This window comes from Adiantum capillus-veneris, chromosome 4 (assembly GCF_014529385.1).
Source record: "Adiantum capillus-veneris isolate H3 chromosome 4, ASM1452938v2, whole genome shotgun sequence".
Classification (NCBI taxonomy): domain Eukaryota; kingdom Viridiplantae; phylum Streptophyta; class Polypodiopsida; order Polypodiales; family Pteridaceae; genus Adiantum; species Adiantum capillus-veneris.
The window spans coordinates 113,124,279-113,268,457 of NC_140934.1; the positions used below are offsets into that span (position 1 = coordinate 113,124,279).

The 144,179-nt window shown below is 45.1% G+C and overlaps 1 protein-coding gene and 1 pseudogene across 2 annotated transcripts; one reads left to right on the forward strand and one right to left on the reverse strand.

Moving 5' to 3' along the window:
* Positions 1-1,403: 1,403 nt before the first annotated feature.
* On the reverse strand, positions 1,404-110,283 carry LOC147459822 (tRNA (guanine(26)-N(2))-dimethyltransferase 1-like). 2 transcript variants are annotated; one of them, XR_015187913.1, is made up of 13 exons: positions 110,002-110,283; positions 77,892-78,107; positions 77,652-77,739; positions 77,428-77,549; positions 77,209-77,348; positions 77,042-77,114; positions 7,227-7,315; positions 7,044-7,149; positions 6,688-6,900; positions 3,634-3,828; positions 3,458-3,535; positions 2,136-2,976; positions 1,404-2,008 (listed from the first exon to the last, which is right to left on the reverse strand). XR_015187913.1 is itself a non-coding variant. In XM_086511027.1 (12 exons), the coding sequence occupies exons 1-12, from the start codon at positions 110,266-110,268 to the stop codon at positions 2,803-2,805; spliced, it is 1,761 nt and encodes a 586-aa protein (XP_086367153.1). In that variant the 5' UTR covers positions 110,269-110,283; the 3' UTR covers positions 1,404-2,802. The 2 variants fall into 2 exon arrangements, 1 of the variants encoding a protein (XP_086367153.1); XM_086511027.1 differs by having other exon boundaries at positions 1,404-2,976.
* LOC147459823 (uncharacterized) lies at positions 35,180-39,015 on the forward strand (annotated as a pseudogene).
* Positions 110,284-144,179: the final 33,896 nt, after the last annotated feature.

A 144,179-nucleotide genomic window follows, 5' to 3' on the forward strand; every position in this document is an offset into this window, starting at 1 on the left:
TTCCAGTGAAAAATATCATATTAGCCATGACTCAGTGAGAAACATTCCTTGTCCCTTGAAATCAGACATATTTAATCATTCCTTGTCCCTTGAAATCATAGAGCATGATATACACTACTAACCAATCTAAAGCTATCCAATTCTAGTCACCAAACACTTTTAGGGTTTCTAAACATCGATATGCGTGTCAAAAATAGCGACTGGCGATGATGCAAAAAACACGGTGTAAGGTCAAATAATGAGTGATTTTTCTTAGATGTGATCCATTCCAGAGTCCAAAGTTTTACGAATGGCACTTTTTTGATACTTTTGTTACCTACCAAGATAATATGTGCTGCGAGGACAAGGGTTTGGGCAAGGCATGGCAAGGGGCTACGAGACTAGTGGCGTGGAGAATGATAAAGCAACTCAGCTCGTATCCTCGAGCCATGCCTTGCCCGGATCCATGTCCTACATGTGAATTTGAAGGATTTACCGCTAAGGCTTACTTTAATTCTAGCTAAGGCTTACCGCTTGCTCGGACCCTTCTCCTCACATGTGAATTTGAAGGATCTCTAGCTAAGGCTTACTTCAATTATAGCTAAAAAACCATTGGTCCTAGGCTAGTGAATGAGAGAGATGTTTTATTGTAGATAATACTTCATCCAAGATATCTTGGGTGGAATAAAACATGCTATCACAATAAATGAAAAACTTTCTAATGTACTAGTATAATCTAGATGAAGATGATTTAGTGTTTGTGGTGAATGTAGCATCACATCTTCTTGGGAAGCTTACCATGAGGAAAAACTAAAGTCAAGTTCAATCTCCTATACCATGTTATTTTTGAACCTTAAGCTCAAATAAAGTGACATTGTATTTGCTTAAACAACCTCGTCTTTGCTTATTTTGTTTAGACTGTCAATGTTAAATGGCTACACTAAGGTAGGCAAAGGTTGAATATCAAAACAATTAAAATTGACTGCAACATGAAGAACTCTAATCCAAGATGGCTTCATCACTTCTTGCTTTTAACTTTAACATGTGCAACCCCCCTAATCCTAGCATCAAATTTTGATATGACTAAGTTTATACTTTGCCTACTAGCGTGTAATCTTTCGGTATGTGCCAATGCAATGATTTTTTTCATGTCTTTACATTATGCTTTCAAGGATTAAAACTTACTGAGAAAACAATATTAGCCAATCCATATCAATGTGAACATTAAGGGCTGCAAATATAACAAATTGCAACCCCTTGCTTATGCAAATTAAACTTGCATCTAGCTAAAGGCATATATGCATAAGATTCAATTATGTGCACACATGCACTTGCTTGCCAACACGTGGTGTTTTGACACAAACTGTTTGGTATTTTACTCACAAACAGTTACATGGCATACATGTATGCAACATGCAACAATCAAGATCAAAGAATTTCAATGTTGGAACACACAGAATCTACAAATAAAAAAGAGGGCCTTGGCAATACATGGGGTCACTCAAAATTATCTCCAATCCAAAACATAATGGTGGTGGCTATGATAGGCAATAAGAAGCCACCCTAGGATTGCACTGATTTATTGGTTGGTCTCATGATGGGTGAATTTACCTTGCACCTTTAGAGCAATGAAACAATAACAATATCATGTGGGTGGTGAGAACATTTAAGCACTACTAGTTATACACCCAAAGCTCCTTCACAAGTCACTTGGGCAACCTTTGAATCTTTGGTACAATATCCATTATTGTCGAAGAAACTGATGAAGACACAAGTATCGAACTTGGTGGAACCCTAAGAAGAACAAGTAACAGAAGAAGTCCTACCAACTTATGGGGACCCCGTCCGATGGGTCCCCAAGTGACATAAAGGATTAAAATAAAGCAGGACCCACACGCGCACAGAGAAAGAATTGCGTAGCAGCTGATGACGTGGTAGTTGTACGGAAAATTTGGAAATTGCGTTGACATGATGATGTGGCAGACAATGATGGTGCCCAATAGTGGGTGTAGAATCCATATTGTCATAGCTGCAAAATAAACCTCTAAATCAATACTCTTCTCCAAACCGTCCTCACAGAATTTCTTTTGTTGCCAGCAAGTTAGTATAAAAAAAGCATTTCGTGTCACATGTAGATGGAAAGGTAAAAAATGTACCAGCAATTGCTTGAGTAGTGGATGCATACAATTTTGGGCATCTCAAATAGATCCCCATACTCTCATGTTGCTTTGTCTAACACAGAACAAATGAAGACCAATGACATTAATGAGGATGCTGTAGCCTTCCGTAAATTCTGTGCATGATGATGCTGATGTTGCTTTGTTTCTAAAGTTAACAACTTGCACTGTCTCTCGCAAATAAATCGGGCTTTCAAAATCCTCAAGGTCTATATATAGTACATACTGAAGTGGATTGATTGTTTGCACAGATCGCAAGCGCGTGCACCCCAAATTTTTACTGCATTTATGCTTAATTATTTGTGAACTTGCTGGAGCGCATGATTAATTTGCCATGTATACAAAATTGGGGTATGCATTGAGTGATTAGTGCATGTGCGCTGAAATTACTCATTATACTCTCTAATTGCAGTAAATTTGGACATATTTGGGCCGATGTGGACATGAATTTTGCTAGTTTTGAGCTAACACCACGAATTTGTCCACGGCCCAAGCAATATAGAAAGCGTTTTTCTCAAGGGCTTGTCATTGAATGAAACCTAGGAAACCCTGAGGATAGAGACCCTAGATTATGCCTCAATGTGTAGTAAACACATCAATGACAAATTGTGACCAAGGATGCTAAATGGGGAAACTTTCTGTAAGACTAGCCTTCAGAAATCTCATCATCTGCATTGTGCGTCTCTCTTGCTGATGATGTTCTCGGCTTCCTGACTTTCCGACCTGCACGTGACTTTGGCCCCCAGTTTTCCTCTGGGTTTGGCATGAACCTCCTTTTTCGTGGTTCACCTCTAGCTTTTTTCACCCTGCTGAAATCTGCCTGCAAGTCCAGAACTTGGGTTAATTTCCAATCCTAGTCCTTCATAGCAACTCATGCATCCGTGCGTGTACACACACACACACCCCAATTTGTAACCTCCCTACTTATAATTGAAAACAGATGCTTAGTTTTCTTAGACCCATTTATTAAATCAATGCTGAATCATCGCTTACTGTTACTGAGAGGAAGCTATTGCATTACTATTTTGCAACACATCCTCAGTAATGACGTGTGTATTAAGGGGTTTATATCAATGGCAAAACAATTTCAATTATGTGCAAGAATTATACATTGTAATAATTACAATTATAACAAGAAAAAAATTATTCAATATTAACAAGAACATAACAATTAAAATTGTTATAGTTTCAATCGTTAATTTCAATTGTTAATTTTAATTATTATACATGATATGTACAAGACTTATATTCAATTATGTATGCCTCAATTATATCGATTTCAATTCTGTACAACAAGGCACCTGTAATGTAGGTTCTTTGCACAAGATGATACTTCCAGTGGTTGAGTCTGGCTGCTTTTTGATGGGGTGCAGTTTTACCTGTAATTTCTCAGCAGCACTCATCACAAATGATTATACACCCCAAGCTTTTTTAAACGAACATAGCTGAGCAGAGATAATGGGAAAAACAGCCTTACCCAACACCGCAGGATATCCCAGATAACATGCATTGGAGCATCGGTCTTCAAAGCCAAGGGAGTCACATGAGAACCTGATGATCGATAGCCAGCATTCCCAAGAGCAGAGAAAACCATAATGTTGGATGGAGCGATACACTTCAAAGTAGCACTTAATGCATGGAGATTGACAAAAAGAGGCACATCAGGTAGTTCCTGCATAGATACGTTAACAAAGCAAAGGTTCACGTTGGCATTCTAAAAGAGTAAAATGGAAGGAAAGTCAAGTCATCTAAGGCTGTGAAATGAAAAAACCCATCATCTGACACATTAAACAAAAGAAGCTTTCGACTATTCATCTTAAAAGGTAGGTTCAATCGGCAATCAAATTAATAAAATTTCAAATGTCCACCTACAGACACTTGTGCACTGAGGAGCCAGGGCGACCTTTGGAGGAGCTTACTACTATACTGACACAGACATTGCATGATGTAGCAGCAGAGGCATACCCACACACCCAGTCTCAGCAGAGACGACGTTCTGGGAGCATGCCCCAGAACAGCTGGTATGATGAGGAGTGCTGTGAGACAAGTCCAGACTTCAAAGGGAGGTGCTTTTGGGGGACATCACTCACAGACAGTCACAAATTGCCTTTCGATGCCTAATGCGGCGGAAGAAGAGGGCATTTTTGGCTCGACTAGAGCAGGATCTATACCAGCTATTCTTGAGTCAGGACTCAGGTGAGGCATGGCGACTCTTCCATGAGCCCCCCCCCCCCCCCCCCCCCCCCCCCCCCCTTGCCATTACCTCTACAGAGGCCTAGGGCCAGTATGCATCATCTTTGTACCCAGTTCCTGGACAGCCGCCTCTTCCCAACCCGCCCGAACCATGCCCATACACATGTGCTTTTTTCACGGCTGAGATGGTGAAGAAGGCCATTGATAGGATGAGGACTGGGAGAGCATATGATCATGATGGCTTAGTGGCTGAGCATTTTATACATGCCAGGGATCTGCTCGCAGAGCTCCTAGCAGTGATGTTCAATCCTGCCATGTGTGAGGGCCTGCCTGATACTTGGAACTTATCTACTATTGTACCTACCCACAAAGCTGATTTGGGGGATCATGGCATTATACACGTCAGTAGTAGGGCATGTACGCACTTTAGAGGGGCTATCTACAGTAGTTCACTCCACTATTGGGATGAAGTAGGGCTGCCCGCTCTCTCCTACTCTATTTGGTATGTATGTGGATGAGGTTTCTGACTATATTGAGAGATGGCCATAGAGGTGAACAGCTTGCAGGGACATGGATTCCACTATTGTTATATGCTGATGATATTGTGTTGATCTCCAACTCTCCGGAGGGGATGCAACGTCACTTGGATGCGCTGCATAGGTTTGCCCACGACAATGGTTTGTCTGTCAACCTTGGTAAAACCAAGGTTATGGTGTTTTAACACCACCCCACAGTGGATCACGAGATCAGCACCCGCATTCACATACGGCCATGAGACGGTGGAATATACAGATGCTTACACCTACCTTGGGCTGGTCTTTAGTTGGCCAACTTTTTCATTGAGGAGAGCAGTAGAGACTAGACTGACCCAAGCCTATGCAGCATTGGGTGGATTGGAGAGGATGTGCTCACAGATTTCGTTTTAGGAACCTCAGAGGAAGCTCTGGCTCTTTGACACTCTGGTGGCTTCTGCATTGCTCTATGGAGCTCAGATATGGGAGCCTTCCTTGGACCATCATGGGAGGTCGGGTCGCACTGATGGATGGGGGACATGGAGAAACCTATGGTATCTAAGATCTCGCGGCTTATTAGAGCCAAGGCTTCAATACCACATGACATTATTCGAGCAGAGCTAGCTGCCCCCCCACTAGTGGTTGAGGCGCTCACCAGATCAATCTCCTTCATACACCGATTATGGGACCTTCCCAGAGACAGATATACCCGCTAGCACTTGAGTCCTCTCGACAGTTAGCTATGCGGGGAGATACATCATGCTGGTATGGGGAGATGGCATCGCGGTTTCAGGTACATGGGTTCAGCATGGATAGATTGCCCACTTCCAATACTTATTGGATGCACCCTCTCTGACTCTTAACACAATCCGAGATCACCCGGCTTATCCGCCAGGACCTGACTCAGCTAGACACCAGGAGGACTTGGATACAGCCGGCGCAGGAGCTAGGCACGAAGATGGATTTCTATAGAGAGCATCTTCTCCAGCTTACGGAGGACGGCTTTGTGACGAGACCCAGATACATGGACACCCACTAACCTCATGGGATACGATGTGCTATTGGCCAGATACGCACATCTTCATACTAGCTTCAGATCAAGACTGGCAGATATAGCGGAGTACCAGCAAAGGCCAGGACATGTCCCCTATGTCACATGGAGCCTGAGATAGAGTTGCACTACACATGCCACTGCCCAATCTACTATGAGATACGAGGCCGCTTTCACTGCCTATTCAAAGAGGGCTTTGGACCACTCTCTAGAGTCATGGGGTATGAGGACCAGAGATGCCTGGGATTTTTTTTTGCTCGAGTTGCGTAGACACAGAGAAAGCCTGATGAGAGGAGGAGCTAGCCAGTCTCAAAGACTTCTTTAGAGCAGACACTAGACAGCCAAAGCAACTACTACCACAACAGAGCCCACACTCTCCTCACACGAGAGAGACATTGCACGACGCCCGGTCAGACTACTGACCATGGAGGAGATTGATAAGATCCGCCAGCGACCGATGATGGATCTGCTGTGATTTAGCTCTTTTTTGAGGATACACCCACATTGTGTTGTATTAGCCCCCATTCATTCACTACTTTGATACCCCTTTTATTCAACACCTTTTTATTTATTTTTGGTACTCAAGACTTCGTATTAGATCCACCACATTGTAACTTTTTGGTTTCATAGGTCATTTTGGCCTTTTAAAGATGTTAATATAACATTTCATTTCATTTTCTCCTCCTCTAAGGCTTCTTTTAGAAAGCCAAAAATGGCATAATTGTACAATGCATATAATATATGCATTTTACCCATTAAAAGGAAAACTAAATACCTCTGATACTGCTGTTAGAAGACAATGCATTTTGTCAAATGCTGGATAATGCCTTTTTGATTGTGTCAAATCCTGAAGAATTGAGGAGACCCACTCTGAATCATGCAATGGATTTGACCATAAAGGACCCCCCATTCTCCAGTGTTTTCTGCATTCCTTGCACTCCAGTGAAACCGTAGGACCCACTCCCGCATTGTAGGAAACACCATTGCCCTATATACACGCACACGTGCACGCACGCGCGCACACACACACACACACACACACGCACATTATATATATATATATACAAGTGATACAACAAAAGACAAGACAATGATGAAGACTTTGTGAAAGAACAAGATATGAAAAATTACCTTTCTGTAGGCTTGCCCGACAGGCTGTAAATAAAATGAACGACACCCAGCACATTGATAAATGTAGGATAATTTGCTCGGACTGTCCTTGACAGACTTGGGAGATCTAGAGTAAGACAAAGGACTCAATGAGGTCTAATAAGGAAAGAAAGCATCTTCACAGTATAATCTCAAAAGACTTACATGTAAATGCGTACGAAGACACGCACGTAGAAGTCAATCCAGACAGAGAGTACTGGAACGATAATTCGCTTATACCTATTTGCATGACTCTGCATCAGGTGGTAAAACACAGTTTTTAACGAATGGAAAGAACAGAACAAATACTGCTACATTTAACGCAGGTAGATCAGTATAAAAAGAAACCTTTGTTCAAAAAAAACTAGAATTGTCTATTCATGAGTCAGCAATGGTAATTTCAGCACTTAGACAATATAAGTGGGTTCTTTCATGATCAAACACACCAAAGAATGGCTTTGAGCGTATCTTACTTACTGCCCACACTACATAGGCTTCTTTTCTCTCACAAAAGGACAACTTTGATAGGATTCGCATGAAGGCTGCGGCAGAGTTGAGCTGTCGTCACGCAGCTTTGTTCTGTAACAAAAACGAGGCTCAAGTAGTCCCAATTCTGCCAATTTTGGTGAAGTTGCGCTAGCTCTGCCACTCTCTCCTCCATTTTGCCTTCTCTCTCTTGCTTCGCTCGCAGCTTTCACAGCATTCATCATCAGCAGCCAAAATGGCTTTCGTACTCACAATGCTGCTACATTAGCGTGCAAAAGCTCTTCTAACACCTGGCTTCCAAACTCAAGCTGTAATCACCACTTTGAATACCCACAATTGCCTCAGCTTCCAGCCACCTTAACACCTGGCTTCCACAGTCAAGCTGTAATGACCACAAATTTCCTCATCTCTACGCCCCTTATTACAAGTCTTGAAGAATGCACATTCAGAGCAAAAACAGAAGCTCATTTACATATTTTTCTTTGCCCCTGATCTTTCCTACACTCGCTACTTTTCTTTTTTTCTTTGTAGAAACCATTATTAGAGGATGTGCAGAAGGGGAGCTAGATGTCCCGTGCGTATGGGAATATTAAATAGGAGCAATAGGTGGGGAGCACTTACTCCCATCTCAGCTAAACATTTACTCATGTCAACGTGACACGCTCTGTCTCAGCTCTCACACAATATTACAAGATTGCCCCGCTGTCACACAGTATCAGTAATCTCAATTTTTGCAACAAGTGCTAATAACTGCGAGGCTCCTGTCTAAAAACTGGGGCTGCAGTCCCTAGAGACTAAGCCCCAAGAGTGCAGAGGCATATTGATTGTAACATCATGAGGCACTAAATCTGTCTGCACCCTCTAAGATAGCTGCTCCAACCAACTGCTCTACTATTAGACTTCGGATACATCAGGAACCTCATCTAAAGGTTGATCAGGTGGCTGAGTACACTATGCAGGTCTCTTTTCTACCATGAGCCTCTGTGGAACTTGATGTCTCTGTCTTCTGAGTCTATCTTTGCATCTCCCAAGACACTGCTAAACTGTTGATCCTCACTACCCCTTTGCTGCCGTCATCTTTGCTGCTACAAACTCTGACCACTCTGACCCTGACCCTGCTGCCTCTGGTTTGCTGACTGTCAGGCAGCCGTGGAGCGGGCCATTGAGCACCACAATGTGTCACCAATATTGATGGGGCTGTGCAGTGATGACATTGCGACCTTCTGATGCTTGGCTGCTTTGGTTTGTCCATCAGTTTCAAAGATGATATGCTGAAGAGAAATCCAATCTCGTACCGTTATTTTTTAAGAGTGCGCGAAAAACTCATGCCATTCAGCTTTAATTGTCTTGCGTACTGGAATGAAATGTTCTTATTTGCTGAATCTATCTATGATAGTCCAAATAGCATCATTTCCATTCAGAGTCTGAGGGAGATCCATTATAAAATCCCTGGCTATGCTTTTCCAAGGTTCTCTCGGCACGGGTAGTGGCTGAAGTAGGCTTGAGCCTTGGGTTATTATGACAATCATATTTAACTTTTGGCCAGTCATACACACTCTTTGTGAACATTGCGAGGTAGGGATGAGAGGAGGTGGTAAGGGCGAGGGGTTGATTAGAGGGTGGTTAGGGGTGAGAGGGGGAGGGAGGTGTAGAGAGGGGCGAGGGGGTGGGTAGGGACTAGGGGGTAGAGAGGGTCTAGGGGGCGGGTAGGGACGAGGGGTGGGTAGGGGCGAGGGAGGGTAGGTAGGGGCGAGGGGCTAGAGAGGGAGAGGAGGTGGGTAGAGTGTAGAGAGGGTAGGTAGGGACGAGGGGTAGAGAGGGTAGGGGCGAGGGAGGGTAGGTAGGGGCGAGGGGCTAGAGAGGGAGAGGAGGTGGGTAGAGTGTAGAGAGGGTAGGTAGGGACGAGGGGTAGAGAGGGTCGAGGGGGTGGGCAGGGTCTAGGGGGTGGGTAGGGTAGGTAGGGACGAGGGGTAGAGAGGGGCAAGGGGCTAGACAGGGACGACGGTTATAGGTGAGGGGTGGAGAGGGGGGTAGGTAGAGGTGAGAGCATGCCCTGATGACCACCAAGAAAGAAGAAAAAGCCACAGTTAGCCAGCCTCTTCGCTAAACTTGTATAGATTTGTTGTGAAGCACATCATTTCCATAGTGTCAAAGACAACAAAGAAAGTCTGGCTAACATCCTTTGGATATTTTAGAAGATGAGCCCCTTGGCCAATAAATGTTGCTAACAAAGAGGGATAAACAAGGGTGTTGAAAGCTATCTGAACAAAGGAAACCGTGAAGTGTCCCAAATCAACAAACATTGCTTCGGTGCCTGTGATAGCAAGAACAATGCCACCTAATGAGATCCATCTGTGCTTCCCATTTCTTTGACTACCGTGAATGCTCGAAAGATGCCCACATCATGCTTGAAGATGGTGAAGATGCCAATGCCGCCAATAAAGAAAAACCAAACAAGGACACAAGGGAAAAAGAAGAACGCCACCTTCTCAGTTCCAAAGCACTGTAGGCTGAAGAGGATTACTAGAATAGAGATAAGGACAATATATTCTTTTTGTAACCATCCTTTTGGAAGCTCGATGGAGGGAAGTTCATTATATACAGAGGAGAGCTTTGGCTTGGTGGGAGAGTCAAACTCAGAGGAGGCTGAGGTGAAGTTTGCAGTGTTGGTGAACTCTTGTAAAAGAGATTTCTTTCCTCTCCAACGATCCTTGATAGGCTCGCCAAGTCCAAAGGTTTCCACAGCCTCTATGACCTCCACATTGGCTGTGGATCAGGTGGCACATTTGCTGCTGGCTCAGGTGGCTTACTGGGTTCAATTACAGTAGAAACGATGGAGGAGAATACATCCTCAAGCAGAGATTGAATAGAGACCCCATAATAAGGCATAGAACTTGGTAGCTTCCAACCACTCCAACAGATCTTCGTCCGACCCGTCAGGTGGAGTGGGCTGCTTCAATTCAAGGTTGGACTCCATTGACAAGGAGCTATGTTGCACCACTGGATCTATGCCTCCGTCAAGTCGAATGGGTTTCATTGGGGAGCCAAGAGTGTGTATCCACATTGCGTCATTTTCCCAATCATGCAATGCTTTAGTGTGCCGTAGCCATGGTCTACCGATGAGCAAGGGAAATCCTCCCTCAACCTGCGAAAGACGAACAACAACAAGGTGGAGTCTTGTACCTGCAGAGGCACCTTGTCCACTATGCCCAATGGGTAGATTGTCCTCTGGTCAGCTAATGTAACACTGTGAAGGGAGCAGGTCGAGTAGGCTGTAGACCTAAAGCCAACATAGTCAGCGTAACCGCGAAACGTTTCACCCCGAAACGTTTCACCTTAGGCTAAGGCTTCAGTGAAACGTTTGACCGAAACGCCAATTTTGTGTATATATAGAGTTATGTATCGGCAAAATAGGTGGTCACAGTGCAGTGAGTAGAGACACATGCTATGTTAACCTTAAAATAGCATTCATAATAAACAAATAACTATTTAATGGCTAAATTCTCTAAAAAGGCAATTTTTCATTTCAGGCGTTTCACCTTGCAGGTGAAACATTTCGGCCGTTTCACCCGTTTCGCGTTTCAGGCCTGCTGAAACGCGTTTCGCGGTTACGGTGAACATAGTGAACTCGGGCATCAGGTTGATACTAGGTCCACCATCCACTATCACTCTTGAGAATTGCCGCCCCAAGACGGACACGGTGAGACGAGGGCTTCTATAATCAATGAGGGGAGCAGTGGGATGGGATATCATATAGGACTCTAATGGTTGCACTGAGAGGTGCCCGCCAATAGGACTTGCTCCAGGGTAAAGCGACTGAATAATTGCAAGGGTGTCACTTCGAAAAGTTGCAACCGCAACATGTCATAGAGCAACACTTGTTGGAAGGTGTTCTTCAAGATTGACTCTGCTGTAAGCTTTTCTTTTTCTACCAGTGGCTTCTCTGGAACCTTGATCTGCTATAAGTCGGCTACTGCCTCCAAGAAAGCTTCATCAATATCAGAGAGCATAGATGAGGATCCTTGATCAGCACTAGGGTATGTCTTATCGACAATTGGAAGTGGGGTATCCATTGGCGGGATAGTGAGGGGAAGAGTGGAACTTGTTGGAAGACTAAGACCCAAGGAAGCTCTCTGGGCCCAAGTGAGGACACCAGTGGGCTCCTAGACCTGCTTGAACTTGTCCTAAGGGGCCACCACATGTAAGGTGTAGCGGAAGTGAATGTTGATATTGCTCAAGATGAGTGCTCCGAATTGTGCTCAAGGGTTCCTTCTAGTTACAGCAGGGAGAGCCTTCCGTTCCTTTAAAGAGAGAGTGCAGTGATCACAAACAAAGTGAATGCTTTTGTGAGTGAAAGTGCTAAGACTGAGAGAAGGAGAGAAAAGAAGAATATGACACCAGACAATTCTCAAACCCTCCTCCAAGGGCCCCCCTCTCTATGGCGAGAGGTCTAGGCTATAGATTGCACAAATCTGGTACAATGGTCTAGATGCAATGGACTTGCCGACAATGTTGACGAGAATGATGACGACAACGAGGACGGTTGAAAACTGAAAACGCTAGAACTGAAATGCTGAAATCTGGAAAACCCTGACTTTTTGCTGAATACTGGCACTATGTCGGCGAGGATGGCGATGACGACGATGCGCTAAGAACGCAGATGCTGAAATCTGAAAACAGCGGGCTGAAACTGTAAACACTGGATGACTCGACGGTAGGGCGAGGATCTGCTGCGGGTAGGTGATATCTGCGAAGCTAGGGGATGAATCTGCAATGGCTAAGGGCTGAAAACTGAAAACGCTAACTGACTTGGCTGATCTGGCGCCGGGAAACTGCAAAACACTAGGCCTGATCTGCAACTGAAAACGCCATGAAACGTTGGGGCTGATCTGCTACTGAAAACGCCAGGCTGATCTTGTTGGCTGAAAACGCTATGGTTCTCTGCCGGTCTTGCTGAGAAGGTGCACTGCAAGTTGCTGGAACTTCTTCTGCTGCCTCTTCTGTTGGAAGTGGGCCTCCCCTCTCTGCTTATATACCTGCTACAAGCTGGGTCAAGTAGTCACTCCTACAATCCACGACCCTGGAAATTGGTGCAATTAAATAATAAAATGCCAAACTTCCTGTAAAATGTTATGTCCCAAAACTGGCCGGAATCTGGACTTTCTGCTTGGACAATGCATATGCTGGTGGTACTAGGTGTGCAATCAGAGGATATGCAACTACTCTAAGTACATGGACATGCACGGCCTGCGCACAGGCTCACAAAGGTGCCAGCACACTTCCTAGGCTAACCTGAACCCTAGATCTGAGATAGCTTGTCCACATGCACATAGGGTTAGATGTGCACGTGACATCCCTTCCTTTTTAAAGTGAGGTACTGATACCGAGCTGCATGGCTTCCTTGTAGTCTCCCAACAACTGTGGATAATCTCTAAAAAATTCTTTATCGATCCACACTGCCTCGTGGGTTCCTCGATCCTTGAACTTCAAAAAGTATTGTCGCACTTGCTTCTTTGAGCCATGGCAAAACCGATGCAACAACATTTGCTCCCGCTCCATGACTTCAGCTTCATCGATAATCTCTTGTTCTTTGTTTCGGAAATGTCCTGTGGACGTGTACCTTGAAACAATTTCAACCAAGAAACATGGAAAACGTTGTGCATTGACCATTAGTTAGGCAATTGTAATTTCATAGAAACCTCATTGATCTTTTTAATGACAGAAAATGGACCATACATTCCGAAAGACAACTTAGAACACTTCTTTCCGACTTGCTTAAGACGTTGCTTCATGATTCTCAAATAGACCCAATCCCCTTCCTTGATAGTAACATCCTGACGATGATGCGCATGTAGCGAGTAAGATTCCTGAGCCTTGCTTAGCCGAAGCTTAACACTCTCAAAAATCTCATCCGACATTTGACTAACCGAGCGAGTCAAAAGTGACTGGAACGGACGGCCAAAAGCTGCCTCATACGGAGTTCTACCAATGGCAGAGGAATAGAAGTCATTCAAAATTGCTTGTACCAATGCTTAATGAACAACCGTGCTACATCTTGTGCAGTGACTGTGGCCTTACAAGGCCTCAACATGCAAAATTTGTTAAAAAGGTCAACAATTGTCAAACATTGAGTGTTCCTTGAATGCAAACTAGGTGGAAGATTAGTCACAAAATATATAGAAATGCAACGTAGCAAGAGGCCTCGCTGCTTACCCGGAGGAGCTTTTACCTTTTGACAAATGGTGCACTGTGTGACATAACGAAACACATCTTTTTGTATTTTAGGCCAATAAAAGAATCTTTCTATTTTTTCCAAAGTGGTGTTCATTTCCCTGTGCCCACCTGTGAGAGAGTCATGTGCATCATGCAATATGGATGTCCTGAGAGAGGGCAACATACATAGACTGTGACGAAAATACAACAAACCTTCACGAATGAGATAGTTGTTGGGCCCTTGGGAAGCAAGAGCCTGCAACCATTGCTTATCAAACTCGGAATCTGCATACTAGTTCTTCATGCTGTCGAAAGAAACACCCTGAATAGAAACCGTGGATCTTGACTCAAGAGCCAGGATCTGTCCTTTGCGACTTAACGCATCTGCAACATGGTTAGCTTTAGCAAGCACATATTTAATCAAACCATCAAATTGCTCAAAAAATTGTGACCACCGTGCTTGGCGATCACTCCAATGTGCACTAAGCATAGACTGGAGCCACTTGAGGACCTGATGATCTGTGCGAACTGTGAACTCCCTACCATACAAAAAGTGTTTCCAATGCTTGAGAGAGTGAATGACAGACATAAGTTCTTTGTCACAAACTAGATAATTCTTTTCGGCAGTATTTAACTTCTGACTGAGAAAAGCAATGGGATGGCCATGCTGCTGAAGCACAAGACCTATCGCAACATTGCTTGCATCCGTCCATACCTCAAAGGGGTCATCCCAAGAGGCAAGGATGAGACACGGCTCTTCTGTCACTGCAACCTCGAGAGCTGCGAAAGCCTCAACGTCTACCTTGAGACAAACCACGCACTATCGTCAAGTTTTCACCCTTTCAAAACATCTATCATAGGTGCGACTGTCACAAAACGGGCACCACGTGCCAATAGAAAAGAACAGACTAAACAGACTTTTAGCACTTCAATAACAACTGAACTGAGAGAGAGAGAGACGACACGGGACACGGAGTGGCGAAATTCCACCCCAAAGAGTATTGGCCACAAACCTTGGCGTCCCAGAGAATGAGCCCTTAGCACATATTGAAAGGCAATTACGAACCTGTTCTACCTTCGTGGGATCGAGCTTGACACCTTCTGCAGAAATGATATAATCCAGAAAAGTAACTTCAGAGAGAAAAAACTCAGATCTCTTAGCTGCAATGTACAGTTGACACTCATCCAAACGGGATAAAACCCTTTCTACATCCTTTTCATGTTGTCCACGATGCCGAGAAAATGAGAATATCATCAAGAAAGATAAACACACACACGCCAATCATATCGCCAAAATGGCCTACCATGAGACGGTTGAATGTACCTACGGCATAACCATATACTCCCATTGCCCTTGCTCTGTGCGAAATACGGTCTTGTAGATATCGCCTTTGAATACCCTTACCTGATGGTATCCACTTTTGAAATCGACCTTACTGAAAACCTTCGCCCCATTGAGCCTTCGAGGATATACTCAATGAGAGGCTTCGGAAACTTGTTCTTGACGGTCATCTTGTTCGAAGCCCTGTAATCAACACACAAACGAGACGAACCATCCTTCTTGCGGACAAATAAGATAGGAGCAACAAAAGAACTTACACTAGGGCGTATCAATCCTCTAGTCACCAACTCCGTGAGTTGCCGCTCTAATTCTTCTTCTTGAGTCTTGTTCAAATGGTAAGAAGCCTTACTCACTGGTTGTGCCCCCTCCGTGAGTTCGATGCGATTGTCCTCCGGCCGCTCGGGAGGGAGACACGGTGGAAGATCATCCTCCAAGAAGAGGTGCTCATACTTGGTAAACAAAGTTGAATACCTGTCTGGAGCCTCAATGCTCTGAGTAACTGGAGAGGCATAGATGAATGCCGCTTGTGCTCCTCATCGTAATTCACGCGTCGCCTGCACATGAGAAATGAGAGGTAAAGAATGAAGACCCTCCTCACCACGAATGATCATGAGAGAGTCACTTTTGGCATTTAGAGTGAGCGTATTGTCTGCCCAATCAATGAGATGGTTATGCTCATGAAACCATCTAATGCCCAAAATCATATCACATCCTGAGAGAGGAGACACGACAAATTTTCTACGGAAGGAAGCTTGCTGAACAGTGAAGAACACATCAAGGCACTCTTGCCTAATGAGAGAGTCCATACCGGGAGCGAAGCCCGACACCTTGAGAGTTGTCTGGCTAACCTCCAAGCGGGCTCTCTCTATAAGAGAGTCACCAATCACATCATGCATACTGCCTGAATCAAACGATATGACAAAACGCTGACCCTTCACATGACCATAACATTTAAAGAGAGGCTCATCGATGTGTGTCAGAAACATGTGGAGAATCAGATTGGTTCACTAAAGTGCTTGTGGTAGTTGTTGGTGCTTTGGGTTCTTTAGGTGGTGATGTCTTAGGACATGCCTTCTTTATACGACCCTTGACGTGACATTGATAACATCGACCTTCCTTAGCATAAATGATTTGTTCCTCTCGCGTTACGTATCCTCCTATAATTCCTTGTGTAGCTTTTTCATCTGGGGTGAGCTTAGGTTTAGCAGCTATTCTTAGAATCATTTTCAGAGTTCTTTTCCGAAGGATTAGAGGAAGATGGGTTAGAAGATTTACCATTCTTACCGTTCTTACCGTTATGTGGGTTCTGAGGAGTTCGAGAGGTACTGTGAGAAGACTTGTTCTCCTTAGGCTTTCCTTTGTTGTGCTTCATCTCCTGTGTGAGAGCAATCGCTACCGCCTTGTTGAGATCCACGGGGTCGAGTTCTTCGACATCAAACTTGATATACTCGTCCAATCCGAAAAGAAATGCCTCTTTGCGCTCATCATCCGATTTGCGTAATTGGGTGCCGAGCTGCAAAACACCGTTAGAGAAAGACATAACTGGCATACCATTTTGCTTGAGACTGCGTCAATCTTCCTTCAATCGCGCTAGGTATTGAGGTGGCATAAACCGCGCCTTAAGCTTGTCTTGGAAGTCGGCCCAATTGAAAGAAAGGGGCACGCCTTCTTCAGCTTCCTCTAGGTGCACGGCCAACTGTGCCTCTTACCACGCTTGATACCAATTAATGGCATCACCAGCAAGATACGTGGCTGCCGTCAAAACCTTGCTATTCCCTGTTTTCTTAGTTGTTGCAAGGTAAGCATTGAATTGATGCAACCAAGAATGAATAACATTAGCATCCATCTTATCGTCATACTTACTAAACGTGAACTTCTCAGTGACTCGATTGTTGGAGTCCGCATCTCTACTTGTGCTACCTGATGAACTGTCCACATCCTTGACTGGCTCGGATTTCGAGGTGAGTACTTGTAGGACCAACTCTTGCATGCATTGATCTCTTTGCGCCTCACGCTCTAACTCCATAGCCACTCGCCTTTCTTCGGCCGCTATGCATTGAGCTTCGCGGGCTTGCTCCATGGTGGAGCGTTGCACTACTTGTTGTAGCATCATGTCCATCATCGACTTGACCAAAGCCTCCATAGGATTTGGTGCAATCCGTGGCGTAGATGGGGGTGGGGGAAGATCGGGAAACAATCCTCTTGGTGTAGAAACTTCTTCTTCACCAACTCCACTCTCATCACCTTCACGCAAAGTATCCATTCCGCTTCGGGTGATGACCATACACTGAGATTTTGGGTACTTAAGTTCTTGAGGAACTTGGGTTCTTGAGGTTCTTGGGTTCTTGAGGTTCTTGAGTTCTTCAGCTTGCAATCGGTGTTTGAGAAGGCTTTTCTCTTACCCGTGCTCGACTCTTCTCTATGAGCGCACCCCTTGGCCGACGCACCCCAAAGTTGCTTTTTTCCACCTCACGTTGATTGGCCGGCTGCTAAGTGCACAATCCGCTCTCAATGAGTGAAAAGAGGAACAAGGGGAGACTGGACAAGCCCTTCTTTCTTGGGTTACCTGTCACTCTTCAAAAACACGATTAGGAATCGACATACCCAAGTGGACTTGGGTTACGTAAAACCGCAACAAGCAAAAAATTTCTTATGGTACTTTCCTTGAGTGATATAGAACACTTCCAAAAAGCTCTAATACCAATAAAGGGTGCAACAGAAGTGAATGTTGATGTTGATATTGCTCAGGATGAGTGATCCGAACTGTGCTCAAGGGTTCTTTTTACTTACAGAAGGGAGAGCCTTACGTTCCTTTAGAGAGAGAGTGCAATGATCACAAACAAAGTGAATGCTACTGTAAGTGAAAGTGCTGAGCCAGAGAAAGAGAGAAAAGAAGAATATGACACCAGACGGTTCTCAAACCCTCCTCCAATGGCCCCCCTCTCTATGGCGAGAGGTCTAGGCTATAGATTGCACAAATCTGGTACAATGGTCTAGATGCAATGGACTTGCCGACGATGTTGACGACAATGATGACGACGACGAGGATGGCTGACACTGTGTCGGCGAGGATGGCGATGACGACGATGCGCTAAGAACGCAGATGCTGAAATCTGAAAACAACGGGCTGAAACTGTAAACATTGGTTGACTCGATGGTAGGGCGAGGATCTGCTGCGGGTAGGTGATATCTGCCAAGCTAGGGGATGAATTTACAATGGCTAAGGGCTGAAAACTGAAAACGCTAACCGACTTGGCTGATATGGCGCCGGGAAACTGCAAAACGCTAGGCCTGATCTGCATCTGAAAACGCCATGAAACGCTCGGGCTGATCTGCTACTGAAACGCTAGGCTGATCTTGTTGGCTGAAAACGCTAGGGTTCTCTGCCGGTCTTGCTGAGAAGGTGCACTGCAAGTTGCTGGAACTTCTACTGCCTCTTCTGCTGGAAATGGGCGCCCCCCTCTCTGCTTATATACCTGCTACAAGCTGGGGTCGAGCAATCACTCCTACAGCCCACGACCCTCGAAATTGGTGCAATTAAACAATAAAATGCCAAATTTCGTGTAAAATGTTCTGTCCCAAAACTGGCCGGAATTTGGACCTTTGCCTTGGACAATGCATATCTGGGTGGTACTGGATGTGCAATCAGAGGATATGCAACTACTCTGCTTATATACCTGCTACAAGCTGGGTCGAGCAATCACTCCTACAGCCTACGACCCTCGAAATTGGTGCAATTAAATAATAAAATGCCAAATTTCTTGTAAAATGTTATGTCCCAAAACTGGCTGAAATTTGGAGAACATAAGGGCTTTTAGGGCTCAAGGAGGAGGAAGATCGGAGAGCTCGGAGAGAGAAGGTTGAAGAGAAGCTCTCTCCGGCTCTCGCGTTGAAGGGAAAAAAGGAACTCTCTCTCTCTCTCTCTCTCTCTCTCCCCCCCTAGGAGATAAAACAGGAAAACCCTCTTTCTCTCTCTTGAACTGGGAAAGAGGAAGCACCAAGGACATATAAAGCACGATTGCAACTAAAGCAAAACAATCAAATAAGAGGGTTGAAGATTATTTTGGTAATTAAGGCAGTGCAAAGCGCACAACGCAGGCAAAGTGAGTCAAAAGTTTCCATCACCGTCATCAGTCTGAAAATTAATTAATCATTTAATTAAGCCCGGTGTCGTTAATGGCCCGGTTAATCTGTAAAGGGAGCTTAAACTCCTATTTACCAATTAATCCAAGTGTTGGTGTTGCTAACAGCCCGCCTTGGCTACCGATTATATTGTACTCTGAGCTTGAATTGATTAATTGAAGACTACGGTGATTGCCAAAGCCACACGCATCTGTTTTTCTTGTTCTCTCTCAAACCTCGCACAGCCAGAGGCCCGACGCCTGCCCAGCTCATGTTTCGAACACATATACCCCGACATCTTTGGTGAACCCGACGTGAAACGAGCCGGGGTGGGAGGTAAAGATGGAGAATTTAGAGCACATGATGAAGATGATTGCAGAGTTAACTGCAAACAGTTTTGATGATAAGTCAACAATTCCAGATTTCTCGAAGATGCTTCAATTGGTTCAAGGATCTCTGCTTGAAATAGAGACCGTAAAGAAGAAAAATCAAATGGATGAAGCTTTAGATGCGGTATACGACGAGAGGCGAGTCTTCGATGGATATGATCCAGAAGGCTATCTAGAGTGTTATGAGTCGAAAACCAAGTTAAGAGGGATACCAAAAGAGTTGATTATCTGATCCTTTGAGCAGATAGTGAGTTCAGATTTGAAGGAGCAGATTCAAGAGGTTACAAAAACCTGCAACGATGACTAGTAATACTTCAAAAAAGCTATTTTACAAGTAAGTTATGAGCATTATGCAAGCTATCAAGAACAGAGTCCAAGTCTACCAAACTACGCAGATATTCAAGGACAAGTATGATCAAAATTAGAAGCTGTGATTGATGAGCGCTTAGTGTATTGTACAAGATGCTACGTTCTTACAGGCTAATGATGAAGATATAGTTGAATTTGTGTATGCAAAGTTGGGTTTTGCAGATGGTGTGCATGAATTAGAAGTCTTTGAGGGTGAGGCTCTACAGCCTCAAGACACACAGGATGAATTTTGTAAAGAACTTATATGCAGTACAGGAGGAAAAGAAATCAGGGGATCAAAACAACGAATTGTCAAAGCTGAAGAAGAAATTGTGAAGGTGAATGAGTGCAACCATATTCAAGTAGACATGCAGGAAGATTCGGTGTCAACTAATACTTTCGCTACTAACTCAGAATTAGAGCAAAAAATTTTGGGTACAGATTCTACCATAGAGTTGATTGAAGATACTGGTACAAATTTTGCCATAGAGTTGATTAATGATACAGATGTTATAGGTCAAAGCAAGGCTGCTGTTGAGAGCAACATGGCCATGGATTTGGGTATACCAGATTTACCGAATTTGGATGTACCAGATTTTGAGGACTTGGTTAAGAAAGAGTATGTGCTTGAAGATCCGCAAAATGTTGATTCAGAGGGGGTATAGACTTCTTCATTGAAAAGTTGTTGTGACGCACAGCTACCAAAGTGGAAAACTGATCTTGAATGTGATGATGATGATTCAGAGGGGGTGCAAACTTCTTCTTTGACAAAGTGCTCCTGAATTTGCTGATGATTTAGAGGGGGAACAAACTTCTTCTTTATATAGATTTTGTGACATAGGGCTCACACTATGGCAGAATGATCATGATCTTGATGATGCTCGTTCAGAGGGGGTGCATAGTGAACTACAATTTCTTGATGTTGAATATGATTGGTTTCATTGTGCAGATGATACAGACAGGGCAGTAGACAAAATTTTCAATGTGCATGCTGAACTTTGTGCTACAGAAGTGCAAAGATATCTGGATGAGGGTGAAAGACTTGAAGAGCAGTTTACAGCAGATGTGTTTAGTATGCATGTCATATGTGGAAATCATAGTTTACAGCAGCCTGAGAAGTGCTAGATGGAGGAACCTACTGAAGCGGTGGACCTAGACCTTATGTGCTTATTGGACAAAGCTTTGGAAGGATTCTCAAATACAGATGCTAAGGATACCAATCAATCTAGATTCATGCATGAGCAGGTTTGTTCAGATGCAGTTGATGATGACCTTATGCAGTTGTTGGATGATACTCTACACGATTTTGAGCCTCTACAGGATAGAGAATGTTTTTCAGATGCATCTTGCGAGCCTAATGAAGAGAGTTTTGCCAGAGACTTGATGTATTCAGATATGCATGATTGGGATTCCAATACTAGAGAGAGTGAAGGTGCACTGCCAATGCTTTTACCTATGATTTATGATCGACAATTGGATGAGCTAGTTGCACAGGGGATATGGCAGTATCTAGTGCTACCTGATGCTATATGGGATCTGATGTTACCCTATGATGTAGGGGATTTTGAGCTAGCTTTTGACCCAGGAGGTGACAGATATATGCATGGTCCTAGGCAATTGACTTATATGTCATATGATCTAGGCGATTTTCATGAAGAATTGTGGGTTAATTTATGTTTATGCTCTACTGATTGAAAATTCTTGTATTTTCCCTAAGATCCTGGAGGATGGTGCAATTTTTTTAAAGGAATGCTCACAGTCGGGCAAATGATCGGTTTCCCGTTTGATCCTGGGGGGCTATTGAAGTGCAAGTTGCAAATTGAAGAGTACCAGTTATCTGTGGTAGCAAGTTTCATGGTACAAGGTTTTGTTTCCTAGATCTATGCTAAGTCAGAAGAGTTTTGGTTATGCGTTCAATAAGATTACATGGCTGGTTTCCAGTTGACTTCTTTGGACAATTGATGAAGTAACTTCACATCTTTTGAGTTGGTTTTGATACCAGAACTTGAAGTAAAGGACTTGACGGCCATTCCGTGTGCAGAAAGAGTAAGGCATACTTGAGCTTGACAGGGTTCCTAAAGCGAGCTTAATGGTCAAGCCGTGTGCATCATTAACTAGGGCACTTGAGACTCGCGAGGTTCACTAAAAAGGTTTTCCATAATTGAATGCTTTGGAGATACGGCAGATACGGTTCAAAGATTTTTTGATGGGGAGCTACCTAATGATTAAGCTAGAACATTGACGATAGGGTGTAAGCCTTACTTTATTTTTCATATCTTTACTAGTTACGTGAGCCTGATGATGGCAAAGAGCTTAAGGTACCTATAGCAGATGCAGATTGAAGTGCAGTTGGCAAAGACCGAAGGCTGTGCAGGTTCAGAGGGGGTGGATGTCGTGCAGCTCCGCTTCCATGATGGGAAAAAGAGCAGAGAAATGCAAGTTAAGCTTCTTTTGGAGCCTACACATTTATTGAGCACTGATCAGAGCTTGTTAACAAGCCAAGTTTAATGGTTAATGTATACTAGATGCAGCTTTAGAGGGCCAACAGATGCCTTAATGATGTTAAAAATGAGCAAGGTGGTACCAAACGTACTGTACGTGGCGTATATGTATGTACTGTACGTTGTTCCATACAAGAAAATTTTTTACGTACGTAAAAATACGTACTCTTGTAAAAAAACCGCAAAGTACTAAATTTTCTAGGACATTTCCAATAAAAAACAAGAGAGAAGCCAACAACTTATAGAGACATTCAAAGACACGTTTTACAAGACAACCATATACTGTGTAACTATTGCAAGAGATTTGGATTTTTATTTAAAATCAGCATTGTACAGGCTTCCCACACCCAAAAAAAAAAAAAAAAAGGCGTACGGATCGTTCCGTACGGTACTGATCCGTACATAACGTCTGTACGGTACGGAACGGATCAATACGTACGTTTTGATCCAACCTTGAAAATGAGTATGCTTGAAGTGAGCATAGATGGGAGATTATGATCTAGAACTGTAGTGCTTGAAGTGCTCTACCGGCCTCTCTTTACGGCTCGTCGATTGGAGCTACGATGCAAAAGTTATGGCAGTTTTAAGTTTTGAGTCAATTGCCGATCCGTACCGGATTGGGCAACTGCACAGCTGAAGGATCAGAGATGAAGTGGAATCATGGGCCTGAAGTGCTCACTTTGTGGAGGCGTCGGTCTTTTCAAATCGTCAATTGGAGCTCTGGTTGTCGAGATATTAGCAGATTAGGTTTCACCGGGGGCCAATTCCGTATCGGTTTGGTTGCCTCAGTCAATGTGTCATTTGAGAATTTCTAGGCTTCAACCACGTTCTGGGATATCGTGCAGTTAGTAGAGCAGTAAGTACTTGATGAGATGTCAGCTAAAAGGGTTCCTGTCGTGCTTGGTAGTATCTTAGCCGATATGAATGCCAAACGTGTTGTGACATGCAATGCTTTGGTTGATATGTTGTGCTTGACAAAAATCTCATTTATTGAAGATCGTTGATAGCAGGACATGCCCAATACGACTATGGCTTAAGCAGTTGCGAAGTCGAGGGTCTCTCTCAAAATGCAATCACCTATATGAGCATCTTGAAGCATGTGGCATTATACGAGATGCTGATATGGGCAGTTAAAATCATGATGATATTGTTAGTAGAGAGCAAATGAAAACTTGGCGAAGCTTTTATCACCGGAATGTATACTTAATATGGTGCCATTGAATCTAGTTGGCTGGAATGTATACCAAATGTTGCTTTGCCCGAAGAGTATGCCCAAGGTGATGCCCTTTGAGGGCCACCCGCCCAAGGGCCCAATAGTAATGGTCGCCAGGGATAGAATCAATGGCCACCCATGGGATGCCACCCGAGGGCTTAAGGTTAATTGAGTGTGAAGAGGGACATAAAAAGAAGGAGATGGCGGGCAGGGGCTGCGAACAGAGATTGCGCAGGGGAAGATGATGTCGCACCGGCCTGTACGAGCGACGGATGAGGGCGCTGCAGCGACGAAAAATCATCAGCTTGCCATGGCGCTCAATTTCGGTCCAGCTCCCGCCACATTTGGTGCTACTGCAAGCTCCGACTTGTAATGTCATTACCTTGATTCTCGCACCACGTCAGTCATGGCGCTGTGACTGTTGGGCAAGGCAAAAATAAGGTCATAAAAGAAAGAGAACAGGAGCGTGAAGGGTTACGAAGGAAAGCAAGCAACGGGTAGCTCTCTCTGTCGTCCTCAGCTAGCAAAGCAAAGGGAGGGCTCTCTCCCGCTCCCTCTCGCTCTCGTGTTGGAGAAGCAAAGCGAGGGCTCTCTCCCACTCTCTTTCTCTCGTGCCAAGAACCAGGGCAAACCAAAGGGACGGGTCTCTCTCGCTCTCCTGCTGGAGAAGCAAAGCAAGGCAAGGAGGTAACGAAGCAAGGGCAAAATGATAACGGGAGGAGAGTGGAGAACATAAGGGTTTTTAGGGCTCGAGGAGGAGGAAGATCGGAGAGCTTGGACGGAGAAGGTTGAAGAGAAGCTCTCTCCCGCTCTCTCTCGCTCTCGTGTTGAAGGGGAAAAAGGAACTCTCTCTCTCTCTCTCTCTCTCTCTCTCTCTCTCTCTCTCTCTCTCTCTCTCTCTCTCTCTCTCTCTACCTAGGAGATAAAGCACGGAAACCCTCTTTCTCTCTCTTGAACTGGGAGAGAGGAAGCACCAAGGACATAAAGCACGACTACAATCAAAGCAAAACAATCAGATAAGAGGGTTGAAGATTATTTTGGCAATTAAGGCAATGCGAAGCGCACAAAGCAGGTAAAGTGACAGTCAAAAGTTTCCATCATCGTCATCAGTCTGAAGATTAATTAATCGTTTAATTAAGCCTAGTGTCATTAATGGCCCGGTTAATCTGTAAAGGGAGCTTAAACTCCTATTTACCAATTAATCCAAGTGTTGGTGCTGCTAATAGCCCACCTTAGCTACCGATTACATTGTACTCAAAGCTTAATTGATTAATTGAAGACTACGGTGATTGTCAAAGCCATATGCATCTGTTTTTTCTTGTTCTCTCTCACACCTCTCACAGCCAGAGGCCTGACGCTTGCCCGGCTCATGTTTCGAACACATATACCCCGACAACATGTGTGCGCACATTACCTTTCAAGAAAGTGGCAGCTTTCCTGACCTTGGAGGCTTTTGTAAAATTTCCCCCTACATACACACTATCAAAATGTTGGAGGAAAGTGAGAGCCTTCGTCTTATCCTCAAATCCGCTGAAAGTATCAAACTTCACAAGCTGCACCACCTTCTTTGTATGGTTTTGTCTTTTCACAAACTGCTGAAGTGTCAAGTCAGTGAAGCGTAGAGCCAACCTTCACATTACTGCCGAGGGGCCCAACCCCTAGAAGAAGCAGAAGCAACAGAAGCAGCAGCAGATTTCCGCAATTCATGTTGGCCTGCTGACGTGGCACATTGTACGGATTTCCTGATTTTGCGTTGACATGATGACGTGGCAGACTGTACGGATTTTCGTGTTTTGCGCTGACTGCTGACGTGGCAATTGTACGGACTTCCGTGATTTACACTGGCAGCTTTTGGGCATCGCTTTTAGACCAGATGCTTTTGAGTTTGAAGGCTTTTCATGTAAACCACTTTTGGGCCTAGGGCCTTCAAATATGAGGCCATGAGCTCATTCTCTGGCATGCTTCCTGGAGAAGGTGCGGAGTCTAGAGTACCAGCTTGTACCGTTTTGATGCAATATAAAGAAATACTGAAAGGGGCCAAGGTTTGGGGCCAATATTCCCTGGGGTGGAATTCCGCCACTCTGTGTCGCGTGTCGTCTCTCTCTCTTTCAACCACTTCTAAGCGGTTGCTCTACCTTTGCGGACCTATTATCCAAGACAGACCCCTCCCCTACAACTCATACTTGAGCATACTTGAGCATCAAAAGACACTCATAGGAACACAAAAAGAGAATAACACACACCACACCATACACCCCCGTGAGGGGAGACTATGTATCACTTTGAGGTCCCATGGGTCATTTCTGGCCCCCCGCGGACGTTAATACCAAATCAAATCAAATCTCTCTCTATCTATCTATCTACCAAACGACGCAAGATAATGGAGATGCACCAAACATAGGTCTCATTACTTTGCTACTCCTCATTTATGCTGATGATGTGGTTCTTTTAGCGCATAGCATGTCTCTCTTGCAAAAACTTTTGGATGCGATACATACTTTCTGCGAAGCCACAGGACTCTTAGTGAATGTCACAAAAACAAAATATATGGCGATTTGTGCACACAAATCAAGGATCAGCCCGCCCTTATGTATGATGGGCAAGAGATTCAAGCAGTGGACAGCTTTAAATACTTGGGCATCATTATACCCTCGAATCATAGATGGGGGCAATGTGCAAAAACAAGAATTGAAGCAAGACAAGCAAGGTATTACGAGTTTGAAAACATGTGCAAACAAAGCGTCACTAGAAGGTGGGAAATAAAGTCCATGGCTTTCAATGCGTGTGTGGTCCAAACGCTATTGTATGGGGACCAAGTATTCCGGCCAGCACATGGGATGACATTGAGAAAATTCAAAAAAAGTTCTTATGTAGACATATGGGGATAAAAACCACAACACCATACTCCGTGATGCTATTGGAGACTAGACAAAGACCATTGGAAATGCTTGCCTTGCAAAGAATGCATAGATATCTCTTGAAGGTGAAGTTGATGCCTAATAACCGTTTGCCTCGCATAGCATGGGAGGTAGGATGTAAGCCGCAAAAGAACCAGAAAAGCAAGTTTCTCACCTCTAGCCTTGTTGAGGACATCAGGAAATGGTTCTCTAAATGGAATGTGGGAGCACATGTGGACATGCATGTAGAGGCAGGTACCGAGCATGAGCACGAGCTGAATTTTGAATTACAATTACTTGAGGCTCTCCACAGCAAATGGAAGAATGCAATGCACAGGTCCAAGTTTGAATACTATTGCAAGCACATAAACACGAGATACTAGGAAGAGTACAAAACCGGGGAAACCCAAATACATATCAGGACACCCATGTCCTACCGTGCGAGACGGGCCATCACCTTGATGCAGACAAGATCACACATGCTCAAAAGTGAAACGGGAGGATGGCTGAATATTGATGCCAACATGAGGAGATGCACTCAATACAACTTGAACTCATTGGAAAATGAGGCACATGTAACCCTTGAATGTCCAGCATATGCACACATTCGGGTGACTTTCCCCAACTTATTCAAGGATGTACTACATTTGAGGAGCTTCTCTCAAGAACACATCCCTCTCCAGTAGCACTAGGCATCTATCTTGCCAAAGTGCTAGAACATCACACCACACTCACAAACAAAATCACCACAGAATCATGACACGTCCCCTCCTTCACATGGGAAGGGGGGAGTCTCATATATGAGATTTTGGGTCCCATGGGTCATTTTGGCCCCCCGAGGACGTAAATACATCATCATCATCATCATCTCTCTCTCTCTCTCTCTCTCTCTCTCTCTCTCTCTCTCTCTCTCTCTCTCTCTCTCTCTCTCTCTCTCTCTCTCTCTCTCTCTCTCTCTCAATTCAATTGTTATTGAAGTGCTAAAAGTCTGTTCAGTCTGTTCTTTTCTATTGGCACATGGTGCCCGTCTTGTGACACCCAAATTATCATAGCGAAGTGTCTGCAACATGGGCACTACAATAGGGATCATTAGTGCCCCTTGGCGATTGACATTTTGAGTCACTGGTGCCATATTTGCATGCTGGTCCGAAAAACCAGCCATGCCAAAATTGTGAGAGTGCGCATGTGCGGAAGCGTGAGAGAGGGGGGGGGGGGGGGGGGGGGGGGGTGGGGGGGGGGGGGGGGGGGGGGGGGGGGGGGGGGGGGGGGGGGGGGGGGGGGGGGGGGGGGGGGGGGGGGGGGGGGGGGGGGGGGGGGGGGGGGGGGGGGGGGGGGGTGGGGGGGGGGGGGGGGGGGGGGGGGGGGGGGGGTGGGGGGGGGTGGGGGGGGGGGGGGGGGGGGGGGGCGGGGGGGGGGGGGGGGGGGGGGGGGGGGGGGGGGGGTGGGGGGGGGGGGGGGGGGGGGGGGGGGGGGGGGGGGGGGGGGGGGGGGGGGGGGGGGTGGGGGGGGGGGGGGGGGGGGGGGGGGGGGGGGGGGGGGGGGGGGGGGGGGGGGGGGGGGGGGGGGGGGGAGGGGTGGGGGGGGGGGGGGGGGGGGGGGGGGGGGGGGGGGGGTGGGGGGGGGGGGGGGGGGGGGGGGGGGGAGAGTGGGGGGGGGGGGGGAGAGAGAGAGAGAGAGATTAGACGAGAGGAGAGAGAACACAACGCTATGTGTAGGAAAGGGGCGATCAACCCCCTACTGACTACCAGAGCAAGAGACCCAATACAATCAGATGTCTGATCTCTGCGAGATGTGGAAGTGGGTACCCTCCTGGCCCTATAAATAGGTGCCCAAGGGGAGGTAGGGCAAGACTTGATAAAAATCTCCACAACCCAACAGAAAAATGATATATGGAAGTATATGTGGGCGCCCGGACAAAAATGGGCGGCCGGCCCCAAACTCGGGCGGCCAGACCAAGAGCAACCTAGGCTATGGGTGGCCAGCTGGAGACGTACTAGCCGTACATGTATGCCCTAGACCTATGAAGCAGCAGAGTGGTATAAGTCTAACACCCCCTCTCAGACCGGATGCTGAACAAACTGCATGAAGCCGAAGATGTGAGGCAAATGATGAAGATGTCTGCTGCGATGTCCATTGAAGGACAATACTCCGGGAAACTCCGCGAGTGTAGCAGAAGTCTAGGGTGTCCCGACCGCCAAGAAATCTCCATGTAAAGTGCCATCACGAGCAGTGTAGCAAATTGCTGTACTCCGCCGAGATACTACGTACAAGTCCCGAACTCTGTGTGAAAACAACTCCTTGTCATGAAAGAAGTGCCAATAGACGTGCAAGTGTCCTGCCCAATAGGATCTTTAGTGTCTATAGTCAAACCGTCTAGAGAAAATGGAGAAGCCCAACAACCGTCATGAGAATAACCGGAAGCCTGTCAATGCATGAACCTATAACCTAGTGTGGCCAAGTGGCTAAGTTGTGCAAAACTCCAAGTAGGCCATATGTAATAATCTGCACCGTAAACTCCTCCGAATCAAGGAAGCCAGACTAAACAGTCTGCATTGTAGAAGCTACCGTAAGCTGCAGCAGTCACCGAGAGACCACACAAACCACCACCGGATGGTGTCCAATCAATCGGTAGGGTAATCCAAGATGAGGGGAAAGCCAGACTCAATAGTCTACGCTGTGAAGGGCCTCTGAGAAGAGGTGTGGTCAGACCAAGCTGTCTGCACTATAATCATCCTGTAGAAGTAGGGAAGCCAGACTGAGAAGTCTGTGCTGTGAAGATCCTCTCAGAAGAGGAAAGGCCAGACCAATCTATCTGTACCGTCTTGCCTATATCTCCTGCCTCCAATCCTCCGGTGTCAACCAAAACAGAATCCGCGCCAACGACATCACCAAACTGCAACTCGGTGTGGCTCTCAATGTGAATGAACTGGGGGTGGCCTACTGCCCAGGTCGGGGGATAAGTATGCTGCAAGGTTATCGAGGGTGAGTGTAAGCAACTCTGAAGGTCGCAATCCAAATGATCAGGAGTGTAGAAGAGCAACTGCACTACCATCCAAACCAAGCTCCGGGTGACTCAGAATGTAGTTGCGGGATGCCTGATCTCTCGCATCTCAGGGGTAAACTCTCCAAGAGAGTGTAAAGAATTAAAGTCCCACTCCAGTCTGTAGATCCAAGCAATGAACATGTCCAAGAAGAGATCCCAGATACTCTCCCTAAGTCCATGTAGATGCTATGGTGTAAGCAAGTGATATGACCTGTCGAGGTCAAGTGGTAAGTGTATATCCATCCAAGATGGTGGTGTCCTCTCTGGGAATGTCGGAATCCCATATGCCATGAGCATGGCCATATCTCGTGTGAACTCCTCTGCTGGGTGCATAGGTGTGTCCATAGCAAACCACAAGTCACCACCCCCTCTGGAGTGTGCAACTGCCGAATGATGGTTGAAATGAATGGATCTCCCAAGGATCGTACGCCCATAGATGATCCAGCCGATGTCGAAGATATCGTGTACTGTAGCAGTCAATGAGAGACCGCACGGACCACCATCGGATGATGTCCTGGCAGGAGGTAACTTCCTCTGTGAAAAACAGAAACCATGTGGCTGCTGTCCACCCAAAAACGCAACTGCGAGGTGATGAAAACGCTGCTGTCCAGCGATTTTCAGCATGCTCGTACGCTCCCGGCATGGTCCGGAGCGGTGCATAGGAGTATGGGAAGGGTGGTGAACCACCGGCACTGCCCCAGATTGGCTGAAAACAGAGAAAACCGCAAGGGGTAATGGCTGAAATCTGATGAAGACGGAGAGGATACTCGCCGGCAATGCACCAGATGCAAAGCTGGGTAGGTGGTGGCGAGATCCGGGGTTTTAGAAGCTGAGCGCTGCCCTCCTGCTACAAAATCGCAAGTCAATTTGCAGTCCACTTTTGCTGCACTTGTTGGCACCAAAAACCTTGTGTTTCCTAAAAAACAAAGGCTTGATGGGTACCCTAGGTGCCCAGCAACTTGTGTAGGTGTCAACGACACAAAGTGACCAATAAAACCGCTGAAAATGGGCTGAAAAACCCAAAACGCAGATGGAGCAGAGGAGGTTTCCAGCGATGAAATGATCCCAAAAGTGAAGCGCTAGCAGCCTGATGCAAAGACGCTGACCTAATCTGCAAAAACGCAGGTGGAGGGGGATCCTCCGCGACGAAAAACGCAAATCTCATCATGCGCCTGGTTGTTTGCAAAACACTGGTTATGCTGATCTTGGGAGGAGAACCTGATGCGCTGTCCCACACCATGGAAAGCCTAAGCTGCTAATACCATGCCTGGGCTCTGATACCATGTGGGAGTGCGTGTGTGCAGAAGCGTGAGAGAGAGAGAGAGAGAGAGAGAGAGAGAGAGAGAGAGAGACCACAAATGCTATGTGTAGGAAAGGGGGCGATCAGCCCCCCACTGACTACCAGAGCAAGAGACCCAATACAATCAGATGTGTGATCTCTGTGAGACGTGAAAGTGGGTACTCCCCTAGCCCTATAAATAGGTGCCCAAGGGAAGGTAGGGCAAGGCCTGATAAATATTAAAAATCCCCACGACCCAACATAAAAATGATATATGGAAATATATGTGGACGCGCGGACAAAAGTGGGCGGCCGTCCCCAAATTCGAACGGCCGGACCAGGAGCACCTAGGCTATGGGTGGCCAGCCCAGAGACATACTAGCCGTACATGTATGCCCTAGACCTGTGAAGCAGCAAAGTGGTGTAAGTCTAACAAAAATTGTCCTGTGGCACCCCAAACTGACCTTGATTGCACTGAAACCCTTGTTGCATGCCAATATTACCATACATGGGGTTTGGCATCATGCCTTGCATACCCCAAAGATTGTTCCTAGCATATATTGCTAGTTTCCAAGCGCATAACCTATCACGTGTGCACTTCACGTGCACTACGTGGAAATGTTTCTGCTACAATCTAGCATGAGTCATTAGCTTAGGACTGAACTTGGCACTCTGTGAGCCTCTAGCAGGACGTGCATGCTGAGGCCGGTCATAGTTGCATACCCTCTCTTGCACAGTACAATCATTTCAGCATACAGGTAATTTGCCGTGTGTGAACCACCTCTTATCAAGTTATTTATAAAAAAGTCATCAGCCTATTTTTTTGCATGATTGTGAGGTCTCATTTGTCCCTGCTTGACCCAGCTTAAGTCACCTATAAAGGGCAGCCTTGGGCGCTTAGAGAAGGCAGAAGACCCAAGGAATTGGCAGAGCACCAGGCAATGCCGCAGGACCAGCAGTTTCCAAACGTTTTCTCCAGCATGATGACCAGCGTTTTCAGCCCAAGACAGCCGGCGTTTCTAGCATTTGATCGCCAGCAGATCTTAGCCTAGCCTTGTCGTGGTTGCAGACCCCTTACCATCAACACCGCTAGCAGATTTCGGCATTCAGCCTTAGCGTTATCGTTGTCAACGATACAATACCCCAGAGCACCTAGTACCTCAACACCTAGTACCCCTTGTGCCTGGGCTCCACATAAGGATCCACAAAACCCATCAATAACCTCGTCATCGACATAGACCCATCAGTACCTCGTCACCGACATCATGGTCGTCGACATAGAACCTCTCAGCACCCTTCAATACCTCAGTAGTACCCAGCATCAATAGGATCGGTATCCATTAGCATCAGCATCTCAGCCTTTAGCAGCACTGTATCAACATTGTGCAAGAATAAAGAAAGTACTTGCTCCGGCAACACAGCAAGGGGGCCCTTGAGGGTTTGGGACCCGACATTCGATGTTGTCTCTTCTCTCTCTCTCTCTCTCTCTCTCTCTCTCTCTCTCTCTCTCTCTCAGGTCTGTCGTGCAGGTCTGCCCCCTGTCATGCCACGCGCAGGTCTCCTCAGGTCGCGCAGGTCTGCCCCTGTCAGGCCAGGTCGCCCTGCGCGCGCAGCCTTTGCTACGCGCCTGAGCTACTGCTTGGGTTTTTTTCGCGCAACTGCTTAGTCTTGCTTCGCGCGACTAAACCTGTTCCCACTACTGCCCGTAAGGCCCTGCCCATCAACAGTACGGCGCCCAGACTGTCTGCCCAACTAAACCCGTCAGCAGTCATTTACCAGAAACCTTGTTTTACCCGTCAGCAGTCAACAGATACCCAGCATATCGCCTGTTCCCACTGTCGCTGCTCGTCATTTATACCAATGGGCCTCACCCTTTGAGCCACTCCCCTTGAACCGTCCTGAATCCGACCCGGCTATGGCAAAAGGGGCCACAAAGGACGACATGGCCAAGATGGAGGACAAGCTACACGCCACGATTAAAGAAAACAAGAAATTGACCGACTCCGCCATCACCAATATCATCAACCACCTCTCCAAACTTGAGAAGGAAGTAGAAGTCTTGAACAAAGAGAAAGAAGAATGGGCAAGGGAGAAGGAAGCTAAAGAAGAGGAATGGAAGAAAGCCCAAGAGGGATGGAAGAAGGAGAAGGAAGAGATGCATGAGCAAATGGCCATCCTCAAGGCCTCAATCGCATCCCTTACCCCCGAGGAAGGGGAAATCAACAATGACACAAAGGAGGCCATCAAAGAAGAACCACTAAAGCCCTTACCGAGAGCTTGGAAGACAAGCTCAATGCCACGAAGGAGGGATGGGTAGAAGTGGTCAAAAAGAACCTCAAGAAAGAAGCGAAAGAGGACGCCCACAAGGAAGAAGCTTTCCTTGTACACACCACTCTTGAAGAGGAGAAGATGCGGAATGCCCGTCGCCTCAATATACGAGTCACCGGCATTGAAGAAGGGAAGGAATCCACCCCCGAGAAAGATGGTACCCTTATGCAACACACTTGGCTACAAAATAGAAGACCCAACCCCCTTCACCAAAGCTTGGCGAGCCGGCAAAGACCTCACCAAGAAGAGGCCTCTTATACTCCAATTCCCATCGGAAGAGGCACGCACCCTTTTCATCCGAAAGAGGGTAATCCTACGAGGTCTCACAGGCCCCCCTATCTACTTAGATGACGACCTCACAAAAATGCAAGTGGAGCATAGAAGAGCATTGCATGCCTCGGATCCAACAAGCGCGCAATGAAGGAAAACGAGCCTCCTATCGTGACGGCCGGGTCATCATCGATGGCAAGGCCGTAGCATAGGAACTCGCGGCCTATGGGACACTATATGAGGAGATACACATAGCAGTTTGGAACTGCAATGGCTCTTTGTGGACACACCCAGGGAGATTGGAGGAGGTGATGCATAGCAGAGACATCATTCTACTCACAGAGACACATGAGAGCTCAGAGAGAGGTCTACCTCGAGTACAGGACTATCAGTGGGAGTCTACACACAGGAAGTGCACACGGCACAACACCACTAGAGGACTGGCGGAGTAGCAGTCCTCTACCGCCGCTTACTCCATAGCAGGATACGGATAGTAGCTCGTGACCCAGGAGCACGCTACATGTGGGTGCGGATTGAGCTCTCTGAGGAACACATTCTCTACATTGCCATTTGCTACTTTGCACCCAGTGGTTCTAGATTCGCACAGACAGGAAGAGGAGAGACAGATGAGGCTCATACATAGGGCGGGGAGGAGGAGGATGATACACTTTCACCATATGCATGTCTCAGGGAGGAGATCATGGAATACTCCAAGCTAGGAGAAGTTTTCCTCACGGGAGACTTCAACGCCAGGACACAGAGTAGACAGTGTGACATATACGACTTTGACGACCCAGAGCTACTCTCCACCATGGAGAACACAGAGGCAGAGAGGACTTCCAGAGACACCACCACACCGACACCATACGGGCGACATCTACTTCGTTTGGGATCACAGCACCGTCTCGTTATTTACAACGGGATGGCGCAATGGCCATCATCTAGAGGCCTGACTTGCATACCACCATCACTACCCAGCGGCGGCAGTACAGTGGACTACATCATCGGCTTCAGAGAGGCAGCTCACCTCCTCACATCCTTCACCATCCCCCCATTACCTATTGGGGCTGACCATGCATATCTTGCTCTCTCTTTCACTCGCTCACCCATCTCACACACACCACCTACACTCACACCACACACCACCATACATTTCACACATGAGCTAGCCAGAGTTTACTCATCACATGTCTACGAGGGGATCTACACTCTCGACCCAGATACACCACTCTCTACACTCACTAGCCAGCTTTCCACAGTTCTACACACCTCGGCCCTCAGTTGCTTTCCACATACTACCCACACTGGTAGACTTCCACCCTCTGGGACAATGCCCCAGAACCGGTGGTACGATGAGGAGTGTAGGGATCTATACAGGTAGCTAAAGGCTCGACGAGCCTTGGAGGAGATCACTGAGAGCGAGGTCAGGCGACAGATGAAGGCCATCACACGCCGTAAACGGCGGGCCTTCGAAGAGGCGCAGGAGCTTAAGCTATACCATATTCTCATGAGTACTGACTGCGCCACCGCATGGAGGATTCTCAGAGAGCCACGCCCCACCACCCCCTTGGAGGATCCTTAGATTTGGCATGACTATGCCGAGCGCCTATACCAGATACCTAGGCAACCACTGATCCCGGAGCCATCCGATCCCCGACCTACCACCTCGACTTTCTTCACATCTAGTATGGTGAAGAGGGCTATTCGACGCCTCCAGCATGGCCGCTCAGCCGACCACACTAGACTACAGAGTGAGCACCTCATCTATGCAGCAGACACCCTCTCCCCCTTGATAGCACGTCTCTTCAACCGCGCTTTGGTTGAGGGACTATCAGAGGAGTGGACCATGCACACCATCGTGCCCATCCACAAATCTGGTGACACCTTGGACCCAGGGAACTACAAGACTATCATGATTGGCCACACATTGGCCAAACTATATGGATCAGTTCTTGAGGCAACAGAGCTCAACACATACGCAAAGGCATCAGGGCTACACGCACCAGGACAGGCAGGGTTTCGACGCACTTTCTCGACCATCGACCACATCTTCGTGCTTCGCTACCTGATCGACGGAGCGAAAGCACGGAAGAGACGACTCTACTGCTGCTTTGTGGATTTCCGCAAGGCTTTTGACACTATCCCTAGAGAGAGACTCTTTCAGCGTCTCCAGGAGCTACAGATACCATCTGAGATGATATGGGCCATTCATTCTTTGTATGCACAGGTCATAGGCAGAGTGCGGTGCCCAGGTGGAGTATCGGACCCCATTGCTAGCACCATTGGTGTGAAGCAAGGATGCCCCCTCTCCCCGACCCTATTTGGCTTCTACATCGACGAGATAGCAGACTACATCCTACGAGCAGGCAGGGCGGGCTCCGACTTGGCAGGTACACCAGTCCATATTATGCTCTATGCAGATGATATTATTCTAGTTTCTGAGACACAGGAGGGACTACAGAGCCACCTACGCGCCTTGGATGATTTCTGCACACATAGAGGGCTCACAGTGAACCTTGGCAAGACCAAGGTCATGATTTTCCACACCTCCAGGACAGTCCGAAGTAGAGCAGTGCTCATTGTAGCAGGTGGACAGGTTGAGGTAGTTGATTCATATGTATACTTGGGGGTGACTTTCACTGGCACCACTGGCAGATTTTCCATGACCCAGGCAGCCAGAGACCGGCTTACACGAGGATATGCAGCACTGGCCACCTTAGAGCACAGATGCCACCAGGCCCACTTCCAGGAGCCCCGTACCAAGGGGTGTCTTTTTGACACTCTAGTTACACCTGCCATGATGTACACTGCCGCAGTATGGGCACCAGGGCTACCAGCATCTCTCTAGACACAGATAGAGCGCCCACAGATCATTATGATTTCTCGTTTGCTCCATAGCAAACCATCAGTACCACACGACATCATCAAAGCAGAGCTAGCGGCACCCCCGATGCTAGTAGAAGCCCTCTTCCAGACAGACAGTTTGCTTCATCCAGCGCATGCGAGAGCTTCCACCAGACAGACTCACCCGCAGAGCTTTCGAGGCATTGATATAGCTACACCAGGAGGGGGACACCAGAGCATGGTACTCACAGGTCACAGAGTGGTTCACATCACATGGCCTAGACATCACAGACTTGCCTCCTTTTCAGTATGATCCCGACTCCCCACACATACGAGTCTCACACCATGAGAGGAATAGAGTTCTCAGACAGGATCTCTGGCAGCTATACATCAGAGAGACATGGATCACACCCAGAGAGCCTCTTCCTACGAAGAGACAGTACTACAGAGACCACTTCCTGACCATCCTAGCAGATGGGTTCATCCAGAGACCGAGGTACATGGATGTCTACATGCCGCACAGAGCACGGGTCGCCATTGGACAGCTCAGAGTATCATCACACCAGCTAGAGATTGAGGCAAGGAGTGTAACCGGCCTGTTCAATCCAAAAAGGGCGGTAGACTTTACTTCAAACCTTGATTTAGCTTTCACCCATTATTAGTCGTCTATTATACCTGTGCTATAGTGACACAAGAGAGGGGAATGGGATACAGATGCTAGAATGCACCTGTATGGGAAGACCGACACCAGATTGGCCCCTAACTTAGGCGCCCCTTTCGGTATTTCTTTATTGTTCAAAAGAGGGAATAAACGTTGTGGTTCCCTACAAGCTGCCCCGCACAAACTCGGCTGAATTTCCACTGTTCCGACCTGATTTCGGCAACATAACTGTACTAGAACCCTTCACAGTCAGTATTCCCACGCATTGGCCGACTTTCCCGACGCATACGGGCACTTTGCAAAACCTGGCGAGAATCTGCAGCACGCTGAATTCTCTGTTTTCAGCCCCGAAAATGCGCCAGATCACCTGTACAGCGGTCCCCTTGCATCCCCGAACCTCCTGGGGGTATTAGGGTCCGTTTAGGGCCAAAACCCTAAACCTGCAAAAATACACAGCAGGCTGTAATTCACTGTTTCGGGCTCCGTTTCGCGTGCCGGTCGCATCCGTAGCAAGTCCTCGAGCTCCCGCACCTGTAGGGCTACTTGCCCTTTGACTCGGACAAGATTTCTGGCGTGAAACCTCTCCGAATTCACCTGTACCTGCGGGGGGATTAGCCGCTAGCTAATCCAGTACCTGTGCAAGAGGCTCTTGCCTCGGCAATCGCGCATGAACCCACACAACTGTACATTGGTCAAATGAAGAGCCCACTAGAGGGGCATAACATACTGCCAAAGGGGAGAGAGAGGGCAGTGCGTAGCGTGCAGGGCATCACTCCTGGCACCGCACTGTGCATAAGAGGGAAAGCAAGCACTCCATAGCTCTTAACCTGTGACAAATCTGAAAATGAGGCTCTCCCCCTCCTAAATTCAGCGCCACTTCTTGATGCATGAGGCAAGTGCACCAGAAGGTGCCACTTGGCACATTTATAAGCATTTTCCCGTTTCGGGGTTGCCGTCTAAAAATCTCCCAACCGGCTGCCCAGTTGACTTCACGGCAGAGTAAGAAAATGTTCCCCTTGTCATTCCGGAGGTAATGACGTCAACACATTTTCAGGTCCCAAAATAGCAGTTCCCTAAATTTTAGGAGATGCTGCCATTGTATCTTTCTAGGTCATCCGACCCTCTTTGTACACTGTGGCCACATCCAGAACTGAAATGTAGCCTCTGTAGCAAAGGATTCCACTTTGGCTAGTCAATGACCCCACTTGGCTAACCATAGTCCTTGTCCAACCTTAGTGCTCTCTTGCCCTCAGGCCTGGACTCCCTCTGGACAGTTCCACACTAGCTATGCAATGCAGGGCAGTTAGATTTCCCGAGGGGTGTTTCCAAAAAGTGAAAGTAAATAGATAATAAGAAAGAAATCAACAAAAAGGATAGATAGTAGTCACACGCTGGTGACAGAGAGAGCTGCACATGTCCCCAGAGCAGAGAGGATATGCAGACTTTGCACAACAGACATTGAGATTGAGGAGCATTTTGTATGCAGATGCAGAGCATATGAGGAGATCAGAGGCAGATACCCGACCTTGTTTGCAGATCAGCCCACCTTACATCAGATTCTTGAGTCCAGAGACCAGCGACAGTTCGGCCGCTTCCTCATAGAGGCACAACAGCACAGGGACTCTCTCCTTCAGACATCATCAGTCGTGAGAGACAAGCGCCAGACACAGCTCACAGACTTGTTCCAGAGGGACATAGTAGTACCACCATCCTAGACTACTCAGAGAGGAGTGACTCTACAGCAGGCTGAGGAGGTCCGAGCTCGCAGGCGTCCACGTCCCCACGGACGTAGGGCACCCCGACTTCACCACAGAGAGATCCAGGAGATTCAGGAGCGCTACTACAGATCTCTAGAGAAGAGACGCATCCGGGCTTTTGTAGACCCAGCTACCATCCTACGGGGATTGTTCACACCTCACCCACCCATGCATCATGTCTTACACCCTGATTACGGGACTGGATGGAGCCAAAGATATGATAGCACTTTCTCTCATGATTGTATATACCCCAGCATATAGGATTGCATTTTTTCCATGGTTTAGAGCTCCACCCCCCCCCTACCCCTGTACCACCTCCCTTCTCTCCCAGTCATTACACAGGGTAGCTATTTTTTGCTTTGTACCTTTTATCCTTCACAGGATATCCAGAGGACACTTACCCCCATGTACTTTGATTTGTCTCATAGGCCGATTTCGGCCTCTTATGGACGTAAAAAAATCTCTCTCTCTCTCTCTCTCTCTCTCTCTCTCTCTCTCTCTCTCTCTCTCTCTCTCTCTCTCTCTCTCTCTCTCTCTCTCTCTCTCTCTCTCTTTCAATTCAGTTCAGTTCTTTCAAGTGAAGTAAAGTGTCCCTTGCGTTTGTGCAGAGTACTACATCCGAGCTAAATTCTTAAACACTTTTGTTGCACATGACATTGGTATCAAATATCTGTGCGTCTTTCGGCTTCCCGAACTCAAGGGAAGAACCCCAAGTACCCAAGAAGAACCAAGAACCATCAAGAACCAAGAACCCTAGGAGCCCAAGAACCACTAAGAACCCAAAGAACCTCTCCGGATTTTTTTTCCTGAAAGAATCTTCGAGTCCCAATCATGGACTTACGAGATCCCATCTTCATTGCCATGTCTTTGAAGGAAGATCGACATCGGATACACGACAATCCAGATCTTGAGTACCAAGATCTACTTGCCTTGTATCTTGATATGGAAGGAGTTGGAGACCGGATCCCTAAACCTCTTCTGCATGTGCATTCGCATGTAGCGTGCATCCACTTCCGTCGACAAGCAACCCTTGGAAATACCTCCGAGCACCCTTACCTTTTCTCGCAAGGTAGAGTTAACACCAAGGCTGATATTCTGCAACAGTAGTAAGGTTACCTAGCAACTCGTATGGTCGGTGTTTACATCCCACCAGACCTACATCCGCAGTATCCACCAGTTTGGAGGAGTTTTCATCGGCTTATGCATCCACATGCATCAGAAGCAATCAGCATCAAAAGAACAGAAAAGTATCCAAGATAGAAGTTCGGCAGCTGTGCCTCACCTTTAACAGGGAGGGATGTCACGTGCGCACTTCACTTACGCTACGTGGACATGTTTCTGCTACAGTCTAGCATGAGTCATTAGCTTAGGACTGAGCCTAGAACTTTGTGAGCCTCTAGCAAGACGTGCATGCCTAGGCCAGTCATAGTTGCATACCCTCTCTTGCACAGTACATTCATTTCAACATACAGTTAATTTGTCACAAATTGATGACGTGGAAGTTCTGGCCAGACACACGCGCGTGCTGACTGTACGGACGTTGATGTGGCAGCAGTACGAATTCCTGAAATTTCTGTTGACGTGCTGTACGGACAGGCCCGCTCTTTGCGCTGACAGCCGTACGGATTTTCGTATATTGCGCTAGTTGCTTTTTGGGGCAGTTTTTAAGCCACCTGCTTTTAGGAGTTGAATGCTTTTGAGCCTAAAGCTTTTGGAACTTTTGCTTTTGAGTTTAACTGATTTTGGGGCTCTGCTTTTGGCATCCCTTGTAAGAATAAAAGAGTCCTAAGGGCCTCACTTCTCAGAGCATCTGGACGCACAGTCTATGAGCGGAGGACCCTCCGGGAGTTGTACTTTGCTCAAAGATTAATATAAAAGAAATACCAAAAGGGGCGCCAATCTTTGGGGCCAATCTCTTTGGGTACGGAACTACGCCGGGCCGTGTCGACCAAATTGAATTGTGATTTTAAAGTTGTGAAGTATTTTAAGTGAATCTCTCTCGTGTCGCGAGAGAATCTAGACTTGGGGTGTCCAAGTTTGTTACAGTGGTATCAGAGCATCAGGCATGTGCTTTCTCAAAGCATACCGGTCCTATCAAATTGCAGACATGGCACTCTTAGAAATGTTATTTGAGGTATCTTCGTGTCCCGACCCTGGACTTATCAGCAACTCCCACCCTTCATACATCGCGCATCGAGCATGCTCCCGTCTTCATCGCTTTGTCTTACAAGGCATAAAGCCATAAAGAATCCCACATTACTTATGGATTCCAACAATCAGTCGATTCGTCTGCATCTGCTAATACGGGAGGAGATCATGAAGAAGATTCTCATGATCAAACAGAGGAAGAGTACGGCCCACCTCGGCCTACTCATTACGAACTTGAAGAGATGGAACGTTGCCAACAGGTTGACGAGGCAACAAAGCAGATGATTAAAATTGCGAAGGATCCGAAATTTGCAAATTTTTTGTCTCAGCAATCCATCGCAAAAGTGCACACCCAGTGGCAGAAAGCCACACAACCACCCATCAAACCGGCGATCAAGAAGCCCCCTACTCCGAGAATGTTTACTGAAGAAGAACTCCATGATGCGGTCCACGCCCAAATCAATCAAATCTGGACACGAAGAAGCCATCAGAAAAGCAACCGAAGCAGCGTAACAAGGGAACTAATTTCCCCGGTTACTTGGGTCAAAAATCCAGATTTGAAAAAGCAAGAAAGCAGAAGAAGCGTGTACGCTTCGAAGGATTCCCAGTTCCACCTCATCTTCTGACAGCTCGGACACCTGATCTTCTTCTGACTCGAGTGACGAGGACAGGAAGGGCAAGAAACGACGGAAAGATCACATGTTTTATGCAAAAAGAAAGCATTTTTAAAGAGCCAATCGATATGATTTTCTCGACAACCAGGGCAAAAAGCCCAAAGAATTCAAGGAGGGAGGACAAGCAGTAAAGTTTGAGCACTTTTCAAGGTTTCGAGACGCTCCCAAGGCTTTAGCCTTTGTCCAACAGTTTGACATAGCATTTTCTAGAGGCCGCTATACAGACCAGTCTAAGATCAGACGGGCGGCATCCTTTTCTGAAAGGCAATGCATGGACATGGTGGTCCACTGTTGTTAAGGAAACAAGCGCCGACAAAGTGGTTGAAATTTAAGAAACTCTTTATTTCTTCATGACTCACACAAGAATACGAATGAGACGTGATTACTAACTGGAACCATGTTCGGATGGTCAAGACAGAATCTTTGGATTCTCACTGTGCAAGATTCTCGGAAATTTTTCTACCTATGAGCAGATTCAACAATTTTGTTGTGGGCTTCCTCAAAGAAATTCGAGACTACTGTCTCCAAAGGAAGTCCGAATCTATACAACAGTTGATAGGACATGCGAAGCGGGGATTTGCTATATATTCGGGTAAATTGACTTACCCATCAAAACGGGCTCGTTGCTGCTGCGCAAGCACCCCCTCGCCATCACCCAGTTTCCCCACCCTCCCCCCGCCCCCTCCTCAGCTCGCACCACACAGCCCCCCCCCCCTTGCACGCGCTGCCCGTTGTCCACCCCCCCCTCGCGCTGCCCTGTCCGCTCCTCCCTGCCCCCCACTTGCCTTATCCCCTCGCGCTGCCCCCCTGCCTCCCTTTCTTGTACCCCGTTCGGGCTGCTTGTGATGCAACCCGCCCCCCCCCCGCATTCCCACACACTCTCATTCCCGTTCTCGCACATCTTTTTTTGCCTCACTCTATCAGTCTTTGTCGCCTCCTCCCCCCCCCCCCCTCCTTGGTTCCTACAGGCTAAGGGTTCTATCTTCGTCTTCGGGTACCAACTTCGACATCGCCCTCCCCCCCCCCCCCCCCCCCCCCATTTTTTTCTTCGTCCGCAGCAGCAAACACAGATGGAGGCTCAAGCTCCGCCACAAAAGGACTCCGATCAAGTCCCCTCGCCCGACCCTGCTGAGCCCACCATTCAACTTGATCTTTCACCGACGGAGCAAGCGAGCCTAGCTGCAGAGGTGGAACGCCTTCAGGCGACTTCCGTCATCTGCAAGATTCTCGGCACCAGACCCAGCACAGGAGAGCTGCGTGATCTTCTCCAGGCTCGCCTTCTTGCAGAGGTGGGCAAGATCTTGGATATTCACTTCCTCGGACGCGGCTTCTATCACATAGAGTTTGAGACCTCCGAGATGGCATCCAAGGTCATCGTGATGAGCCCCTTGACCATCCGAGCAGTCCGAGCCCACTTTCGACAGTGGAGACATGGTTTTGACCCAGCTTCAGATGTTATGGTAGAGGAGTCAGACCTTCCCATCTCCGTTTGTTTTCTTGGTTTGAGGAGGGAGTACCTACCACTTTTGTCCAGGATAGGCTCAGAGATTGGGACAGTCCTAGAGACACCTCGCACGGCAGCCTTAGTAGCTGCCAAGGTGGCTGGCATTCACTCAGTACGTGTTCTGGTTAGGGACACCCACACTCTCTCGAAGGTCATCCTACTTCCTCCGGTGAGTGGGGGTTGGTTCCGACAGAGCGTGGAGTATTTGGGCCTCTCGAATCATTGTTTCGTTTGTCGACAGATGGGCCATCTTACGAAGGCTTGTCCACGGAGGAGACCCCGACCTACGCCACATGCCCAGCCCCAACCCTCAAGGGCTGGCCAGCAGCAACAAGCAGTCACAGAGTATGCAGGCAGAGCCACCCTCCGAGCCTGGGGCTCAAGCGAAGGAGGGCTGGCAGTAGGTTCGTGGTCGACGTCGGCAGGGGCCACCGCGCCAGCCTGGCACTCACAGTGGTCCTCAAGCTCCTACCCAGCAACAGTGTGTTCCCACGGGGAAATGATTCGACCCTCTTCAGCAAGACGAGGTCCCTGCCCCAGCCTCACCCTTGGACTCAGCGGTTGGCTTCTCTTTTCCCCTATGCGGCACGGACTAGGCTGAGTAGAGTATGGACTCAGTGTTGGAGTGGCTGCAGACACAGGCCCTAGAGTTCTCTCACCACATGGGAGACCTAGGGGTTACAGACTTGCTTCAGACTCTTTAGCTATTGGCCAAGTTTTTTGTGACACCTCCAAACGCAGCAGGATGTAGACACATTGTGGTTCACTTCTTTGCTGACACGCATAGCCCGCCATGCTATGTACACATACATGAGGACTCTTGGACAGAGGAGGTTGCTTTACGCACGGCTCCGTCTACTTGGGCTTGGGCTAGACACTCTTTGCAGTCACGCCTATCTCGAGGTTGCCTGGATGCGGGTTACTCCCCATCCAAGCCTGCTTCGAAGATAGCACGATTAGCTGCTGCAGCAGCATCAATTCTCTCTCGCTCCCCATGAGGATCGTCTCATGGAGCGTACAGGGATTAGGTGGGCCCCAGTTTCAGCGTCAGAGGGGCCGACTGCGTCAAAAGCTTCAGCGATGCCTTGTGGGAGGAGAGATTGACCTTCTTATGCTACAAGAGCATCATCTGTGTTAGAGCCGCATTAGACGTTGTGGTTAGCTTTTGCGTGGACAATATGAGACTTTTTGGTCAGCTGCATTTGGACCTGGAGGCATCCAGGGCGGGGTATGCATGACTATTGCGGATCCTTTGCAGCAGGCCATTGTGGGCAGAGGGACAGGCAGGGCTCAATGGATCATTATGCAGAATGAGATTGTCTCGTGGGTTTCCTGAACATCTATGCGCCCAATGTGGCGAGTGCACATGCAAAGTTTTGGTCTCAGATTGTTGAGTCTTTGCCGCAGGCAAAGCAATGGTGCATAGGGGTGACTTCCAACATGTTGGAGAACCCTTCTGACACGATTGGTGGTAGCCATACTACTTGTGCATGGAGTTGAGCTGGCAGCTTGGGAGAGGTTTTGTATGACAGCATCCTAGCTTTGTGAGGCCCCCAGAAAACCTGGCCTTCTCTTGTTCGGACCGCAGAGTGGGAGGCGTGAATCTATCTCGGATAGATCGCTTCTACACTAGTGACCACTTTTGTGACTTGGGTACGACAATTGGCATTCTGGCACGGACTTCCTTTTCGGACCATGCACCAGTGATCCTTACAGTGACTGATAGGCAGAGGAGGGGGAGCACGATGCTACGCATCCTTGAGAGGGTCTTGTTGAACTCTGCGCTCAGAGAGCGAGTGGAGGCTCTTTGGACAGAGAGCTTGGACATGCAGGATTCTCCTGCTGCCAGAGTGGCCTCGAGACTTGCTTAGCTTAGCCGATTCTTTCTTCAGGAGTCTTCGGCTCGCCTGGCTGCAGCGAGAGAGGAGGAGGAGCGTCTCCAAAGGGGCGTTGCTTCCTTGCAGCAGATGCACGAGCAGCATCCAGACAATCCTTAGTTGGAGCAGTTACAGCAGGCTCACCAGGAGCTCGTCAGCATTGAGGAGAGGCGCCATGAGTTTGCTTTCCATCGATAAGCATCGCAGTGGACCCAGATGGGTGACAGAGTGACAGGCGCTTTCTTTGAGGCAGTGGGACCCCGGCATACGCATGCCAAGGTCAGCCAGTTGAGGAGGCCCGACGAGTCTATTGCTTTAGAGCCAGAGGACATGCGTGCAGTTGCTACTGACTTCTACCGTGATCTACCGTCTACAAAGCCTCAGTCAGAGCGTCAAGATGCATGCAGAGAGCAGGTGTGGGCACAGATGCCTTGTCTTGTGACTGAGGAGATGCGCCAGAGGCTTGAGCTCCCTCTTCAGCTAGAGGAGCTACACGCAGCTCTTAGAGCACTCCCCATGTAGTTGTCCAGGTGAGGATGGCTTGACTCCCAACTTTTTCTCGGAGTACTGGGACTTGCTTGGCTCAGATCTCTGCACTGCTTTTCAGTTCATCCTGCACACAAGAGAGATGCCTGACAGCATGAGTGAGGGCCTGATTTACCTCATTCCCAAGGAGGGTGGCTCCTTGGATGAGATTCGACAATGGCGTCCCATCACCATCCTCAACTCAGCCCACAAAATTCTTGCCAAGGCTCTGAGTTTGAGGATTCAGCCACTTCTGGAGAGCATTATACATGGGACACAGACATGGTTTGTCAAGGAGCGTAGTATCCTTGACAACATCTTTACTTTTTGGGAGGCTTCTACCCTCACACGTCTCCGTGGTGAGGATCTGGTGATACTTCTCGATTATGAGAAGGCCTATAACAGTGTTGATTGCGACATTTTGGAGTGTACTCTACGCAGGATGGGCTTCTCAGATGCTTGGATCAGAGGGATGTCAGCTTTGTACAGACGGGCACACAATCAGGTACTTTTGTCAGGAGGTGGAGGTGATCGATTCATGCTCACAAGGTCGGTCAGACAGGGCTACCCTCTTGCCCCCTTCCTCTTTTTGTTCTATGCTGAGGCGATGAGCAGGTTTTTGGTTTCACAGCAGGTTGGTTTACATGGCTTAGCGCTCCCTATTCGGGGAGATGAATTACTGGACGCTAAGTTTGCAGACGACTCAACCTTGTACTTGGATGGCCAGGAGGCCAACCTTCAAAGGTGTGAGCAGGCTCTAGAGACTTTTTGTTGTGCATCAAGCGCATTGATCAACTAGAGAAAGACAGTGGCTTTCTTGGTTGGTAGTGCTCCTACGCCTGATTGGATACCAAGTGAGGGTTTCAGGTGGATTCCCCCAGGGACTGCAGTTCGGTACTTGGGTTGTCAAGTTGGGCTCTAGAGACTTTTTGTTGTGCATCAAGCGCATTGATCAACTAGAGAAAGACAGTGGCTTTCTTGGTTGGTAGTGCTCCTACGCCTGATTGGATACCAAGTGAGGGTTACGGGTGGATTCCCCCAGGGACTGCAGTTCGGTACTTGGGTTGTCAGGTTGGTTTGGACTTGTCTACCAAGCAGCAGATTGCTCCCCTCCTCTTGTCTATCAGGATGAAGATGTTACATTGGAGCTCCGTACGACTTTCTCTGGCAGGCAGAGTTGTAGTGGCCAACCAGGTGTTGTTAGCTACTATGTGGTACATCACTTCTTGTTAGATCTTTTGGAGTTCTTGTATCAGCCAGGTAGAGAGGCTGACCAGGAACTTCCTTTGGTCAAGGCGTGACACTCAGATAGCCCGGGCCAAAGTGGCATGGCAGGTAATCATTCTTCCTTGTTCTCAAGGAGGGTTGGGGATCATAGACCCAGCAGAGCAGAGCAGAGCCCTTCTTGGGAAGTTTATCGTCAGAGGACTTTCTCCAGGAGAGGTGCCCTGGAAGGAGTTCTTGCTTCAGCGGCTTAGTGCTAGGGTGCCTCAGGCTGGAGGCCCTTGGCGACCCTCGACTAGATGGATTTTCTCAGAGATGCGCAGAGTTGGCTTGAGCAGGAGACTGGAAGACCGCTTCGTTGTGAGTATGCTCCAATCTTGGGAGCAACTACGGAGAGGCTTGGAGCAGCGTCAACCTACTTGCACGGAGGAGCGCCTGAGATAGCCCCTTGTTTGGAACCCCATGGTTAGCACTCAAAGAGGCCACTTGGTTGGTAGTAGGCATCATGTTTCCTGGGGTCCCATGGCAGAGGGTCCAGCACGCACTTTAGGTGACTGGCTACAGTTTCCAAGCTTGTCAGAGGAGCTTTAGGGCATTCAGCTACACGGCATGAGAGGGATGCAGAGCATGTGTCAAGACATCTCAGACGGAGTACCAGCTAAGTGGCTCACACCTCTCGAGTCAACAACACCCAGATGGATGGGAGCCTTCAAGCGACTGGAGGTTCTCATCTCAGTTCGGGCTTGCTTAGAGACTATACCCTCCCCGTTTTTCGAGATACTGGGTGAGAGACGCTTACACCGAGTTGCAGTTGAGGCCCTACAGGTGGCAGATTTCTGTTTTCAGAGGATCCGAGTGGTGGGCATCTGTGGGAGGACTTGTTATAGATCCTGACCCTGCAGCTCTTGAGACTAGCCACTGGAGACTGTGGGCTTGGGAGAGCTGTCCAGTGGCACGAGTACAGTGGGATCCTAGAGAGTGGCTTTGGAGGGACCCTTTCTGTAACAAACTGCTAGCGTGTCAAACCCCTGAAGAATGGAGCCAACTAAAAGATGCCAGCCGAGCGGCCTAAACCCTAAGAAGAAGTCCTACCAACTTATGAGGACCCCGCACGAGGGGGCCCCAAGTGACATAAAGAATTAAAATAAAGCAGGCCTCACACACACACAAGAAATTGCGAAGCTGACTGATGTAAGTGGCAGATTTTTGAAATCACACTGGCTAATGACGTGGCATGCTATACGGATTTTGCGTTTTGCGTTGACTGCTGACGTGGCAGCTATACGAAATTCCGGATTTTATGCTGGCAGATTTTGAGCATTGCTTTTGGACCAGATGCTTTTCAGTTTGAAGGCTATTCATTGTAACGGCTTTTCAGGCCAAGGGCCTTTAAATATGAGGTTAGGGCTCATTCTCTAGCATGCTTCCTGGAGGAGGTGTAGAGTCTAGAGTACCGGCTTGTACAGTGTTGACACAATATAAAGAAATACCGAAAGGGGCGCCAAGGTTTGGGGCCAATACTCTCTGGGGTGGAATTCTGCCACTCCGTGTTGCGTGTCGTCTCTCTCTCTCTCTCTCTCTCTCTCTCTCTCTCTCTCTCTCTCTCTCTCTCTCTCTCTCTCTCTCTCTCTCTCTCAGTTCAATTGTTGTTGAAAAGCTAAAAGTCTGTTTCAATCTATTCTTTTCTATTGACACATGGTGCCCGTCTTGTGACGGTGGTATCAGAGCATCAAGCGTGTGCTTTTCTGGAAGCATACCGGTCCTACAAAAGAGCAGACAGAGCTATTCGAATTTTATTTGAGGTATCTTCGGTCTCAGAAATACCGAAAGGGGCGCCAAGGTTTGGGGCCAATACTCTCTACGGTGGAATTCCGCCACTCTCCGTCTCCGTCTCCGTCTCCGTCTCCGTCTCCGCCTCCGCCTCCGCCTCCGCCTCAGCCGCAGCCGCAGCCCCCGCCCCCAGTCCCCAGTCCCCAGTCGCAGTCGCAGTCGCAGTCGCAGTCGCAGTCCTCAGTCCTCAGTCCTCAGTCGCAGTCTCAGTCGCAGCCCGCAGCCCTCAGCCGCAGCCCTCAGCCGCAGCCCCAACCCCAGCCCCAGGCCCAGCCCCAGGCCCAGCCCCAGCCCCAGGCCCAGGCCCAGTCCCCGTCCCCGTCCCCGTCCCCGTCCCCGTCCCCGTCCCCGTCCCAGTCCCAGTCCCAGTCCCAGTCCCAGTCCCAGTCCCAGTCCCAGTCCCAGTCCCAGTCTCAGTCTCAGTCTCAGTCTCAGTTCAGTTGTTGTTGAAGTGCTAAAAGTCTGTTTCAGTAATTTCTTTTCTATTGGCACGTGGTGCCCGTCTTGTGACAGTGGTATCAGAGCATCAGGTATGTGCTATTCTGAAAGCATACCGGTCCTACAAAAGAGCAGACGAAGATATTGGAATTTTATTTGAGGTATCTTCGGTCTCAAAAATACCGAAAGGGGCGCCAAGGTTTGGAGCCAATAGACTCTGGGGTGGAATTCGCCACTCCGTGTCGCGTGTCGTCTCTCTCTCTCTCTCTCTCTCTCTCTCTCTCTCTCTCTCTCTCTCTCTCTCTCTCTCTCTCTCTCTCTCTCTCTCTCTCTCTCTTTCTCTCTCTCTCAGTTTAGTTGTTGTTGAAGTGCTAAAAGTCTGTTTCAGTCTGTTCTTTTCTATTGGCACGTGGTGCCCGTCTTGTGATAGTGGTATCAAAGTATCAGGCGTGTGCTTTTCTGAAAGCATACATGTCCTACAAAACAGCAAACAAAGCTATTGGAATTTTATTTGAGGTATCTTTGGTCTCAGAAATACCGAAAGGGACGCCAAGGTTTGGGGCCAATACTCTCTGGGGTGGAATTTTGCCACTCCGGGTCACGTGTCGTCTCTCTCTCTCTCAGTCAGTTGTTGTTGAAGTCTAAAAGTCTGTTTCAGTCTATTCTTTTCTATTGGCATGTGGTGCCCGTCTTGTGAAAGTGCGTATCAGAGCATCAGGCGTGTGCTTTTCTGAAAGCATACCGGTCCTACAAAAGAGCAGACAGAGCTATTGGAATTTTATTTGAGGTATCTTCGGTCTCAGAAATACCGAAAGGGACGCCAAGATTTGGGACCAATACTCCCTGGGGTGGAATTCCGCCACTCCGTGTCGCGTGTCGTCTCTCTCTCTCAGTTCAGTTGTTGTTGAAGTGTTAAAAGTCTGTTTCAGTCTGTTCTTTTCTATTGGCACGTGGTGCCCGTCTTGTGACAGTGGTATCAGAGCATCAGGCGTGTGCTTTTCTGAAAGCATACCGGTCCTACAAAAGAGCAGACAGAGCTATTGGAATTTTATTTGAGGTATCTTCGATCTCAGAAATACCGAAAGGGGCGGCAAGATTTGGGGCCAATACTCTCTGGGGTGGAATTCCGCCACTTCGTGTCGCGTATCGTCTCTCTCTCTCTCTCTCTCTCTCTCTCTCAATTCAGTTGTTGTTGACGTGCCAAAAGTTTGTTTCAGTTTGTTCTTTTCTATTGGCACGTGGTGCCCGTCTTGTGACAGTGGTATCAGAGCATCAGGCGTATGCTTTTCTGAAAGCATACCGGTCCTACAAAAGAGTAGACAGAGCTATTGGAATTTTATGTGAGGTATCTTCGGTCTCAAAAATACCGAAAGGGGTGCCAAGGTTTGGGGCCAATACTCTCTGGGGTGGAATTCCGCCACTCCGTGTTGCGTGTCGTCTCTCTCTCTCAATTCAGTTGTTGTTGAAGTGCTAAAAGTCTGTTTCAGTCTGTTCTTTTCTATTGGCATGTGGTGCCCGTCTTGTGACAGTGGTATCAAAGAATCAAGCGTGCGCTTTTCTAAAAGCATATCGGTCCTACAAAAGAGCAGTCAGAGCTATTGGAATTTTATTTGAGATATCTTCAATCTCAGAAATACCGAAAGGGGCGCCAAGGTTTGGGGCCAATACTCTCTGACGTGGAATTCTGCCACTCCGTGTCGCGTGTCGTCTCTCTCTCTCTCTCTCTCTCTCTCTCTCTCTCTCTCTCTCTCTCTCTCTCTCTCGTGGACTTGAATGCTTTGAAGGAGCGGATGAGCAAAGTAGAGCATGACCATGTATTGAAAGAGGAGAAATTTGACACTATGAGCCGGGATGTATGCGACATGAAAAATGTATGCACAAACAAGTCTTGGGCTGATGTATGTGGTAGCAATGTGGTTTCTAATTCCTCACTCATGCAAGCTATGGTTCAAACAAAGAATGTTGAGAATGTAGATGTGGAGGAGTTGAAGGAACGGGAGCGACGTTCCAAGAACATTGTTATTCGTGGAATTCCCGAAGAGAAGTTAGAGACACCTCCTTCTCTTGCCATTGTTATTGAAGATTTCTTCAAAACCCACTTTGGCATGTCCGGAGTTATGGTCTATGGAGCACATAGAGTGGGGAAGCAAGGAGCTCCTCGCTCGGGAGAACGGCCAATTGTATGCACCATGCCGGATGAGACCAAGCGAAAGATTATCCTTGATAATAGTTGGATCTATTTGAGGAATACAAAATGTTTTGTATGTGAAGATCGCACTATTAAGCAACAAAATATGCGTCGCAAGGCATATGAGGAAAAGAATAATAAAAACAAGGAAATCTCTCATGAAGAAAATGTGCCCAAGGAGGAGGCGAGTCTCTCAAGCAAATAGGGATGCGTGACCTATGAGACCGAGTTACAATTGAAAATATGCTTTTGGAATTGTAATGGATACCCATGGAATGCGGGGGTTGGCATTGATGAACTAACAAGCAAAGCCGATGTTGTACTTCTTGTTGAAACTTGGGAGCATGATACACAAAGGATTAACGGCTTGGAGGATTACAATGTACATTCATTGATGTGGTCAAAGAATCTCAAGCAACGAAGAGGACAAGGAGGGTTAGCATGTATGGTTAAGAAAGGATTGGAAGATTTTGTATCAATTGTGAAAGATGACAAGTACAAACGTTATGTATGGCTGAAAATTATGACACCAAAAAGAGCACCCATTTTTGTAGCCGGTTGCTACATTCCTCATCATGATTCTCCCTTTTATGCTTGCATGGATAGAGATCAACCATTTTCTGATTTGGAAGAGGACATTGCTTATTTCAAAGGTGAAGGTGATGTTATTGTATTTGGGGATATGAATGCTCGCACAAAAACATTGCAACATGATACTCAACAATTTGATATGCCATACATTTCAAGGGAGTTGGAGGAAGTTCACTTGTATGATCGTACTTCAATGGATGAGAAAGAGCCGGATCACTATGGAAAGTTACTTTTACACATGTGTAATAGCACGGGTATGCTCATTGCCAATGGTGTATCTTTGTGGAGTGGAACCAATGGATTTACATGTAGAAGACATAATGGGGATAGTGTGATTGACTATATGCTACTCTCTGAAGCCATCATGTATCGCATAAAGAGTTTTATGTTTGGTCAATGGACCCCGGAATCCGACCATCGCACCTTATGTATTGACCTTTCATGTGGAGAAGCAACTAAGCATGATAATCTCAGCCAAAGGAAAGAGAAGTCCTCACTATGTATGGATTTCAAACAGACACCAATGTACATTGAAATGGTTGAGCACAAATTATGGATGACAAAGCTTCAATGTGATGCACCATTGGAAACTAAATGGGAAGCTTTCAAGAAAGCTATTTGTTCTTGTGCGGAAGAATGCTTTGCCATAAAGCATCTCCATGGTATCAACAAAGATAGATCACGCAAAAGGTGGTTTGATAAAGAATGTCAAGATGCTCGAAAGTCCTTGATAAAGCTTGATGCAACTATGGACAAAGACAAATATCAAAGTCATTTGCATACATACAAGGCATTGATTCAAAAGAAGAGAAGAAGATGGGAAGTAAAGCAACAAGAATTTCAAGTCCAAGAAAAGGCACATGCATGTGGAAGATTTTGGAGAAACTTGAGAGGCAAGCGGGTTGAGAATTTTGGTAACTTGAGTCTAGTGGATATGTACACACATTGTAGGCAATTATATGAGCAAGAAAATACTGAAAAAATGTCATTTTATGGTTCACTCCCATGTATGCCGTCTTTTTTTACTATTGAGGATGTATGCGGTGGGCTTGAAAAGTTGGCCACTCGCAAAGCGGGAGATCTTCAAGGTATCAAGCCGGAGATGATCAAATGGACGAGAGATTTTACCCATGAGTGGATGTGTGATATGTTCAACCTTGCACTTCAACATGGTATGCCTTATGATTGGAGTACTAATTGGGTTAAGCCTTTGCATAAAGGAGGGGATGTAAAGAATGTAAGCAACTACCGGACTATAATGATTGGGTCTCTTATGGCAAAGTTGTTTGGGTGCATAATGGAGATGAAATTGAGTGATTGGGCTGAAGAGAATGACAAGCGTGCAAAGGGACAAGCGGGTTTTCGTCGATGCCATAGCACCATTGATCATCTTGTCACTCTTCGTGTTCTCATGGAGGAAAGTCGGTTGAAAGACAAGCGATTGTATTGTTGTTTTGTGGACTTTAAGAAAGCCTTTGATATGATTCCACGTAACAATTTGTGGAGAAGGATGGAAGAACTCCAAGTGCCAAGTGAGTTTATGCTTGCGGTTTCTCGAATCTATGAGAAGGTGATTTGTCAATTGCGCATGGGAAGAGAAATTTCAGAAATTTTTGTAAGCACTATTGGGGTTAAACAAGGATGTCCATTGTCACCAACTCTCTTTGGTCTATGCATCGATCAATTGGAACAAATGGTACTTGACTTTATGCAAGAAGAAGGCATTGAAGAGGTCACTATTTGCAATGCGGTAATCATGCTTTTGTTGTATGCGGATGATGTAGTGCTTCTAGCACACACTTTAGAAGATGCACAAAAGCTTATGGTTGTCCTTGAGAACTTTTGCTTGCATAGTGGGCTGATTGTAAATGAATCCAAAACAAAGGTTATGCTTGTGAAAACCAACCATAAGGAGAAGCCATGCATTGTGTACAACAACGAGACACTTGAAGTTGTTGAGAGCTTTACGTACCTTGGCCTTGAGGTTCCATCCAATCACAAGTGGCATGAATGTGCTATGCGTCGTTTGGAAGCGGGAAAGAGAGCATATTATGCATTTGAGAACATGTGTAATGCGGGAAACATCAAGTGTTGGGTTCTCAAGAAGTATCTTTTTGATGCATTGGTGACACCGGTTCTTCTTTATGGAGTTGAAGTGTGGGGTGGGAGCATCTCAAAGTCTACTTGGAAAGAGTTTGAGAATGTCCAAAAGCGTTTTCTTACAAACTTTCTCCAAGTTAAGACACAAACACCATATATGCTCCTACTTCTTGAGTCCGGATCTCTTCCAATTGAGGTTATGGGCATGGAAAGGGTTGTGGAGTACATGATAAAGATGCGTCAAAACCCCTCACATCGACTTCCTACAATTGCATGGGAAGCAAGCAAAAAAGTTCAAAAGACGCATAAAAGCAAGATCTTGAGCACGGGATGGATGCAAGACATAAAGAAGTGGTTTGGGAGATGGGATGCATTACACTTGCTACATGATGCTTCAATTGACTCTCAAGTGAATGAAGCTTTTCTACAACGCCAATGTATTACGGCTTGGGAGAAATCCGGTGGGTCACGCTTCATACATTACACCACCTATATTGCCCCCAACTACAAAACCATGTTCTTCGCTGAGAGAGGAAACCGTACTCACACTTACATGCTTGAGCCTATTCCCTTGTCCGCGATTCGCACTATCGCAGCAATTCGGCTTAGCTCCCATTTCCTTCGATGCGAGATAGGGCGTTGGGGCAATGGAGAAGAGTCAAATCGATTGTGCACATTATGCTCACTCCAAGTTCGAGAGTCTGAGTACCACACACTACTAGAGTGCTCAGCTTTTGATCACATCCGAACTTGCTTCTCTCACATTTTCAGCCATAACTTAGACCTACACACTTTCCTCTCCCAGCCAAAGTGTGGGCTCTCCATTGCGACTCTCATCACTACAATTTTGGAGCATCGAGAGTCACTCATCAGCCGTACACATACTACATCACATGTAACTTTGGTCCCATAGGTCATATTTGACCTCCGAGGACGATAATAAAATCTCTCTCTCTCTCTCTCTCTCTCTCTCTCTCTCTCTCTCTCTCTCTCTCTTTCTATCAGTTCAGTTTTTGTTGAAGTGCTAAAAGTCTGTTTCAGTCTGTTCTTTTCTATTGGCACGTGGTGCCCGTCTTGTGACAGTGGTATCAGAGCATCAGGCGTGTGCTTTTCTGAAAGCATACCAGTCCTACAAAAGAGCAGACAGAGCTATTGGAATTTTAGAGGTATCTTCGGTCTCCGACCCCGGACGATTTAGCTAGTCCCACCCTTACTTCATCGCGCATTGGGCGTGCTCCCGTCTTCACCGCTCATGTCTTACAGGGCATAAGCCATTAAGATCACTTGCAAGAGAAGGATCCAAGATTTGTTTCGAGCTGCTATTTTTCTCAGAGAGTACCATGCAGATGTTGATAGCTACCAAGCAGCATACTCCAAGTACTTGACAAGCTTTCAAGAAAAATTTTGCCCGAAGTTATATGGTTTCTGATATCTTCCTTCGGAGTGCAACTTCTGGCAGAGTGGAGTATCCTGAAATGCTTGCCATGGCCCTAGCAGATTATAACTTGAAATTTCTCAACATCTCTCAGTAGATGTCTCTTTACGAGCAGATGACCTTGGAGGTCCAGTGCAATTACTATCTTGGGACTACCATCCCCGCCAAAGAAACACTGTTTGTCCAAGAGCTGATGGACCATGCTATGCCCGGCCACGACCCTATGGAATGAACCTAACCTTAATTTTTTGGTGCAGGTTTTAAGATGAAAAGTCTTGTGACATCCGTTTTGTTTGAGTGCTAAAAGTTTGAGTTCTGTTTGATCTTGTTTGGTGAGCTTGTTTGGAATCTGTTTGAAATGGATGGTATCTGTTTTGAACCTGTCTTGGTGCCGATTTGAACTGTTTGACTCTCGTTTTAATACTGGTTTCATTGATTGGTGATTTTACTCTTGGGTGGAGAAGTGAGAAATAATATTTTGGTATTGTTTGAACCTCGGAACGATGCAAGCCGATGCGTGGGGAGCGTTTCGTTGTATGTTTGAAAACCTCGGAACAACGCAGGCCGATGCCTGGGGAGCGTTACGTTGTATGCTTGAACCTCTAAGCGACGCAGACTGTGGTCTGGGGAGCGTTTGGTTGTACAGTCCTTTGAGCTCATGGCCCAGACCTTTTTAGGTTATTTGCGGGGGGAGTGACGAGGTAGTCGTTGAGTACCTTCATACCGCAGACCGCTTGTCTCGGGGGAGTGCTCAACGGCGCTGTTTGTTGTGTTTTGTAACATGCATATGTAAGCATTTGTATTGCATTGTGATGTGCCAATTACTAAATATTCCTAATTGGATGAGATTGCCTGGGTATGTAATTTTAGTGCATCAAGTGGAAGATCACTACGGTCTGGGTGTGATGGCTAATTTTACTACGCCGGAATATCAAGAGTTCAGATCTGGACGAACGGAGAAGCTAACTCCTTGATCAAAAGAGCCGAAAGGTGAAGCTAACTCCTTGACAAAAAGAGCAAACTGATTGTCCTGGAATGTCTCTCGGAAATTTTTGAGCTAACTTGAGTTGTTTTGCAAATATGTTGTAATCGCGGACGATTACTCTCGTTCAAGAAGGGGAGATGTAACAAACTGCTGACGTGTCAAAGCCCTGAAGAATGGAGCCAACTTACAGATGCCGGCCGGGGGGCCTAAACTCTAAGAAGAACAAGTAACAGTCCTTACCAACTTATGGGGACCCCGTCCGATGGGGCCCCAAGTGACATAAAGAATTAAAATAAAGCAGGACTCACTCACACACACACACACACACACACACATACACGAAATTGCGAAGCTGGCTGATGACGTGGCAGATTTCTGAAAATCAGCTGGCTAATGACGTGGCATGCTGTACAGATTATTGCGTTTTGCGTTGATCGCTGACGTGGCAGCTGTACGGAATTCCGGATTTTACGCTGTCAGCTTTTGAGCATTGCTTTTGGACCAGATGCTTTTCAGTTTGAAGGCTTTTCATTGTAACAGCTTTTCAGGCCAAGGGCCTTTAAATATGAGGTTAGGACTCATTCTCTCGTATGCTTCCTAGAGAAGGTGCAGAGTCTGGAGTACCGGCTTGTATAGTGTTGATGCAATATAAAGAAATACCAAAAGGGGCACCAAGGTTTGGGGCCAATACTCTCTGGGGTGGAATTCCACCACTCCGTGTCGCGTGTCGTCCCTCTCTCTCTCAGTTCAGTTGTTGTTGAAGTGTTAAAAGTCTGTTTCAGTCTATTCTTTTCTATTGGCACGTGGTGCCCGTCTTGTCACACTTTCTCCTCAGCAGACCACCCAGGTGTCCCTTTCTTTCAGTACACTGTTCGACTGGGACGTCACATAATGGCAACGCAGAGGGAGGCTCGTCTTGCTGCAGCACCTCATTGGCAGGAGGAGGGTCTCACAACTGAGTTCTTGGCAACTTTTTGGGAGAGGTTGTGGGACTCCAGACAGCCGAGGCGAGTCACTTTGCTCCAGTGGCTGGTTGCACACCGAGCTACAGCAGTTGGGAGCTGGCTTGTACATAGTGGTCTCTCGGCCGCATGTGCAACTTGTGACCATCATGTGGAGAGTGTGACCGTCACTGTCTTTGGGACTGTCCTTTGGCACAGCAAGTGTGGCTTCGTGTTCTTCGGTTGATGCCAGCTCTTTCCACAGCTCGGCAGTACACTTGGGGGGCAGCTACTTGGTCCACTCTCATGGGCCCGGCACTTCAGTTTGAGCTATCCTCCACGAGCAGGATGATAGTGATGCAGGGGGGTCGACCTACACTCCAGCTTGCTACCGAGCTTACTTCACAGGAGTGGTGCAGTGAGAGAGAGGAGTGTTGGGAGCTCATCAGCGGCCTAACACTCTGGTTTATCTGGCGGGCCCGCCGCTTCCGCATCTTCGAGGCTCGCCCTGTACCGAGACTGTTCGGGATCTTTGGCTAGAGCTGATCCATACTCTCAGAGGAGAGTTCGAGAGACTTTAGGGCAGCTCCGACCGCATGCGGGAGCGCAGAGAGGCTTTCCTTCGACTCTGGTGTCCTGGGCCTTTTTTCACCATGGTCCAGGGTGTGCTCAGATGGCACTACCGTCCACCTGTGTGGCTTTTTCCCTCCTCCCATCTCTCGATTTAGCTTCATTGTACACATGTTGGTTTTTCATTCCATCCTTATTATTGTAGCCCTCTATTATAGAGGTGGTTGTAGCCCTATGGACAATTTCATTAACTAATAGAAGGATCTTTTTCACGGAAAAAAAAAATTGACTTACCCATCAGATGAACCTTCTTCAAGTCATAGCAGAAACAATCGACGAAGAGATAGACGACCTTCTCTCACAGAAGACCAAAGAAATGAATATTTCAAAGTAGGAAAGTGTTTTGCATGTGGAGAAGGACATATCGCTACACGGTGCCCCAAAAGGGCACAAGAATCAGGATGACTCACAGATTGAAAGAACAGGAGGATGAGGCGATACTCGTTCCAGAACACATTTTTGAATTAGCATTATTTTGCTTTATGAATTTATGAAACAAGACTTTTTGGAAGATGATTATAAATTTTGAATAAAACTAATGTTTTATGAAAGAACCTGTTAATTCTAAAGAAAGAGCAGAATTAAGAATGAGATGGAGCAGTCACAGCTCCCGAATGAACCTGATAACGAGTCATGAATCACGACTGATTCAATGAAATGAATGACTGGACCACTCTATTCAGTATGAACTTAGTGATAAATTGGGATCCCCAGAAATGATTTTCGCACACAACAGTGCTTGAGGCGTACGATTCTCGCACACGACAGTGCTTGAAGCGAATGACTACTTGCACACAACAGTGCTTGAGTCGAAAAATCTCTATAGACATGGTCCCAATAAGGGATCAGTTAACCCGACATCAATGAGGTCAAGAATGGATCTAGATGTGGTTAACGTTGCTGGTAGTCATTGTCTGAGATGTGGAATGAATATTTATGTGACTAATTGTCATGTGCAGTGATGCGACTGTCGTCTTTGTACATGTGCTAGATGTGTTGTGTCTAGTGCGTAGGTACTAACAGTCAGTGTCCACTAAGACAGTTTATGGCTTCTGTCTATTTTGCAGGCATAATCGAGGGCGATTAATATTCTTTCAAGAGGGGGGTATGTCACAAATTGATGACGTGGCAGTTCTGCCCGGACACACATGCATGACTGTACAAATGCTGACGCGGCAACAATACGGATCTCCTGAATTTCTGCTGACATGCTGACGTGGCAGGCTGTACGAACAGGCCCGCTTTTTACGCTGACCGCTGTACGAAATTCCGTATTTTGCTCTTTGGGGCCAATCTCTTTGGGTATGGAACTACGCCAGGCCGTGTCGACCAAATTGAACTTTGATTTTAAAGTTGTGAAGTATTTTAAATGAATCTCTCTCGTGTCGTGACAGAATCTAGACTTGGGGTGTCCAAGTTTGTTACATAATTTGCCGCATGTGAACCACCTCTTATCACGTTATTTATTAATAAGTCATTTCAGCCTATTTTTTGCATGATCGTGGGGTCTCATTTGTCCTTGCTCGACCCAGCCTAAGTCACCTATAAAGGGCAGCCTTGGGCGCTTAGAGAAGGCAGAAGACCCAAGGAATTGGCAGAGCACGAGGCAGTGCCGCACGACCAGCAGTTTCCAAACGTTTTCTCAAGTTTGATGACCAACGTTTTTCAACCTTGATGACCAGCGTTTTCAGCCTAGCACGATCAGCGTTTTCAGCCAAGAAAACCAGCGTTTTCAGCCCAAGATAGCCGGCGTTTCCAAACTTTGATCGCTAGCAGATCTCAGCCTCGCCTCGTCGTGGTTGCAAACCCCTTACCATCGACACCGCTAGCAGATTCCGGCATTCAGCCTTAGCGTTATCGTAGTCGTCGTCGTCGTCAACACAGTACCCCAGCACCGAGTACCCTTTGTGCCTTGGCTCGGCATAAGGATCCACAGAACCCATCAAGAACCTGGTCGTCAACATCATCGTCGTCGACATCATGGTCGTCGACATAGATCCTGCAGTACCCGTCGTCGTCGACATAGATCCATCAGTAACTCGTCGTCGACATAGACCCAGCACTACCCGTCGTCGTCGACATAGAACCTCTCAGTACCTCAGTACCCTTCAATACCTCAGTAGTACCCAGCATCAGTACCCATTAGCATCAACATCTCAGCATTTAGCAACATTGTATCAACATTGTGCAAGAATAAAGAAAGTACTTGCTCTGGCAATAGAGCTTGGGACCCGACATTCAATGTCGTCTCTCTCTCTCTCTCTCTCTCTCTCTCTCTCTCTCTCTCTCTCTCTCTCTCTGGATTCAGTTCAATTCTTTCAAGTGAAGTAAAGTGTCCCGTGTGTTTGTGCAGAGTATTAGATCGGAGCTAAATCCTTAAACACTTCCGCTGCACCTGACATAACCAGCGATGCTCTGAAACAGAGATTCACCCCCAAAATACCCAGGATGTACCGTGGGTGGTGAAGAACCTGTTGCATGGCTTGGGAACTGGTTCCCTATCCATTTACGGCAACATTTGGACTTTGAAAGGTGATGAACTGGCAAAGCCTGTGGAATCAACGTCCTAACCACCTGTTCGTGGACAAAAGGAATTTGTCTTGGAGCCTCAACTGACTCCGCAACATGCACAGAGCTCCCTGCCCTGCTAAGACGCATAAGGGACCTGAGCTTGAGCCTCAATGGATTACTACTACATGAGAAAGTTGCCTTGTCTGCTGTGACACTGATGGCGCTTGCAAAAATTCTATAAACCTAGGATTCTGCACCAACCGAGAAAACACATTCATAGCAGCAACCAATTGTGTCCTGAGCACATCTTCCTCTAGTTGCTCAGTCATATAAACCCTTGACCTTGTGGAGCATTCACATCAACAAAAGGTACAGATGGGGGTGGCCGCGAACTCTCGTCAACCACGAACATTGGAGGAGGAACAGCCTGTCCGTCCTGTGAAGAGGAACCCTCTTCCCTTGTGTCATTCACTCTATCAGCCATAGTGTAATTCCAAGTTCCTGTGCTTTGTGTCCTCCCTAAAAACCAACCAAGGCTCACTTCTAAAGAAAAAAGTGATTCGGTCTCGGCGACGAAACCATGAAACCGGCCTGTAGATTTGCTAGAGGGCAGTAGACTTTAGCTTTCACCCGATCTGTACACTATTAAACTTTACGACACAAAGGAACTAGCCTGTGACTAGAAATTACACTTCAAACAAAACACGGCCTGGCACCTATAGTGCTACCAAGCAGACAGTGACACCGCGTTGGCCCCGAAGGTTGGCGCCCCTTTCAATATTTTTTTATCAAATTAAACTTTGGAGAAAACCTGTAAATTCCTACGAGTCTCACTTTTATCGAGGCTGAAAATGACCTACTCTAACCCAATTTCGGTAACATAACCGCAGTAGGAGGTTTCTCAGACGAAATCCCCATGCAAAAGTGGCTTTCCAAACCTGGCGAGAAATTGCAGTGCACTGAATTCTCTGTTTTCTGCCCCGAGAATGCACCAGAACACCTGTACAGCGATCCCCTAGCTTCCTCGAAGCTCCTGGGGGTATTAGGGATCAAAAAGGGTTAAAAACCTAAACCTGCAAAAATACACAGCAGGCTGTAATTTACTGTCTTAGGCTCCATTTCGCATGCCGGTCACATCCATAGCAAGCCCTCAAGCTCCCGCACCCGTAGGTCTACTTGCCCTTTAAACCGGACGAGATTTCTCGCGTGAAATGTCTCCGAGTTCACCTGTACCTGCCGGGGATTAGCAATTAGCTAACCCGGTACCTCTGCAAGAGGCTCTTGCCTCGGCAATCGTGCATGAACCCACACAACTGTACATACAGATGGAAAACCCTTGAGCCGGGCATCACGATTCTGTATTCAAAAGGGGAGGAAGGTGCTCGAGAGCCGAATCATTGTGCTACATAAGACAAGGAAGAAGGCAAGCTTTCCATTAAAGTTGTGAAACCTGCACCCACTACTCACACACACAATGTAGTCACTTAGTGAAGAAGGAGCAACACAAATCAGACTTCTCTCTCAAAATTGGGTGCCCCCAGCTGATGTGGCTTGCAGATGGGCTCACACGCCGCCAAGTGTCCACTTGCCTCATTCTCTTGGGTCCTATGACAAAGGGTCCAACCCACACTTTTGGGAACTCATTGCAGTTCAGAGCGCTTCTAGAGGAGCTTCAGAGTCTCCTAATGCGAGACATGAGGGGGGTGCAATGCATGTGTCAAGATATTGTAGAGGCTATGTCAGCAAAGTGCCACACCCCTCTTGAGCCAACGGCTCCCCGTTGAATGGGGCTTTGACTCGACTGGAGGTCCTCATTGCAGTTAGGGCTTGTACAAACACAGGAATCTACATGTTCTTTGAGGTTCAGAGAGAGGCTCGCCTTCATAGCGTCACTACCGAGGCACCCGAAGTGGCACAGTGTTGCTTCCAATGGATTCGAGTTGTGGGCATCAGTGGGAGGACTTGTATAATAGATCCTGACCCATCAGCTCTTGAGATAGGATAATGGCGGTTATTGGCCTTTGGTGCGAGCACAGTGGGACCTAGGGGAGTGTTTTTGGTGGGATCCCTTCACTCAAGCCAATCACCCAAGGACCCCCTTTTTTCAGTACACAGCACGGCTAGGACGTCACATGCTAACAGCGTGAAGAGAGGCTCGCCGCCCTACTACAACAGATCATTGACAGGAGGAGGGTCTCACATCACACTGCTTAGCAGACTTTTGGGGGACAAAAAACAGCCAAAGAGGGTCACCATGTTCCAATGGCTAGTCGCCCATTAAGCTATTGCAGTTGGGAGGCCACTCGGTGGTTTGTGACGTACGTGACCACCCACTTGAGACAACGCCACTGGATTCTTCGGTTGATGCCTGCACTTTCGAAAACTAGCCAATACATTTCGGATGCTAGAGCTTGGTTCACCCTCACGGGCCCAGCACTTCGTTTTGAGATGGCTTCAGTTATCAAGATGATTGTGATATAGGAGGGCCAACAGCCTACACTCCAGCCCGCCACAAGGCTTGTACCTCAAGAGTGGAGCAGAGCTAGAGAGTGCTATTGGGAGCTCATCTGCAGCTTGACACTCTGGTTCATCTGGAGAGCCCGATGCTTCTGCATCTTCGAGGCTCGACCCGTCCCACCGGCAGAGAGTGTACGTGACATTTGGTTAGAGCTGACTCAAACACTCATGGGTCATGGGTCGCCTAGATGGCACTACCGCCCCCCAATGTGGTTGTTTCCTCCTCCCATATCCTAATTTAGCCGTCATTGTACATATCTCTTTTTTTCATTGGGAGATCTCCCCACATTTTGATGTAGTCCCCCTCTCGTAGGGGCGTTTGTAGTCCATTGGGCAGTTTTCTTAACTAATGGAAGGATCTTTTTCTTGGGGAAAAAAAAATAGAGCTTTACATTGAGGCTTTTGATTAGCTTCGACTACTCCAAGAGTGCATGTCGAATCAGTGGCTTGAACTGCTGCAGTGCATGCTGCACAAGAAAGGAGCCACTCTGCTACTTTGTTACAGATTGACAAGGATGATATAGAGTCAACCAATTGAACTTCGACATTTTAAGGTGTTGATAGTACTCTTGATAGTACTCTGCCAAGTGACTTTATATGATACGTACATAGATTATTTTCCATGATGTTATGGTTGGAATTTCCTAAAACTGATTGATTGGAGGAACTGCAGGACGATTGCTGAGCTCGCTGCTGCTGCCCGCACACACACACATACACACACCCCGCGCCATCGCTGCCCCCCTCCCCCCCCCCATCACAAACTGGTGACGTGGCTGCTGGCTGCCCAGTACACACACACACACACACTCCCTCTTGCAGGAACCCCCGCTGTGATGCTGACGTGGCAGGCACCGTACGGACAAGCCCGTGATTCGCAGCGCAGATCACGGAAATCCGTACTGATGACGTGGCAACAATGTACGGCAGTTTGCGTGGGCAGCTTTCGACAACTTTTGGGCAGTTTTTGCGTGGCCTGTTTTTCTACGCAAGAGAGAGAAAGCTTTTAAATTTTAAAGCCTTGCTTTAATTCCCTGAGAGGGTTTGTGAGAGGAAAATTGAAAGTGCTTTATTTTTTGACAGCTTTTGATTTTCACCTTTTGGGGCTCTGCTTTTGGCATCCCTTGTAAACTTTTAAATAAGTGGGCAGGCTTCCCACTTCTCAGAGCTTCTGGATGCAGAGTCTGAGAGTGAGAGCCTCCCACTCACTTGTACTTTTGAGTTGCAAATTAATACAAAAAGAAATACCCAAAGGGGCGCCAGTCTTTGGGGCCAATATCTCTAGGCACGGAACTCCGCCGGATCAGTCTCGAATCAATTGTGAACTTTGAACTGTTTTGAAGTGAATTCTTGTGGTGTCGCGGTAGATTCTCGGCTTGAAGTGTCCAAGTCTGTTACAGTGGTATCAGAGCACGGCCGATTTCTCTTCCGCGGCAAATCCGATCCTTTTTACGCAGCACCTATGGCTTCAAACAGAGATCAATCAACTTCCTCTGCATCCAGAGATGCGGGAAGAGATCACAACGAAGATTCACGCGAGGAGTACGGCACGCCTCGGCCTACTTAGGCAGAGCTCGAAGAGATGGAGCGTCGACAATTGATCGGCGATGCAACAAAGATGATGTTAAATTTTGCGAAGGACCCGAAATTTGTAAAATTTATGAGCCAGACCTCCTTCGACGAGGTGCATTCACAGTTGCGGCAAACCGCAGAACCACCCCTCAAACGGGCACTGAAGAAACCTCCTACTCCAAGGATGTATACAGAGCAAGAATTAGAAGAGGTGGTTGATGCACGGATTTCTCAGCTTTTTGACGCGCAGAAGAAAGATAAAAAGCACGACAAAAAGCAGAACAAAGGCATTGACTTCCCGAGTTATTTGGGTCGTCAGACTACATTTGCATCGGCAAGAAAGCAGAAGAAGCGTGTTCGATTTGAAGGAGTACCAAGTTCTTCTTCCTTTGAAAGTTCTTCTAGCTCTTCTGACTCGAGCGAAGAAGACAGAAAAGGCAAAAAGAGAAGCAAAAAGCAAAGCTTCGGAAAGGGCAAGAAAAAGGAAAAGAAGCCTAAATCTCGCCGAGTTGTTGAGAGTTCTACAGAGGACTCGTCTTCGCATAGTTCGGACTCTGATGACAGCAGCTTTTCTGCAAAGAAGAAGAATTTTTATAAAGCCAACCAGTATGACTTCATGGAAGATAAAAGCAAGAAAGTCCGAGAGTTTAAGGAAGGTGGACGGTGAATTAAATTTGACACGTTTTCTGGTTATAGTTCACTTTTTCTTTCATACAACAATTTGACATAGCTTTCTCTGGAGGGCGTTACTCAGAGCACTCCAAGATTCGGAGGGTTGCCTCTTACTTCAAGGGAAATGCTCGAACTTGGTGGTCACGCTTCTTCTAAACAAGACAGCACCAGTTAAATGGCTGAAATTCAAAATGATTTTTATTTCTTCTTGGCTGACTCGAAGTACGAATGCGACATACAAACTGCTTGGAACCATCTTCAGATGACCTAGAAGGATACATTGGACGCTTATTGCGAGAGATTCTGGAGCTCTTTTCTACCGACCTCTTCATTTAAGATCTTGTTCAAAGAATAGATTGAGCGGTTTACCTTGGGTCTTCCTACAGGGATCCAAGATCACGGCTTAGAACAAAAGTCAGATTCCATTCAGAAACTGATGAGTCATGCGAAAAGGGGTTTTGCCAGGCAGTTTGGCCTACCCCACATATGAAATCATGACGCAAAGGACCGAACAGACTTCGAAAAATGAAAGTAGAAAGAGGAAGAGCAACCCAGAAAAGAAAGAAAAGGATGCACGACCCAAACTCACTCCTCAAGAGAGAGCTCTTTACATCAAAGAGGAAAAGTGCTTTGGATGCGGGGAAACTGGGCAAATCTCCGCGAAGTGCCCTAAAAAGGCACCAAAAGAACAGAATGCCAAGGATGAAGACAGGCCTGAAGGTTAAGAGCAGCTGAGGAACGAAAAGGCAAGATGAAAACAGGACTGGTTCCAAATTGCGTGGGTAATGACCCAAGCACAATGGATGAGGGTACAGAACTTTGCCGAGCATGGGGCAAAGTGAAAGACCAAGAAGCCCGATCTTCTTTGATGGAGGAGCCAAGGCCAACTTCATTTCACCTGAATTGGCGGCGCGGCTCGAGATCACACCCGATCGGATGGGACCACTAGCAGAGGTAGTTCTAGCAGCACCCGGCAGGGACGTAGCCATTACACCTGTCATTGGCAAACTTCGGTTGCATTGTCAAGGGTATTTGGGACATAAGGACTTCTACATAATGCCTTTGGAAGGTTGTGATGTCCTCTTGGGAATTCCCTGGTACCACAAGAACAACGTTGTGGTCGACTATCGGGCGAGAAAAGCGACTTTGACTACAGAGAAGGGTAGAACCATTGTACTTGATGTAAAACTTAAGGGCGAGTCTGTCCCTACTGTATCGGCTTCGGCCATTTCAAAATTAATGAAATACAGTCTGTTTGTTTACTGGATCTTTTTGAGAGAGATGAATGATGACAATAGCACAAATATGTCTGAACTTGATAAAGAACGTCAAGATTTTCTCCACACTCATGCCGATTGCTTCTCAGAGGGCCTGCCAGGCGAGTTACCACTCGCTCGTCCTGAGGATCATACCATTGATCTAATACCTGGAGCACACCACCGAACCAGCCACCTTACCGTGTGAGCCAAGCCCAGAACGAAGAAATTATGAACCAAGTGAAAGACCTCTTAGAAAAGAGTCTTGTCTAGCCTAGTACTTCACCGTACTGCTCTCCTGTCTTGTTGGTTTTGAAGAAAGACGGATCTTGGAGAATGTGCATCGATTATAGAGCTCTCAACAAAATCACCATCAAGAACAGATTTTCGATTCCTAGGATCGATGAAATACTTGACCGACTACAGGGATCCTCGTGCTTTAGCAAGATTGACTTGACAATGGATATCATCAGATCTGAATCGCCCCGAGAGATGTCTACAAGACAGCTTTTCGGACGACTTTTGGGTTATTTGAGTTTTTGGTGATGCCTTTTGGCCTAACCAATGCTCCTGTGACATTTAACCGGATGATGGAAAGGATTTTTCGAGAGTACAGATTATTTGTTGGCACTTTCTTTGACGACATCATTGTTTTCTCCAAGGATGAGGCAGAACATAGAGAACATCTGCTTCAGGTCTTTCAAGCATTACGAGACCACAAGTTGGTGATTAATGCAAAGAAAAGTGATTTTTTCCTACCAAAGATACACTTTTGGGGGCACATTGTCTCAGCAGCAAGAGTGCAGATAGACCCGGCCAAGATAGAGACTATCCTTGATTGGCCCAATTTGAAGAATGTCCATGAAGTTAGAAGCTTCTTGGGCTTGTGTTCGTACTACAGGCGGTTCATTAGAAAGTTTGCAGAGGTTGCTTCCCCTTTGCATATCTTGACACAGAAAGGAATCCCTTTCTCGTGGGGACCCACAGAGGTGACTGCCTTTCAGACATTGAAAGAGAAATTGACTACACGACCAGTTTTCACTTTGCCGGACTTGCAGAAGTCATTTGAAGTATATTGTGATGCTTGTGGTCGTAGTCTGGGTGCGGTCTTAATGCAAGCAAGCCATGTCATTGCCTACGAGAGCCGATTGTTCTCAAGGCCGGAATTGACAGCACAGATCTATGAAAGAAATTTTGGCGATTATCCATGCTCTTACTCAGTGGCGACATTACCTACTCGAAGCGGATTTTAATGTCTTTACAGACCATCAGAGTTTACGCTACTTCTTGTGTCATGTGACACATTTAACCGTATGTGCACATGGACAAAGCTACAGTATGACCAGGGTTCAATTCAGTCAAGTCAGTCTAGGATAGGAAGTGATCTAGCACTTTTGTGAGTCTGTTCGTAAACCGTGCATATCAAGACACTTAAATTAGATGCATATCCTCTAGTTGCACACAGCATGATCATCAGCAGTACCATCAGAAACCATCAAGAGCATTTCCCAGTGCATAAAACCTATTTTTCCTATTTTTGACATTTTTCACTTATTATTTTTAAGTGACTTTTGTTGGGAACTGGGTAGGGAAATTTGCCTAAGTTAATATATAAGGAAACCCTAGCACTAGCATTTCTGGCAGGAGGAAGGAGAGCAACAGGCACCCAGTGCAGCAGGCCCTCTGGAGCACCTTCTCAAGCAAGAACCACCCCCTTGAAGACCTCGCATTTTCAGCCCCATAGATCAGCGATTTCAGCCATCTTCTGCAACGTTTTCAAGCAGCCAATTCAGCGTTTCCTAAGCAGCAGACCTGGCGTTTTTCAGCATAGAGACTTCAGCGTTTTTAGAGGCAACAGTACCAGCGGTTGTACCCTGCATAGCAGCGTTCTTACAACCATTGTAACAGCGTTTTTCAGCATTACACCACAGCGATTTCAGCCCTGCATGGTAGCGTTTTTGTAGACAACAAGACAGCGATTTCAGCCCCTGCATAGTAGCGTTTTCCAAGGCAGCAAGACAGCGTTTGTAGACAGTAAAGCAGCGTTTTCAGCAAGGCATCAAGTACACGGGACAGCCCCAATTTGGTGCGACAGAATCCAACTCACAGCATTCAGTTTTCAGCCTTAGCATCGTCGACCTCGATATAGCATCACTCAGACTCACATCAGCATCTTGTACCAGATTGTGTAATCAATAGAATAGACTTCTCTCGCCATCAAGAGAAGAGCCCTTGGAGGAGGGTTTGATAACTTCCTGGTGTCGTATTCTCTTCTCTCTCTCTCTCTCTCTCTCTCTCTCTCTCTCTCTCTCTCTCTCTCAGCACCTTCATGCAGAGTGTTTATCCACTTTGTTTGTGATCATTCGCACTCTCTCACTAAAGGAACGGAAGGCTCTCCATTCCGTAAGAAAAAGGAACCTTGAGCACGATTCGGAGCACTCATCTTGAGCAAAGTTCAACATTCACTTCTGTTGCACCTTACATTGGTATCAGAGCTTTGGCAGTGTTCTGTATCACTCAAGGAAAGAATCACAAGATTTTTTTTTGCTTGTTGAGGTCGCACGTAACCCAAGACCTCTTGGGCGTGTTGATTCCTAATCGTGTTTTTGAAGAGTGACAAGACACCCAAGAAAGAAGGGCTTGTCCAGCCTCCCCTTGTGCCTCTTTTCACTCATTGAGAGCTGACCGTGCACTAAGCGGCCGGCCAATCGACGAGAGGTGGAAAAAAGCAACCTTGGTGTGAGCGCAAGGCTGCCAAGGGGTGCGCCCGCGGAAAAGAGCAGAACTCCAGTGAAGAGAAGATCCTTCTCTAACACAGATTGCAAGCAAAAGAAGAGCCGCAAGAACCTCAAGAACCACAAGAACTCAAGAACCTCAAGAATCTCAAGACCCTCAAGAACCTCAAGAACCGCAAGAACCCAAGACCCACAAGAACCCAAGTTCCTCGTGAACTTAAGAACCCAAGACTTCAGTGTATGGTCATCACCCGAAGTGGAATGGATACTTCGCATGGAGGTGATGGGCATGACGGTAGCGAAGAAGAATCTCACCACCAAAAAGGTTTTTCTGATCCTCCTCCTTCCCCATCTACGCCACGGATTGTACCAGATCCTATGGAGGCTTTGGTCAAGTCAACGATGGACATGACGGCACAACAAGAAGCAAATCGAGTTGCCTTGGAGCGTGAGCGTGATCAAGCGCGCTTGGCGGCCGAAGAAAGACAGGCAGACCGTGCGACGCAGAGTGAACGATGCATGCAAGAGTTGGTCCGACATGTTCTCACCTTGAAACTTGAGCCTGCCAAAGATGTTGGTGCCCAGGTGGCGCAAACCGCGATTCGGACTCCAACAACCCCGTCACAGAGAAGGTTACGTTTAGTAAGTATGATGGTAAGATGGATGCTAGTGTTATTCATTCTTGGTTGCATCAATTTAATGCTTATTTTGCGACAACTGAGAAGACAGGGAATAGCAAGGTTTTGACGGCAGCTATGTACCTTGCCGGTGATGCCATCAGTTGGTACCACGCATGGCAAGAGATACAGTTGGCCACGCACCTAGAGGAAGCCGAGGATGGCGCGCCCCTTTCTTTCAATTGAGCCGACTTCCAAGACAAGCTCAAGGCGCCGTTTATGCCCCCACAGTACCTAGTACGGTTGAAAGACGATTGGCGCAGTCTCAAGCAAAATGATATCCCAGTTATGTTTTTTTCTAACCGTGGTTTGCAGCTCGGCACCCAATTACGCAAATCGGATGATGAGCGCAAAGAGGCTTTTAATTTCGGGTTGGACGACTATATCAGGTTTGATGTCGAAGTCCTCGACCCAATCGATCTCAACAAGGCGGTAGCGATTGCTCTCGCACAGGAGATAAAGCACAACAAGGGAAAGCCTAAGGAAAACAAGACTTCCACAAGTACCTCTCAGACTTCGCAGAACCCTCAGAACGGTAAGAACGGTAAGAATGGTAAGAACGGTAATTCTTCTAACCAATCTTCCAATAGTCTCTCAGAAAAGAACTCTCCAAATGAACCTAAGGGTAAGGCTAACACAATTGCTAAACCTAAGCTCACTCCAGATGAAAAGGTAGAACAAGGAATTTTAGGAGGATACATCACGTCGGAAGAGCAGAGCACTTATTCTAAGGAAGGTCGTTGTTTTCATTGTCACAGTAAGGGTCACGTAAAAAGAACATGTCCTAAGCTTGAATCTAATGAATCTAAAGAATCCACAGAACCCACTTCCTCTGTCAATGCAATAAATGACAACACGAGTGTGCCCCAAGTTTCTCATGACCCTCCCATTGATGAGTCTGTAAGGTGCAACGGAAGTGAATGTTGAACTTTGCTCAAGATTAGTGCTTCGAACTGTGCTCAAGGGTTCCTTTTACTTACGGAAGGGAGAGCCCTCCGTTCCTTTAGTGAGAGAGTGTAATGGACACAAACAAAGTGGATGAACACTATGAATGAAGGTGTTGAGACTGAGAGATAGAGAGAGAAGAATACGACACCAGAATGTTGTCAAAACCCTCCTCCGAAGGACCCACTCTCTATGGCGAGAGCGGTCTACTATTGATTGCACAAACCTCTACAATGCTTTGGACTTGCCGACGATGTCGACCACGATGAGGACGACGACGAGACGGGCTGAAATCTGAAAATGCTAGGGGCTGAAATCTGCAAATCTTTATCTGCTGAATTCTGACTCTGTGTCGGTGACGATGTTGATGATGACAATGCAATGACGACGCGCTGAAATCTGCGTTTTCCAGGCTGAAACTGCTAACTTCAATCGATCTGACCATGCGGCGAGGATCTGCTGCAAGAAGCTGAGATCTGCAAGGTTCGGGGGTTCTACTGCGGTATCTGAGCGCTGAAAACTAAAAACGTTGGTGCTACTGCTGATTCTGTCGCGATGGAATTGCAAAACGCTGAGGCTGATCTGCAAACCAAAAACGCTAGGGCTGAAAACTGTCCTTGCTGAGGAAATCTGCTAATGCTAGGGCTGATTTGTTGTTGCTGTGGAATCTACTAATGCTAGGGCTGATCTGTTGTGTCTTGTTGTCGCCGAGGCTGATCTGCCATGCAAAAACGCAAAGGCTGGTCTGTGGATGAAAAACACTAGGTCCTTGCTGTGATGCAAAAACGCTAGGCCTGCTGAGAAGGTGCCTGTTGAACCGAAGTTCTTGCTGCCTCTTCTGCAAGAAAGTGCTAGCGCTAGGTTTCTTTATATACTTGCTTGCTAAAATTGCCCTACCTAGTTTCCAACAAAAGTCACTTAAAAAATAATAAGTGAAAAATGTCAAAAATAGGAAAAATAGGTCTATGCACTGTAAAAATGCTCCTGATGGGTTCTGATGGAAATCTGATGACCATGCTGTGTGCAACCAAAGGATATGCATCTACTCTAAGTGTCTGGACATGCACGGTCTGCGAACAGACTCACAAAAGTGACAGATCACTTCCTAATCTAGGTTGACTGAACTGAACCCAACCCATGTCATGAAGTAGCTTGTCCACGTACACATAGGGTTAAATGTGCACGTGACAGAGTCTCTCATCAAATGTTATGGTCATATGATGGGGCAACGTTTTGTCATATTGTTTGACCCAGGCAGTATGCGTGATTAGTCCCTCTCTTGTAGAGAGAGCCCGCCTAGAGGTTAGTCAAAAATCTCCTCTCGAGGTTTCTGGCTTCGCTCCCGGTATGGACTCTCTTATCACGAAAGAGTGCCTTGATGTGTTGTTTACGGTTCAACAAGCCGCTTTCCGTAGAAAAATTTTAGTTTCTCCTCTCTCAAGATGTGATATGATTTTGGGCATTCGATGGTTTCGTGAGCATAACCTTCTCATTGATTGTGCAGAAAATACATTCACTTTCAATGCCAAAAGTGACTCTCCCATTGTCATTCGTGGAGAGCAAATTGTTCATTCTTCATCTCTCATTTCTAATGTGCAGGCGAAGATTGAAAGGATTCAGGAGAAGGAGACTCTCTCAGTCTCGTCTTCTCCAAAGCATGACACACAAGATTGGCATGATGATAAGCATGATCATTTGAATGATAATGATAAGTATGATGATTTGAATGATAATGATGAGCATGATGATTTGGATGACAATCACAAGCATGATGATTTGCATGATCAAGATGTGATTTCGCACGAGCATGATGATTTGTAGGAAAAAGATGTGATTGTTCACAAAGATGATGGTTTAGATGATACTTTTTCTAGTGAAGCTAACCTCATTGCAAATTCGATCAATCACGAAGAACTGATCTTGGCTGTCGAGGCGAGGTCCAATAAACCCCCTCAAGAAGAACTGATCTTGGCCCTCGAGCCTAGGTCTCAAGAACCCCCACAGGAAGTATTATGTGTTCGAATGATTAGTCAGCACACATTGTACGAGTGTTTCATTCGTGATTGTTTCCTATGTTTTAGTCAGCGTCTTTATGTGATCCCTTTTCCTAGGCATGACATATTGTACGTTGAGCACGATTCACTCATGGATGAGCACGGATGTATGCGGATTTCTCATGAAAAGATGAAATGTTTGCATTCAAGCAAGTCACATTCAATGTCTCTTCCTTGGCATGACACAATCGTAGAAAGAGCGCGAAAAGAATTGAGCATCAAGCATCGGCATGTCCATTGTGATTTGCCACAGTTGATTGATTAAGATCAGAAAGACGAGTTTAAATTCCATGTTTTGCATGTGTTTGATGAACGGTTTGGCACTCCGTCTCTTGTTTCATCTACATTGCATGCACAGTCTTTTAGGAAGACTAGAATTTTTCCAGTCACTTTACGTGGAATGGGTATGTTCATGTTTTTGTGTTGGAAGTGGTTTCAAGAATTTTCAGCCTCGGAGATTCTTGAAGAAGGTAGACGCATAACTATGGACGAAGTTGAAGCATTGAAGGAGCCACAGAAGACTGTGTCGCTTTCGGCGCGGCCCAAAGAAGCAAGCCTTGCAGACCTTTATGAAGTTCAAGTATCCCACGACCCACACATCAGAGTGGGCCAGCGAAGAGTCCTTTCCATGATTCCGGATGTTATTGGCGATCTTTCTCAACGCCATACAGTTCGGTACCAATACCTCACTTTGAAAAGGAGGGGATGTCACATGACACATCTAACCCTATGTGCACGTGGACAAGCTACAACATGACCACGGTTCAGTTCAATCAAATCAGTCTAGAATAGGAAGTGATCTGGCACTTTTGTGAGTCTGTTTGCAGATCGTGCATGTCCAGACACTTAGATTAGATGCATATCCTCTGGTTGCACACAACATGTTCATCAGCAGTACCATCAGAAACCATCAGGAGCATTTTCCAGTGCATAAAACCTATTTTCCCTATTTTTGACATTTTTCACTTATTATTTTAAGTGACTTTTGTTGGAACTGGGTAGGGCAATTTGCCTGAGTTAATATATAAGGAAACTAGCATTTCTGGCAGAAGGAGGAAGGAGAGCAACAAGCACCCAGTGCAGCAGAGCACCTTCTCACGCAAGAACCACCCCCTTGAAGAACTCGCGTTTCCATAGATCAGCAATTTCAGCCATCTTCTGCAGCGTTTTCAAGCAGCCAATCCAGCGTTTCCTAAGCAGCAGACCTTGCGTTTTTCAGCATAGAGACTTCAGCGTTTTTTGAGACAACAGCACCAGCGGTTTGTACCCTGCATAACAGCGTTTTTCAGCATTACACCACAGCGATTTCAGCCCTGCATGGTACCGTTTCTGTAGACAGCAAGACAACGATTTCAGCCCCTGCATAGTAGCGTTTTCCAAGACAGCAAGACAGCGTTTGTAGACAGTAAAGCAGCGTTTTCAGCAAGACATCAAGTACACGGGACAGCCCCAATTTGGTGCAACAGAATCCAACTCACAGCATTCAGTTTTCAGCCTTAGCATCGTCGACCTCGACATAGCATCACTCAGACTTGCATTCAGCATCTTGTACCAGATTGTGCAATCAATAGAATAGACTTCTCTCGCCATTGAGAGAAGGGCCCTTGGAGGAGGGTTTGACAACTTCCTGGTGTCGTTTTCTCTTCTCTCTCTATCTCTCAATCTCAGCACCTTCATGCACAGTGTTTATCCACTTTGTTTGTGATCATTTGCACTCTCACTAAAGGAACGAAGGCTCTCCCTTCCGTAAGAAAAAAGAACCTTGAGCACAGTTCGGAGCACTCATCTTGAGCAAAGTTCAACATTCACTTCCGCTGCACCTTACATCTTTTCATAGAAGCAGCTATCGGAAAAGCAGATGCGGTGGGCGAACATCTTGTCACAGTTTCACTTCCAAATTGTCCATGTGCAGGGACAGAAGAATTTGGTGGCAGATGCTTTGTCTCGGAAGCCGTTGGTTCTGGCTATTTCCGCGATACATCATAGCAGCTTCCAAGATATGGTCGACCAGTATGCCACAGATACAGATTTTGCAGACACTTTCAGACGGATACGGAATGGGGAGACAGTAGCGGGATATTCCTTTCGGGATGGCTTCTTGATGAGGAAAACCATGTCGTGCTTTACACAGCCGTTGAGGGAAAAGGTTATGAACGAATGCCACTGTCCGCCTTTTACGGGTCACCGCGGCATTGCTACCACCTTGAAAGGGGTAGAGAGATACTTCTTTTGGCCGAGATTCAAGAAGGATGTGGACGAGTTTGTGCGCAGTTGCTTGGTATGCCACAAGGTCAAGTTTGACAGGCATAAAGGACAGGGATTGTAATAGCCTTTGCTCATACCCACCCGACCCTGGGAAAGTATTGCAATGGATTTCATTTTTGATCTCCCGAGAACACAGAGTGGCCACGATGGTATATGGACTGTTATTGACAGATTTAGCAAGCAGGCTCATTTTATTCCAGTGAAGAAAACAGTCAAGCCGGATCACTTAGCGAGACTATTTGTGGCCCAGATCTTCAGATTACATGGCATGCGCGAGACGATTGTCTCCGACAGGGACCCCAGATTCACGAGTTTGTTTTGGAAGGCTATTTGGGAGAACATTGACACGCGGTTGCAATTCTCATCATCTTTCCACCCACAGACTGACGAGCAATCTGAGATTGCCAATTCAGTGGTACTAGATTTATTGAAGTCTTACATCTTGGATTAGAAGACTCAATGGAAAAAGTATTTACCTTTGGTGGAATTTGCCTACAACTACACGATTCCCTCTTTGACGAGGAAGGCGCCATTTGAGATTATTGAAGGTGCTACGAAGGTTCCACCTTTCCTAAGCACGAAAGATAAGATTTTTGAAGCCGATGAGTACACGCGCGACTTGGACACACTTTTGCCAAGGTCCGCGAGGCTTTGCAGAAATCTCAGGAAAGACAGAAAAAGGCAACAGATCGCCATCGTCGCGATTTGAAATTGAAGGAGAACGATTGGGTGCTCTTATGTTTTGAGAAGGCACGCCTGAGAAAGAAAAAGGGAAAGGAGAGGCTTTTTCCAAAGCTTAGTATACGATACTACGGACCTTTCCAGGTCTCCGAAAAGATAAATGATGTCTCCTTCCAACTGAAGCTGCCCGAAACTTGGAGGATTCACAATGCTTTTCATGTGAGTCTATTGAAGCCTTTTAAAGGCAATGTGCCCGATGATGGGGAGCCTAATGAGCAACCCGAAGTGGAAGAAAACGAGAAGATCCTTGTTCCAGAACAGATATTGGCACATAAAGAGAGAAAGACTAAGGGTAAAGTGATAAGGCGGTTCTTGGTTAAATTCAAGAACTGTCCTGCATTGGATGCGAAGTGGATGGAGGAGGAGGACCTAGCAGATACTCCTCAGATTGTGAAACTTTACCTTGAAGCTTTTGGTTTAACATAGTCTATTCCAAATGGAACCCCGAATTCAGCTTGGCCGGATATCTAGTGCAGTGGGTATGCACAAGAGGGAAGTTACTCCGCTCCTTTGTCAACAGATGCCTCGATTTTTGATACTAGAGTCACTGATGTCTCTTTGAGCTTCAAGGATATTGAGAGCTGACCGTATTCTGCTGTATGACTTTATGAACTGGAATTCCCGATAATATGATACTGATTTGTTCTTGACTTGTTTAACTGCAGGAACTGATAGACGAAATGACTGACTGCAGCATTTTGGTCTGAATGATCTCGATAGACATGGTTGCAATAGGGATTAGATCAGAAAAAAGAAAGAAAAAAGCATCCTGACGTTTTTTAAGGAAAATATGGCCTATAAGACGCAACTCCATGCACGAAAGTCCATGCCATTGTGTCATGTGAAAGAAGAAAAAAGTACGAAGTAAACTTCCCTTTCGAAGCTGTGTGAAAGGTGCCTAATGATTGAAGAATACACCGAATGCATTCCAAGGTACTGAATTTCAGGATTTAATAGCTCTTCACCTGGCCTTTACCCACAGAATGGATTCCTCGTACGGAATCCTAAGATGTAAAAGTCCTATTCTAATGATAGAACATGACCTATAAACAAATGTCGTGCTAATTCTTCAAATAGATGATCTTAAGCAGTTCACATGCTATTCTGGAGCTACTTTCATTCTGTTCTTCAAAACCAAATCTCCTGTGCAAACATACACACAAACACACAGAAAGTGTATGATGATGATAACAAAAAGACCTTTTTGAGTAGAACACAGCCCCCAGAAAAAAGCTTTTCTTGAGCATCATACCTCAACTGAGGATAGAAGTATCCTTATAGCCATTTCATGGGAGTGTTCTCCATGGAGGGAATATGAACCATACCTAGCAATTGTTACATACGTTATGTATTTTCAGAAGCTAGAAAAAATTGATCTTTCCATGATTTTTCATGCTTTCAATAGAAGTAAGAGCTTACTTTGAATGGCAAACTTCTCCATAACAACCACAGAGAACTGCCGAATCAGTTGCTGTACACATCAGAAGCCCTCCATCAGTGACACATTGCACTGCTGAATCTAAAAATATGGCTGGCGAACCATATGGATCAACATCTACCTGTTTCAAACAGCAAAACTTTTGATGTACAAGATCAATCACCAGCCGTTGTGTCATTGAGAAAAGTTTGGAGACAGACCACGTCAAACTGGTTTTCATGGCTGATCATATACAGTCGAGCATCTCCAAGTTCTGCATGGACTTTTGAAAGTGCCTCATCCCCATTTAGCTTAATATTTTGCTCACATGCCTTGACAGCCACTGCAAATCATGGTTAGCAAGATGACTGCATTTCACATTAACGAAGTTTTAGGATCAAACTAGGAATCAACAAAATAATCACGCTGTACTTCCTTGACAAACCTCTGTCATTATCCAATGCCACAACTGAATCGACTCCTTCAACTTCTAAAGCATATCGTATAGCACGTAAACCTGATGCTGCTGCTGCCTTGCCACAAATAAGAAACAGAACACCAGACAAAGATAGTATCCATCAGTATCTGAACATTAAAAGGATTGCTTTTCATGCCTTTCGTATTAGTATTCTGCTGTGGTGTTTTTCATCTAGCTCTTAAACTTCTTGCAAGATTTTTCCCTTACCTCAAGAACACGGAAAGGCTTAACAGCAATTTTAGGAATATCTGAGACACAAGATTCCCCTGATTTTTCTGTGACCTCACTCACTGAAGTTTTTGGCGAGATAGGTCCAAAATTTTCAATATTTGACCTCTTAGTTTCCTGTTTATGCAGAAGCTCCTCTTGACGTTTGGCTATAAAGGAACGCAACACTGCAATTGACAAGTCCCTGTTGACAACCTGGACGGCAAAACAAAGGCTCTTACATTTTTTAATACCAAATGGAGCAAGCAACCCCACTGTTTAATAATGATTGGCTGATTCCATCTGTGGTCATAATGCTCCTTTTTCCAAACAAGACTTGATGGGCATCACTTTTAATCTTTAGTACATTAAGTTCAGAAAAAAACATGACACCCATAGCCATCATAGCCTTAAGATCTAATAGTCCCACTCAACCATACCATGAAAACGTGCTTCACTCGCCCTAACGCATGAAAAAATCAAAACGTTTCACCCCTTAGCGTCTGAAACGAAAGAGAAAAAAAGAAGGCAGTTGTATTTGTTCTTAGCAAGCAATGTCCTAACCTTGACTTTATTACAAACCTCTATAGAGAACTACTCTACTATTTGAAAAATTCCAACTCTCTAGACAGCTAGCACTGGGGGGAGACTCTAGATGTTCGTATGCACACTTAAAAGAGTTGCATGGCATTACTATGGACAGATTCCTGTCAGAGTTTGAGATTCGTGTCTGATGGTGGCTCCAGTATCTCCCAAGGGCAGATCAAGGAGTGAGGCCTGTTTTGTGGTTGTGCCCGGCCGTACCTGAGGTAGACGTACTTTCTCAGCGGTGTATTCCACGGTGTTGCCCACTTGCTAGGTTGGCATGAGGGGGGACCCTTGTTCCTAGGGTTTCATGGGGTTAGAGTCTCAATTTTTTGCAAGTTTGCTTATAAAATGTGAGCAGTATGCCACATAAAGTAACTTTACACATTTTATTTAGCTTTTAGGCTCATTTATTCCAAGTCATGGGATGCATGTAGAGGTAGGGCAAACTGGAAGTTTCCCTATATATGCACGCAGCATCCCCTCCCTTGTATTGTTTGGATATATGAGAGATTGCAGAGCTTGCCAGCATTTGGGTCCAGAGCACTCTGTCCAGCGTTTTGTGCATCTAGCATTTCCTCTCTCTAGCATTTTAGCTCACCAACATTTTCTCTCTGGCATTTTTGCTCACGAGCATTTTCTCCCTCTACTGCTCTTTGCCAGCAATCCCTCTCTCTCTCTCTCTCTCTCTCTCTCTCTCTCTCTCTCTCTCTCTCTCTCTCTCTCTCTCTCTCTCTCTCGTCAGGACTCACGTGAGGTATGGCGGCTCTTTCATGAGCACTCTCCCCCCCTCACCATTACTTCTATAGAGGCCTGGGGCCAGTACGCATCATCTCTATACACAGTTCCTGAACAGTCCCCCCCTTCCCGACCCCCCCCCCCCCCCCCCCCCGATCCATGCCCACACACGTGCTTTTTTCACCGCTGAAATGGTGAGGACGGCCATTGATAAGATGAGGACCGGGAGAGCATATGATCACGATGGCTTAGTGGCTGAGCATTTCACGCATGCCACAGATCTACTAGCAAAGCTTCTAGCAGTTATGTTTAACCGTGCCATGTGTGAGGGCTTGCTTGATACTTGGAGCCTGTCTACTATGGACACACATTGGCACGGTTGTACGCATCTATTCTTGAGCACCAGCTGAGTAGAAGGGCAGAGAAGGAGGGGATACGTGCAGCCGGGCAGGCAAGGTTCAGGAGGGGTTTTTCTACTCTTGACCATATCTTGACACTCAGAGCCATCATTGAGGAGGGCTGATCAAATGGGAGACGGATCTATTGTAGCTTTGTGGATTTCCGCAAAGCATTTGACACAGTACCCAGAGCTAGATTGATGCGCAAATTACAAAAGATGGGAGTACCCACAGGGCTCATTTGGGGGGTCATGGCACTATACAGGTCAGTAGTGGGGCATGTACGCACCTCAGAGGGTCTATCCACACTGGTTCACTCAACTATTGGAGTGAAGCAGGGTTGCCCGCTCTCTCCTACTCTATTTGGTATGTATGTGGATGAGGTTTCTGACTACATTGAAAGAGATGGTGATAGAGGTGCAGAACTGGCAGGGACATGGATTCCACTATGGTTATATGCTGATGATATTGTGTTGATCTCCGAGTCTCCGGAGGGGATACAATGTCTCTTGGATGCTTTGCATAGGTTTGCGCAGGAAAGTGGTTTGTCCATCAACCTTGGTAAAACCAAGGTCATGGTATTTAATACCACCCCACAGTGGATCAGGAGGTCAGCGCCCGCATTCACATACGGCCAGGAGACAGTGGAGCATACAGATGCTTACACTTACCTTGGAGTGGTTTTTAGTGGGCCAGCATTTTCATTGAGGAGGGCAGAAGAGACTACATTGACCAGAGCCCATGCAGCATTGGGTAGATTGGAAAGGATGTGTTCACAGGTTCAGTTTCAGGAGCCTCGGACGAAGCTCTGGCTCTTTGAACTTTGGTGGCCTCTGCATTGCTTTATGGAGCTGAGATTTGGGGACCTTCATTGGATCATCACGGGAGGACAAGCCGCACTAATGGATGGGGGGACATGGAGAAGCCTCTGGTCTCTATGATCTCGCGGCTCATTAGAGCTAAGGCTTTAGTACCACATGCTATTGTCCGCGCAAAGCTAGCTGCTCTCCCACTAGTGGTTGAGGCGCTCACCAGATCTGTCTCCTTCATACACCGCATGTGGGAACTTCCCAGAGACAGATATGCCCGCCTTGCACTTGAGTCCTCTCGACAATTAGCCATGCAAGGAGATACAGCATGCTGGTATGGGGAGAATCGAGATGACATCATCATTTCAGGCACATGGGTTCAGCATAGACATATTACCTCCCTTCCAGTACTCACTGGATGCACCCTCTCTGACTCTTACACACTGTGAGATCACCAGGCTCATCCGCCAAGACCTGACTCAGTTAGACACCAGGAGGACATGGATACAGCCAGCACACGAGCAGGGCACGAAGATGGCTTTCTACAGAGAGCATCTTCTCGAGCTTACGGAGGATGGTTTTGTGACGAGGCCCAAATACATGGACATCCACTTGTCTCATGGGATACGATGTGCTATTGGCCAGATACGCACATCTTCACATGTCACGTGACACATCCAACCCTATGTGTCCGTGGACAAGCTACACCATAGCAAGGTTCCTGTCAGTCCAGTCAGTTTAGATTAGAAGTGATATGGCACTTTTGTGAGTCTATTCGTAGACCGTGCATGCCCAATCACTTAGTGTAGATGCATATCCTCTGGCTGCACACCGCATAAGCATAAGCATAACCATTTCCATCAAATTCCATCAGAGTCAGTTTGGGGATTTTTCAAGTGACTTTAGCCTATTTTCACTATATTCAACATTTTTCACTTATTTATTAAGTGACTTTTGTTGGGTACTGAGTAGGGCAAATTGGGTAAGTTAATATATAAGCAAACCCAAGTTTAACACAATTTGGTAGATGAGCCAAGGAGCACAGCAGGCTACCAAGCAACAGGTGTTTCCTCCCTCTCTCAACAAGACCCTCTCCAACTTGTTGAGGCCCCTTCACCCGCAGCCATCAGCGTTTTGGAATCGCCCAGCTTCTTGCAGATCCTGGCGTTTCCATCTCCAATAGCCATCGCCAGCATACCCCTGTTCCTGGCGTTTTTCCCTTACCACCAAGGTCAGTCATTTCAGTCAATTCACTAACGCCAGCAACCAACCTTTCTAGCGTTTTTGTTCAGCATTGGAGAACCTCTCATTCCAGCGTTTTTCAGCCTGGGATATGCCTGCAGGACCAGCATTTTCAGCCTACGACAGTGACAGAAAAACGCAGCCACATCAGGGAAGAAATTCAGCGTTTTTCATCTTCTCCTAAGCCCCGACAAGAGCAGTCATTTTCAGCCATAAATCAGCAGTAAAAACCAGTCATTTTCAACCCCCAAAGTGGTACAGATTCTCAGCCTTTGCCCTTTGTGGACAGCAGTTAGAAGAGCATCGAATTCAGCCCTAAAGTCTTCATCGTCGTCATCGACATAGTCACCATTTGCATCAGTCCATGCATCGTCATTGTACACCTTTGTGCAATCAAAGTTAGACCAATCTCGCCGACGAGAGTGGGGCCTTTGGAGGAGGGTTTTACAACCTCTCGGGTGTCGTATCTCTTTTCTCTCCTTCTCTCAGTCTCATTCACTTGCACGCACAATATCCACTCACTTTGTTCGTGATCATAGCACTCTCCATAAAGACGGAAGGCTCTCTCCTTCCCTAAGAACTAAAAGGAACCTTGAGCAAATATAGATCACTAATCTTGAGAAAATACAACATTCATTCCGCTGCACCTTACATTGGTATCAGAGCTTTGGAAGTGTTCTGTACTACTCAAGGGAAGAACCACAAGAATTTTATTTTTTTGCTTGTTGCAGTCGCACGAACCCAAGTTCGCTTGGGCGTGTCGATTCCTAATCGTGTTTTGTTGAAGAGTGACAGGAATCCCAAGAAAGAAGGGCTTGTCCAGCCTCCCCTTGTGTCTCTTTTCACTCATTGAGAGCGGACCGTGCACTTAGCGGCCGGCCAATCGACATGAGGTGGGAAAAAGCACCCTTGGTGTGAGCGCAAGGCCGCCAAGGGGTGCGCTTGCAGAAAGGAGTAGACCTCGGGTGAAGAGAAGATCCTTCTCCAACGCGATTTGCAAGCGAAAGAACACCTCAAGAACCCAAGATTCTCATGAATCAAGGACCTCAAGAACCTCAAGACCCTCAAGAACCCAAGTTCCTCGCGAGCTTAAGACCCCAAGCTCATAGTGCATGGTCGTCACCCGAAGCGGAATGGATACTTCGCATACAGGTGATGAGCATGAGAGAGGCGACGAAGACTCGTCCCCACCCGGAGATGATTTCTTCAACCCTCCCCCTTCGCCATCTACGCCACCAAGTGCACCAAACCCTATGGAGGCAATGGTCAAGCAGATGATAGCCATGATGGATAGACGCCTTGCTCACGACCGTGAGCGCGACGAAAGAGCCCGTGAGCGCGACAACAGAATTGCAAGAATGGCCGCAGACCAAAAAGCCAAGGACTGCGAGCGCGACGACAGAAATGCAAGACATGCCGCACAACAGGAAGACAAGCCCCTTGTTTTAGAACGCGAGCGCGACGCAAGAAAAGAAAGAAAAGAACTAAGAAAGGAGGAAGCGGCAGCACGGGCCGCAGCCTTGGAGGCCGAGCGTGAAGCTCGACGAGAGCTACGCACTCAAGAATTGCTTGCCCAAGTCCTAGCCTCGAAGACCGAACCACCCAAAGATCGTGGGAGTTCGTCAAGTGGCGCAGCCACGATGCGGATTCCAACCATCCAATCATAGAGAAGTTGACTTTCAGTAAGTATGACGGTAAGATGGATGCTACTGTTACTCATTCTTGGTTGCATCTAATTAAATGCTTATTTTGCAACAACTAAAAAACAAGCAATAGCAAAGTTTTGACGGCAGCTATGTACCTTGCCGGTGATGCCATTAATTGGTACCAGGCATGGCAAGAGGCACAGCTAGCCGCGCACCTAGAGGCGGCCGACGATTTCACGCCCCTCTCTTTTAGTTGGGCCCCCTCATCATTCGTGCTGAGGAGGGCTTCCATTCTTTGCCTCTCATCTCGCATGTACAGGTAAAGCGTGAATTACGACGAGGAGCATAAGCGGCATTCATTTATGCTGCTCCAATTTCCCAGAGCATCCAGGCTCCAGGCATTAAACAAGATGACCGTCAAGAACAAGTTTCCGATGCCTCGCATTGAGTATATCCTTGATAGGCTCAATGGGGCAAAAGTTTTCAGCAAAGTTGATCTCAAAGGTGGATACCATCAAGTACGGGTATTCAAAGGCGACATTTTCAAGACCGCCTTTCGCACCGAGCGAGGGCAATGGGAGTATATTGTTATGCCTTTTGGATTGACAGGAGCCGTGGGTACGTTCAATCGTCTCATGGTAGGTCGTTTCGGCGATATGGTAGGCGTATGTGTGTTCATCTTCTTAGATGATATTCTCATTTTTTCTGCATCGTGGGAGCAACATGAATTAGATGTTGAAAGGGTACTAACTCGTTTGGATAGGTGTCAGTTGTACATTGCAGCTAAGAAGTCTGAATTTTTTCTTACTGAAGTCACTTATCTGGGTTATATCATTTCTGCAGAAGGACTCAAGCTAGACCCCGCGAAGGTGGAACAGATTCGTAATTGGGATTTGCCCAAAACTGCATATGATGTGCATTCTTTTCTGGGTTTATGTCAAGCATATAGTTCGCACATAGAGAATTTTGCACACATTGCTGCACCTATGACTGATGTTTTGAAAGGGGTAAAGACTCGCCGTCAGCGCGTAGACTTGCCCGAAGCAGCCATTGAGGCTTTCGCAGTTCTCAAGGTTGCGGTGATAGAAGCACCGTGTCTTATCCTTGCCTCTTGGGATGATCCCTTTGAGGTATGGACGGATGCGAGCAATGTCGCCATAGGCGCTGTGCTCCAGCAGCAGTCACCTAGTAGCTTTCCTTAGCCGGAAGCTCAATAGTGCGGAAAAGAATTATTCAGTTTATGATAAAGAACTTTTGTCTATTATTCACTCTCTTAAGCATTGGAAGCATTTTTTGTATGGAAGAGAGTTTACAGTGCGCACACATCATCAAGCCCTTAAGTGGCTCCAGTCTATGCCTAGTGCACATTGGAGTGATCGCCAAGCGCGGTGGTCACAATTTTTTGAGCAATTTGGAGGTTTGATTGAGTATGTGCCTGGAAAAGCTAACCCTGTTGCAAATGCGTTGAGTCGCAAAGGACAGATTTTGGCTCTTGAGTCAAGAATCACATTTTTTTGACAGCATGAAGAATCAGTATGCAGATTCGGAGTTTGGTAAGTATTGGTTGCAAGCTCTTGCTTCCCAAGGGCCCAGCAACTATCTCATTCGTGATGGATTGTTATTTTTCCGTCAGCGTCTATGTGTGTTGCCCTCTCTCAGGCCAACCATATTGCATGATGCACATGATTCTCTCACGGGTGGGCACAGAGGTATGAACACCACAGTGGAAAAGATTAAACGATTTTTCTATTGGCCTAAAATGCGAAAAGATGTGTTTAGTTATGTCACACATTGCACTATATGTCAAAAAGTTAAAGCTCCTCGGGGTAAGCAGCAAGGCCTCTTGCTTCCGCTGCCTATTCCCAAGGGACCTTTTCAGGATATCTCTATGGATTTTGTGACTAACTTACCACCAAGTCTGCATTCAAGGAACACTCAATGTTTAACTATTGTTGATCGTTTCATCAAATTTTGCATGTTGATTCCTTGTAAGGCCACAGTTATTGCACAAGATGTTGCACGATTGTTCATAAAGCATTGGTACCCCCTCTGTGGTTTGCCAAAGTCCATTGTTTCAGATAGGGATGTTAAGTTTACGTCCAACTTTTGGCGTGCACTCTTTGAAAATTTTGGCACAAAGTTGAATTTTTCCTCCGCTTTTCATCCACAGTCAAATGGTCAAACCGAAATTTATAATCAGTTGGCTTTTGATGTGTTAAAATCTTATGTTCATGATCAGCAGTCTCAATGGGAGCTCTATCTCCCATTGGTTCAAGCTATCCTAAATGATTCCTTCTCTTCTGCTATTGGTCGAACTCCGTATGAGGCAGCTTTTGGCCGTCCGTTCCAGTCACTTTTGACTAGATCGGTCAGTCACATGCCTGGTGCCAATGCTGAGAGTCAGTCATTGGATGAGATTTCTGAGAGTGTGAAGCTTCGGCTAAGCAAGGCTCAGGAATCTTATTCTAGACAGGCTAACAAGCATCGTCAGGAGGTCTCGATCAAGAAAGGAGATTGGGTGTATCTACGAATCATGAAACAGCGTCTTAAGCAAGTTGGAAAGAAATGTCTTAAGTTATCTTTTCGTATGTATGGTCCATTTCCAGTCATCAAAAAGATTAATGAGGTTTCAATGAAATTTAAGTTGCCTAACTCATGGTCAATGCACAACGTTTTCCATGTTTCTTGGTTGAAAGTGTTTGAGGGAACACCTCCAAAGGACGTTTCAAAAGAAGAAGAACCGGAGATCATCGATGAAGCTGAAGTCATGGAGCCGGAGCAAGTCTTGTTGCGTCGGTTTCGCCATGGTTCGAAGAAACAAGTACGACAATATATTTTGAAGTTCAAAGATCGAGGAACCCACGAAGCGGTGTGGGTAGACGAAGAGTTCTTCAAGGATTATCTAGAGTTGTTGACAGACTACGAGGAAGCCATGCAGCTCAATACCAGTACCTCACTTTGAAAAAGAGGAGATGTCACATGACACATCCAACCCTATGTGTCCGTGGACAAGCTACACCATAGCAGGGTTCCCGTCAGTCCAGTCAGTTTAGATTAGAAGTGATCTGGCACTTTTGTGAGTCTATTCGTAGACCGTGCATGCCCAATCACTTAGTGTAGATGCATATCCTCTGGTTGCACACCACATAAGCATAAGCATAACCATTTCCATCAGATTCCATCAGAGTCAGTTTGGGGATTTTTCAAGTGACTTTAGACTATTTTCCCTATATTTAACATTTTTCACTTATTTATTAAGTGACTTTTGTTGGGTACTCAGTAGGGCAAATTGGGTAAGTTAATATATAAGCAAACCCAAGTTAACACAATTTGGTAGATGAGCCAAGGAGCACAGCATGCTACCAAGCAACAGGTGTTTCCTCCCTCTCTCAACAAGACCCTCTCCAAGCCAACTTGGTGAGGCCCCTTCACCCGCAGCCATCAGCGTTTTGGAATCGCCCAGCTTCTTGCAGATCCTGGCGTTTCCATCCCCAATAGCCATCGCCAGCATACTCCTCTTCCTGGCGTTTTTCCCTTACCACCAAGGTCAGTCATTTCAGTCAATTCACTAACGCCAGCAACCAGCCTTTCTAGCGTTTTTGTTCAGCATTGGAGAACCTCTCATTCCAGCGTTTTTCAGCCTGGGATATGCCTGCAGGACCAGCGTTTTCAGCCTACGACAGTGATAGAAAAACGCAGCCAGATCAGGGAAGAAATTCAGCGTTTTTCATCTTCTCCTAAGCCCCGACAAGAGCAGTCATTTTCAGCCATAAATCAGCAGTAAAAACCAGTCATTTTCAACCCCCAAAGTGGTACAGATTCTCAGCTTGTGCCCTTTGTGGACAGCAGTTAGAAGAGCATCGAATTCAGCCCTAAAGTCTTCATCGTCGTCATCGACATAGTCACCATTTGCATCAGTCCATGCATCGTCATTGTACACCTTTGTGCAATCAAAGTTAGACCAATCTCGCCGACGAGAGTGGGGCCTTCGGAGGAGGGTTTTACAACCTCTCGGGTGTCCTATCTCTTTTCTCTCCTTCTCTCAGTCTCATTCACTTGCACGCACAATATCCACTCACTTTGTTCGTGATCATAGCACTCTCCATAAAGACAAAAGGCTCTCTCCTTCCCTAAGAACTAAAAGGAACCTTGAGCAAATATAGATCACTAATCTTGAGAAAATACAACATTCATTCCGCTGCACCTTACATCACACCAGTTGCAGATCGAGACAAGGAGATTCAGCGGAGTACCAGCAGAGGCCAGGACATGCCCCCTGTGTGGCATCGAGCCTGAGACAGAGTTGCACTACACATGCCACTGCCCCGTCTACTACGAGATACGAGGCCTCTTCCATTGCTTGTTCAGAGAGGGCTTTGGACCACTCTCCAGAGTCATGCGGTATGAGGATCAGAGATACCTGGGTTTGTTATTGCTCGAGTTGCGCAGACACAGAGAGAGCTTGATGAGTGGAGAGGCTAACCAGTCTCAGAGACAGATCACAGACTTCTTTAGAGCTGCCACTGGACACCGGGAGGAGCTACTACCACAGCAGAGCTCGTCGCCTCACACCAGAGGCACACTGATCGACCAAGCGACCGAGCTGGGGAGATCCAGACGCCCACGACTGCGGAGGACTACACAGCATCAACGGAGGTTGCATCAGAGGATTTGGATCACTTTGGCCCGACATGCACGACACCCGGTCAGACTACTGACCATGGAGGAGATTGATGAGATCCACCAACGACCGATGTTGGATCTCTTGTGATCTGGCTATCCCAGCTAGCTCCTTAGTTCACACCTAGCAGTTTAGGATTCCACAGTATTTTAGTTTGTCATCTTGTTACTCTGACTTTGTATCAGATCCACCACATTGTAACTTTCTGGTCTCATAGGTCACTTTGGCCTTTTGAAGACGTTAATATAACCTTTCATTTCATTTCTCTCTCAAATGTGGTAGATTGGTTATGCCATCTCCCTCTTGAATAACAGGTCTTGAGTTCAACTCTCCTCGTCGGATAGATCTTTAAGGTCTCTTGGGATAGTTTCCTACGACGTTAAAACAATCTTTCTTCTTCTTCTTCTTCTTCTTCTTCTTCTCTCTCTAAAGCGCTAGCTCTTTGATCTATGTTGACACCGTCCACTTAGGTTCTACTGCAGATCAAGTTACTGTGTCCGTTTGGTGGGCGGTACACAATAGGTGGTCATTTTCGAGGGGATCTATCGCGAAAGATCCGAGATCCATTGGCTGCCCGGTCGCGAGAGGAGCTTAATTCGCGGTTGCAAACGAGATCATCACCCGATTCACCCTTTTCCGCTACACCTTTGACATAGTTATCGCAGCCACCTTGCGCTCTAGAGTCTGATTGGTGATCTGTGCGAGTTTATGGTGCTGACATCTGTGAGAAAAAAGGCTTGTTGTTTTTCACTCATTTGGGACTGATTTCCGTTGTAGTGGGATGATTTGAAGGTTCTCCTTCATCCACCTCCACCTAGCCTCGTCACGTGCCCATGCTCTCTCACACAATGGAGAGGGGTGATGATCCGTAGTTTAACTCGGTACATGATGAAGAAATACAACGAGAGGAAGCTCATAATGGAGCCTTTGTCAATGAGTGGGGAGATTGGCCCCAGTTCTACTCCAGCATAAGTGATCAACCAGTCAAAATACCTACCCTTCCTACCTTTCCCTCGGATCGGCAATGAATGGCAAGCATTATGCCATTTGGAAAGCGACCATGACAGCATCTTCGATTATAGGAGCTTGGAGGTTTTGTCAACAGTAACTTTCAAAAGCCAAACGATCAGCATCTGCTTCATCGGAGAAACTTGATCATATATAGATGAAAGCGGATCCCAAATCTGCTTTAGGCCGTTCATCAACTAGATGTGACTGATGACCGAGGCGTACTATTGAGGATGATAAATGATTGGATTCAAGCACTAACACGCTGCCATAGCAGATTGGCATTGCAACCATCGTGGGAAAAAAGGCCATTATTGGCAGAAGTCTCCAAAGCGAGTTGGTGACGCTTGGACTTCTACGGTGGCGGTAGAGTCATCAACCTTTGTTCATTCGGAGATACTTCCTTCACAAGATTCTCCAAGGACAATCGAAGGTTGAGACGACTTTTGCCGTTCGAGATGGTCATGATTGGATTCTTGATAGTGGTGCTTCATGACACATGACACCTTGATAGTGACGGTCATGATTGGATTCTTGATAGTGGTGTTTCATGACACATGACACCTTCGAAGGATCTTTTGTCCAACATGCGGTGGCACTGTGGTACTATTTTCATTGGCAACAAATCTGAAATTCCTGTTTACAGTGAGGGTTCCATGGAGTTGATCCCAGATGGCAGAGGGGGTATGCATACCTCCAAGGTTCTTTATGCTCCGAAGCAAGGTTTTTGTCTTAAGTCTGTGCAGGAGAAGTGCAAGCTATGCATCTTCCCATTCCAAATAAGCTCATGAAAGTCATCTACATTCACGTCAAGTCCATCTAACCATTCATCATCCATCTCTACTTCATCCTCTGCTAGGGCTATAGTGAATTATAGAACTTGAATCTGCAATGTGTTGATTAGAATTGGCTCTTGCTTTGGTCGTAGTGCTGTTTTTCTCTTCAATACCTTGATGCGAGCTTCTTCTTGAGCGTGCTCAAACCTCAATGATCTATTGTCGCTTGAAGGGCTCTTTCTCTGGCATGCTTCAGTACGAAGGTGCAGAGGGTGGAGTACCAGCATTGTACTGAGTTCAAGTAATATAAAGAAATACCGAAAGGGTCGCCAAAGTTTGGGGCCAATACTCTCAGGGGTGGAACTTTGCCACTCCCCGTGTCGTCTCTTCTTTTCAGTTCAATTGTTATTGAAGTGCTAAAAGTCTGTTCACTCTGTTCTTTTCTATTGGCACGTGGTGCTCGTCTTGTGACAGAGGACTACATCAGAAACATGGGGAGACTCTCCTAGTGAGAAGACAAAGTATGTACAATGAGGGCTAAATCACGAGATTGGAGGAGGAAACAACCACACTCGTGGCCGGTAATGCCATCTAGGCACGCCCTGAACCATGGGGAAGAAAGGCCCTGGGCCCCAAAGTCGCAAGAAAGCCTCGCAGCACTCCCGCATGCGGTCGGAGCTGCCCTAATGTCTCTCAAGCTGATCCCTCAGTGTATGAAACAGGTCCAGCCAAATGTCACGAACAGTCTCTGCCGATGGGATAGGGCGAGACTCGAAGATGCGAAAGCAACTGGCCCGCGGATGAACCAAGAGTGTCGGGCGGCAGATGAGCTCCCAATACCACTCTCTATCACTGCACCACTTCTGGGGGATGAGCTCTGTGGCAAGCTACAGTGTAGGTCGACCCCTCTGGATCATTATGATTTTGCTGGTGGAAGCCATCTCAAATCAGAGTGCAAGGCCCGTGAGTGTGGACCGGGCTGTAGCACCCGAAGTGTATTGTCGGGCCGTGGAAAGTGTTGGCATCAGCCGAAGAATCGGAAGCCAAACTGGTTGTGCCATGGGGCAGTCCCACTTTCACAAGCTTGGGCACCCCAAGCCGGGAATCGGGCACGGCACACGAAAGAATCACTTTAAATACTTCCCAACTTTAAAATCACAGTTTAATTTGGTCGACATGGCCCAGCATAGTTCCGTGCCCAAAGAGATTGGCCACAAAGACTAGCGCCCCTTTCGGTATTTCTTTTATATTAATGCTTGATCAAAGTACAACTCCCGTGGGTCCTCGGCTCTCAGACTCTGCGTGCCGATGCTCTAAGGAGTGAGGCCCCTTGGGCTTATTTATTCTTACAAAGGGATGCCAAAAGCAAAGCCCCAAAAGCAATTAAACTCAAAAGCAATTGGTTCTTAAAGCAATAATCCCAAAAGCAACTGGCTCCAAAAACTGCCAAAAAGCAGCCAATGCGAGTCACGGAATTCCATACAGGTCTGCCACGTCAGCATGCTGCCAATGCAATTTGCGGATGTCCGTACTGCCACGTCAACAGGCTGTTAGCGTGATCTACGGGGATTCCGTACGACAGCTATGTCAGCATCTGTCCGGTGGTCATGCCACGTCATCACTTTTTGACATACCCCCCTCTTGAAAGAATTGTAATCGCCCTCGATTATGCATGCAAAACAGACAGAGGCCATAAACCATTTCAACAGACACTGACTCTAAGCACCGACGTACTAGACACGACACATCTAGCACTTGTACAAAGACGGCAGTCACATCACTGTACATGATATCACAGGACATCACATGACAAATCAATCACATAAAATTCATGCCAAATCTCAGACCATGACTGTCAGCAACGTAATTAGTAACCGCATCTAGATCCATCCCGGACCTCACTGATGTCGGATTAACTAATCCGATATTGCGATCATGTCTATAGAGATTTTTGACTCAAGCACTCTCATGTGCGAGTAATCATTCGCCTCAAGCATTGTCGTGTGCGAGAAATCATTTTCGGGGATTCCATGTCAAAGTTCTTCTCTCATAAAGTCGTTCAACAGAATACTATCAGCCCATCAGTATCCCTAAAATCCAGAAGGAAAATCAATGACTTTATTCTTTCTAGGTAATCTGTGACAAAGGAGCGGAGTAACTCCTCTCTTGTGTAGTCCCGCCTGCACCAGATTCAACCCACTGATAGACGAAAAGCGTCGAGGTAAAGTTCCAAATCCGAGGAGTATCCGCTAGGTCCTCCTCCATCCATTTCGCATTTAATGCTCGATGGTCTTAACTAAGAACCACCGTTCACTTTACCTTTCTCTTTCCTGTCTTGGAAAGTCAATATCTGTTTCAGAACGAGTATCTCCTTGCTCTCTTTCTCTTCAAGTTCATTCGAGAGTTGTCACTGCTCCAAAGTCTACATCATCTCATTCTTTCATTCTATCTTTCTTTCTTTTTTTCCTAAATCCTATTATCTATTTGCAAATAGCAAGTTCTTCCATACCACATTGGTTTCATCCAAAATTCATGATACTTATCGAATTCACTCTAAAGCCGTCATTGCTCCCAATTGCATTCATCATCATCAATTTCACCTCTTATCTACACACAACTAGCAAGTTCTTCCAAACAACATTAATCTCATATATAAATGAAATTTACCTTGGGAGATTCCTATTTCAAAGTTCTTCATTCACACACTTAGTTCATACTAAACACAGTGTTTCAATCATCTAGTCATCTCATCCGTCCAAATGTCTTGATGCACCTAGATCCCTGTGTAGCCATCTCATCCCGCAGGAACTCTTGATGCGCTCACCACAGTATCCAGTCATCTCATTCATATGGGAAGCTTGACGCACTAGAATCATTCAACATGTGTCATCATCTACTCATTCAAATTCATCATTCTTACCTCGAATCGAAAGGATATATGATTCATTCATGAGCTATTGTCGCTCTCGATCTCACCATCTCATCCTTGATTTCACTTGCAAAGCAGGCAAGGAGATGGCTCACCTCGTTGCAAAATAGTGGATGTCCAGCTCCATGCTTCCCAATCCATACAAAAGCGAGTTCCTCGCTCCTATTTCCGGTTATCTGTCACAAACAACAAGATTGTCAGTACATCAATATCACTTTCAATGTCCTTTCCAGTATCTGGTTCATCTTCTGGTCAATAGTTCTATTCCAACTCTTCTTGCGAGTAAAGCTTATGCTTGTTGCACTCGTCTATCCTTTCACCTTTCCATCCCGTCTTGAGAAGAGACTCAATGGCCTCACGCCATCTCGAGTGAATCTCATCAATCAAGTAATCTTTAAGGTGTTTTGCAAATCTCGGGTTTCTGGGGTACTTGATCAATCTTTTCACACGTGTCAACCTGCAGTTGACACCAAAAAAAAATTTACCCAAATCTTCATTCTTTTCTTCAGTTCCCGCGCCGGATTTCAACTTTTCTTTACCCTCCCATTGAGAGGTGTTATCTCCATCAGATTCTTCACGAGAACCCATATGTAATCTGGGATTCTTAATGGCTTTATGCCCTATAAGACAGAGTGATGAAGACGGGAGGGTGCCCGATGCACGATGAAGTAAGAGTGAAAGTGGCTAATAAGTCCGAGGTCGAGACACGAAGGTTCTTCAGTAACAATTGCCCAAGTGCCCTGTTTGCTCTTTGATAGGACCGGTATGCTTTGAGAAAAGCACACCTGATGTTTTGATACCACTGTCATAGGCTTGGGCACCCAAGCCAGGAATCGGGCATGGCACACGAGAGAATCACTAAAAATACTTCACAACTTTAAAATCACAGTTCAATTTGGTTGACATGACCCGGCGTAATTTCGTGCCCAGAGAGATTGGCGTCCCTTTCGGTATTTATTTTATATTAATGCTTGATCAAAGTACAACTCCCGTGGGTCCTCGGCTCTTAGACTCTGCGTCCAGATGCTCTGAGTGAGACCCCTTGGGCTTATTTATTCTTACAAAGGGATGCCAAAAGGAGAGTCCCAAAAACAATTAAAACTCAAAAGCAATTGGTTCTTAAAGCAATAATCCCAAAAGCAACTGGCTCCAAAAACTGCCAAAAATCAACCAGCACGAATCACAGAATTCCGTACAGTTTTGCCACGTCAACATGCTACCAACGCAATTTGCGGCACGATTTACGGGCGTCCGTACTGCCACGTCAGCAGGCTGTTAGCGTGATTTGCGGGGGTTTCGTACGACAGCCCTGTCAGCATCTGTCTGGTGGTCATGCCACGTCATCACTTTGTGACACCCATAGACAGTGATGCTGACTCTCCAATGGATGGGTACACGCTTCACATGCTGCCGAGAAGCCGCTGTGTACCAACCAACTCCCAAGTGCAGTAGCTATATGCGCAACTAGCCACTGAAACATGGTAGCTCTCCTCGGCTGTGTGTTGTCCCACAATCGCTCCTAAAACCTTGACAAGAACTCGACTGTGAGACCCTTCTCCTGCAAGTGAAGTGCTGCAACAAGGCAAGCCTCACTGCATGTTGCCAGTATGGGCATCCCAAACGAGTAGTGTACCGGAAAAAAGGAGTCCCTAGGTGATCGGTTGAAGAGAGAGGTGTTGGGGTAAAGCCCCATGTGACCGGTTAGGCAAGGCATTTGCCCACTATACTTATTCATTATGTACATAAATGAATAAGGGGGCTCACATAGTCATATTGAGTTTTTGCCCCTACAAACATAGGTCTCCTTTTTCTCTCTCTTCTCAATTGTTGCGCACACACGCACACACATACACACGCTCACGCTCATGCACTTCAGTTGGTATCAGAGCTTGAGGATTGGGAGCACCATTGGAGCTCGGCAAGGAAGCAGGTGAGAAGCAGCAAAATTTGAACACGTTTTTGCATGTCTGTTTTGGTCTACCAGAAGATGTCAATTCATGCCGATTCCCGCAATTCTTGACCTATTTTTTATGCTCTTCAACTTTACAAAAAAAAGTTTTCTCAAAATCCTCACCGATTTTGAGATACGTCGCTCAGACTGCCTGCAGGTCGTGTAGCACAAGCTGCAGATTTTGTTGATCAGATTTCTCCCGGCTAGAATCAGCGTCTCATGTCAATTCCTACCATTCCTGACTATTTTCGCGTGCTCTACAACTTTGCAAAAGGAAATTTATGCAAATTCCGCACGGTTTGGGAGTTTCTACTTCAGACGGTAGGGTGGTCTACTTTTGTAGGTTCTTCTAGATACAGGTTCTTTGTACTGCACGAGTTTTTTGCGTATGTACATGTACGCATACGCAGACATGCACCTGCAGATTGATATGCACAACCTGTATGCCCATTGTGGTTATTTGAAGTGCTTTTGGAGCTGATTTTCTACATCCAGAGAGCTCAGATTGAGCTTAGTCGTTCTCTTGTTTTGTGCATTTATGGTTTGTTCTCAGTAAAGAGAGTGTGGGCTGAGAATTTCAGCAAATTTACGTGCATAGTTGAGAATGTTTGGTGGATGTATGTACTCTTGTGGACTCTCAAGATTCGAGAGCAGATTCATCACAGGTTATGCGTGCTAACTCATGCAATTGAGTAGATTTCGGAGGGTGCACGGATTTGCAGAGAGTTTTGCAAGCATTCATGGCATGATTGCGAGCTGAATTTTTAGCTGATTTGTATGCTTATTTGATGCACGTTTGGTGCATGCTTTGATGCTCATTTGTATTGCCATGGGGATGCACATGATGTGTGTCACAAACTGCTGACATGTCAAAACTCTAAAGAATGGAGCCAACTTGCAGATGCTGGCCGAGGGGCCTAAAACCTAAGAGAACAAGTAACAGAAGAAGAAGTCCTACCAACTTATAGGGACCCCGTTTGATGGGACCCCAAGTGACATAAAGGATTAAAATAAAGCAAGACCCGCAAACTGATGACATGGCAATTTTTTCGAAAATTGTGCTGACCTGATGACTTGGCATGCTATACGGATTTTCGCGTTTTGCGTTGGCATGATGAAGTTGCAGCTATACGGATTTCTGTGCTTTACGCAAGCAGCTTTTTGGCATTGCTTTTGGACCAGATGCTTTTGAGTTTGAAGGCTTTTCACTGTAATTGCTTTTTAGGCCAAGGGCCTTTAAATATGAGGTTAGGGCTCATTCTCTGGCATGCTTCCTGGAGAAAGTGCAGAGTCTGGAGTACCGGCTTGTATTGTGTTGATGCAATATAAAGAAATACCGAAAGGGGCGCCAAGGTTTGGGGCCAATACTCTCTGGGGTGGAATTCCACCACTCCGTGTCGTGTGTCGTCTCTCTCTTTCAGTTCAAGTGTTATTGAAGTGCTAGAAGTCTGTTCAGTCTGTTCTTTTCTATTGGCACGTGGTGCCCATCTTGTGACAATGTGTGCTTTTTGACGATGATACTCTCTGTTTTGTAATGGCATGTGTGGGCTGATTTTCAGCTATTTTTTAGCATCAATTTGTGCCATATTTTGGCTGGTTTGCATCCACATTCTTGCTAGTGATTGCCTTGCGTGCAAAATGCGGTTGATGTGATTTGTGTTTCAAATTACAGGATTGTTTTTCAGGTTCAGAGAGTTGAAACTTTGCGGCAGCTCATGTATGCTTGAATGTGGATTTTGTGCATGATTTTCTCATTATTTTGAGCATGTTTATGGCATGTATGGTTATTATGGTTAGACAGTTGGAAACTGCCGAAACTTTGTCGGATTTTTTAAAAATTTTGTGTGTTCATGTGCAAGTTTGCAATCGCAAATTGATTGCATTTTGGCACTCAATGGTTGCTTTGCCATAGTGTTTTGGCATCGCATTGTGAGAGTGTTTGCTCACCAAATTATGTCATTTGACATGTATGCAGTAATCTCTTTAGGAGGGAGATTGTTGATGATAGATTCATCGACTACCGCATAGTGCTCTTGGATTAGAACGGTTTTTGGCATCATTTGAGCGGTTTTGCTCACTTGTCTCATTACATTCATTACCATATTTTCTGACAATTCTCTTGGATAGCTTATGCCTAAATGTATGCTATATTTTGACTTGCTTGGCATATGAGTTAGCCAAGCTTTGGCTATTGTCAGCTGATCGATATGTGCTTGACCTTGTTCACAGGTAATCGCCATTGATTTGGCAAGTATATCATTGTCAGAGTTTATGCTTTTCCATACGAGGTTTGATGGTTCAAACTTCGAGAATTTGAAAGCATGTATATATGATGCATTGACTCAACTAGGCCATGTGTTGCCACTACAGGGCATGCCAAAGTCTATGACTGACGATGAGTGGGAGGACTTGGACGAGCTTGCACGTTCGACGATCATGTTACACCTTGGTGAATCTGTCTATCGCATCGATTTGGATATGTCACGTGACACATCCAACCCTATGTGTCCGTGGACAAGCTACAGCATAACAGGGTTCAGTCAATCCAGTCAGTCTAGATTTAGAAGTGATCTGTCACTTTTGTGAGTCTATTCGTAGACCGTGCATGCCCAGTCACTTAGCATAGATGCATATCCTCCGGTTGCACACAGCATGATCATCAGTATTCCCTTCAGAATCCATCAGATTTAGTCAGGGAAATTTTCCAGTGCATTTAGCCTATTTTCCCTATTTTTGGTATTTTTCACTTATTATTTTTAAGTGACTTCCCAACAAAAGTAGGTAGGGCAATTTTGCTAAGTTAATAGATAAGCAAACCCAAGTTAGCACTTTCTGGCAAAAGAGACAGCAGCAGCACATGCTCAACAGGCACCTTCTCAGCAGAACCCCGCAAGAACCCTTGGCGTTTGCATATTCCCCCATCCTCGCGACACCTTCAAGCACCCCTAGCGTTTCCTGTTTCTAACAGTTCCTGTCACAAAACGGGAGCGTACACGAGCAATAATTCTTTGAAAACATGAGAGAAGGGAGAAGATCGACACAGTATTGGGGACCAGAAGATGGGTTGGTCCCCCCCCCCCTGTTAAGAGTATTATTTTATTCAGGGAGAATTCTTATACAAGCACGAGAACCCGAGGAAACCCCTCCGTTTTGTAGTCTTAGACCCGAAGGTCGTGCTTTCCCATAAAGGACTTGGGCACAAGGCCGTTCCTTCCCGTGAGGGACTTAGGCGCGAAGCCGTACTTTCCCGTAAGGGACTTAGGCGTGAAGCCCTACTTCCCGTGAAGGGCCTTCCCATGAGACGGGAGATTCCTGCAAAACAAACCACACAAAGCAGCAATTCTCAATGCGTATCAACACCTTATACCTGTCGATCCTTGCTCGGAGAATCAACCTCCGTACTCAGTCGTCACGCGAGCACTTGCAAATCCCGTCGCCAGTCTCTACTCCAGAATCCCAGTGCTTGCACTTCCTGCGGCTTCCGGCTCCTCCAAACCGAAACGCTGGCTACCCTTTTATAGGGTCTGACACCCGGTAGGAATAGGGATCCAAAAGTAGAGCTTGGCGCTACTAGAGAGAGGAGAGAAAAAATCGCGTTTTCTAGAGAGAGGAGAGAGAGAGAGAGAGAGAGAGAGAGATCGCAATTCAGCCCCCCCTGCGTTGGTTTTAGCGCTAGCTTTTTCTATAAGAGCCCTGTCTGCTTTATTTTATTAATAAAGGGGCCGGTCACTTAAAAGTGACCGGTCACTTTTTAAAATAAAGTGTGAACCTGTTCAAACTTTAAAAACTCACTCAATTAGTGAAAACAATGCTACACGGACACATTCCAAGCGTCCCCGGGTGCAGGACACGACACAGATGCAATGCAGACACAGACTCCTCGCAGGAAAACATCTGTCCTCCCGCGACTGTTCCTGCTTTTCGTAAAAAGCTTCATTGAACCCATCTTTATTCTTGTGCTTGCGTTCTTACGCGTATTTTCTTACTTAGTTCGGATTTCCTCCTTGGCCTACGGGATGCCCCCTTACTGATGCACCCGTCACCCATCATGTGATGCATCAGAGGCACTCGTAACCCGGCCCTTTCCACCGAACTTACGGAAACTCCTTCGCGATGTTTACCGTCACCCATCAAATGACACATCAGAGTTGTCCGTTCCTAATGGCAGTTCCTGTAGCTACAATCTTTTTAGCAGTTCTTAGTGCACATAATAAAATATCCTAAAAAAGAGATTTAATCATTAAAAATAAGAAAATAGTCCAATTAGCAACATCCCTCTGGCTTCTAAACAGTTGACCTCAACTGTAGTGCTTGGACATATACCTCCAGTATCTCGGAATAAGCTGCTAATTCCTCCTGCGTCATCCACTGAGCATCTAGATTCGAATAGTTCTTAAACTTAACCAAATACTTCCGTGTTATCTTTCCGGATTTGAGAGACCGCTCCTGATGACTTACTATCTGCTCCGGTTGGAGTATTTCTTCTGTTTCCTCAACCTCGGGAGGTTCCTCAACGCTAGGCTGGCTCGGAGGCGGTCGTGCATACGGCTGGAGTAAACTGACATGGAAAGCATTATGGATCTTCCAATTAGGCGGTAGCTCTAATCGGAGAGCGACATCATTCACTCGCTCAGTGATCTTAAACGGCCCATAATAACGGGTAGAAAGTTTTACCACTTTCCCCTTATGAGACACTTGTTTCTTAAGTCTTGCCTTCTCAAACTTGAGTAAGACTAACTGTCCGACTGTTAAGTCTAGATTCCTTTTGTGCTTGTCTGCAGCTTTCTTATGCTTTTTCTGAGAGCGTAGAATAGCTCTCCTAACTTGCCCGTAGGCGGTGTCCAAATCCCGAACAAATTCATCTGTTGCAAAGATCTTATCCTTAGTTAAAAGGATGGGTGGAAGCAAAGGCTTACCATAAAGAATCTCAAAAGGTGCTTTCCCCGTCGATGAGTGTATGGTATTGTTATACGCATACTCGACAAGAGGCAAATATTTCTCCCAGTCAGATTGCCGGTCTGACACATAAGCTTTTAACATATCCAATACTGTGGAATTGGCTACCTCACTTTGCCCGTCCGTTTGAGGATGGTAGGCAGATGAAAAATTCAGCTTTGTACCAAGATTATCCATCAAGGCACGCCAAAAATTTCCTGTCATGCGAGGATCTCGATCACTCACAATTGACTTAGGCATTCCATGATGCTTAAAGATCTGTGCCAGGAAGACCCTAGCCATATGATCTGCTTTGATCGTTTTCTTGACTGGTATAAAGTGTGCTTGCTTGCTAAACCTGTCCACAATGGTCCAGATCGCGTCATTTCCAGTCTGAGTTCTAGGGAGGTCCATGATGAAGTCCATGGCAATACTTTCCCAAGGTTCATTAGGCACAGGCAAAGGTTGTAGCAACCCAGGCGTCTTATGCCGATCATACTTCACTTTTTGGCAAACCAAACATTCCCTGACATACTTATCAATGTCTGCTTTAAGGCTAGGCCAAAAGAAATATCTTTCCATTGCTAAGGTCGTAGGGAGAATACCCCGATGACCCGCATAAGGCGAAGCGTGTGCTTCATCCATGATCTTCTTTCTTAATGGTTCCGCCACACATATGGCCTGATGGTGGTAGAGATAACCGTCCCGAATGGAATAGGGAAACTCATTCTCTCCACGATGTAGCTTTCCCCAGATGGTGGAGAAGTTTGGATCATTCGGATATAAATCCGGTAGTGCTTCTAATTCTTGGTGATACACCGAAGTGATAGCGTTCACCCTTGGCCGCCTAGACAGTGCGTCTGCGACTACATTCTTACTCCCAGCCGTGTGAAGGATCTGGAAGTGAAACATAGACAAAAAGTTTGCCCACCTCATCTGCTTCTCAGATAGTTTCCTTTGCGTAAGAAAATACCGCAAACTCTGGTGATCAGTCTTGATCACAAAATCCGCTCCTAGAAGATAGTGCTTCCAGTTGGATAAGGCGTGAATCACAGCCGTGAGTTCCTTTTCGTAGATTGATGCATGCAACTCTGCATCCTTAAGCCGTCTGCTTTCGTAGGCCACTGCATAACCTTCTTGGTTTAACACTGCTCCAATGCAATCGCTTGAAGCATCGCATTGAACCTCAAATGGTTTTCTTAAGTCAGGCACTATCAAAATAGGCCCATGGCTTAGCAAGTACTTGAGCCGATCAAAAGCTCCTTGTTGTCTCGATCCCCATCTGAAAGGAATCTTCTTCTTTGTCAAATCATGAAGTGGTCCTGCTACATGAGCAAATCCTCGGACAAACCTTCGATAATATGAACATAATCCCAGAAAGCTACGTACATCATGTACCGTAGTGGGAATAGGCCAATCTTCTACCACTCGGATCTTGGCAGGATCCATACTCACTTTATTGTGGGAGACTATATGGCCGAGATAGTGTATCTCAGAGAGAGAGAACTCGCTCTTCTTTGCATTCACATGCAACTCATGCTTTCGCAATTCTTGAAACACTGAGTCCAAGTGCTTTCGATGTTCCTCTTCTGACTTAGAGAAGATGAGTATGTCGTCAAAGAATACTCCCTAAAAGCTCGATACGGGCTGGAAATGCGGTCCATCATGTGATTGAACGTCGCAGGAGCATTGGTCAAGCCGAAAGGCATTACCAAGAATTCATATAGTCCAAAGGTTGTGCGGAAAGTAGTCTTATGGACATCCTCAGGGGCGATCCGTATCTGATGATACCCACTCTTTAAGTCTATGCAACTAAAGACACTTGCACCCTGCAACTTATCAAGTATATCATCAATCCGAGGGATCGGAAAGCGATTCTTGATTGTGATCTTGTTTAAAGACCGATAGTCTATGCACATTCGAAACGTGCCATCTTTCTTCTGCACCAGTAGAACTGGAGAGCAGTATGGTGAAGCACTTGGCCGTACTAACCCTTTCTCTAGAAGCTTGTTGACTTGCTTCAAAATTTCCTCTTGCTGAGCAAGACTCACCCGATAAGGGGGTTGATTGGGAGGCGAGCTACCCGGTATGAGATCTATGCGGTGATCTTCCAGGCGTACCGCAAGGAGTTCATCAGGAAGTATTTCCGTGAAACAATCCTTACTTTTCAATAAATTGAAGACGCTTAATTTCCAGACTAGAGAGAGAGTCCCTACTAGTTTTATCCTTTGCAAAAATCAAGTAAGCAGAAACACACTTCTTCATTTCTTTCTTAATGGAGATATGGCTTACAATTGGGAACTGCCAATCTCCTGCATCAGCTTGAATCTTTATTTTCTTACCCCCATGATCAAAAGTGAAGGTCTTTTCCACATAATCGGGAATAGGTGTCATGTGAAAGTGCCATGGCATACCCAAGATGATATCACATCCCTCGATAGGTGCCATCAAAAATGATTCGCGGTCCTTGTACTCGCCAATCCGAAGATTGAGCTGTCCTTGCACGGGAGTTGCATTGGTTGTCAACCCCTCGAATGCCGATCCGGATGTAACCGGTGTGCCAAGCTGAGCCGGAGTGAGGCACAAACGTTCCGCAGTTCACACCGGCACAAACGTTCCGCAGTATCCAGGGAGATGAAGTTATCCGGATCCTGGATCATAAAGAATCAGTACTCGCTGGTTGTTCAAAGACCCCCAGCCCTTCAGAAGTTGACGCTTCCCTTTCTCCATTTATGTGTTTCCTTGAACATCTGGAATGGAGTTCGAGCTTGGTGGTGCGGGTTCCTTCCTTGCTTTCTCTTGCCTCGTAGAGGCTTGCTCTTGCCGTTGCTGCTTTAGCGGGCAGTCCGGTTTCATATGTCCTTTCTCGCCACAGTAGAAGCATCTTCCTTCCTCTCTGAAAGTTTGAAGTTGAGTAGGAGAAAGGTACTTAGTTCGCTTGCCAGTGCCCTCTGGCTTCTTAGAATGATCGTCTCTAGATGGAGGACGTTTTCTTCCTTGGCCCCCTTGGTCATTGTAGACTCCTCTTTGTCTTGCACGGTAAGTGCTATGCTCCATCTTTCTGGGCGTCCCAGTTGAGTGCAAATCCTCAGCAATGATTGCCGACTCCATCATCCTCTGAAGAGTATCATGCAGATACACCTTCATACTCTTTCGAAGCTGCGGTTGGAGACCCACTTCGAACTTTCATTTCTTTTCCTCGTCGGCAATCTTCATGAAGGGAGTGACCTCCAGAAGAACCGACCAATACTTGTCCACATAGGTCGTTACTCTTTCATGTTCCTTCTGGGCAAGCCAGTCCCATTCCTTCCGTATGTCCTGCTCGAAGTCAGGCGGAAGAAATTGTTCATAAAATTCAAATTTGAAGCTCTCCCAAGTTCTGGCCTGAGAACCTTCCAGAATCTTGGCTAACCACCAATTACTTGCCGTTTCCTTGAGGTGCATCCCCACATGGCGTAATTTGGATTTTTCTGTGAAGTGCCCATTGGTAAAGGCAACTTCAAACTGTTTGATGAAGGACAGTGCTTTGGAGATGTCTCTCTGTCCGTTGTAGGTTTCGAACTTGATGTCCTTGTCGCCCGATTTGAAGACTCTCATGCGATGTTGAGACTTGCGACCATGCTTCTTGAATCGAGGTTTATCTTTAGGTTGATGTAGGGTAGTGGCAGTAGTAGCGGCTTCCTTCTTCTGACGAGATGATCGAGAAGTAGAAGTATAATCAGGAGAGTAAGATGGAGATGAGATAGAGATGTCCTTGCTCTCGTCTAGCAAAGAGAGCGCTTTTTCCTGGCCTTTCCTTGAAGTAGGCCGTTCATTCCGATCCGTAGATCCTTTGTGCACCTCGGCACGTTCTTCTTCTCTTGCCTCCTGTGGTCTCACGCCAACAGTGTTGTCTGGATGCTTGGCTGCATCAGTTCCATTCGTTTTCTTCATTCCGCCCAAAAGCTTTTGGACGTCTGGCAATAGTAAGATTTGTTGCAACTCCGCAAGCTGAGCTTGCACTTGTTGAAGCTCGTTGAAGCTCCTCTTCAACGCTTCTCCCTTGGCTCGACATGGTTCTTCCCGTTCTTCCCGGAATCGTCCTTCTTTGCAGAGAAAGAGAGGAGTCCGAGCTCTGATACCACTGTCACAAAACGGGAGCGTACACGAGCACTTAGAAAATCTGAAAATTATAATTCTTTGAAAACATGAGAGAAGGGAGAAGATCGACACAGTATTGGGGACCAGAAGATGGGCTGGTCCCCCCCATGTTAAGAGTATTATTTTATTCAGGGAGAATTCTTATACAAGCACGAGAACCCGAGGAAACCCCTCCGTTCTGTAGTCTTAGACCCGAAGGTCGTGCTTTCCCGTAAAGGGCTTGGACACAAGGCCGTTCCTTCTCGTGAGAGACTTAGGCGCGAAGCCGTACTTTCCCGTAAGGGACTTAGGCATGAAGCCCTACTTCCCGTGAAGGGCCTTCCCGTGAGACGGGAGATTCCTGCAAAACAAACCACACAAAGCAGCAATTCTCAATGCGTATCAACACCTTATACCTGTCGCTCCTTGCTCGGAGAATCAACCTCCGTACTCAGTCGTCACGCGAGCACTTGCAAATCCCGTCGCCAGTCTCTGCTCCAGAATCCCAGTGCTTGCACTTCCTGCGGCTTCCGGCTCCTCCAAACTGAAACGCTGGCTACCCTTTTATAGGGTCTGACACCCGACAGGAATAGGGATCCAAAAGCAGAGCTTGGCGCTCCTAGAGAGAGGAGAGAAAAAATCGCGTTTTCTAGAGAGAGGAGAGAGAGAGAGAGAGAGATCGCAATTCAACCCCCCCTGCGTTGGTTTTAGCGCTAGCTTTTTCTATAAGAGCCCTGCCTGCTTTATTTTATTAGTAAGGGGCCGGTCACTTAAAAGTGACCGGTCACTTTATAAAATAAAGTGTGAACCTGTTCAAACTTTAAAAACTCACTCAATTAGTGAAAACAATGCTACACGGACACATTCCAGGCGTCCCCGGGTGCAGGACACGACACAGATGCAATGCAGACATAGACTCCTCGCGGGAAAACATCTGTCCTCCCGCGACTGTTCCTGCTTTTCGTAAAAAGCTTCATTGAACCCATCTTTATTCTTGTGCTTGCATTCTTACGTGTATTTTCTTACTCAGTTCGGATTTCCTCCTTAGCCTACGGGATGCCCCCTTACTGATGCACCCGTCACCCATCATGTGACGCATCAGAGGCACTCGTAACCCGGCCCTTTCCACCGAACTTACGGAAACTCCTTCGCGATGTTTACCGTCACCCATCAAATGACACATCAGAGTTGTCCGTTCCTGATGGCAGTTCCTGTAGCTACAATCTTTTTAACAGTTCTTAGTGCACATAATAAAATATCCTAAAAAGAGATTTAATCATTAAAAATAAGAAAATAGTCCAATTAGCAACAGTTCCCGCATCATCAGCAACTCCAGATGCCCAGCGTTTTGCATCCGTTGCATCATCGCCATCAGCAGGCAGCCCTAGCGTTTCTTATTTTCAGCCAAGCTTCCACAGAAGGCCAGCGTTTTTACTAACGCTCAGCAGGCTGATTTGCGTTCTCGGTTTTCAGCCATTGCCGCGTCAGAACAGCAGCGTTTTCAGCCCTATTGGACAGCAGACAATTCAGCCCTAGATGCATGCAGAAGATCCCCCATTTTCAGCCATAGAAACGCAGCCAAAACAGTCATTTTCAGCACCCAAAACAGCCCAAAGATTTGCAGATTTTCAGCAGTTAGAAGACCACAGATTTCAGCCCTAAAGTCGTCGTCGTCATCACCGTCGTCGTCATCGGCCTAGTCCCAAAGTGCATCAGTCCATTGCATCCGCATTGTACCACTTTGTGCAATCAATAAGTAGACCGCTCTCGCCGACAAGAGTGGGGCCTTCGGAGGAGGGTTTACAACAGTCTCTGGTGTCGTATCTCACTTCTCTCTCTATCTCTCAGTCTCATTCACTTGCACGCACAATGTCCATTCACTTTGTTCGTGATCATAGCACTTTCCATTAAGAACGGAAGGCTCTCCCTTCCATAAGAACTAAAAGGAACCCTTGAGCACAGTTCGGAGCACTCATCTTGAGCAAAGCGCAAACAATCATTCCGCTGCACCTAACAGGATACATGTACAGCTAGAGATTTATGGCAGAGATTGTGCAATGCTTTTGGTACAGATGAGTCTAGAGAGATGCCTACAATCAAAGGGCGATGTCGCAAACAGAGAGTTGTTGTGTGTTGGCATTGTGGTCATACAGGGCATGTACGCAGGTGTTGTTTTCGACGGATGAGACAGCACACGAGAGATTCTCACTTTGACTCATGTGGAAGCAATTGTAGTGTACGTTGCTACACATGACGGAGATGTCCAGTTTGCTTCCATGTTTACTCCTGACTTTCTTATGTCGGTTTTTGATGACACATTACCTTCGCATTGGATACTACATGCGAGTGCTAGATTTCACGTCATGTCGAGTCGTGAGTGGTTTAGCGCATATGCTAGTGGTATGCTTGGACATGTGCATCTAGCTGATGGTTCGGTGCATGACATATTTGGTGCAAGAGATGTCAGACTGTCATCGCCGAGTGGTGTATCATACATGCTACGAGATGTACGCCATGTGCCAGGCTTAACACAGAGCTTGATCTCTATGAGTTAGTTACGAGACAGCGGATGCCATATAGTGTTGGATGCGCACTATTTCAGATTGCATCGCTAACAGCTAGTCATATCGAGAGGTGCTAGTGTTGACACGATTCATGCGATGCGAGTACATCATGTTCGAGATGGCACAGTCTTCGTGAGTATGTAACCATGCAGAGAGACGAGGCGTGTCTCCTTTGCGGATAGGTTGCATGACGCTCTAGTTGGTGACTCTTTCGCTCTACTTCATATATATTACATAGAATCTCCCAAGATTTCGATTTCCTTTTGTGGCCCACTATAAGGGGTCTAACCCCTTCTAGTGGCATGCCATGTCATCAAATTGTGACAGCTTTTAGCATTAAAGTTTGTTCTAATGGTAAATTTCCGTCAACACATGATGCTTGTCACAAATGTGATGACGTGGCTGCCAGGGGTGCACTCAGGCTAGCAGGCGGACAGCTTGCTGACGTGGCAGCCCGCAATCACAGCGCAATTCACGGAGGCTGAGCGCTGGCAGTTTTTGGCGATGCTTTTCCCACGCAAGGCAGCCAGAGAGAGAGGAAGCTTTTGCTTTATTAAAGAGAAGGCATATTTGCTTTATTCTATTATTAAGCGAGAGAGAGAGAGAGAGAGAGAGAGAGAGAGAGAGAGAGAGAGAGAGAGAGAGAGAGAAATTCACTCTGCTTTATTTGCCAAGCTTTTGAGCTTTTGATTTTAAGCTTTTGGGGCTCTGCTTTTGGCAACCCTTGTACTTTAAATAAGCGGGCTGCCCTCTCACAACTCAGAGCATCTGGACGCAGAGTCCGAGTGTAAGCGCCTGCCCGCACTCTTGTACTTTGAACTCAGATTAATACAAAAAGAAATACCGAAAGGGACGCCAATCTTTGGGGCCAATATCTCTAGGCACGGAACTCCGTCAGGCCAGTGTTGAATCAATTGTAAACTGTGAACTGTTTTGAAGTGGTTATTTGGTGCTGTCGCGGTTAATTCTTGACTTGGAGTGTCCAAGTTTGTTAAAATGGTATCAGAGCACGGCCGATTTCTCTTCTACGGGAAATCCGATCCCAAATTTTTTTTCCTCTACACCTATGGCTTCGCACAAGAATCAGTCGACTCCCTCTGCATCCAGAGATGTGGCAAGGGATCACAACGAATATTCTGGCAAGGAGTATGAACCGCCTCGGCCTACTCAGGTGGAGCGTCGAGAGATGGAGCGTCGTCAATTGATCGGCGATGCAACAAAGATGATGCTCAATTTTGCGAAGGACCCAAAATTTGCAAAATATATGAGCGAGACTTCTTTTCAGGAAGTGCATGCGCAGTGGCAGAAAACCACCCCACCACCCCCAAAACCCGCTCTCAAGAAACCTTCTGCTCACAAGAAATATTCAGAGCACGAATTAAAAGAGGTAGTTGATGCACGGATTGCTCAGCTTTTTGACGTGCAAACAAAGCTAAAAGGCACGGCAAAAAGCAGAAGAAAGGCATTGACTTCCCGGGTTATTTGGGTCGTCAATCGACATTTGAAAAGGCAAAGAAACAAAAGAAGCGTGTTCGATTCGAAGAAGTACCCAATCCTTCTTCTTCTTCTTCTTCTTCTTTTGACAGTTCTTCTAGCTCATCTGACTCGAGCGAAGAAGATCGAAAATGCAAAAATCGAAGCAAGAAACAACGCTTCAGAAAGGGCAAGAAAAAGGCAAAGAAGCCTAAATTTCGCCCAGTGAGTGACAGTTCTACAGAGGACTTGTGTACAGACAGTTCAGACTCTGACGATAGCAACTTTTATGCAAAGAAGAAGAATTTTTATAACGCCAACCAGTATGACTTTCTGGAAGACAAAAGCAAGAAAGTTCGAGAGTTTAAGGAAGGTGGACAGTCAATCAAATTTGACATGTTAACGGGATATAGAGATGCTTCGAAGGCTTTGTCCTTTGTACAGCAGTTTAACATCACTTTCGCGGGAAGACGCTACTCAGAGCACTCTAAGATTCGGAGAGCTGCCTCTTACTTTAAGGGGAATGTTCGAACTTGGTGGTCCACGCTTCTTTTAAATAAGACTGCGCCAGTTAAATGGCTGAAATTTAAGAAGCTTTTTATTTCTTCTTGGCTGACTCAAGGGTATGAACGCGATATACGAGCTGCTTGGAACCATCTTCGGATGACCAAGAAAGACACAGTGGACGCTTATTGCGAGAGATTCTGGAGCTCTTTTCTACCCACCTCTTCATTCAAGAAGATCTTGTTCAGAGAACAGATTGAGCGGTTTACCTTGGGTCTACCAACAGAGATCCGAGATCACTGCTTGGAACAAAAGTCGGCTTCTATTCAGGAGTTGATGAGTCATGCAAAACGGGGTTTTGTCATTCACTCTGGCAATCTGACCTACCCCACCGATAAGGTCATGACACAACGAGCCGAACAGACTTCAGCAAATGAAAGTAGAAAGAGAAAGAGCAACCCAGAAAAGAAAGATGCACGACCCAAGCTTACTAATCAGGAGAGAGCTCGCTTCATCAGGGAGGGAAGTGCTTTGGATGCGGGGAACCTGGACATACCTCCGCAAAGTGCCCTAAAAAAACAGAAAGAACAGAATGACAAGGACGACAAAAGGCCTGAGAGTTCGAGAGCAGCCGAGGAACGTGGAAGAAAAGGCAAGATGAAAATAGAACTGGTTCTAGATTGTGTGGGTACCGATCCCGACACAATGGACGAGAGTACAGAACTTTGCCGAGCTTGGGGCAAAGTGAAAGACCAAGAGGCCCTGATCTTCTTTGATGGAGGAGTCAAGGCCAACTTCATTTCACCGGAATTGGCGGTGCGGCTCGAGATCACTCCCGATCGGATGGGACCACTTGCGGAGGCTGTTCTAGCGGCACCCGGCAAGGACATAGCCATTACACCTGTCATTGGCAAACTTTGGTTGCATTGTCAGGGATATTTGGGGCATGAGGACTTTTACATAATACCTTTGGAAGGTTGTGATGTTCTCTTGGGAATTCCCTCGTACCACAAGAACAACGCCGTGGTCGACTATCGGGCCGAGGAAAGCGACATTGACTACAGAGAAGGAGAGAACCATTGTACTTGACATTAAAATGAAGGGCGAGTCTGTCCCTATTGTATCGGCTTCGGCCATTTCTAATGTAAGGTGCAACGGAATGAATGATGAACTTTGCTCGAGATGAGTGCTCCGAACTGTGCTCAATGTGCGTGAAGGTACATGAGACTGAGAGATAGAAAAGAAAATACGACACCAGAGACGTTGTCCTTTTGGGGCCAATGCGGTGTCACTGTCTGCTTGGAAGCACTCTAGCTGCCAAGCTGTGGTTTGTTTGAATCCAGTCACAGGCTTATTCGTGAAGGTTCTCTATGTCGTAAAGTTTAACAGTTTAAAGATCGAGTGAAAGCTAAAGTCTACCGCCCTCTAGCGAGTCTACAGGCCGGTTTCAACTCAAGCATTGCCTCTGCTTTAGCCACATACTCTCCTAGGTATTCAAGAAGTGTCGCTAGAGTGTTTGAATTACTTTCACTGTCATTGTCATACTCTATATTCAGTAAAATCTCGAAAATATTCATGTCCATAATCAAGGACTCACATAAGATGCATCGTTCTAGCCTCACTCTAAGTAGTATCTTCTATGTGCCATAGGTCAGGTTCGGCCTCCCCTAGGCAGCTCGCTCTCTCTCTCTCTCTCTCTCTCTCTCTCTCTCTCTCTCTCTCTCTTCATATGGAAAGGGGTTTTTTTAAAACCTGGGCTTTGTTGTAGAAGACATCGTTGCCATGCAGCAAGATCTTTGCTTGACCTTCTTTAATGACGGTGGGGCGATCATCATCAAGCTGGGTACATGAGGACAATAGCCTGGAGGTCAGCTCTAGAAAGCTCGCTCTTCGCTGACGTACAGCTGGCCCCCGACACGCTCCGGTTGTCAGCCTCCACATGAAGAAACTAAGCACGTGTATATTCCAAGCTTGAGTTTCAGTTTTGGGGAAAGGTTTATGGTTTGCTGAAACACGCATAAGAAATGTTTGAGATGCCCTAGCTTAAATAAACGAGATAAAGGGACAGAGGGAACTTTTTTTTTTTTTTACAATTGCATTAAAAAGAAATGGAATATATACAAAGTCCTCCATTGAAGGGAAGGAGGATGAGACTCATGATAGGCATGTTGAGAGAGGCCTCAAATGTACAAGGACAATAGGCTTAAGGTACAATGAACCATTCGGTAAGGTTGACAATGTGCACAAGCATAGATGTGTATGGTCTACTCATGAAAGGTTCCATTTTTTTGTATTGCTATTAACAAGAGTTCAATCATCTCCATCCTCATTGTAGAGTAAAATGAAAGGAGAGATTACTTCTAGGCTTGGAGATCTAGAGAGCAACTTTAGTAGTACATATGGTTCCTTTGGACCTAGAAAACAAAGTTCAAGATAGGCCCTCTTAGTGCACTGCCACCAAAAACTTTGGGATTTAGGTGTTAGGGTAGTGATGTGCATGAACACGCTTAGGACCACAAAGGGCACTTTTTCCCCTCACAAGGAGGTCCCCCCCCCCCCCCCCCGGTGCTTTGTATGTATGCCCATCACTCTAGAGCTATCTTATCTTGTATTCACACACCAAGTAATACTCTCTCAGTTGTGTGCCTTAAGCTTCTTCTCCATCTCCAAGCTATGCGTGCATTCCTACAACCCTAAATCCAACACGTCCCTTTATATTCTTTGAGAAGAATTTCTTGCCAGGAGTAGTGTTAACAGCATCTGTAGGAACTTCATAGTCAACTACACTGCAAACTACTAAGTTATTGAGCTATACATATGAACAAATGAGTGAAGGTTTAGTTGTTAGCTTTAGTTTTCTCAAGTTCAAAGTTTGGCATAAAGGAAACAAACATTAGTGATTTAAAAGATCACCACTTAAGGCCATCATTGTCTTATATACAAAGCTAAAAAACACAACCAAACATTCAAGGCCTTTGCCATAAGCATGCCAAAAATGGCTTCGTGAAAAACTGGGGGAGAGAGACAGAGAAAGAGAGGAGAGGAGGAGGAGTTTTAATGTTGTACAAAAACAATCCCGAGACACACACTCACACACACAGACTCTGAGAATAATTTTGTGTGTATGTGTAAGCGTGTCTGAGAGAGAGAGAGAGAGAGAGAGAGAGAGAGAGAGAGAGAGAGAGAGAGAGAGAGAGAGAGAGAGAGAATGTGAGTCATTTCAATGAATCCTTGATACTCTCAAGGTTATTCCACTTGTGTGTGTGTGTGTGTGTGTGTGTGTGTGTGTGTGTGTGTGAGAGAGAGAGAGAGAGAGAGCATGTGTGCGTAAGGCCAAGGGTAGTCGGGCAAGGCCCAATGGGAACATGGCATAGGGGCTCGACCCTATATACAAGTAAGAGGTAGGATGGGAGGAGCAAGATTGTTCCCAGACTTACCTTGCATTTCACTGGTATTAGAGCTCAGAAGAGAGGGGCAGAGGGAGAAGGCATGGAAAAGGAGAAGCTTTGTAGATGAGGAGAGGTCATGAAGCTTTGGGATTGCATGAATTTTGCATGGATACTCTCTCTCTCTCTCTCTCTCTCTCTCTCTCTCTCTCTCTCTCTCTCTCTCTCTCTCTCTCTCTCTAAAAGCTTTCCACGGCGGGTCCGACAAAGGAGGGAGGGGTACGGGAACATGCCTTTGCATGGAAGAAGTGAGCGAGGTCAGCTACATAGAATCCAGTGGCAGTGGCTCCAAACATGGTTGCCCTCTTACCTCTTAGGTGTTGTGATCCATTTCCAATACTCAAGTAAGTTAGAGATCTAGTCTTGTAACGGAATTGGACTTGTAACATGGAAAGTAGCGGAATTAAAATAACTATAGTGATCGTTTTTAAGAGAATTCTTCAACAGCATAAAGAGAAGACTTAATGATAGATAACAAAATATTTGTTATACCTAATTAGCTTGGCATGAACAATACTTTGCAAGAGAGAGAATTAGAGAAGTTGACAACAGTTGAGGACCGGGTTTACTTGGAGCCGGTCCCCCCTCCAAAAGGCTTTTGTATTATAGATTCTCCCATAATGAGAGACTTGGTATAATACAAGCTTCGTGTTCCTTAAGACCTAATCGATGCAATGAAGATGGAAAGCTTCATGCATCAAAATTATGCCCTTAATCAACTTAATGAAAGCATTAACTTGTCCCCGGCCTCAGTCCCAAGACATCAAACACCTTCAAAGGTGGAGAGAGCTAGCAAGGAATGAGGGTAGGGAAGAGGAAGAAGAAGTAACATATGAGAAAAAAGTACCTTCCTCACCATAGATTACTCTTGTAGCTTAGCTTAGCATAGTAATATAGATGGTAGATAAGACGAGCATTCCATTGAAGCTTGGCTCTTGGTTGGATTTGCATTCCATAGCCAAGAGTTGGTGGTGTAGGCTCTCAACTTCTCAAGCTTGGAGAAGAAGATGGAGTTATTTGCTTCACACCATCAAAGTGTATGTGTGTGTGTGTGTGTGTGTGTGTGTGTGTGTGTGTGTGTGTAAGAATGAGAATAAGGATGCCCAAATCAGCTCCCCTCTCATGCTCAGTCGACCCCCCCCCCCCCCCCCTCTCTCTCTCTCTCTCTCTCTTATTATTTAATTATATCATTTGGATAAGTATCCTCTTTTCCCTCTTCGCTTAATTATATATTTAAATGCATATAAATTCTCAGTGGACCCCTTTAAAGCCTATCCAATAGGATTCAAGCACATCATGAAGGAAAAATGAGGAAAATCTTGACATGTGTCTTTTATGCTTCTTTAGAGATCATATCGAACACTTCAAGCACCTTAGTCATTTAAGCATGACAAACTTTTATGCCTCTTGAGAGATCATGTTTGAATTGAACACTTCAAGCACCTTAGTCATTTAAGCATGACAAGCACCTCAAGCTTGGGCAAGGTTCCCACAAACACCTTAAGCACCTTAGTCAGCAAAAGCACGGCAAGCACCTCAAGCTTGAGTAGGGTTCCCACCTCAAGGTTATCCCCAGCTTGCTTAAGTTCTTAGGTCTAAGGACTTTTAACACTAACCTTTGGAGGTCTTTAATGAATCTAATCCTAAGGTCTTCTAAGCTCCATTATATGCACATGTCTATATTCTGAATCTTGCTACCATTCATCTCCCCCATATTAAATGATCAGTTCGATATGAGTAAGTCTTTTTGGAATAGGTAGATATTAGATTTTATGACATTACCTCTCTCTTGAAACCATAGTCGTCCTCAACTAGTAGCTTCATCCATTCAGTGAGCACTTTGTCCTTGGCATCACTTGCAAGGAATTGCTTCATGATGGAAACTCATAGAGTTTTCCATTTTCTTGAGGATTCACCATTCCCACAAAGACTAGCCCACCATTGATGGGCAGAGTTTTGAAAGTGCATAGCTACATAGCGTAGCTTGGAGGACTCTGTGAAGCCCTTGTCTCCAAAGTCCGCATCAAGTTGTTGGATGAAGGCCAAAACTTTGTCTGTAGCACCAAAGGTGCCATCATAGGTGAGAAAAGAGATGCTCTTTCCTCCCTCCTTGAACTTCTTTAGCTTGTAAGACCTTTTCCAAGCAGCATGGGACTTGTGATGTCCTCTCCTCTTGTATTCTTTAGGAGAATAGCCGCTGATTTCATCGGGGGAGGAGAAAGATGATGAAGATGGAGAAGAGGATGACCTCTTTCTTGTCTTTTCCTCCCTTTGGTTCCTCCCTTCCTTGTCAAAATGACGAGGAGAAGGACTATGCGGTGATTGTTTCCTCTTAGGAGGAGTTGTTAATCATTGAGACCGCCATCTTCGTGGAGCCACATCCTCCGAATCTCTTCTTTCTCTATCAGTGGTTTCCTCTTCTTCTTCCTGCACCGAAGAGAGTCTTCTTTTGGAAGTTTCATTAAGAGGCTTCCTAAGCTCTCTCTCCTCCTGGGGAGTTTGAAGGAGTCCATAGCTACGAAGTTGTTGGGTAACTTCGGCTTGTAGGGCAGGGTTGCCCATAGCTTGTTGCAGTTTAGTGACAAAGTTGTTCACAAGCATGGGGGCATCTTCAATAGCACCTTCATGTGCAAAATCAAAGTTATCAACATTCATTCTACTCTCTTTATTATTGTCAACCATGCTAATTAAACTTATGTAAGTAGTACTTTGTGCTTTGGTACCCTCAAAACCGTAGTTGCTACCCTTCTCGACTCTTGAAAAATGGCTCTCAAGTAACCACACCCGTGGTTTAGAGATTGTTGTAACTCAATAATGGTTAAGCCAAAGGAAATTCCTAAAAGACTCCATTATTAAGTCTATAGTTCTCAACGGTGTACCTCAAACTAAGTTCTTGAAAATAGATCCCTGTTCCACTTACCCTCTTGCAATTAACAAGTCCAACCTTTCGTGCAAAACTTAAGGACCTCTCTTCTTAGGCAAGAAAAGAGAAACCAATAGCTCTGATACCAATGTAACGGAATTGGACTTGTAACATGGAAAGTAGCAGAATTAAAATAACTGCATTCATCATTTTTAAGAGAATTCTTCAAGAGCATAAAGAGAAGACTTGATGATAGATAGCAAAATATTCATTATACCTAATTAGCTTGGCATGAACAATACTTTGCAAGAGAGATAATTATAGAAGTTGACAACATTTGAGGACCGAATTTGCTTGGAGCCGGTCCCCCCTCCAATAGGCTTTTGTATTAAAGATTCTCTCATAATGAGAGACTTGGTACAATACAAGCTTTTTGTTCCTTAAGACCTAATCGATGCAATGATCTTCATGCATCAAAATTATGCCCTTAATCAACTTAATGAAAGCACTAACTTGTCCTCGGCCTCAGTCCCAAGACCTCAAACACCTTCAAAGGTGGAGAGAGCTACCCCGGAATGATGGTAGGGAAAAGGAAGAAGAGTTAACATACGAGAAAGAAGTACCCTCCTCACCATAGATTACTCTTGTAGCTTAGCTTAGCATAGTAATATAGATGGTAGAGAAGATGAGCATGCCATTGAAGCTTGGCTCTTGGTTGGATTTGCATTCCATAGCCAAGATTGGTGGTGTAGGCTCTCAACTTCTCAAGCTTGGAGAAGAAGATGGAGTTATTTGCTTCACACCATCAAAGTGTGTGTGTGTGTGTGTGTGTGTTTGTGTGAGAGAGAGAGAGAGAGAGAGAGAGAGAATGAGAATCAAGATGCCTAAATCAGCCCCCCTCTCATGCTTGGTCGACCCCCCCCCCCCCCCCTCTCTCTCTCTCTCTCTCTCTCTCTCTCTCTCTCTCTCTCTCTTTCTCTCTTTTGTCTTACTTAATTATATCATTTGTATAAGTGTCCTCTTTTCCCTCTTTGTCGACCCCCCCCCCCCTCTCTCTCTCTCTCTCTCGTATTATTTATTTATATCATTTGGATAAGTGTCCTCTTTTCCCTCTTCTCTTAAATATTTATGTAAATGCATCTAAATTCTCATTGGACCCCGTTAAAGCCTATCCAATAGGATTCAAGCACATCATGAGGGCAAAATGGGGAGGATCTTGACATGTGTCTTTTATGCTTCTTTAGAGATCATGTTTGAATTGAAAACTTCAAGCACCTTAGTCATTTAATCATGACAATCTTTTATGCTTCTTGAGAGATCATGTTTGAATTGAACACTTCAAGCACCTTAGTCATTTAAGCATGACAAGCACCTCAAGCTTGGGCAAGGTTCCCACAAACACCTTAAGCACCTTAGTCAGCAAGCACGGCAAGCACCTCAAGCTTGGGTAGTGTTCCCACCTCAAGGTTATCCCCAACTTGCTTAAGATCCTAGGTCTAAGGACTTTTAACACTAACCTTTGGAGGTCTTTAATGAAGCTAACCCTAAGGTCTTCTAAGCTCCATTATATGCACATGTCTATATTCTACCTCTTGTTACCATTCATCTCCCCCATATTAAATGATCAGTTCGATATGAGAAAGTCTTTTTGGAATAGGTAGATATTATATTTTATGACATTACCTCTCTCTTGAAACCATAGTCATCCTCAACTATGAGGTAGAAGAGATAAAGTCTTAGTCATTAGTCTACGTTTCTTAGCAGGTAGAGGATCCCTTTTTACCGTATGACATCGTTCCAAAATGGATGACTAGTCCATTTGGTGCTTGGGAGACTTAGCTTCCCCAAGCACGTCTACTCTTTAGTCCATATCATTCTCCCAAAGTAGAGTGACAAATTCTACTTGGTGTTTGAGTGACATCGTCATCACAAACATGATTCTAAGCATGCATACTATTTAAATTTGTGCACAAAAAAGGATTAGTCTTATAAGACAAAATCATTGTTCATCTAGAAAGCATTTACATTTGCTTACTCTAGTGTAGGATTGTAAGCATTGACAAGGTTCATACTATCCTTAAGCTGTGTTCCTTTCATCTACCTAGCATCTTCAAAAGGATAGTTTTTAAATTTAATACGATACCGTCGGATAGTCTTATCATGTCTTAGTACCTTCTCTTTGTGTCAAAGAATCGATTCGGGCTGCAACACCTCTTCTTGATCTTCGATCTCTGGCGGGTCCTCAATTATCGGTTCTTTTGGTGGTTGGCCTTTGTAAGGCTTGAGTATGCTCACATGAAAAGCATTGTGAATGAGCCAATGGTTGGGCAACTTGAGTTGTTGATAGGCCATCTTGTTGATTGGTTTTAGGATTTGGAAAGGACCATAGTATCTTTTTGCTAACTTAGCATAATACTTTGGGTGGCCCGTAGGATTTTTGCCCATAGTTTGCCTCAATCAAGCCTTGAGAAATCAAGCCTTGAGAAACTTGAGTAGGACCCAACCATTTTCCTTGAAGGCTAAGGCCCTTCTGTGCTTGTCAGCAGTAGCCTTTTGCCTTTGTTGGGAGATGGATATATCCTCCTTAATCTTTTGAAAATATTCTTGTAGGTCTCGTCTATACTCATCAGCGGCGAAGATCTTCCCATGTACCTTAAGTAGCTAGGGACTTTTACGTCTTCCCTCAATGATTTCAAAAGGAGCCTTCCCTGTAGTAGTGGTATGTACAGTGTTATTATATGCATACTCTACAAAAGATAAGTACTTCTCCCATTGGGCACATTGATCTACTTTTGTAACATAAGTCTTGAGTAGATCGAGAATTGTAAAGTTGATTATTTCATTTTGGTTTTTTTCCAACAACTTCATATAGAGTATCTCTCCCTCGAACAGTTCTATGACACTAGCATTAAACCCCTCATAGATTGATTGTAGTTTTAGCATGGCTAAGAATGTCAACAAAAATTGATATCTTTGTGCAATTGGGTTGTTATTATGTGGTGGTGAGAAAGTGTTTGTATCACCTACAAAAATTTGCCAAAAGTAAATAATCGCGATTATTTACTTTTGTCCCATTTCTCAATTTTTTTGACCAACCCAACATACCACTAAGTTTAGCATGTTATATTAAGCGCACAAATCAAATTTGGTGAGGTTTGAATCATTGAAGTGAAAATTAAGGCCAAATTTGTAAAGTCAGTCTGTAGACACAAAACTATTGACCAATTGAATAGGGATTATCCAAACTTGATGAAACTTGGCTAGGGAGCTTAAGTTGAGCTGTTTAACCATTCTGTGTCAACATTGTGGCAAAAAGTTGCACAAAAATAAATAATCGCGATTATTTACATATGCTACAAAATTGGACATTTTTGCACATTTGAGTATATCACAAGGTCAAGCATATCAAGTAGACCATACAAATCAAATTTGGTGGAATTTGGATCACAAAAGTGAGACTTAAGCCAAATTTTGGAAAACTGAGTTTGCGGACATAAAACAGTTGATAACTTGGATAAATTTTGTTCAAACTCAGTGAAACTTGTCCAGGGACCATAACAAGTTGAATACTTGGCAATACAAGCCTAAAAAGTGTACAAATTGAGAAAAGTTTTACGTTTGATACACAGAGACATAATGTTAGACTTTTGAGCTTGTACAGTGTTAGAACAACATAATACAAGGCCACCGGTCAATTTTGGGTTCAATCGAATCCAAATTAGTACATGTTGACTCAGTTTCCATGTTGCACATTAGTCCTTTGGTTTTTGCAAAAGTAGAATCTGAAAGTCTCAATTGCTGGCTCACTTAGCTCAATTTGAAGTGATATACATAGACCTGTCACAATAGTTAGCAAAAATTGTACAATCTTTGTGAAAGAATAGCTAACTTGATTAAAATTGATACAAGAATCAGGTTGTAGACAAGAAAATGAAAGCTTGACAGGAGTTTCAATCAAGTCAAGTGGAAGAAACTGATAACTAGTCCAATCCGATGGTAAGTACTCTATCTAGGACTTCACAAGTCTATATGAATCTTAGATCTGGTCGTATACTTGCAAACCAAGCATATTTGGAGCGACCGCTAGTAAGCACCCACCAAAGAGAGTGTGAATCAAGGCGATCACTTGAACGCTATCTTTGAAGAAATCTCAGACACTTTTCCAGAATCAACATCTAAAATGCCTTACTATTTGACTCATTCATGAACCAGAACGACAATGCGATATAAGCATATACTCACATTTTATAAGATGAATGACCATGGAACTCAGGTTTACCTGGATCCTAATGAAGAGTATGCTATTCGCATTGATGACCATGACATAGAGTTTGAAGAGGAAATAAGAGCAAATAACCAAGGAAAAATGTATACGGATAGAAACGGGACAGTATTTAAAAGTTGGAAACCCTGATGTGATAGAAAAATGGGGATTAGAGGTGAATACACTCATTCCGGATATGGGAGCAAAAGAAGGACCACCAACTTTAGAACTTGAGGGATACGATCAAGTTGATTTGAAGCCTTTGAAATGGCTTAGCATGGATAATCCTAGGATTGGAGTCTATAACATACCATGCCTATTTTATCACCATTCAATCATTAGACAGAACCTTTGTAGATTCCGCTCTGGTGCATGACTCACTTTGTCGGATGTCCATGCTAGGTTACCAACCAAAAACTCCAAGGCTCGAACTCGATAACGAAACCACAAACTCCAAGATTCGAACTCGAACACCCGTGAGATCAATTAAACCCTCGTTGAGATAACAAGTTGCTCTCCCAACCACTTTGGTTGTAGGTTGAATGCCCATTTTTATGTAAAAAAGGAAACATCTCACAATGTTCCCTATCGAACTACGTCGCCCACCCACTTTGGTTGTGAGATGCGCGTCGCCTCCCTTCGCTTGCATCCGCCTGTTGTTGACTCTCCCTATGTACAGCACCTGCCCTACTCATTTCTAGGGCATCTTGCTTGAATCGCGGTTTTTTTTAATAATAAATTTAACCCAGCTAATACCCCCTATTCATGGAGAGATTCTTTTTCGTTGGATTCCAACTCAAGTTCATATAGACGCGCATTCGCACGTCGTAGTTGCGAGGGTGGAGCACACGCCAAAAAATATGTCCTTTATTGACTGCAAAGCCTACACTCTTGCATCTTCTTCCTCTCAAAGATGGGGGTAATCTCCAACTCTGTCGAAAATGACAAAGTTGAGCAAGTGGGCAACGTTGATGATGCACGTGAGGCTCGAGTGGAACCCCCATGTGCGAATATGATCTAACCATGAAACCAAAGCCAACTTCGCTCAAAGTTAGGTCTAATCTACAACGACAACTTCTGCTTGTTACCATATACATGTGGTAGTGATGTGTGTGAACACACTAGGACCGCCGGGGCATTTTTTCCCTCTTTAGGAGGTTTTTTCCCCCGTGCATTGTATATACGCCCATCACTCTAGGGCTATCTATCTTTCCATTGCACACTAAGTAACACACTCTCTATTGTGTGCCTTGAGCTTCCTTCGTCTTCTCCAAGCTGTGTGTGTTTCTCTGCAACCCTAATTCCAACAATTGGTATCAGAGCAGGTCACGTCCTCCCGGGCTTAGTCGCCAGCTGCTCTAGCACACGCCTGCTCACTTTCTCCGATTTCAGTGAGCTTTGGCGAGCGTTCGCAGGTTGACAAAAATTTTGGGACAGCTCGAAGAGCTAGGTCTGCTCAGAATTTTGATTTGGGCTCATTTCGGCCTCCGTTTCCACTACAGGTAGTACTGCACAGGCTATTTCGTCATTTTGTGCAGAATTTCTGTCAGTGCCGTTTTCTACATAACAGGTCCTTATAGTCTTCTACGGTTTGTGCTATATAGCACAGGTTGTTCCCGCTCCGTTACTCCTATTTCCGGGCAGTTTTCACATCAGGTGTAGCATTTACCATGGCTGACAACAACAACACAGATGTGTTCAAGATGTTTGCTGCTGAGGACAGGTTGGATGGGGACAACTACCCTATGTGGGCTTATATGATGCAACATGTTCTTGTGTCAAAGGGTGTTTGGAACATTGTGCAGGGCATTGATGTACGTCCTGGTTCTGAGGATGTAGGCGATGTTGAGGATGTTGCAGGTCTTGCTGCAAGGATTGCAGCTGTTAGAGTTGTTTTGCCTACGACAGAACAAGCTCGTTGGGATGTTAAGGATGCGCAGGCTCATGCATTGATTGCATTGTCTGTGAAATGCACCATTGTTTCTCACATCCGTTCAGTAAAATCTGCAAAACAGGCTTGGGATATTTTAGCAGGTCTTTATGCAAGCCGCAATGGGGCTAAAATTGCTTTGCTGCGTAAAGAGCTGGAGTCGAAGATTATGCATGAGGAAGATGATATGGACACTTTCCTTGCTAGTGTCAAGGATATCAATGAGCAGCTTATTTCTGCAGGTGAAGTCATTTCAGATAGTTCCCTTGTGCAGACTGTTCTTGATGCCTTACCAGATTCCTACCAGTCTTTTGCTAGTACTTGGAGACTGATGACCCAAGGAAATCCTGAAGTTGTCAAGTTTGATGCATTATGCACATTGCTATTGCAAGAGTCACTTTCTAGAAAAAACAGGACTAGGCAACGTGCATTTGAACAGGCTTTTATTGCTTCTCAAAGAAAGGGTGGTAACAGTAATGCAGCCACTTCTTATGGTTCTGCTGCGAGTGGCAAAAATTATGTTCCTAATGCTTCTGCTGGCAGTACTTCGTCTGGCAATTCTGGTGATAAGGGCAAAAAGAAGATGCGTTGCCATTATTGTAAAGCCAATGATCACTTGATCAAGTCGTGTCCTAAGTTGAAGGCCAAAGAGGCTAAGAAGAAAGAGGGTGGTTCCACTGCAAATGCTGGTTCCACTACAAATGCAGCCATTGTTGAGTCTTTTGTGAAAGGAGACTGTAATGCTGATGTTGATGCAGAATGGGCTTTTAGCGCAGAGTGCACTTACAATCCTGCTGTCCATGATGCATGCTTGTCATTGCTGCAGATTCACATGTGTGGTATTTTGACAGTGGTGCTACAAAGCACATTACCTCACATCGTGAATTGTTTACCTCTCTCGAGCCAGTCCCTCATGGGAATTCAGTCACTTGTGCCAACAATGCCTCTTATCTAGTTCAGGGAGTTGGAAAGATTGTGCTCACTGCTGCTAATGGCAGTTCCTTTACACTTCTTGATGCACTTTATGTACCTGGGATCAAGAAGAATCTCTTGTCTGTATCCGCACTTGCTAGACTTGGACTTGTAGTCAAATTTGTGGATGACAAATGTACAGTTCATGATCTCAGTTTTGGTGATGAAATTGTTGCATCTGGCCTTTTGTGCCGTGGGCTGTATAAGCTCACTTTGTATGACAAGTGTGGACAAAATCTTGCAAATGCTGTTGCAGATTCAAGGGCTATTTCAAATGCAAAACTTTGGCATGCACGTTTTGGTCATCTGAATTTTGCCAGTTTGCTGCGTTTGTAGAAATCTGATATGGTTGCTTCTTTGCCGCCTCTTGAAGCACCTGTCAAACATGTTTGTGAAGGATGTATTTTGGGTAAGATGCAGCGTTCTAAGTTTCCAAAGGATGGTTGAGTTCGGGCCACATGCAGGTTGCAGCTTGTGCATAGTGATGTTTGTGGGCCCATGCAAACTCCGTCCTTGGGCAATTACCTGTACTTCGTGACTTTCATTGATGATTACTCCAGGCATGCATGGGTATTTCCGCTTAAAGCGAAGTCCGAAGTTTTTATGTGCTTCAAACAATTTCTGGCTATGGCTGAAAATGTCTCGAAATATACCTCCGTTCTGATCGAGGGGGGGAGTATATGTCTCATGAATTTAATGCATTTCTGGCTAGTCGTGGGATAAAACACCAATGTACAGTGCCTTATACACATCAACAAAATGGTGTTGCTGAGAGGAAAAACAGGTCACTGATAGAAATGGCACAATGTATGGTCAAAAGTCAAGCTTTACCGCATTCTTTTTGGCTTGAGGCCATCTTGTGTGCCACTTATGTACTTAACAGGTGCCCTACGAAAGCTTTGCAGTCTATTACTCCATATGAAGCATGGCATGATAGAAAGCCTTCTATTGAGCACATGCATGTTTTTGGCTGTTTGGCATATGCTTTGGTGCCACAAGTGCAACGCAGAAAATTGGATGATAAGGCTGTCAAATGTATTTTTGTTGGTTATAGTGCTGAAAGAAAAGGTTACAGGTTGTATCATCCGCAATCAAAACGTATTCTGGTTTCACGGGATGTAGTGTTTGTGGAAGATTCTGTTCAGCCCTTGCTATCATGTACCAGAGACAGTAATGTAAGCTCACAGGACATTTATGACACTTTGTTGCCTCTTTTCAGTGGTGGAAATACGAATGTAAGTTCCAATGAGGCAAATGTACAACCTATGGGGGTTTCTGAAAATGTTTTAGATCAGCCTATTACTGATGCAGATGTACATGATGTACTTGATGAGGAAAGGGCTGAAAATGAGCAGGCTAGAGGTATGCCAAAATGGCTAGTGCACACTTTGCGTGACAGTAAATTGGATGCACCTTTGTCTAGTCGTACTCGTTCAGGCTCTCGCCATGCATCTTATGCATCAGATTGTTATGCTTTGGCTATGTCTAGCTTACATGATGTTGAGGAGCCTCTGACTTTTGATGAAGCACAAAATTCAGAAATTGGATGGCTGCCATGCAATCAGAATATGATGCACTTATAGAAAATGACACATGGACTTTATGTGATTTGCCTCCTGGCAAAAAGGCCATTGGTACGAAGTGGGTTTACAAGTTGAAATGCAAGCCGGATGGTGAGATCGATCGCCATAAGGCTCGACTTGTTGCAAAGGGTTATGCACAGCAAAAAGGCATAGATTATGAAGAGACTTTTGCTCCCACTTGTCGTATGACTACTATGCGTTTTCAATGTGCATTGGCAGCTCATTTTGGTTGGGATGTACATCAATCAGACATTGTTACTGCTTTCTTGAATGGTGACATATTTGAGGAAGTTTATGTAACGCAGCCTCGCGGTTTTGTCATAAAAGGACAAGAGGACAAAGTGTGCAAATGTAACAAGGCTTTGTATGGGTTGAAGCAATCTCCTCGTGCTTGGTATGAGAAAGCTGACACTCATTTGGTCAAACAAGGCTTTTGTAACAGTCCAACAGAAAGCACATTGTATGTAAAGCGTGAGGGTGATGTACTTCTCATTATGGTTCTTTATGTTGATGATTTGCTGATCACTGGACCAAATGAGAGACATATTGCTGATTTTAAGGCTGATTTGAATGCTACTTTCAAGATGAAAGATTTGGGGCTGTTGCATCATTATTTGGGTATACAGTTTAAGCAGTGTGATGGTGGTATTGCCTTGTGTCAGAAAAGTTACATAGAGACATTTCTATGTAAGTTTGGACTTGAGGATTGCAAACCTATTGCCACTCCCATGGAAACACATTTGAAGTTGAGTCTACATGATGCTGGTGATCCAGCTGATGTCACTCTTTACCAAACTGCTGTTGGCTGCCTCATTTATGTATGCAACACGAGGCCGGATATTCAGTTTGCAGTCTCACAAGTCAACAGATTTATGCATAGCCTAGGGTTTAAGCATTGGCAGGCTGTCAAGAGGATTTTCCGCTACCTTATTGGCACTTTACATCTTGGCTTGTTTTATCCCAAGGGGGGATCATTGCCGCCAGACTTACATGCTTTTTCGGACTCAGATTGGGCTGGTTGTTTTGACACGCGAGTGTCCACAAGTGGTTTTTGTTTCATGCTTGGCAGTTCATGTATATCATGGTTGAGCAAGAAGCAACCTACTGTGGCCACTTCGAGTTGTGAGGCTGAGTACAGGGCAGTCTTCACAGCTACGGTTGAGTGTGTATGGCTCAGACGCCTTATGGCTGATTTGGGTGTTGGACAGGACACTGCCAACACTATCTACACTGACAGTCAGAGTGCATTGGCAGTTGCGAGGAACCCAGTTTTTCATGCTCACTCAAAGCACATTGAGGTGCATTACCACTATGTCAGGGAGAGGCTCTCAGTAGGAGAGATCAGCTTGGCTTATGTGCCAACATAGGACAACCTTGCAGATCTTTTCACAAAGGCATTGTCTCGTGAGAAGCTTGAAGCTTTCCGCAAAGCTTTGGGCTTACTTCCCTTTGTGGACTGATCCTGTTCTCAGGGCATGGCACTTCCCTTTACTCATGTGCGAGCTCTCGTTCACCGCATCACTCCAGGGGGGATTTGTTACTATATACATGTGGTAGTGCTGTGTGTGAACACACTAGGACCGCCGGGGCATTTTTTCCCTCTTTAGGAGGTTTTTTCCCCCGTGCATTGTATATACGCCCATCACTCTAGGGCTATCTATCTTTCCATTGCACACTAAGTAACACACTCTCTATTGTGTGCCTTGAGCTTCCTTCGTCTTCTCCAAGCTGTGTGTGTTTCTCTGCAACCCTAATTCCAACACTGCTTACACGTAGCCCCATGGAAGATTGACCGCCCCTCTAGCTCTATTGGAGCAGAGTTAAGTCTAATATGGAGCCACAACTTCGCTTACACGATGCCCCATTGAAGATTGGCCGCCCTTCTAGCTGTAATTCAAGTAAGCAAGGGTGGAACTTGAACCCATACCTTTCTTGGAATCATAACTTCCGCCTACTTTGGGCACTTTGTAGGATTTGCTATCCCTAGGCTTTTGTTGTGAGACTTGATCACATAGCCTTTTTTGGTTGGATTAAGATTCTTTTAACTTCTACAGCTCTCCTTTCTTTGCATGCCTCCCCATCTACATGTTTTTTGTTTTCACATAATTACTTGGTGAGCCCAAGGCTCTGTTTGCAGTATCTCAACAGAGAAGCCACCATGTGGCATTAGATTTAAATTACGCATAAAAAAGTAAACCATCACTGCCATGAAAAGCTCTAAAGAAAACTCCGCCCTGAAAAGCTACCAATTGAATAAAATCAAAAAGCACTTTGCGCAATCTTCTGTTTGCAGATCATCAAGTTGGAGGGTACTTTGGATGCTTGCCGACGTGATGAGCACTCTCAAATAGACTAGATATTTCGTGCGATCAACCCATGGCAGAGGTCTATTCTAGTGCTATTGAAACAGAAGAGATTAGATTTAAATCGATGATCAGTTGGCCTGATCTGGAGTCGAATCACAAAACTCGTTGCCTTCACACGCTTGTTTAGCATATTTTTCTGCTGATGCTTTATCAGGTTGTTGGCAATGTAGATGGTAGAGGGCGAAGAAATGGAACGAGTAAACGTCAAAATGGACATGAGGGCAGAAAAGCTTAGGATCGATCACACCGAAGCTTATGATGGTTATCCTCAAGTAATTAATGAAGGAGAGGAGCCGGGAGCACAACGGAAGAGGAAGAGGAATACACACACATATTCACATACACACCACCATAGCCACACACACAGGTTGGAGTGGGAGAGTCAACACACACTGTGTTCCGCCTTTCTTTCTTCTCTATCTTATGCACTTAGGCACAATACACACTCTACTTAGTGTTAGTGGCTCACACAAGTGTATAGTTGTACACCTAGGGTTAGTAGCAGTTAGTGATGGGCAATCGGCCACATGGCCATTAAACCTAACGTTCTCCCACTTGATGGCCAATGTGGGAGACCACAAGAATGGAAGAGAACCACTCTTCACCCACTGCCCACCATCAACTCACGACAATGCTGAAACTGATGGTCAGAGAGAACTTCAGTGAGTGCATCTGCTGTGTTCTTTGATGTAGGAATCTTCACTAAATCAAGGCTCTTGTTTGCCAAGCATTCAGGATTGAAGTGATAATGCACATCAATGTGTTTCGTTCTCGAATGAAACACTGGATTGTTAGCCAAGGCATTAGCACTCTGACTGTCACAATGAAGAACTGTAATGGAAATGGCCTATGAACTTTGAGAATAGCGGAATTAGGAGAATTAAAGAGAGCATTTTTGTGGGACTACTTTGAGAACATAGAGGGTGAACTTAATCAGAGGTAGCAACATAACCATTATACTTAATTAACTTGGCATGAACAATACTTTTACGAGAGAGAGAGAGAGAGAGAGAGAGAGAGAGAGAATTAGAGAACTTGACAATAGTTGAGGATCGGGTTTATGTGGAGCCGGCCCCCCCTCCAATAGGCTTTTGTATTATAGATTCTCCCATAAAGAGAGATTTGGTATAATACAATCTTTGTGTTTCTTGTGACCTTGGTGATGCTATGAATATAGACTTTGTAGAAAGCATTACCCATCCCCGACCTCAGTCCGGAGGCCTCAAACACCTTCAAAGGTGGAGAGAGCTGGCGGGGAATGAGGGTAGGGAAGAGGAAGAAGAAACATTCATAGGAGAAAGAAGTAGTTCCTCACCTATCATCACTCTTCTTGCTAGCATACATAATAGCATAGTAATGAAGATGGAGAAGATGGCAAGCTTAAGTATAATATTTGCTGAATTGAACTAGAAGCTCATTGGACCCCTCTTTAGCCCAGCCAATAGGATTCAAGCACACCATGTGGCTAAGCATAGGGAGAGCCTGACATGTGTCCATGTGCCCCTTGAGAAAGGATGCGCCCTTTGGTTGAGTGGGCGGTTAAGTCAAAGATTCCCCTAACTTTGGGGCTTTCCCCCTCCTTTGTAGGGTCTCTTTTTTACTCAAGCACCTTACCCCCCATGCATGGCAAGCTTCTCAAGCACCTTCCTCATCAAGCATGACAAGCACCTCAAGCACCTTAGTCAGCAAGCACGACAAGCACCTCAGTCACCAAGCATGACAAGCACCTAAAGCACCTTAGTCACCAAGCATGACAAGCACCTCAAGCTTGGGCCGGGTTTCCACCTCAAGCATAGCCCTAGCTTGCCTAAAGTCTAAGGACTTTTTACACTAACCTTTGGAGGTCTTTAATGAAGCTAACCCTAAGGTCTTTTAAGCTCCATTAGATGCACATTGCTCTTTGATAGATTAACTCCTTTTGGACCCCTATTGAGATGTAACCATCTCTCCTCTTGGTCCCCTGTTGAGATAAGTCTATAAGCACTTATCGCACATTGCTCTTTGGTAGATCGTCTCCTTTTGGACCCTTATTGAGATGCAACCATTTCTCCTTTTGGTACCCTGTTGAGATAGGTCTAGAAGCACATGTCTTTATAGTAGCTCTTGTTACTGTTTATTCTCCCACATTAAATGATCAATTTAATATGAGAAAATCATTTGGATTAGCTAGATATTAGATTTTTATGACATTACCTCTCTCTTGAAATCATAGTCGTCCTCGACTATGAGGTAGAGAAGATAAAGCCTAGTCATTAGTCCATGTTTCTTAGTGGGTAGAGGATCCATTTTTACCCTACAACATCATCCCAAGATGGATGACTAATCCATTTGGTGCTTGGGAGACTTAGCTGCCGCAAGCATGTATGCTCTTTAGTCCATATCATATTTCCTAAGTAGAGTGACAAATTATACTTGGTGTTTGAGAGACGTGGTCATCACAAACATGATCCTAAGCATGCATACTATTTAAATTTGTGCACAATAAAAAGAGAACTAGTATTATAAGACAAAAACATTGTTCATTTAAAATGCATTTTCATTTGCTTACTCTAGTGTAGCATTGTAAGCATTGACAAGGTTCATATTATCCTTAAGCTAGGTTCCTTGCATCCATCTAGCATCTTTAAAGGGATAATTCTTAAACTTAACAAGATATCATTGGATAATCTTACCGTTTCTTAATACCTTGTCTTCATGTCGTAGGATGGACTCAGATTGAAGTGCTTCTTCTTGATCTTCGATTTTTGGAGGGTCTGCAACTATTGCTTCTTTTGGTGGTGCTCCTTTGTAAGGCTTACGTAGGCTCTCATGGAAAACATTGTGCATGAGATCCAATGGTTGGGCAAGTTTAACTAATAAGCCATCTCATTGATTGGCTTAAGATTTTTTTTATAAAAGGACCATAGTATCTTTTTGCTAGTTTAGCATAATATTGTTGGTGGCCCGTAGGATTTTTGCCCATAGTATGCCTTAGATGAGCTTGAATAACTTTAGCAAGACCCAATCATTTTCCTTAAAGGCTAAGGCTCTTCTGTGCTTATTAGTAGCATCACTTTTTGCCTTTGCTTTAAGATGGATATAACCTCTTTAATATTTGGAAAAGATTCGTGTGAGTCTCGGCTATATTCATCAGCAACAAAGATCTTCCCATGTACTTTAAGTAGTAAGGGACTTTTGGATCTTCCCTCTTTAACCTCAAAAGGTGCTTTCCCTGTAGAAGTATGTACAATGCCATTGTACACATACTCTATAAGAGGGAGGTACTTCTCTCATTGAGAACGTTGATCTACTTCCATGAGGCTTTTAGTAGATTCAAGAATCGTTAGATTAGTTATTTTACTTTGGTCATCCGTTTGTGGATGATAGGCCAAAAGAGAAATTTAATCTACTTCCTAGATTCTCAAAGAGATCCTTCTAGAAATTACTGGTCATTCTAGGATCTTTGTCCGACACTATGGATGTTGGCAAGCCATGATACTTGAAAATCTAAGATCTGAAGAGGGTTGCCATTTGATGTGCCTTCATAGTCTTTTCGACAGGCATAGAGTGTGTTTTCTTGTTAAGCTTGTTGATTGAAACAATCCAAGTTGCTTCCCTCAGTCAAATTTTGACTTTTGGCATACTACACATTTTTTAAAACATACTCTTTATGATATGTTTACTTTTCATGGTAAGCCAACATAAATACATTTCTACTCCTCGAAGAGTAGATTATGGAATCCCTCTTTGCCCGGCATAAGGAGAAGCATGGGATTCATACATGACTTTCTTATTGTATGGGTGAGTAACACATAGCCTATTGCCGTTTGGAAGATAACCATCCTTCAAGGTGAATGGTTATATTTTTCTTCCCTGATGCAAAGGCTATAATTACGTACTTAAAGTCTTGGTGAGTCGCATAGTCATCCATCATAAAAGATAGATAATTGTGAGTTGCTATAGCCACCACATTTACCTTTGGCCATTGTGAAAGTGCATCGGCCACTTGATTGTGCTTGCCAACAATGTGAGAAATATGAAATTTAAATTGCGAAAGAAAATTTTCCCACCTCATTTGTTTGTCGGAGAGCTTGGTTTGCATCATGAAGTTCTTGAGACTTTGTGATCCATTCGTAGGATGAATGGAGTCCTCAAGAGATAGCGTTTCCTCATGTCTAGGTCATATAGAACAACTAGTAGCTCTTTTTTGTATTTTCCCAATATTCCCTTATCAAAGTTGAGTCTTTGGTTCTCATATGCTATGGCCTGCCCTTCTTGAAGCAAAATAGCTCCAAGGCAATCACCACAAGCATGACATTGGACCTCAAATGACTTTGAGAGATCTGTTAGTGTGAGCAAACATTGAGAGATAAGCTGCTTCTTAAGCTTCTCAAAAGCTTCTTGCACTTTTGCATTGCATGAATACTTAACGTTCTTTTTTGTTAAGTCATGTAATGGGCCTACTATTAGCGAGAATTTTTCAATGAAGCATCTATAGGATGCACACATGCCTATAAAGCTCCATAGCTCCTGTAGACTCCTTAGATTAGGCCATCCTTTTATTACCTCTAACTTTGTTGGATCCATACGGGTGCCATCTTTAGAGATAATGTGACCTAAATATTGAATCTCTTGTAGGAAAAAATCACTTTTCTTTTGATTAATGAAAAACTTATTCTCTCTTACAACTTGAAAGATTACATGGAGGTATCGCTTGTACTCCTCAAGATAATTTGAGTGGCCTGAAAATTTTTGTCCATCATGAGTTTGAATGTGGCTGGAGCATTTGTCAGGCCAAAACTTGTAACTTATCAAATAGATCTTCTACCCGCGGCACGGGAAATCTTTTTGTTTATAATGATCCTATTTAGTGCACTATAGTCGACACACATGTGATATGTGCCATCTTTCTTTTGCACTAAAAATATTGGTGAATAGAATGGAGAGGAGCTAGGCCTCACCATTCCTTTTTCCACCAATTCTTGCACTTGCCTCATGATCTCCTCTTGTTGAGCTTGGGAAACTCAATAAGGAGGCTTGTTAGGCTGTGAGCTTCTTGGTAGGAGCTCAATTGCATGGTCATCATCCCTCATTTTGGAGGTAGCTCACTAGGGATGTCATCAATGAAAACATCTTGGAATCCATTCAAAAAATTAGACAACTTTAATTCCTCTTGATTCCCTTTATTGCTGCTTGTGAAACCATTGGAATCATTTACAGATCCTCCAACAAAAATCATATATGCAGAAGTAGAGATTTTCATGGACTTATCAAAAGCAAGTGTATTTACCAGGGATTTGGTGTTCCCCGACTCATTAGCATCGATGTACATGCTCTTTTCCCTATAGGTAAAGTGGATTCTCATTTCATAGAACTTTATGTTGGAAGCCATGCGGAAATCCTCTTTGTCCACATAGCTTTGGACATGAAGCCTTAATTTTTCAATTAAGGGAGTAACTGAGACGTCTTCTCCCTTGATAGCTCCATCGGGTTTCAATGCATCTCCCATCTCGTGGGCTTGTATGCATAGCTTAGTGGTCAACTCCGTGGATATGAAGTTGTGAGTTGACCTGGGTCAAACAAAATAATGGCATCATGCTCTTGCATCTTTCCCCAAGCATAGGAAAGGAGAAATCCTTGGCAATGAGCATCCTTTTTTGAAGCTTCAACCATAGAGGCTCTAGGAGGCTCATTGCATACATTTCTTTGGGGGCAAGCATGATAGGCCTGTCCTTGCTCCCTGCACTTGAAGCACCAATTATATTTGCAATAACGCTCTAGCTCCTTGGGAGGAAGTCGATTCTTGCCTTTGTAGACTCCTTCCTCCTTAGTTTTATTGTTGATAGAGTTGCCTTGGGAAGAATTTTGAGCATTGTTCTTCCCCTTTGCTTCATTTCAATCTTTTTTTTGCCATGGGCTTGGCATTCTTTTTAGCTCCTTATTGGAAATTGATGTGCGAATCAACCATAGTGTGCTGGATTACTTCCATGATATGACCACATCGTTGGGAGTTGACATACTCAGCCATTTGGTAAGCACTTTATCCTTTGCATTGCTTGCAAGGAATTGCTTCATGATGGAAACTTGTAGAGTTTTCCATGTCTTTGGGGCTTTGCCGTTGCCACGAAGGCTAGCCCACCATTGACGAGTAGATTTTTTTTGGAAGTGCATAGCTACATGACGTATCTTGGAGGACTCCGTGAAGCCCTTGTCTCCAAAGGCCACATCAAATTGTTGGATACACACACACACACACACACACACAATAAAATACACAAGTCGTTACTCAAGCTTCACCACTTTAATTAGTTTGAAAAAACTTGGTTTTTTACAAAGAAACCCTCCCTGTCTTCACCTTCACATGTCTAGTAAACCATCCATTACATGATCGCACAAACAGCTGTCACAGTAAAAACAGGTGTTTGGACATTCTGACAAAGGTAGGATACGGGAAGATAAGATTACACCATACTCCATGCTACGTGGTGTGCTGTTGAAATACCCTCTAAGTGGCTGGCCATAGCTGCGATACAAAAAAATCTTTTGCGATGGAAGAAACTGCGCTAGAAGATATAATCGTTCTCAAAACCTCGCTTCATTGAATATTCCTAAAATGCTCTCGACCCCAAAGAGTCACCCTTGTCACTCGGTTTTGATATGGCCACCACTTTGTCTGAGTAATAGATGTTCCTAATTGCGGAAATAAAAGACGTTCATAACGGAGTAGTGTGGTTCGCTTAGTAGACTCACTTGACTGCTGAAGATGTGCAATAGATATAGCTAAAACCTGATCTCCATTATGAGACATAGCAGATAAATATGTAGTACACACCTGATGAAAAATTTAGATGTTTGCTGTAGACTCTCCAATAGCTACTCTTGACAGTTGCTATGCACTGGGTTGATAAAAAGATGCCCGTCTTTTATAGACATATTGGTGACTGAACCCAATGGTTATGTGGTTAAAAAAAGCACTAACCAATTTACTTCGTATGCCTCACCTAGTAGGCATTAGCATATGTCTCAAAATTGGTCCTAGTGGACTGATCTTTGACCATAGACTCATGTGTGATGTAGGTTTTATGGTTTACCGTCGGTTTATATCCACCCAAGGTTGGGAGCATTGGCTTGTATGTAGACCGAGTATCAGTATTACGACAAAATGGCAAAAAAACACTGGCTGTCTACTGCCACTCTCAATTAAACACATGGGACACATAATGTGTTTTGTTATTGTGAAGTTTTTTTAATTAAAAAAAGGGGGGATGCCTTGTACATAATCTCAAAAAAAAAGAGATCCCTTTTTAAAACCTATTACCTATATTAGGTTTCGTATTATAACACCTCTGCTGTACTTTCTCTGGTTGTTCCTATCGCACGCTGTCGTTCTGCCGCTTGTAAGGAGTGCCTTAGCTTGCTTGTGCTGATACGTATTTGAGCTCTGCACTTGCTTCAAACTCCCTGATCTCTTACTGAGTGTAATCCCGGAATAGAAGGTCTTGAAGGCCAGCCTCGATGGCGGGGGAAACGTGTAGATTTCGTGGCCCTTCTGAAGCATGACAGTATCTCGCCTATAAATACCTCATAAGCTGAGCGCCTATGCTCACTTAGCAGTGTGTTCTGTGACTTCTGTTTTGCATTCAATTCTGCCTTGCTATGGTGACTTCATCATGCCGAAAAAAATTGAGAAAGCTGTGATGGAAGCTTCTACATCAAATTTACAGGTCATCTATTTCTACTGGTTTCTAAATAAAAAAAGGGGGGAGATTGTGAATCTGAACTGCCTTTTGCTTAATGGGAGATGATGCTTCAAATAGTTGATTGGCGGTTTCTGTTAACATTAGTTAAATTAACTGTTTTTTCAATTTGATTTATGGCTTGAGAAGTGGATTCGACTGGTTACTTGATGTAATTTGGGTATTATGATTGGGGCATATTGCTACCAAAATTAGAGACTAAAGAGTGGTGTCTCGGGTTGATGACTTCAGGACAGCCATGTTGGATTTGATGTGCTGAGGTTGTTGAAGATGTTGATATCAATAAACGTTTTTGATTAGAAGCTTATAAACTTGAAAGTTTTTGCAAACATGTTTTTTGCCGGGGTTGTTGCTTACTGGTTGTAATTTGGAGGCTAAATGCCAATTTTTTTTTAAAAAAGTATTAAGTCACCAATTGTAAATCCTAAAGATGGTTATTTCAATGTTGACCTATACCTTCTCTCTTCGATCTATACTTGGGAGTATGGGTGCTTACCTGCAAGATGATATATTAAATTTTTTTAAATCTCTCCAGCTTACTTTATAGACTTTGACTGAAGGTAAAAATTCGACTCAATTTTATGCATAAAGGTCACTTTTTCCAAGCCATGATATGCCTTGGTGTATGTCTTTGGCTGGATTCTTGTTCGCAGGAAGTAGACCCTCCTTGTAGGTCTTACTGAGATTGGGTCAGATCCTACCTAATGAACTACTCATAGAAAAGAGTGGGCATGTTCTTTGCTTTCGGTCGCGTATGAACTTGGATATTGTAAAGCCTGATCTTTTGACTGGGCAGCTGATTTGCTGCATCTCTTGGTCTATTGGGTTAGTTTTTTTTCATCTTTCTTGAAGCTTAAACACAGGTTATGGTTGATGGTTTAGCAAAAAAGAATTTGCTGAAAATCTGATATGTTGTTAATTAGAAAGGAAAATTTGTTTAAATTCGGGAGATGTGACCCCAGCTAGTTTATTTTTAAAAAATTAAAGGTTTTTTTTTTATGGTGAGGGATGCCGAAATCTCGAAACTATTTCAACATTAGTTAATGTGTAAACAGCCAGATAAGGAAAAATTTGATGAACTGGTTATAAGCTTCTGAATGGGGTTTTTGAAACAAAAGATGTTATTTACCTGCTTTATCTGCAGATATTTAAGGCCATATGGTTCACATCTTAAAAGTGTATAACATATATAGGCTGTAATGTCATACCAACGATATATTTTGCACCCGCTAATATGTGCTGAGTTTTTTAGCTTATGACGATCTCTGTCACCTGTTTTTGGCGGATTGCCTATCCCGTGCTTGTAAACCTTCCTGACTGGTCTAACTGAGATTGGACCATACTTGGCATTAGTTGGGGGGCACTCTTAGGAAGAGTGGGAGCATGGTCTCTAAGTGTTCTATCTGTACTAACTTGGCTAGCCGTAGTTTTTTTTAAAAAAATGACCTTCCCTGGTTAACATAACTTCGGTTAAAGGCAAGGCAAGAGTGCAACAAAAAAAAGAAATTATTTAGCTGATCCTAGCTGGGTAGTCGTACTTCAAGTTTTTCTCGGGATATGTCTGAGCTGGATCTGTGACTGAGTCATCTATGATATTATGGTAAGAAAAGTAGTTTATAGTTTGCTTTGGCAAAGTAGGTCAGACTTGACATAATAATCGAGTTATTTTTTGATAAAGGTAGTAAATATAATTGAACAAAAAAAAAAGACTCTGGTTTGTATTTGGTAATTGGTAATTTACCTGGATATTTTTGGGATATCTCAGCTTTTTTATAAAACTTTTTTGAAGTAGGATATGTTCCAAAAGATTGCTTCTTCTATACTTCGAACTACTAGGGGAGGTGATAGTCCGTAATAAAACTGATATTTGGTTTCTTGTGCCTACTTATATAGAGTGAAATTCTCTCCAATTGGATTAAAAAAAATTTAGTTTTGAAAATCTCCTTAAAACTCCTAAAAACTAAGATTAGGCAAAAAAAAAAGTTTATATATTAATCAGGAACAAAAACAGATATGTAGCTGTTATATGGAATTTCACTTTCCTTTTCGGATTGGCAAAAGCCAAGGAACTTTTTTTCAAAAAGAACAAAATATATGTTAAAGAACTGTGTGTCTTTTTTTATTGTGACATGGATAACAACTGGGATGCCCAGCATCACCTGCGTACAATCACGTGCTAACGAATTGTTTTCTTGTGGCTATGGGTGCAGGTGAGGGCTACCTTCTTTGATTAAATCATTCAATTCTATGTTATTGATGACTGGTGGATGTTCGCTTACCTTGAAGCAACATTACTCCAAAATTGGGGACGACTGCTTCCCATGTTTTACTTTGATATCTTTACTGCTTTGTACAAAATTTATTTTCAACTGCAAATAAATTATTGTACAAATCCATTGTATTGTCCTAGAATTATTGGTCTGTGAACTGTAGTGTTTGTTTGCGTATATATTTAGGTATATATAATTAGAACCGCTACACACACAATAAACGCATAAGAGAGACTGACATTTAGGTTTTTCTCTCTCAGACCTTAATTCTAGTTTTAATCTCCTATTATTATATAATTTATATGCTAATAGGCAGGGGTGCTATCACACAGTCACCGTGGTCCCCATTGACCTGACTTGTGAAAGGTTGCTAGCACAACCATTCCACTCTATATTCTCACTTTCTAGAAAATTTCCCCTGTTTTTTACTTATCATTTCACTAGTTTATTACGTCTGTCTACCAGGTTACTGGAAAGCTCACTACAAGAATAAGGGTCTGTTCTAACCCTGAAAGAAGAGCTCTGATTTCGAAAAAACTACGACTTGCTAGAGAAAATGAAAGCATCTTTCCTTATATCTCTCATAGAATTCGGCCTTATTTGCACAGGGCTGTAAAATTCAATAAGAATTTAAAATCTGTATAAGATTTTTTGGTATGCTCAAATCTTCCAAAACGATGTAATCTTACTAATGTTCTTGAAAATTTATGCAGATTGTTTCCCTATCCCAAGGGCTCTCTCTTCCTATGGAACCCCTTTTCGTTGCTTCGTTACTTGTGTTGAAGTGTATACAATATAGTGAGGCTTCACCCTTAATTTGTGATGCCTCGAAGGATTCTAGTCTATCTCTTGTCCAGCTTATTTCTTTTGACCAATGGATGAAGGTTCTTGCTCTCCTTGTTAAGAATAAATCTGATGGTATCAACCTACTGCTGGAATTTTCTTATAATCTGCAAAACTTTATATATTAATCAGGAACAAAAACAGATATGTAGATGTTATATGGAATTTCACTTTCCTTTTCGGATTGGCAAAAGCCAAGGAACTTTTTTTCAAAAAGAACAAAATATATGTTAAAGAACCGTATATAGGATGTAATGTCATACCAACGATATATTTCGTACTCGCTAATATGTGCTTAGTTTTTTTAGCTTATGATGATCTCTGTCACCTGTTTTTGGCGGATTGCCTATCCCGTGCTTGTAAACCTTCTCGACTGGTCTAACTGAGATTGGATTATACTTGGCATTAGTTGGGGGGCACTCTTAGGAAGAGTGTGAGCATGGTCTCTAAGTGTTCTATCTGTACTAACTTGGCTAGCCGTAGTTTTTTTTTAAAAAAATGACCTTCGCTGGTTAACATAACTTCGGTTAAAGGCAAGGCAAGAGTGCAACAAAAAAAAGCAATTATTTAGTTGATCCTAGCTGGGTAGCCATACTTCAAATTTTTCTCGGGCTATGTCTGAGATGGCTCTGTGATTGACTGAGTCATCTATGATATTATGGTAAGAAAAGTAGTTTATAGTTTGCTTTGGCAAAGTATGTCAGACTTGACATAATAACTTTTTGATAAAGGCAGTAACTATAATTGAACAAAAAAAAACGACTCTGGTTTGTATTTGGTAATCGGTAATTTACTTGGATATTTTTGGGATATCTCAGCTTTTTTAAAAAACTTTTTTGAAGTAGGATATGTTCCAAAAGATTGCTTCTTCTATACTTCGAATTACTAGGGGAGGTGATAGTCCGTAATAAAACTGATATCTGGCTCGAGATTTCTTGTGCCTACTTATATAGAGTGAAATTCTCTCCAATTGGATTTAAAAAAATTTAGTTTTGAAAATCTCGTTAAAACTCCTTAAAACTAAGATTAGGCAAAAAAAAACTTTATATATTAATCAGGAACAAAAACAGATATGTAGCTGTTATATGGAGTTTCACTTTCCTTTTTGGATTGACAAAAGCCAAGGAACTTTTTTTCAAAAAGAACAAAATATATGTCAAAGAACTGTGTGTCTTTTTTTATTGTGACATGGATAACAACTGGGATGCCCAGCATCACCTGCGTACAGTCACGTGCTAACGAATGTTTTCTTGTGGCTATGGATGCAGGTGAGGGCTACCTTCTTTGATTAAAGCATTCAGTTCTATGTTATTGATGAGTGGTGGATGCTCGCTTACCTTGAAGCAACATTACTCCAAAATTGGGGACGACTGCTTCCCATGTTTTACTTTGATATCTTTACTGCCTTGTACAAAATTTATTTTCAACTGCAAATAAATTATTGTACAAATCCATTGTATTGTCCTAGAATTATTGGTCTGTGAAGTGTAGTGTTCGTTTGCGTATATATTTAGGTATATATAATTAGAATTGCTACACACACACAACTCATGTGTGCAAGAAGAAATCCATCTCCTTCTCCAAGCATTGAGAAGTAGAGGCCTACATCAACAACTCTTGGCTATGGAATGCAAATCCAACCAAGAGCCAAGCTTCAATGGCATGCTGATCTCTTCTACCATGCTAATTAATAAGCTAAGCTATGCTATTAGAGTGATTATGTGAGGAGATACTTCTTTCTCATAGGATACATCTTCTTCCTCTTAGTCATCCTCATTCCTTGCTAGCTCTCACCATTTTTGAAGGTGTGTGAGGTCTTGGCACTGAGGCTAGGGACACTAGGTGTGTTTTTCAAGCATAATTTGGTGCATGAAGCTTCCATCTTCATTGCACCAATGAGTTTTGTCAAGGAACAAAAGAATTGTATTGTACAAAAGTCTCCTTTGATGTGAGAAGCTATAATACAAAGCCTTTATGGAGGGGGGACCGACTCCATGTAAATTCGGTCCTCAATTGTTGTCAATTGTTCTATTTCTCTCTCTTTCAAGTATTGTCTATGCCAAACTAGCTAGGTGTAAATTTCTATGTTGATTTTTCAAATTAAGTACTCTCTCTATGCTCATTAGGAACTTGTTCTTAATTAAATGCTCACTATGTTATCAATTTCCACTACACACAAGTTACTAGTGCATTAAATGTTACATTGGTATCAGAGCTATTGGTTTCTCTTTTTTTGCTCACGAAGAGAGGTCCTCAAGCTTGCTACAAATGATTGGTGTTATTAATTTGAATAGGGATTTTTCATCCTTGAAGCACGCGTGCTTTATGCAGTGAACAGGGATACCATTGAGAGCTATGGTCTTAATAATGGAGTCCTACGGGGCTTGTTGCCTATGGATTAACCATTATTGAGCTATTAGAAGCTTGACAGGAATCGGTGTTGTCTTGGCTCTATTAAACCCTCTCTTCTATTCCTTGCAATTAATAATATTCGAGCCACGGGTATAGATGCTTGAGTACTTATCTTTGAAGGTAAAGAGGAGTAGAAACTAGGGCTTGAAGTGCCAAAGCACAAGTAAAAATTTACACCTAAAATTTGCTAGTATGGCTAACAAGGGAAAATAGATTGAAATGAATGTTGATAGCTTTGATTTTGCTAATGAAAGAGCAACTAATGATGCCCCTATGCTTGTAAACTATCTTGTTTCTAGGCTTCAACAAGCCTTGGGCAATCCATCCCTCCAAGGTGAAGTGCTACAGCAATTGCGCACTCATGGTATTTTCCAAACTCCCACCAAGAAGAGAGAGTACATAGGAAAGCTCTTGGTGAGACTTCCAAAAGAGGACTCTCTCCAATAAGGGAAGAAGAGGAGGACCCGTACGAAGGGCTGAAAATTTTACTACTCGATGAGGCATCTCCCTCCCAAAGGAGAACCCAAGTTTCAACGGTAGAGCCCCCACTGAAATAACGAGAAACAAGTGAGTCTCTTGCCACCTCAGTGGAGATGGCTCCACAAAGACGGCGGACAAAACGCTCTCTAGCATCCCCTACACGGAGAAGACCATCGCATACTTATCTACACCATAATTCAAAGAGGGAAGAGAGAAAACAAGAGAAGAAAAAGGCAAGAAAGAGGTCACCCTCTTCTCCATCTTCTTCATCCTCTTCCTCTTCTAAAGAAAGTGATGGTGCAGCTCTCGAACCACCCAAAAGAAGAGGCCATAGGAAATCCTATGCCACCTGGAAGAGGTCGTCCAAGCTCAAAAAGTTCAAAGAGGGAGGAAAGAACATCTCTTTCCTTACCTACAATAGCACCTTTGGTGCTACAGACAAAGTCTTGGCCTTTATCCAACAATTCAATGCGGCATTTGGAGATGAGGGCTTCACGGAGTCCTCTAAGCTATGTCATGTAGCTATGCATTTTCAAAAATATGCCAGGCAATGGTGGTCCAACCTACGAGCAAACGATGAAGCTCCACGAACATGGAAAGCTTTAAGAGCTTCCATCATGAAGCAGTTTTTGGCTACCAATGCCAAAGACAAAGTAATCACCGAATGGTGAAGCTTGAAGCTCTCTCCCTATGAATCTATTCACAAGTAGACAAGTTTTGGGATTTACATCTCAAAGCTGTGCACACTCTACAAAAAGATGGATTTTGGAGAGCAAAAACCACAATTTTGTGCGGGTTTATCTGAGGATGTGGCAAAGTATGTTAACTCCCAAAGGCCACGCACCATATCTGCGGTCATAAACCATACTATGGTGGCTTTAAGAATCAACTTCCAACAAGGGGCTAAGAGAAATCTTAAGCCCATGGAAAACAAGGACCGTAACGAGCCTAAGGGGAAGAACAGTGTCCAAAAGTCTCCCAAAGTCAATGCCAACAACAACAAAGCTAAGGAGAAGGGAGGTTATAAAGGCAAACATAAACTCTCTCTTGAAGACCTAGAGTGTTATCGAAAAGATAACCATTGTTTCAAGAGCGGGGAGCAAGGGCCTGCCTATCATGCTTGCCCCCACAAGAATACACGTAATGAGCCTCCTAGAGATACCTTGGTCAAAATTCAAGAAGAGGATGCTCATCATAAAAGATCTCCTCTATGTCATGCTTGGGGAAAGGTAAGAGAACATGATGTTTTCATTCTCTTTGACCCTGGTTCTACTCACAATTTCATATCCACAGAGTTGGACACCAAGCTAGGCATCCAAGCCTATGAGATGGGAGATGTCCTACCTACCGATGGTGCTTTCAAGGGGCAAGAAGCCTCAGTCACTCCCTTAATTGGGAAATTGAGGCTCCATGTCCAAAGCTATGTGGACAAGGAGGATCTCTTCATCTCTCCTCTCAGCATGAGTATGTTATCCTAGGGGCACCATGGTTTGATTGCATGGCTGCCAATGTTAAATTCCCTGAAATACAAATCTACTTTAGGTTCAGGGAAAAACATATGTACATAGGTGCTAAGGAGTTGGGTAGTATCATACCCATTATACATAAGCAAGCTTTCAATAAGTCAATAAAGAGCTCTATTTCTCTGTACATGATTTTTGTTAAAGATTCTCAAAATGAACCTAATGCTTTAGCAAATGAAGATATAAACAATCAAAAGGAATTAGAGTTATTCAATTTTCTCAAGGTATTCCAAGATGTTTTTATTGACGACATCCCTTGTGAGCTTCCTCCCAAACAAGGGGATGACGACCATGCAATTGAACTTCTTCCAGGAACCTCACCACCTAATAAACCTCCTTATCGAGTTTCTCAAGCTCAAGAAGAGGAGATTATGCGGCAAGTACATGAGTTGGGTGAGAAAGGCATGGTTAGGCCTAGCTCATCTCCATTTTTTTCACCAGTGTTATTAGTGCAAAAGAAAGATGGCACATATTGTATGCGTGTCAACTATAGAGCACTAAATAGGATCAATATCAAGAATAGGTTTCCCGTTCCATGGGTAGAAGACCTATGTGATAAGTTACAGGAGTCGACCTACTTCAGTAGGATTAACCTAAAAAGTGGCTACTTCAGTAGGATTGACCTAAAAAGTGGCTACCATCAAATAAGGATAGTTGATCAAGACATTGTTAAGACCGCATTTCGCACTACATTTGGTCTTTACGAGTAGATTGTCATGCCTTTTGGCTTGACCAATGCACCAGCCACATTAAACCGCCTGATGGAAAAGCTATTCAGGCCTCACCAAACCTTTACTGGAGTGTTCTTTGATGATATAATCATCTACTCTAATTCATTAGACGAACACAAGCAACACCTCCAAGTAATATTTCAAGTTTTATGAGAGAATAAATTTTATATTAATAGAAAGAAAAGTGAAATTTTCTTACAAGAGATTCATTATTTAGGTCACATTATCTCTCAAGATGGCATCCAAATGGATCCATCAAAGTTAGAGGTAATAAAATGATGGCCTTATCCAAGGAATCTGCATGAACTAAGAAGCTTTATAGGTATGTGTGCATACTATAGACACTTCATAGAAAAGTTCTCACAAATCACGCGACCATTACATGAACTAACAAAGAAAAACGTTAGGTATATATGGTCCACCAAGGAGAACAATGCTTTCGAAAAGCTTAAAGATAAGCTTATCTCTCAACATGTGCTTACACTGCTAGATCTGTCAAAGCCATTTGAGGTCCAATGTGACGCCTGTGGTGATTGCCTTCGAGCTGTTTTGCTTCAAGAAGGACAAGCCATAGCCTACGGAAGTCGAAGGCTCGACCCTGTTGAGCAAGCTCTAGGGATATATGAGAAGGAACTCTTAGTAGTTCTACATGCTCTAGACTCGTGGGGACTATTTATTGGGGATTCCTTTCATTCTGCAAATGGATGACCAAAGCCTTAAGTACTTCATGAGGCAGACCAAGCTCTCTGACAAACAAATGAGGTGGGCAAATTTCCGTTCGCAATTTCATTTTCATATTGCTCACATTGCTGGCAAGCATAATCAAGTGGCCGATGCACTCTCAAGATGACCGAGAGTGAATGCAGTATCCATAGCAACTCACAATGATCTATCTTCTATGATAGATGAGTACGCTATCGATCCCGATTTTAGAGATGTGATATCAGTCCTTGCACTATGCGTTACTAACTCACTACGTGAGAAAGTAATGTATGAATCTCATGCTCCTCCTTATGTGGGGCATAGAGGGATTCGGTCTACCCTAAAAGGGATAGAAACATACTTCTATTGGCTTGCCACAAACATAGTATGTTTCAAAATGTGTGGTATGCCAAAAGAAAAAGTTTGATAGAGGGAAGCAACCTGGATTGCTTGAACCTTTGCCAATCCCTAATTCACCATGGGAGAGCATATCCATGGATTTTATCTTTGGATTGCCCAAGTCTATCTATGGGAATACTGGAATATGGACGATAGTATACAGGTTTAGCAAACAAGCACATTTCATACCTGTCAAAAAGACTATTAAGGCTCATCGAATGGCAACCCTCTTTATATCACAAATCTTCAAGTACCATGGCTTGCCAATGTCCATAGTGTCAGATAGAGACCCTAGAATGACCAATAATTTTTGGAAGGGTCTCTTTGAGAATTTAGGTACAAGGCTAAACTTCTCTTCGGCCTATCACCACAAATGGATGGCCAAAGTGAAATAGCTAATTTAATAATTGTTGATCTACTAAAAGCTTATTTCACAGAAGTAGATCAAAAGTCCCAATGGGAGAAGTACTTACCTTTAGTGGAGTATGCTTACAATAACACTGTACATACTTCCACGGGAAAAGCACCTTTTGAAGTAATAGAAGGAAGATCAAAATGTCCCCTGCTACTCAAGATACATGGGAAGATCTTCGCTGCTGCAGATGAATATAGCCGAAGATACATGGGAAGATCTTCATTGCTGCATATGAATATAGCCGAGATCTGCAAGAATCTTCCCAAAAGATTAAAAATGCTATTTCCATCTGTCAACAAAGGCAAAAGGGTGCTGTTGATAAGTGTTGGCGGATCGCCGCGATCGGACGATGTAGCGAAGCGAGAACTCAAACCAACATACAATATGTCAATCCGAGGGCGTAGCTGACCCAACTAGTGCATGGAAACATCACATGCTATGTCCTAGACGACAAAGCAAGGAGGAGGAAGAGTCAGGAATGTCCTACACGCGAAACAGATCCAGAAACTGCAAAAGTCTCCTACGAGCGTATCGGCTCTCTAATGGTCAAATGGACATGAAACGAAGTCCAATCATCATGAAACTTAGGAACCTAGGCCTTAAGACTATGGGGAATGTGTTTCCGGGCTCAAATGACATTTCGAAAAATGGCCTATATGGACAACCGCCATTGCCGCCACACCTAACCTCACTCAAATCGAATGATTGAGGGCTTGGAAGGCTTAGCTTTACCACCTAGAACCTATGTCTATGATTGGAATCGCAATACACATCACACATAACGCACAATGAGCAAAACACACAAGAGGGCGACGTAGACTTCAACCGCTCATTGCGTCGCGTACACACACTCACAACCAACATCATGATCATCAACATGAAGCTAAGAGCATATAGAAGCAACGTATGAAAGGTCTTTGCATTAGCATACCTGTGGGCGAAACCGTGAGCGCGCAGGCGTAGGTGAGCTCTCTTCACCAAGCTCCGAGAAATTA

What these genes read in the sequence shown, in the direction of transcription:
- LOC147459822 (XM_086511027.1), bottom strand. Translation starts at nt 110,268, where the DNA reads ATGCGTGTTTCAGCAAACCATAAACCTTTCCCCAAAACTGAAACTCAA. An exon ending in GGCATTGGATAATGACAGAG is followed by an intron (nt 77,550 to 77,651) that starts GTTTGTCAAGGA and finishes CATGATTTGCAG; the next exon opens with TGGCTGTCAAGGCATGTGAG. An exon ending in ATGAAAACCAGTTTGACGTG is followed by an intron (nt 77,349 to 77,427) that starts GTCTGTCTCCAA and finishes TGTTTGAAACAG; the next exon opens with GTAGATGTTGATCCATATGG.